The sequence below is a fragment of the Trachurus trachurus genome (genome assembly GCF_905171665.1).
Source record: "Trachurus trachurus genome assembly, chromosome: 19".
NCBI classification, from domain to species: domain Eukaryota; kingdom Metazoa; phylum Chordata; class Actinopteri; order Carangiformes; family Carangidae; genus Trachurus; species Trachurus trachurus.
The window spans coordinates 17,046,691-17,190,869 of record NC_139913.1 but is presented as its reverse complement, the minus strand read 5'-3'; the positions used below and the strand labels follow the sequence as shown (position 1 = coordinate 17,190,869).

Below are 144,179 nucleotides of genomic sequence, written 5' to 3'. Positions count from 1 at the left end.
TTAAGGGATGTTAATTACCATAACTGAAATTATTTCCATAATCATATGAGCTAATTAGAAACATGAAAGCAGGGCAGCTATGTGGTTGTGATGTAAATTATTGTACCCTGCATTAGTAATCCTGTTTTACTCCTAGTACGTCATTATCACAAGATATAAGCTCAACAACATGTCCCCTATATATATACACTGTTGTTTATTCATGTGGGTCCAATCCCCCACAAAGGAGACAAAAAGAAGAGGAGTACATGGAGCTTCTTGCCATTTTTTTTAGTGTTTGTTATTTTGTAGAGCTGCTAGTTTTGCAGTTTGTTGATTGAAATCACTGTTTTAATAAGTTGGTGTCCTGTCGACCCCTCTGGTTGCTAATGGTATTGCAAAGGATCTGTGTAAGATGTTTGAAATACTATGTTTTATCATGCATTTGATTACACCAACAATATAGCCATAAAAATCTTAAGATAATAAATGTAGTCAAAGTGTGTCCAGCTTTTACTTTTCAACCACACACATGTCTGACATTAAGCTTCAACCTTTTCTACTGGACTCACAGCAGAAGCAGAACATCAGCGGCAATTGTCTGTCAGTGGACAGATTTAATCACCGTCCTGACATTTTGAGAAGTCACAGCACAAAACATTATGATTAAATGTTAATTTGCTAGTCGTAAGAAAATGGGTTTTAAGCCTTACCTCTGAGGTCAGGCAGTCTATACACATGTAGTGGTGGTTGTAGACCAGTGTAGTGAAGAACATTAAGTTCTAGTCTGTAAAATGTGTCTATGGTGTCTAGCTATTCCAATAATTCCTTCAAAGCATACCCGTGATTTCTATGACTCAGGCTGGCATCCTAAACCTCAGCAAACAGATTCCGCAGATTCCATTTTCAGATGGACCCAAAATATTCCTGTCACTAAGTTGCATGTCTATTTGAGAAATAATTGGCTCCTGGGATTTTAAACATACAGTATTATATCCTTCAAAAGATTCTCACAGATAAACTGCTTCAATCCAAACTACAGTTATCAGTTCTGATTTTCAATTATCTGTGAGTCTAGAATCAGAGATCCATCATTCTCTGCTTTAATATGCTGTTATTTTCGGAATCTACCTTTCTCGTTAGGTTTAAGTAATTATTGCAAGAAAAATATAATGTCATGCATGTTGAATTCAGAAATGTTGCATCCACTGTTTTTATGTATGTGCACAGAGCCACATCAGACTTGTACCACCTTATATTATTGCATCAGTGGAATATTTGTTCATTTCCACATTATTACTCATACTATGGCTGAGGCTACAACGATCTTCAAACCCATGCAGCCCTCACTTTGATCTCAACTAGTCAAACATGTGGCTCTACTGTATCCGTAATCAATAGGCTACAGAGACTCAGGCTCCACTCCACCACTGTGTGGGTTCATGTCTCAAGGAGTTTGCCCAAAACCACACAGAGACTCAGGAAGTGAATACCAACCCAGCTTCCACAGCTGGTGAATGTTATCTGACAGTAAAGACAGGCTTGTTCATCACACCTGGAAGGACTGTGTCTTAGTTGCCTAGTGACATCGCTGGTCACTGGACATTTCAAAAGTTCCCTTGAAAGTGAAACACACTTTATCTCAGCTTGTGTTTTAATGTGTATTGTGCATGTGTGTATGTATGGGAATCCTGCAGGGGCAGCAAGTGTGTTTCATAACAGGGACTCATGAGACCTGATAATAATTGGAGGAGTGAAGGGAAGGAGATATGGAGAAGGAGATCAGATGAACTGCAGCCAGTGACCATTAAATGAATTGTTTGTCTTTCTCCCTCTCCCCCTCTCTGTGGATTCATCCATCTCCTCTGTCACCCCTCTTTATCTCCAACCTCCCCTTCCCTTCTCTCTCCTCTGCACTTCTCTCCTTGCCCCCTCTTTTGCTGTTCCTCTTCTGCATTCCCTCCTCCACTCTGCGCTCTCTTTTCCATCTCCAGGCGTGGTTGACAGAGATCCATGAGTACGCTCAGCAGGACGTGGTCGTCATGCTGCTGGGTAACAAGGTGAGACCTTGTTGCCAACACTGGGTGATGCAGGGACAGATGGATTCATAGAGGGAGGGGAGGAGGGTTCATGGGGGGAGGTACGGTGGGAGCCGGAGTGGAAGGACAGATGGATGGAAGTGCCCGGAAGCAGAGAGGGGTACTTTATTATGAATCACAGAGAGGATGCCCAAAATGTCACACTTTAGTGGTTATTGATCATTTCAGTGCTCATACATCATGTTGGCAAAGAGATAATAGTTATTGGTGAAGCTATTTGATGATTCATGTAACTTTGGTGTAAACACAATTAGGTCTATTTTTTTAAGTAAAAACCCTGCAAGAATATTCCACCTTCTCAAAATCATATTGTTAAAGGGATAGTTCAACATTTTGGCAAACTGGCCCATTGCCATAATCCCTATCGTTTTAGGAGTAGGTTTGTTGCCTTTAATTGTCGGTGTAAGATGTTTTTTTAGAACGGTGGAGCAGAGCCGCGAGCTGCTCAAAGCTACTCTACGGAGGCTAATGGGATTTCTTGGTTTCCCTCATCAAACTCATCAAATACACAATCCAACAACTCCAAAACGCTCTCGTGGACAAGTTGTGACCTGCACATTCACCACGCTATGAGATAATAACGGAATGTTACGAGATGGAGTTGTTTTCGAGGTAAAGTCATGCAAAACCACTGATGCGTGTTCCCGTCGGGGGCAGTTTTTCGACTGCTTGCATTTGCGTCAAAAACAACTCTGTCTCGTAACATTCCGTTATTATCTCATAGTGATATATAGGTGAATGTGCAGGTCACAACTTGTCCACGAGAGCGTTTTGGAGTTGTTGGATGTTTGTTTGATGAGTTTGATGAGGAAAACCAAGAAACCCCATGAGCCTCCGTAGCGTAGCTCTGAGCAGCTCACGACTCTGCTCCGCCGTTCTAAAAATAGCTTGCACTGACAATTAAAGGTAACAAACCTACTCCTAAAACTATAGGGATTATGGCAATGGGCCAATTTGCCAATATGTTGAACTTTCCCTTTAAAACAGCTGGTAGATGATCAACCTGACAGATATTTAAATGTATGCAGTGATAGAGGGAGGTGTGACAGCATGGATATGTCATATATCATTGATAAAGACACATGTTAGCATTAACAGTCTCTCCAGACACAGTGTGACAGACCCTGGCTTTGTGCTGTGTCCCTCAGGCTGACTCCACACATGACAGGGCGGTGAAGCGAGAGGAGGGAGAGAAACTGGCAAAGGTGAGCCTCGTGTCACACAGACACACACACAGTCACACACACGCAATTGGACACATGTAACAAGGGGTAAAACACATGCTGTGCATAATCTGCCCACACAACCACATGGATCCTACAAACACACCCCTCCATCTAGCTGCTGTGTCTTTATTAGTGTGTGTAATTATGTATTCACGGTCGCACATAATGTTGTTATTGTTAGGGAAAGAGGATGGGGCGGGGGGCGGGGGGTGCTCACTTCGTTTTCCAGGCCGTTTCGCTCAGATAAGCTCTGAGAGGCATGTCACAGTAAATATGAACACAAGTGGGGTAGTGGAGGAGTGTGGCTGAAGAACTGCAGCTGTCAAGGTAACACACACAGCAGGGATATTGACATGCACACAACACGCACTTATACAGAGAATGAGATTATACCTGCAGGCTTCTTGCATCGACTTTATACTGCACCGTGTCTGTTTTATGAATTAAAACAAAGTGGAGAGAAAATTACTTTTGAAAGCCAGAAATCTCAGCACCAATCAGAATTATTGTTGAATTATTGGTATTGATCAGCAGCTCTCTCATGTCTCTCGAGGTACTTGAATCTATAACTCAAAGAGTAATTCACTCATAAAACTTGTCTTTAGTCATGAGGAAAGGCATACAAGAGTGACAAGTACACACACACACACACACACACACACACACACACACACACACACACACACACACACACACACACACACACACACACATACCCACAACTAATGACACGTGTTGTGTGTGTCTCTGTGCAGGAGTTTGGAGTACCCTTCATGGAGACGAGCGCTAAATCTGGACTGAATGTGGAGCTGGCCTTCACCGCTGCGGCCAAGTGAGTCACATGGAAGCACAGCACAGTGTCCTCTGACTGAACTATGATGGATCCACTTAACAATAACACTTTATTAAGGTTTTATGAATGGTTATAACTGTTATTAATTAGCTTGTTTACACAAAGACTCATTAATAAGATGTGTAACACATAGGTTTAAAAAAAAAGTGCAACAATGACCTGTTGCTTAGTCACATATTTGTTAAGCTACTAGTAGTAAACATTAGTAAACATTAACTTCATTTTGCCAAAATAGTGAACCTGCATTACTGTATGAAAACTGTTATAACTTGTTTATTGTATATTTTTTGAGTCATACTGTGTTAACAACTGATAATAACCTTATTATTAAGCATTTATATAAGGGAAGTCTTATTATAAAATGGTACCAGACTGGGACATTGAAGTCACTCATTCATCCCTGTTAATCTGTGGGTTAGTAGCTCTATTTTAAAGCAGAAGTAAGCGATATTTTTGTGTTAATATAAGTCTTAAATAGTTATATCTTCCGACAGCAATCACTTAGAGTGTTTGGACCGAAACACGGGTCTCTCAGTCACTCTGCTCTGCTCTGAGCCGAGGAGAAAACTTTTCTCGTATCCTACAAGTTTTATCCAATGAGGAGAGAGAACGGCATGAAGGGCTGTGTGTGCAGCCAGAGCCAGTCTGGTGCAGCCAAGGGATGCGCCTGAATGTGGTGACGTAGGGACGAGGGCGGGGGCTGCTAACTCCGTCGGCTGACAAGACGTTATGGTGCGTTCAAGGCAACTCGTAACTCGTGTTTTTCCGACCTGTGAAGTCGTACCAGTTCGATCTGGTACGACTTCACGGGTCGGAAGTTACGAGTGGCCGTTATAGTGCACTTTCACAGGTAAAACAGGTCGGAAAAACACGAGTGGGTTGCCTGGAATGCTACAAAGTTTAAGTCGTGACTTGAAGCTGTAATTTACGGTTTCAAAAGCCTGCCTGGAACGCAGCATTAGCTAAAACGACCGGATCGCTTACTTCTGCTTTAATATGAGACAAAGTAACTTTTGAGATAGTTAAAAAAATATATTCATTTCACGAATACAAAGTTGAGTTTGTAAGTGCTGCTGTGTCAAATGGTCATTTGTTAAATGTTTGTTGTATTGTCACAGGGGTAGACTATGGAAAAAAGTAAACCCACACTAGAAAAGCTCACCAAGAGACCTGTTTGTTGTTTCTTGCTGTGGTCCCATTGCACATGGGAAAAGCCTTGCCTTGAAGGCTTTCTGCAAGAGAGGGAACATAACAGAGTTTTGTTGGCTGAACGTAACCCACCGCTCACTAACAACTGAAAATAAGATGATGTAGTCACATATTTCACGTGTGTCATAATATTTGAGTCTGTTTCCATTTGACCTTTATCACATCTTGTTTTTATCCACACACCGACTTTATATTATTTCAAAATTTCTTTTATATATACTATATACCTTTTTTTGCCCACCTGCAGTCCTCCTTTTAGGAGCCGAGATAAAAAGTAAAGTGAAAATTTTAAATAGCTTTAAATGATGCATGGTAACTTTTTACTTTCCCTCCTGCTTAAGAACTTTTGCAGCTCATGGTTAAAAGATCAGTGGTTCTAAAGGAGCAGAGGAATGGCCGGCTACAAACAAAGTGTTGAAAAGGACATTTTAATCCACAGCGGCAATAAAGTTAGGACCATGTACTCTTGTGTTGAGTCTAGACACCAAACACCTTTTCAAACAGTTTATTGACTATGCAGTAATGTGCTCGGTGGTGGTCATTGATTGTGTTGCACAGATCTGATCGGCAGCACCAAACAACTTGTAAATGTTTTGCTCTTTTCTGAAGTGCTTAAGAGGCATTGCATGCTGCATCACGCTATGCGAGTCCTCTCATTTCCATTTTGAAGAAATCTGCATTGCTAATAAAGGACATATGAAGGAGGACTGCTGCAATACAACATACAAACACATTCAAAGTACAAGCTAGCTGCTCTGTCTAAAAAAAACCCAACAACAACAGCAAGATGTACACTTAATTGTATTTTCTTTCCTGAGGCCATTACATTGGATGGTAATTGAAAATACCAAACTAACAGTGGGGCCCAAAAGTCTGAGAATGTTAAGAATTTCTTCTCCTGACCAAAAGTACAGAATAGTCTTATATTTGTCACAAACTAAAAGTAACAATAATGAGAACACTATTTAAAGTATGTGGTTCACTCAGATGTGTAGCGTCGGACAGTTTGTGTGGGAGCTGTTTCTCATTTTATATCCTTGTTATGGTAACAGGCTGGCATGGCTGGGTGTTGCCAAGAATAGCATCACAGTCTGGCACATAACAACCAGCAGACACAGAATATGAAACCAGATCTTTTCCTGTTCCTTCTCAGCCTCTGCATCTTTTGCCTCATTATGGCAGAGAGATAACTGCGATAAACTCACAAATCACACCGCAGTTTGAGTGTTACCATCTCCCTTTGTTAGCAGAGTTCTCACAGCATCATATCAATGTCTCTGTCTCAGGGAACTGAAGCACAGGACCATGAAGGAGCCTGACGACCCAAAGTTCCAGCTGCAGGAATACGTCGACAAAGAAATGCGGACTGTTGGCTGCTGCCGCTCCTAGACCACATCCTCTCTGTGTGTACAGTATATGCTTTTGTTTGTGGATGTGTGTGTGTGTGTGAGAGAGAGAGAGAGAAAAAAAGAGGGAGAGAACGGGTATATTCTGACAGACTATGTAATAAAGCCGATATGGTGTGTCTGGGAATAATCATGTAATTCTCAGTGTTTGTAATATTTCTATTAGTGGTGATATGACCAATACGCTCTCTCTCCTAGCCCACCTTTCCTCTGCAACTGTGAATGTAATATAAATTCCTACTACCTACATGCTCACACACACAGGCACACACACACACACACACACACACACACACACACACACACACACACACACACACACACACACACAGTTATGTTTGTGAATCTGCTTCATAGCCTGTTCAATGCATTCCGTGCAGTTTTTCATGAGTGTGATGTACATATTTTAAATGTAAGTTTAAATTTGTGTTCTGAAATCTTTGTAGTTTGTAAATGCCTGTCTTGTTGAAACTATACTATATGGAGGACACGACTATGTTGAGTATTAAATCAGTCATAGAAATAGATATTATTAACACATTTGTATGGATACACTCCTGCACCTAATGTAAGCTGTCGAATGGCACCGTGTGCCGTTTATGTACAGGATAAAATATAACTGTTTTTAATACTGGTATTATAGTGATCAGACTATCATCATACTGTCATTTGTGACATATGATTTGAGGTTTTGCCATTTTGAACACTGATTGTTCTGTTTGAGTTGAGAGCTGCGATATGAGACATTTAGCATTTACATATTTCTTTCAGTAATTATAAGATCATATTAATGCAATGTAATTAACAAAAACATCAGCAGAACCTGTAGGTGTCCATTGACCTCTACTGTATTTGGGAAAAAAAGCAGTACAGTAGTGTTGCGTTATAGGAAATAACAGGAGGAGGTGCTGGATATTGGATTTGAAATGTCTTTTCCTGAACAAGTCGCTTGAGAAAAATATATCAGTTTAATTATTTAAAAGAAATTAAACCTTTACCCAAGGTCTACTTACCAGCCTTTTCTGGATCTTTCTATCAAATTTCATGGTCTTTAGCAGCAGATACTGTATGACCCTATAGACTATACAAACCAAATCAACCCCATCAGCTTTTAAGATCTTAGATTTAGGATTTATTTAATATTCAGTGTGTCCATAGCACTGAGCAAATTCCATCTGCTGATGAAGACCATAAGATGTGGTGGAAAACCTCAGATAAAGGCACAAGTGGATACTGAGTTTATATTTTTTGTTATGTCGAATATTGATGTTGTTTAAAAGAGAGATAGTAGATATATAGTGATAGTTTTGTATCACAGTGAAATTTTTCATTATATTGTGTAAATATTTATCTGCTGTAGCAAACACTTTGATTTGCACTTAACCAGCTTTTATTTCAGTGCACGGAAAGTTCAAAGCCAACACGAGGCCAGCAGATAAGAAAATGTTGAAAAGACAACCCCTCAAGAAGATTTGGGAATCTAAAGGGCGTTTAACTTAGATGAAGGTTTGGTTGTCACTTGGTTTTTTCCTCCTGAGATTTTGGAGTTACAGTAGATGCAGCCATTGGTACTGGATCTTTATTGGACCAATGGCTCCAGTCCCCATGAAGACTGTGTAGGGAAAGGTAATTGTATAGTGGGTGGAGATGCAGTGGGTGTTGTCCACAGTCGCAATGCAATTAATTCAAGAGTTAAAGTGTTTTTCAGCAGCTGCTTTGAATTGTATTTTTTGCCCAGTGGTAGAAACACTTAATTTTGTCAGATGTTTTATTGAAAATCAAATATATGCTGTAATGTCAAAATTTCTATTTAGAAATATTGTAAATAGCTACAGTTTCAGAATGCTTACATTCAATTCAAATCAGATGTCATTGTTAACTTGTAATCTATAACTGTACAATAACTGAAACTATTTGTATTGTATCAATCTAAAGATTACACATTAAAGAATCACTCTGTAGAAGTCGTTTTTACCTGTGGATGAGCAGTGATGAGCAGATGTGGATACACACCACCATCATGTGGCCATCATGTGTTATTACAACATGAGCAGTGCAATTTAAAACAGAATCATCTGGTAGCCTAAAACAACACCTTTGATATTCCTGTGGAAAATGGAAACTCATCAAAATCATTCATTTGAGGGAGAAAAATATATATAAAATATACTGAACATTTTTTCGTTGCTGTCGAGGTCACATGATATCTGATATATCAAATCCCTTTACTGAGCTGAGCTCACCTGTCCTTGTTTCCAAGCTCTGAATCTCTTATGCCCTCTGGTCTCAAAATGCCTCACCAGTGTTCTTGGAAACATCTGTGCTGAAAGAAAGAGTGGTTAATTTCCAGAGTACAGACAGTTGTATACCCAAAGATGATCTTTTCAATTTGTGCTGAAGACTAATTGTAAATCTTTTCAAACTCTTGGTCAACTAAATCGGCCATGTGGCTGTCTGCTCTGTTCATTTTAGGCTAATCCGCGTAGCCTATGAGTGTAGGCTATAGTGTGGCCTAGTATGCGACTATGATATTTCACATTACGGCCTCTTTCAGTTGAACACATGATGATTGTCAAACTTGAAGTCAGTAATTGCAATCAAAAAAGATCTGCTGTGTAAACTTGAAAACTCAAGACCTCACATTCCCACTCATTTGGTGGTGTTAATTAAACTTTTTGAAATGAAAAGTTTTCATAGCCTTTTTTTATTTTGATGAAGGGGGGGCTGCGGCCTGTAGGCAAAATGAATATGGGTGGAATCAGTCTGTCCCCTGGCAGATGGGGCTTCACAGTAGAGGGGGTTATCCCATTGTGAGATACTGATTAGGACTAGTTGATAAGTAGCCTAGCCTAAATAAAATTTGTTTCTGCATTAATTAAACACTTAAGTAGCCTGCATCTTTACTGTCATTTGAATTTCAGTGCAGGACTTGTAATGGGCTCCAGGGCTGGACTGGGACAAAAATTCAGCCCGGGCATTTTCTGTCCAGACCAGCCCACTACATTATCACACAGCGTAGAAGTCCACAATTCTTGCGGCGTCTTCTCTAACACATAGGCTTCTACAAAGGAGAGTCATATTCCTTGATAGCAGTTAACAAATAAAGCGTGTAGCTATGAACTCAAGGACTAAAATTGATCAATCAATACATCTTTATTCATTATAGTGTCAAATCACAACAGAAATCATGTCATGACTAGAGGTGGGCACTACCTCTACCAATTGGGTGGAGGGGGGGGGATAAGGACAAACAGGGACAATAATAACAAAATATCCTGACAAATAATCTAAATAGAAACATATTACAGACAGTAGCAGCATTAGAGATGGAACTTATTAAAAGGTGACTCAGTCATTATGAAACCATAGAGAATTGAAAAAAAGTCCAAGAATTACAGGTCTGAATTCTCATATGTGTATGTGCACAAGTATGTATTGCCCTACTTCCTCGTCCGCAGCCAGCCAGCTCCACTCTCACCAAACCTGTGACCTGCAAGAAACAGCAAACAGAACTTGTACTCAGTATTTGTGTAGCCTACTGACAAGTATGTAGCCAAGACAAGTAGCCTTTTTGTGACGTGGTGACACCTAGTGAACAAATTTATCCGTCATGAAGGATGACTTAAAAGTCTCAAAAGAGGCCTAAGGCCTACTGCATTCCTGTTAATTGAACTTAAAAGATATGCAGATGTTTGAGTTTAAAATCATCATCTCTAATGCTTCAACAAGGATATACCGGTAATCATAATCAAACCTTTTTTTCTTTCTTTTTTTTTAAATCTGAGACAAAACAAGTTGCATAAACTCACAAAGTCAAGATGAAGGTCTCAGAGGGGTCATTCCTATGTTCCCACAGCCCTATGTTCCCACAGCCCTATGTTCCCACATTTCTAACTTTTGTTGTCACTGAAAATTAGGCCCTATGTTCCCACAGCCCTTTGGTCCCACCATTGGTTGGGTTTAGGCAATGAAGAAAAGAGTTGGTTAAGTTTAGTAAAAAGACCCGGTAGAGGCTAGACAGGCCAGATAGATAGAGTCCAGATAGGTAGAGAGAGTCCAGTGGGAACATAGGGCCTAATTTTGAGGAAAACCTTAGAACTGTGGGAACATAGGCACGCTCCCGTCTCAGATATGATGGATGACTCACAGCCCTTCAACTAATGGGCTAATATGTTGTCACATGTTAGAAAAAGAACTGCTTCAATCCCTGTGGAGCTACGTTAGCATTAGCGGCAGCTGTGCAATTTTGCTTGTTTAGCTAGCGTGCATAAATAAACAAACGAAGAAGAAGGCGGATTCGGCGGAAGGAAAGAGGAAACAACAGACTGGTTTAGAACTTCACCTCATCGCTCCATGCTCCTGAAATACTCCCAGTCGTGGTAAATAATTTTTTTTTTTTTTTTGTCCTCAGAGGCCAGTATCACTTTGCCGACGAGTGCAAGCGAGCGAGTGAGAGCTGCAAACTAGAGTCTGAACGCTTTCACCCCCATATTACACACTGGACCTTTGGGCTCGTTATGACACTGATGGAATCCTGTATCAAAACTGAGCAACAGGGAATAGCCTACCTGCTGATTTCAGCCTGAAAACCCATCAGCTGGCCCTCAGGAATTCAGCTTAGAGAAAGTGCACTTTTTTCCAGAATTTTTTTGACCTGCACCTGCTGGATTGTTCTAATTCTAGGCAAGTTACTATCAGAGCTGCAGACATGACACTTCATACATAAACATTTTTGCAAACTTGTCTGCTTAGGCTACTGTCCCTGTCAGTTATAGTGTTTGTACACTTTCTGTATGTAAACAAACTGGGTGTGTAGAGAGTGAGTAAAACCAACAACCTAGCTCCTTGTTGATAAACATAAAATGTTGAACCGATCTTGTTTTGTATCCATCAGAAGGACTGTGCACTTTCAACTGAGAGTCGTCCAGCACACTCACTTAGACTTCAGGTGAACGGGTAAGTAGTCTTCTTTACCATCTTCATCTGTGTCGGCCGTGACGCACATGTGATTTATGATGGAGCTGGTTTGGTGGATTTCTAATTTGTCCCCTTGATTGTGTCCGCAGGTGCCAGAATTTTGCTGGATTTTCAACTACAGCTACAGGTAAAACAAACTATTAGTATGGGATACATTATTCTACTATAGGTGTAATCACCCACATCCCAATACCTGCCTCTACAGCCGTGAGGTTATTATTTTGGCCTCTCTCGCTTCTTAAAATGCATGTAACTCTGTTTGCGTAAAAACCCTATGTCACCCAGTCAATAACTTTTCCTAAAAGTGTGTTCTACATCATCTTACGTGTTTTGACATTCTAATATAAAAGAGAAAGAGAGAAAAAACAGTGATTTTACCTAGAACCGCCAAAAGGTCATTTTGACCTCCATTCATTCTAATGCAAAAATGGTAAATGGACTTCATTTATATAGCCAGCCAGACACACAGCTTAAAACACTTAATAGTAATGCCTCACATTCATACACAAACACACACACACACGCACTTTACAAAAAATAACAATATGTTGCTGGGCAACCAAGATAGAAAGCTCTTCGTTGGTCTATTTTCCGAATAGTGTGTATAATTACAAAATTAATTTTCCAATCATTGCAATGGCAATTCTGGGCTAAAGAATGTCACTCAGTTAGTTAGTTAGTTAGTTAGTTAGTTCATTTTGACCTCGCCCCACTACGGTCCTTATAATTACAAATTAGAAGACTGTTACTGGAATATTTGTAGATAATTTTGCATTTCATTTACAGTAATGGACAATAAAGTAGTCTGAGTCTTAACAGATTTTAGATGCAGCAGCACAGCCATCATTAGGTGTGCCGAGATTGTTCAATATTGTTTTTCCATGTTTTTTACAGAAAGGTGAGACTAAGAACATCATGGTGTTACAGATAATTGTTTTGGAATAATAAATTAAGGATACATTGTTTTTCTGCATTGCTTATTATCTAAAATGCCAAAAAAAGAAAAGAAAAAGCAGTTCAATCTGCATATCCAACTTAATAAATATTCATTTTGAACTAAGTCTTTTTGAGGCAGAAAACCCTCCTCTGTGCACCATCAGGATCTGGAATCAATTTTTGGCAGGTGTAATAATGCATTTCAATGGCCCTTTACTCATTTTTAAACCAATATGGCATTGTTTTGATTTTGGCTGTTGCATTCTGGGATTGCATGAAGCCAGCTGTTTTTCCACCGCATATAAGCAATAATGAAAAACTACCACTATTACTAGGCCTAATTACCTGCAGTGCTTATTCAGTCTCAGCTTTTTAATTATTGTTTAATTTTGTAAAGCAGCAAGTACGATAATTTCTGTTACCAAAGCTGTTTGTGATACTTGAGACTTTTCTGCAAGCACGTGGGAGGGCAGGCTGAGACTGTGAGGAGTGATTTCCAGGTTGGATTAACCTGGCTGCGTGATGTGTAACAGTGTGGGCAGGGGACACTGAAAAAGCAGAACACCCTGCAAGTGCAGGGACATTTTAACCTGGGGCCCTCTCATTATCGGTCAGTACAGAGCTTTGCTTTGAGTTGTTTGACAGTGTCTGACGCATGACATTCTGTAACAGGGTGGAACAAAGTGAGAGCGAATGGAGGAAAGAGTGGGAGGATGAGAGGAGACAAAGTGACCAGTTGAAAGGAACAGATCAACTTCAACACAGAACAAACAACCAGGTAAGCAAGTTATAAAACATCCTGACCCACACTATAGGACTACTCATACACAGAGTATACACAATCTGAGACCACTTTCAGCTACTCAGTGGGAACAATCATAATAAATCATAATCATAAAGGTTAAAAAAAACAAAAAAACAATCACAATTATACTCATTAGCTTTGGAAACAGTGTATTCACACCCTTTACACCCTTAGTTTTACACCTGAATCTATTTGAACAATGTCAGTCTAGTCACAGAATAAAGGTCAATCAGAGGGCAGGAGCTGTTGTAATTTTCACTAAAATGATTTGTTAATTATTCAAACCCCAGTTGTCGAAACTACTTCCAAGATAAATTAAGAGATTAAATATGGTTAAAGATTAATGATGTTGGATTCATTTCTTCGGGATTTGAGTTTTAACTAATGTGGCTCTTGCCGGTGATCATGATGATGATGATGATGAAGATGATGATGAATGAATAAATATGTGTGTCCCTGTCCACTTGTGTTCAATCAAGTGTTCCCTCAGTATTTTGTCCTTTGTTGCGAGTGGAAAATGCATTTCCATGCATACGTGATCAACGCTGTGTGTGCAGACGGACTGTGACTCAGACTCTGACTAATAGATATTCCAATTTCCTTAAAACATCCCAGTCTGGAACAGTATGACAGTGACATCCATAAGATAGCTTTCCACCCCCTCTTGTTTACTAGATCCAGTGGCTCCGATCAGCAGATTGGTGATTTCAGGCACATATTGACCGGATAATGTGACCTGGAAGAGTTTCGTTACCAATAAAACTGAATTCATTAAATATAAATAACAGCAATGTTTGCCTGAGTTTCTGACACTGCACTGCGGCATTTTATTTTTTATTTAATTAAATTTTTTACCAAACTTGAGCTCACTTTGTTTCATTTGGTCTGATGTGAATCAGTAATCATCATTTACTTTGATCTTTACTAAGATGTTTTAAACTTCTAACAGACCTTCTTAATTATTCAGGAGATTAATTTCAGTCACTCAGTTTTAATGTTTACATTCAAACAATTAAATCAAACACGAGTTCCTAGAATACAAAATGGTATTTAATATTTATTTTAGTGTTTATGCTCTGGTTGCCTCATGATTACACCGACAGATGCTGTTATCAAGCCGGTGCAGCTGTAAGGTCTCATGTGCTCAGCAGGGGTCACCCTCGTACCACAGATTTTCAAAGTGGCCACAAGCAGACATGCACTCTAACGCTAACAACCTGAACCTGAGGAACATTTTACATAATGCAATACAGTCCCTTCGAGATCCTATGCATCAGGACTAGTGTTAAAGGCATGTTACCTTTGAGAAACCATACTTAACGTGTCCATTTCCATTCTCTTTGTATCATGCATTGGCAATGGTTTTTGGTGTAAAGCCAAGACCAGATTTTTGTAACTAAACTGTATACAAAATCTGTGATCATTGGATGTCTTTTTTTTTTTTGGGGGGGGGGGGGTTTCCACATCCAAATTTTTTAAAAGTTATTTCAATCATGGTAATTGTGCATGTCACTTTGTCACCCGTCAAATAGCCTACATAATATCCCTTATTTGTATGATTCGGCATAATGGTTGCCTGCCAAGAGACTTTTACCCAGTTTTAAACCACATAGACCTTCTACACCTTGTTAGAAGTTTGCCCCATGGTTTCCCGAGAACCCCAGATTTCAAATAAAATTCTAGCAGTGGAAAATCATTTTAGTAACAAGATACCTCACAATTTTTATCAACATGGAAAAATAGAGAAGCCCAATACAAAGGCTGGGTCCAGGTGTGATCATGTTGCCCATATGTGTGTAAATGTGTTCAGTGGTGTGAATAAGTAAATAGTACACAGTCATTGTCATGGCACTTGCTAACGGAGGCCCTCATATGACTTAGCGAGGACCATCTGTTGCACTGGTTGCTCTCCGTGTCATTAGCCTTACCTGAGGGCAGCATAACCTCAATGGCTCTCCTGAAGTCTATGTGTGTGTGTATGTGTGTGTGTCCATCGCTCAGTAGTTGCCAAGCAGTCCACTCTATTGAGTTAAAGTGACCAAGAACCCCAAACAAAGCCATGTGGTCTGTGTGTGTGTGTCTTGTTGAGAGAGAGGGCATCATCACTTACGTTTCTGGAAACAGAAGGTCTTCATGCTAACTGTGTGTGTTCACTGCACTCACGGAGCAGCCCACCTGTGCTATTTTAAAATAAGATCCACATTCACAGTTAGCGCAATGGCCTGGAGCAGTAACACGAACACCACAAGTTATTATCAGCACTGGTTTATTTTGGAAGCGAGACAGCGATCAGAGAATCAGAGAGTACAAAGTGAGGAGGAGGGGTGGCCTGTTCGTCGCTTTTTGTCTGTTTCTGTCAGTCTGTCATCTTTTGAGTCAGTAGGCCTTGTTGTGACAACACTCAGTGAACTCAGCTGCATAATAACCATCTTAAAGATGTTACAATAATAAAGGGCATTGCATCAGTTGAGCATTGAAAGCACTATAAAACACACTACAGGGTCATCTTAATTGTTGTCCACTGTTTAAGTTTTAATGTGTATACTGTGTGAAGCAGTAGGTATGCAGTTATGTCATATCACACACACTATGTCAAGGGGTATCTGTAGACCTTCAATTGAATTTAAAGGGATAGTTCAACATTTTGGCAAACTGACCCATTGCCATAATCCTTATAGTCATATAGCAGTAGGTTTGTTACCTTTAATTGTCGGTGCAAGCTATTTTTAGAACGGTGGAGCGGAGCCTCAAGCTGCTCAGAGCTACATGTATGCTGCAGAGGCTAATGGGATTTCTTGGTGTGGACTATACAATACGTGATTGGATTGGATTAGAACTGGACAGGAGTGGACTGGACTGGACTACACAGGGTTTGAGTGCATTGAATTGAAGTAGCCTGGCCTGGATGATATTGGACTGAATTACATTGGACTGGTGTGGAGTAGATTAAGATGTGCTGGGTCTTAATGTATTGAACAGGCCGGAGTAGAGTGGAGTGACCTGGCTTGGCATGGACTGGACTGAATTAAACTGGGTTGCTGAAGTTTGATTAAATTAACTGGATCCTGTCTGGATTGTATCAAAATGTTATGTCACATGGAGTGTGTGACGTAAATACCCAGTATGTCCAATTCACAAACTGTCCAATAGCAAGACAGGGCACAAGGCTATGTGACTTGATAACAATGGTAACTCATCTTAATGATAGTACTTTACAGCCTCTGTCACTTTTCTCTGTGATTCAGGGATTATAGGAATATTTTTGGCCTTTTCCTTATCACACTGGAAGGCCCCTGACAACGGTCGGGGCTCCCAAATCGTCCCTGTGATTATTTTTTGCGGGGACATGGTGTTACAGGTGTGTGACAGCTGACAGTGATGTAAGTTTCCATGTTTGTGTTTGTGCGCATGCATGTGTGTTCATCTGGGTTCTGCTGTGGCGAATACCGGCCTTCCAGCTATTCAGTCCCATTAAGATAAGCCTGCTCTCCACTCAGCCGAACAACATCAACAAACAAAGAGGAAAACCACCTACTGTGACACACACACACATGCAATCATGCACACACATGTGCGCACACACATTGTGTTGGCTTTGTTTACTTTCTCTGTAGAGTAGTCAGGGCAGGCCACGTGTATCCACTTTGTTGTATGTTTTCATCCCTGGTTCCACCCTCATTGACATTTACTGATAAGATGAGGCAACAAATAGAAGAGGAGGAAGACTCATTGAACAATAAATACTGAGTGAAATGATGTGGAGGAGGTTCAGTGTGTCACATGGTTGTTTCTTTTACATTAATTTATGATAGGCATTATTATTTTCTAATGAATTCACATGGCAAGGCTGAGAGCAGGCACAGCAAGAAGAAAACATGTTACACAGTTTTCCTCCTCCCAGTGTCGCCATCAGTGTAACACATAAATGCCATTGAACCACATAATTATGTAAAATACATACAGTAGGCTGAAAGGTACTGGCATTGAGCGAATTGTATGAAAAACTCAATACTTTTGCACATCACCAGACTGTAATTATCCTGTTCAGGGCTGTGAGCTTGTTGAGTAGCCTAATGCCCCTCTTTTCCTTTGTGAAAAGTTGTTTACTAACTGGAACCTAAAGAGAAAAAAAAATATTCCTTCACCTAAAGTTCTGATTGTGCAGACATCAGTGTCCTTCTCTACAGGCTGGAAAAGAGAAGGTTTGACCTAGTTCTTCACATCCTCTCATACTTCGTCCATACTTGATTCTTTTAATGACGTATTCACACCAGGCTTGTATAGTTCACTTGAAACTGGATTTTTTCTTTGGTGCAGACCTTTTGGGTAGGTGTGTGAATACAAATCTGTGGTGCGGACCAAACGAGTGGACTGAGACCACTTCTTCAGCTGGGACTTGGTTCACTTGTTTGGTTGGCACCAGAGTCCTAAATGAACCCTGGTACGATTTATTTGTGGTGTGAATGCAATCCGAACCAAATGCAAAATCCAAGCTCCTTTTTTCGATTCAACAAACTTCCGTTGTTGTCAGGAAATCATCGCTCATTAGCAACGTGCCAGCCAAAATGAGCCGTGGGTCGACATGGAGCACAGAAGAGACATGCTGCCTCCTACGGGCATGAAGGCTCTCCTCTGTAGCTGTCTTGCATGTCTTTGTCCTTGATGATGTACAATCAGGAGGTTGTGCAAATGACGTAAACGCACCTGTCACTATGTTCGAAGAACACGACCGGAAATACCAAATTAAAAGGGCACAGAGAAACGCATGCATGGACCTCCATTGTGTCCTTTTTTTGCAAGATCCCGTCAATAATTCTTATCCAATGATTGAGCGACAGTTGGCCACGTGCTTTTATTTACAAAGTTGGTTCACATGTAAAAAAAAAAAAAAAAAAAAAGGAATGTGAATACGAATAGCACCATAATGACAGAACCAAACCCTGGCCTGCAGGCAAAAAATGAGATCAGTTCTCTTGCTGCTATTGTTTACTTCCATGGCAAATGTGCAATGCAGGGATGAATACAGAATTTGGTACTTATTGGTACCGACCAAATTCCCACAGTAATCCTGAGTATCGATTCACCTAAAATCAAACGGTATACCACATTTCAGTTATGTGAATGCACCCTTGTGTCTGTGACATAATGTGTGAGAGTGTCTGGCTAACATGAACACAAAATGTGTAAAATCGTATTTCCTTGCATTGCCCCTCCTTGCCCCGCTCTCTGTCTCTGACAAACATATTGACAACAGAGCTGTCTCACTTGCCGGTTCAGGCCGAAAAAATATACAAATGACTTTGGCTTCCTCTTTTTTTGGCCCGGTACATGCCGAGAATTATCGCTAGTGAGTCAGATCCAGGCTTCAACACCCGCGGGTCTGGTTTTTATTTTCAGGCCCGTTGAGAACTCTCCTGTCTGTGAACAGCCCCTCCTCTCCCTGCATACTCTTAAGTTTTGACACTCATGATGTCGTCCCGACAGAGTAACATTCATTGTCCTCTGAGGTCAAAATGACCCCAGGACAACATGAGGGTTAAACAGAGATCCCGCTATTGCCGTTAAAGAAGACCCCTCATTATGCAGACTTTACTTGTTTACACCAAGCCATAATGATGAATATTCAAAATTCATACGTTTTGAGTAATTTTTTTTTTAAATAAACAAAATTACTTCAATTTTACCACAAACAAAAAAGTACAGAAAACAGGTACCACTTCCTGTTACCGTATATCGGTTTAAATGTCTATCCCATCCCAACTTCCAATCGTTCATTGGGGCTGTTTGGGATGAACTTCAAATTTCATTTTTAATGGATGTTGTTGATGGACAGCTACATACTGCAAATAAAGATGGATAGTTTTCTTCTTGACAGTGCCTAACTCCATGAAATCTGAAAATTGTTGACATTTCCTTCAAACTGAAAACAAAGTCTGTAAGTCTTTGTATCATGACCTCATACTTTGGACACAAAAATGCCAGGACAGTAACTTCTATTTTAAGGTTGAAATGGTGCATGATGCATGTAGCTGTAATCACGTTGCAAATCAGCGTCTTAAACGAGCATCCCCTCAGCTCCGATCGTTATGACACTGCAATTGTTTGCATGGAAAGAGGAATTCAGCAGGCCTGCTGTGCCCAGTCAATGCTTGAACCATTTTTGTGATGAGGCCCTCCTGCTCCTTGTAAAGCTCTACTGCTTTAAAATGAGGCCATCGGTCTGATTGTGCCACTCGGGGGCCTCGATACAGCAGCCTAGAGTGCATTCTCTCAATGCCAGTCTATGATTTCAAGTTTACTATTTTTAGCCATCTTTTTGATAGAGACTTTGTATAGACTAGTATATGCATTTTCAGATGAATGGGTTCCCTTGATGACCGCAGAGTCGTAATGCATCTTTGTCCATGATGCTGATGAGGGAGCTGGTGGATGAATGATTCTTGCAGGGCTGGGCTAAAAATAAGACTGAATCAGTTCACTATTGTTTCAGCTTGCCTATACGAATAAGCATGAATTCATCTGACATTTATGATAAAAATTCACATAAAATGTCTAATATAAACTAAATGATGTGATTGGCATGCCATTCTCTATTTAACATGCGGCGACTTCACTTTGTCATAAAAACACTATTCAACACAATAACTCAGGGAAGGAATTAAAGATTGTGACTGTATTTCATATTCGGAGATATACGTGATGACACTAGTTTTGGTTGTTCACCTTGAAACTTAACTAACTTCTTTGTAGCTGCATCCATATGTCAAGTCAAATAAATATTGTGTGTATACATACAACACTGTTCTCCTCAAAGATGAGAGCAGGTTCACACTGAGCACATGTGACAGACATACTGTACAAGAGTGTGGAGACTAAGGAGAACATTACAGCGGAGAAAATAAGTATTGAACACGTCACATTTTCACATTTTTCTAATATATAATATATATTTCTAATAGAGCTATTGACATGAAACTTTCACCAGATGTCGGCAACAACTCAAGTAATTCACACACCCAAAGAAATCCAAACATTTATGTCCATAAATTAAGTATGTAATAAAGTGAAGTGAAACAGGGAATAACTATTGAACACAAGAAAGGAAGGTGCTAAAAGGTGTGGAAAGCCAAGAAAGCAGCTGGAGTCTATCAGTATTTAGAAAGTAATCCTGTCCCCTATCAGTGCAAAGTGACATCAGCTGGTTTAGTCAAAACTGACGCCTATAAAAAGGTTTCTCATCACCAAGGTGTCACACAAGAGGCGTCTCATGATGGGGAAAAGCAAAGAGCTTCTCAAGACCTTCAGAAACTTATGTTGCAGAACATACTGATGGCATCGGTTACACATGTTTCTGAATGCACCTTTTCATCTGTTAGTGCCGTTATCCTGAACTAAAAAAAAACATAATTTTACCATAAACTGGCCACAACCAGGTGCTCCTCACAAGAATACTAAGAAGAGTTATCCAAGAGCCAATGAGCCCTGACAGAGAGCTTCAGAGAGACCTGCAACTCTATGCATGCTCATCATGCAAGTCTATTGCGTTCAATACTTATTATCCCCGCTGTATACTGCCTGGAGCATCATCCAGCATGACTGGTTTGGTAGGTGATGCTCTGGGGAGGCGTGTGCCTGGGGGGTCACAAGACCTCGACATCCCAGCAGATAACTTAACTGGGCTTCTCCTGATGCAGGACAGCGCCCGGCCTCATGTGGCCAGAGTGTGTAGATAGTTGCTGGATGACAGAGGAATGGATGCCATTGAAAGGCGGTCACGTTCCCTGTGTCTGGGACGTCATGAATGATGCATCTGGTGATGCCGAGCGCCGCCCCAGACTGTCCAGAAGCTCATTGATCCCCTGATCCAGGTCCTGATCAGGAGGAGATCCCCCCAGGACTCCATCTGCCAACTCCAATAGCATGCACTGGTCTTAGTGCAAACTGGCACACAAGGGCCATACACACTACTGAGTCATTTTCTGAGTTTCTGTGATGAAACCGGATCAATCATGCCCTTTATGGGTTGATGAGTTTGGTTTGGATTTACTGTATAGTTACAACAACGTTGTCTCAACATTTGTACATGTACATTGGTAAAGATTTGAATAATTCATTCAAGATCCAATGCGTGGTTCAAGTGTTTCTCTTTTTTGAGCAGTAAGTCTTCATTGTATAGATTGTTTCTGCAGACAAACTACAACTTGACTGGTTGTTGGAGGCGTAGAATGAAGTGTTTCTTCTCCCTGTGAGTCATAAGGCTTTGTCCCATTTAAAGATTAGATGCAGATATTCTATATTCATGTAACACTGACTGCATAGGCATTTTCCCCATTTCATTTCATTTCCTTTTTTTTTTTTTTTACAACTTTTTCCATTGTGACCCAGATCTGTGATCTAGATTTTATGTCAGTGATGTTTGGTGACATCAGCTATGGGGATGCTCATTGGGAACTGCCTTTGTCCATTATTATTCTCACTAGGTGACATTGTATCCACAGTTGTTTGCATTGCCAAGTTTCAGCTATAGCAAATACATGAGTGGAACAGCAATTATTTATGAAGGCTATGGTAGTTGAGTCTTATTGAGTTGAGTTCTATTTTAGCCTCAGATCTCAGAACAGGATGATGACAAAAACATTTTTTTTCTCCATTTCACGACTTAGAAACATATCTAAAGTACAGCAATCTATAACACAACCCTGGAGAAAGTAGATATCTAAATATTTAGAAAAGAAAGCTAGAAATTCAGGGTGATAGAATTTTGGCCTCAGGTCCAGATTAGAGTTGGAATATAAAGTAAGGTAATGTGGATATTTACTTAAATGGTGAGTAGACATGTATTTTTTTTTACCTAATAAGAAAGAAAAACCCCAAACCTATTTTTTTTTTTGCTTCAAACTATCACATTGTGATGTATTTTCTGGAATGAGGTGAACATTGTATGTAACAGTCTGAGGGCGGATTCATTTTGCAACAGCAGGAAGTGAAACTTTGAAGCCCTCTTTACCTGCTTCTAAAAACACAAGTCAGGATTGATAAAAAATCCCCAGCAGCCTCACGACTCAGCAGCTAAAGTTAGACCAGAAGAAACACTCGAGAGATCCAGTATGACTTCGATCCAGGTACGCTTAAATGCACAGGCAAGTTAGCGGCACTCATCAGTCATACAGTAGTGCTACTTAAGTTAGATTTAAATATAGCCACAGCCTTGGGACTGTGTTGGGATATGAGTCACAGACAGGAATAATTTAATGGGTGTCAACATGCACTGCAGACAGACAGCAATCAGTCTGTATGCCGACTCATTGAAGTCCCCCCCAGGGCCTTTTCCTTCAGTAACAAGCTGTGGATCAATTCCCACAGTAGCGTGAGGGAAGATGTCCCACAGTATTATAAAACACAAGTTCAAAATTTTGAGCATTTGGTAAGTTTTAGTTGTTAGAGATAAATGTTGTAAGTTTGAATTCTTGACCAGAATATCTATGTACGTAGGGGACAGTGAGATATTATTCTTACGACTTTATAATATTGATTAATCATTCAACAAATTACCACGGAAGAAACATTAGGATTTTCTTAAAAGGATTCTCACTCTTAAGACTAGTTAATATTACTCTGTGTGCACTTTTCTCCATTGTATGGGGGAGTAGTCAATCTCATTCACAATGCTGTTTGCAAACAGAGATTTCTACAGCTGAGAAAGAGAAGCAAACACAGACGGACAAAAAAAAAGTAGTTCATGGCTCAAAAAATTGAAAAGGTATGTTTTCATGACCCATAAATTTGTTTTGTTGTTTGGCACATCGTGACCATAGTTATCATGACAGGAGCAAAGTGCAGGGACGCAAGTATGAAGAGTGCTTATGAGGCTGTAAAGATCCATTCAGAGGGTTGAAAGGACTTGGATTGGATTTAGTGTTACAGTACGACCGAAATATAAGAGAAACATGACAAACTAAGCAAAATATTGAATGTATTTTATGAAGCATTGCCTTTTTCTTATGAGCGTTGATGAGTATTGCACTGATCTTTTATTTAACTGTTAATTATTTAATTTATCCTGGATGCTTTGTTTTTACACTGTTGCTAAACAGTTTTTTGTTGTTTTTATAACAATTACAATTAAAGACTAACTAACTAACTTAATCTACATGAGAAAGTAAGCAAAAACGGGATAGGAATACATTGATTCATTTAAGTATAAGCCACACTAAAACACATTCTACAGTGTCAAAAAAAGAATCATTTTCAGTCTTTCAGTCATACATATTGTTGTCTGTACTGTATGAGTATGAACCAGGGCTCAGCTGGATTGCCCGCTGCATGGCTCTCTGTGAATAACCAGCAGTCAGAGGGGAGAGTCTGCCATCGAGCCCTCGGGCAGGGCAGCAGGTCACAGCCTGTGGAAAATGATATGAGGTGAGAGAAGGTCTGGCGTTGGCTGTGATTCACCTTGGACATAGTGCGGCTTCAGACGTCTGGTACTGATGCATAGTTAGCTGTCTCCAGACCGCCTGCTTCGATTCAGCTGCAGATGTAAATATAGACAGTTGTCATAGCAACACCTGTACAAAGGCTGCCGATGTCCATGTCTGTTCACCTCTGTGGTGATTATACTGTAGAGGCTGAAGGTTGTGTGTGTGTTTGTGTGGGTGTCTCACTATCATGGAATTTTTTCGTGTGAATCCGCAACCTCTAATTTTCATCCTTCAGTTGTTCTTTCTTCTCTCTGTCTTCCTCTGGTGTTTTGCCTTGTAAGCAGTCACGAATTGTAGGTAACTGACAAGTGGTTGAATTCAACTGAAGAAATCTGTAGAGTAGGCAAATTCAAGTGAGATTGATAGTGAGCTTTATGCTCTCACCTTTGTGTTTCTTCTGGTCACACTGATCTCTGCTGCTCTGCTCTCAGCTATATAAGTCATAGGGCTCTAGTTTCGTAGACCAGGCGCAGTCTAGGCGCCAACGGGGTGTGTCCAGGTTAGGGCTGGGCGATATGAGAAAAAATCCTATCACGATAATTTTTTTCATATCAGTCGATATCGATATATATCACGATAGGACTCAAGTCACTGTTTTTGTCAAGCCTAAATGTTCCATCATACTCACAAGTGAGATTTGAAGATATCAGAAGGTTATTTCTGATTTAAATATTTATTTTTCGTCAAAAATTGAACATTTCAGATGTAATGATTAACATATACAAGCAATGAGTAGCCTAATAACAGTTTCAGATTAATAAAACTGGTATTATATACAGTTAGTTTCAACCAAATAATTTGATTGGACAAGAGACATACATGAGTGCTGATACAGTACAACAGCACTGGGTCTTTTTACAGACATTATCACTCCGCTGTTCAGGCGTTCTTTAAAGCAGATATCAGCTTCACGGCCGTTTCGGCTAATGCTGCGTTCAAGGCAGGCTTTTGAAACCGTAAGTTACAGCTTCAAGTCACAACTACGACTTGGTAGCGTTCCAGGTAACCCGTAGCTCGTGTTTTTACCATCCTGTTGTCTGTGAAAGTTCCCTATAACGGCCACTCGTAACTTCCGACCCGTGAACTCGTACCAGATCGAACTGGTATGACTTCACAGGAAGGAAAAACACAAAGTACGAGTTTCTTTGAACGCACCATGAGTTAGCAGCCCCCGCCCTTGTCAGGCATCAATTGGTCCTCGTGCTACGTCACCACATTCACGCGCATCCCTTGGCTGCACACACAGCCCTTCATGCCGTTCTCTCTCCTCATTGGATAACACTTGTATCCCACAAGGAAAATTTTCTCCTCGGGTTACAGCAGAGCAGAGTGACGGAGAGACTCGTGTTTAGGCTGAAATACTTCATGTAAGTGATTGCTGACGGAAAATAGGACTATTTAGGACTTATATTAACAAAAACATTCCACTGATATCTGCTTTAACATTACATCAGACAAGAGTTGGGTCAGACTAGAGCCACACTCCCCATACAGGAGCTGCCCCATCTCTCTGCTGCTGCTACAGTTATAAACGGACGTGAAAATTAAAACCCGGACCTGACGTGGCCCGTCTAATTAGCGATCATTCTCAGCCTAAACCCGACTGAAAAAGAAAAAGGAAGAGAAATCGCCGCGGTTAGTGCTTGCTTCGCAAGTGGCCAGTGTCAGAGAGGTTGGCACAGCTGAACAGTGTCGCTCTGGTGTGAGGAGCAGCAGCGGCGGCGGCGGCGGCGGCAGCGGCAGCAGCAGCAGCAGCAGCAGCAGCGGCGGCGGCAGCGGCGGCGGCGGCAGCAGCAGCAGCAGCAGCAGCAGCGGCGGCGGCAGCGGCGGCGGCGGCAGCAGCAGCAGCAGCAGCAGCAGCGGCGGCGGCAGCGGCGGCGGCGGCAGCAGCAGAGCGGCCACGCCGTGACTGCTCTCCCTTTGATGTGTGACGGCGGCCGGAGCTCGACCCGATCCGACTGCCTGCTGTCTCCGTGGTTAAAGTTTAGGGTTGTTTACACCTACTGTATTAGAGTTCAATAAATCGGGGTTAATGTAAACATGACGTACCACGTCTTTTCGCGGTCACTCGTCCTAGTTCTCCTCCATTTTTTCTTTCGAGGCAACACTCATTCTCTCTCTCTTTTTACTGGCGATGCCCCGCTGCTGACACCAGGCTGCAGCAGCCCAAACATTACCACGTGTTGTTGTGCTGTGTACAGTCTTCCTGTGCCGTGTCAATCTAACCTGGTTGTCTCAGCCAGTGGTTCAGTGCGGCGCAACTCTCGTTTTCATTGGCTGTTTCAAAACATGAATGAATGAAACCTATCGACTTTCTATCGACCACATTTCATATTGCTATTGAGTAAAGTTATATCGCGATATATATCGTTATCGTTTTATCGCCCAGCCCTAGTCCAGGTGCACATTGCAAGTTTCGTGCTTGGCTCACCCCGGCACAGGTACTCCTCCCATCCCTCCTACCGACACAAGTGGGAAAGAGGGAGGGGAGAAGGCGTGAGTGGGTTTAACACTCAGATTTTCACTAATAAAATGAGCTCCTCTCCTCACCTTTAAATGCGCTGCGGGTGAGGCGCACTGCAATTTTGTTATTTTATATTTCGACACAGACGAGGGAGGGCCTTGTGCCGAGAGTAGACCAGACTGGAGCTGGCGAGCTTTCAGCGTATCTTCAGCGCAGCTTTTTGGCGCAAAATCTTCACTGCACCAAGCCAAACATGTGACTCCTCCCCCTGCTGCACCGCCACACCCATCTCGGCGCACCTTGGTCTACCAAACTGCCAAACTGACTGTTGCGCTGCATGAAACTTGCACTGCCACACCCTGTGCCACCTTGCGCCGCGCCATAATGTCAAAATGCTGGCATCTAATATAAGATAACAGGTATTATTAAGTATTACCATGTTCACCATTTTTGCTGCAGACATTTTCACTGTTGTACCAGTTCACACTTAAAATGATTCAGATTCAAGGTTTAGTTTATACAGATAGAAATGATCTAGTTAACGTTCATATTATATACATTTTTTTAATGATCTAAATTCACATTTCCAAAATTGAACTAGTTCACATTAATTTGTCATATTGTTTTGCCCCTTTCAGTAGAAACCATCCATCACCAGCTCCAAGTCACTGCCACTCCCAAACTAAATTGAAGCCACTGAGTTGTATTAAATTGTACCACAAAGGTGTACAGAAGAATCACAGACATGAATTATATTTAAAACGTATTAAAAAAAAAAGAAGTAGAAAACAACAACATTAATTTACCAGTGAAACAAAGTGTCATATTCTGATGACAGTGAAAACAGAAGGTGCAGTTAAGATGTAGTGTATGGATACTCAGCAGGCACCATCTACATTAAAACTGGCTTGTGCAGACTGTGGTAGATGGAGACATCATGTAGTGTGCTATAAAAGTGTTGTCAAAAGCTTTCACAAATAATATGAATGCGATCAATTAATGGCATTCCAATTAATCCAGTGTTTCCTGCTCAGGTGCTTATGATTCATTCGTGCATGCTTTCTTTGGGAGCGATATTATGGATGTCTTAATTACGTCAAATCTGCAAATAGCAGAAGGATGTCATTCCTTCCTGCACATGTAGTGTACACATGATTTAAGTACGTATTTGGAATTATTTATAGTTGTGACGACTGTAGCGCCTGACATTGAGCAGGACATCCGCTGGTCAGAAGGTGGAAATTTCAAAATGTCCTTGGACAAAATAGTCAACCCCAAATTGCCCTTGATGTATCATCATCACGTGAATGTGTTCATAGTAGAAAAAGCACACTGCGTGTAGGGAAAAGTGCTGCACGAATGTGTGTGTGATTGGGTCGAAGTTGCTTCCACTGCAAAGTGTATTGATTGGTCAGTAAGAATACAGTATTAAAAAGTGTAGAGCTGCTCGATTCCAGCATCACGATTATTTGAATCATTATAGACCAGGACTTTTGTTAATTTGAGATTGAAAATAAATTCAACAACTGAGTTGCTTTTTTTGGTAACACTGTATTTGATGCCTATCTCTATAACACATTATAACCATACTTATAATGAGTTATAATGCAGTTATAGCACTGTGTAACTATAGTTATAAACACTCATAAATGATCATAATGCTTTAGAACAATAATCATAACACACTATAAAAAAAATGTATCATGACTTACAAGGCTTATAAGGTTATGCTTATTGTTATAAAGCCTTATGATAATTTATGAGTGTTTATAATGATAGTTATACATGTTTATAGGCCAATTATAACACATAACTATATTTATAATGCATTATCGATGTGGGCATTGTCAGCGAGTTACTAACAATTATAGCATATTATAATACCTGACCTTATAAGTCATGATAACATGCTTTTTAGTGTTCTATGATTATTGTTATGAAGCATTATGATCATTTATGAGTGTTTATAACTATAGATATACAGTGCTATAACTGCATTATAATGCGTTTTAGAGATAGGTGTCAAATAAAGTGTTACCCTTTATTTTTTATTGTGAATAAGTATTATTGTGAGTAAATGTGAATTAAATTTAAGAACAGTCCCAGAACACTCATATCATAACCTTTCATCATTGGTATAATGTAATTTCACTCTGTGTATAGGCTGCAGAAAACAAAACACACCCGGTGCAGCAAGACAGATGGACTACAAGCTGCAGAGTCTCAGGGTCTGCGTGTATGTGCATGTGTGTGTTAACTGCAATCTGCCCCTGGGTGTGTAGGAGTGGAGTGCTGCCCCGCCCCTCACACACAGGGTCAAAGTGAGGTACAGGGGAACTTTGGTGTAAATACACCTACCGGCATTTTTTTTATTTTTTATTTCTTCAGTGCCGAGGGCTGAACTGAAAATATTGGGTGGTTCAGGTAGTGGAGATAAAATTTGATGAAGATTTCAATTCTATTTTTTTTTTTATTATTATCTTGTTTTCATAATTGCTGTAAGTCAAAACCATAAATGAAAATAACATTTGATAAATCACCCAGCCCTGTGAAAGTGTGGTGTGTGTGTCATACAGTACTGTATATGACAGTATATGTACTGTGTGAGTTTGTCATAATCAGAAATCCAATTATACCTTCAGAAGATGACAATAAAATCATGTATGAGCGCTTAAGGACATTTTACCAGAGATCATTATAACAGAAGATTGCCCTTTTGTATGGTTTAGAGCACGGACAAACATGCATTCACACACACACATACACACACACACACACACACACACACACACACACACAGGGAGAATGTGGATGTCACTGTGCTCCACAGTAACATGAGTCAGTGAGGGGAACACGGTAAACCTGTTCACCTAGAAGTGCATGTATTCATCACTCCACTGAATATGAGGCACATGTTTGTTGTAGTAGACTTCGCCATTGCATCATGGCAGTCTCATTTCAAAAGATCAGTGAGTACAGAACACTCAAACAAGTAACACATCATCATCTTTCTCCATCCGTTTCTGCCTGCTACAGGTCTGCATCTGCTGCACCTTTGAATATGAACCTGGATAGCTCAGTGTACCTGATCAGGCCACTGGGGACACACTGAAACAAGCTGAATTTGTTTAAACCTCAGATTTAACATTCATATGATCGCATAGAGTGGGAGGGGCAGTAAAAAACCCTGATGTTGCAGTTGTGTGTCCATGTTCAGCCCTTTGATGTCCCAGTGTTGTGCCTACTCAGCTGTGCCTGAAGTTGCATTGCTTTAAAATCAGTTTTAGTACTTAAACATTCTTGATGCATTGTGGACCTACCTTGAAATACCAATATTTGACATTTTAAATGTCAAGTTTCCTAAAAGTTGAACCTAAGACCTGGACAGTATTTTTATGTTCATGATAAATCGTCGTTCATGGGAATTATTCACATATAATCAACAAGTCGTCCAACCTAGACAACCAGGGTTATGATCACTGCTGTGGCAAGCTTGATAAGGTTTAGGCCCAAAACCTATTTGGTTGGGTTTGGGAAAAGGTCAAGGTTTTGGTTAAAAATCAGAACTTCTTCAACATTTCATCGTCTTTAATTGTCATGGTTACTATACTTAACTTGCCTTCTGGATAAAACAAACTACTGAACTGCTAGTTTCATATGGGAATCAAACCACACACTCTGCTGTGTCAAAGCTTATTGAATCATCCGTTCACCCCCTCCACCTATTCTACATACTCCATCACTGCACTTTTCCCATTGCTTTCATTATAGTTACTATGGGTCATAATCACCTGCATAAACACCATTTGTTTTTTTCACCATTCTCCATATTATTGTGACAGATTTGTTGGCGCAACCTCATCCCACATAATATCTACTTCCCAGAAATTGGTTTCTCTGATCCAGATGTTTATGTTAAGAACAAAGCCAAGCATTACAAGAAATACAGGATTTGTTACTTTTAGTGATGACGAACCAAACTGGTTGTGGTTTTATGAAGTATTTTGGTTCACCTCTACAGCTTCCATCACCACTGTGACACAATCTGCTCTCCTCTCCCCCTCAGCCGCTGCCAAACCATGAACCTGTCTTCATCTCCCCAGGCCTGACATTTTTTCAACTGCACACACGATGTTCCAGAAATATTTCTCAGTCTTCTTCTGAACCTGCCCACCTGTTTGTTATTCACTAACCTGAGTGCCCCTGCCCACTCATAAACCTGATCCCTGTTTTCTCATTACTTTAGTCTTTATAAATGCCCGTCTGCATCTGACCTGACTGACCTCGCCTGCCTTGAACCACCGTCTGCAGGGGTGAAGTATAAAAAGGCTGCAGTCAGTCAACTCAGCACACAGTGTACTTAGAGTAATTGCAGTGCACGTGTGTGTCATGGCAACAGGTTGTTTACACTGTTCTGTGTTTTGCCTTTGAAAATTTCACTCTGGCTTCCAGAGAAATATAATATTGATTTCAGAATTGTATTGACTGCATCCAAGACTCACTTGCTCACACAGTAGAGTTATTATGGCCTCATTATTGCAGTTTGCATCAGCAATTATTTGTAATATTATCAGTTTGTTTGTTTGTTTGTTTGTTTGTTTGTAAACTGGAGTATGAATTATGCATTTTCTAGTCTTCAGTAACTTTTAAAACTATTTAACAATATTGTTTGTTTTTTTTGTTTTTCAGAGGAAATAATTTTATTTTTTGTCTGTTTTATTTTTTATACACAGGATCCCCACAGAGATAGACCTTTATTTCTCTTCCATTGACAAAAGCAGTAATTGTACCTTGTGGAATGTAGGAGATGATGATTTACAGCTGTTGGAAGTCACATAAACAAAGAAACCGGTCGCAGCAGTGGCTGAAGCTTCTGTTTTTGTCAAAAAGCCTGAATGGCTTTTAAAAGGAAACCATGCAAGTCCAGTCACTTTTCTGCTGTTTTGCTAAACCTCCCCCTGGCCATGTGCATTTGTTTACAATGAAGCCGGCGAGAAAGCAATCCATTGAGCAGTGGATAATGTTATGTATCATTTACAATGTTACAATGTGTATATTTGCGTAGTCTTATCTATCATAAATAAGAGATTACAGGTTATGGGGAATGTTTGTGTTGCGGTGCCGCAGAGGCGAGAGCTGGGACACCGGGGCAGAGGTGCTGATCTTGCAAAGTTGGTTTTTAGCCAAGAGATGCTATGGTGGAAGGCAGAGAGCCTCCATTACAGTATGCCTGTAAAACATAACATGTCATTTATTAGACCATCACAATTACTCTGAAGCTGTTTAATTAAGGCAAAAATGTAGCATAGTTAAGCTAAAAATCCTGCATAGTTCCTCTTTAAGTACTTATAAATTTCACCTAGAGTGATGTTGAGCAGTAGGCCTATACAAAACATATTTACAGCTAATGACAGGTGAATCCATTTGTAAATGACTGTCTCTATAATATTACACTGAAGTTGTGCTCAGAAATAACAGATTTCTTAATTTTATAAATACGTTGTCATATTTAAATTTAGTACATTCTGCCACGTTCTGAATCACTGGATCACAGGTTACAGGTTCTTCCTTCTGAAAGAACTAAACCTAACCCCCCCAGGAGCAGTCTCTGACCAAACAACATGACTTATTCCTTAAAACCAGGCATCACTGTCCTCAGTAGAGTCATTGCTATGGCCACTGCTTCCATGGCAACGGGGTACATATCGCTAAAGCAGCTTGGTCCGACCTCATTAAAGATGAAGACTAAATGTGAGCATGAGCTGCTTACAATTCATGTGATGACTAAATGTGTGCATCTGCACTGACCTCTTTCTCTTTTCACCTCACTCTTTCCATTGCACTCTGTAACTCTCTAATAGCTTGCGGAAGTGTGGTAACAAACGGGGAGTAGCCTACATGGGGGGCAGTTTATCTTTTGTCCTAAAATCGTTCTGTGCCTGTCTGTTTTCCCTCTACACAATCCTTGCTCCGTCAGTTCAGAGCATGGTGACTTTTTGCTTGCGCACGTAAAGTTTGATCTCGTGCTCCCCAGAATATCTCCCTTCCAGTCACGTTACTGCAAGTTAATGAGACCAATCTAGTTTAATCATGTGCTAATGCAACTGCAGTTTCAAAAAAGTTAAGCCCATCTTTCCGTCCTTCAGCTGTAGACCTGAACATTAGTAGCTGGAATTTAATGCCACACCGAATGGATGTGCATATACTGAGAGGTTCAACCATTGCTTAAAGTCCAATATTCAATTCAAATTCAAATTCAAATTCAAAAGTACTTTATTATTCTGTTAGGAACTTCCTTGTGGAGGGACATCAAAAGTCCAGGAGCAGCAATACAACGATCCACACATCCCTACACACCACAGACATACCCAACACAATAATAACACACATTCCTACAACCACACATAAGTACAAGTACTCACAGCAAAGGTTAAAAAAGACACATACAAAGATAAAAAATTAGTTAAAACAGGTTAATTGAAAAAGAAAAAGTTAAAGTTATGGTGGTAGGTGTTTAGAAGTCGGATTAAGGTGGGAATGAAACTGGATGATGCCCTCTTTGTCCGGAGTGGGAGTGACCTGCGTGCTGATGGTAGTAGGCTGTAGTTGCTGTGTGTGTGTGTGTGTGTGTGTGTGTGTGTGTGTGTGTGTGTGTGTGTGTGGCAATCTGTGTGCCTTTTTTCTCTCAATATAATTCTGGACAGACGTTAAAGTTATTAATAATAGCAAGATGCCTTTAATGCCTATAATGAGGGTGTGGTTATTAGTCCAGATAAAGTGTGCCATGCAATCGGGAAGTTGGCAGTGAACAAAGTCTGTGGTCCTCAGTTCAGTTCAGTTCAGTTCAGTTCAGTTCAGTTCAGACAACTTTATTAGTCCCCTGGGAAGAAATGCAGTTCAAGCAGTAACTGCTGAACACCTGAAGCACACACGCTCAGTGTTACTTGCTATGTGCTTTTCTGGATTGTAAGCACATGGCATATTGCGCGTGTATGTGTTTTTCTTTTTTATATCTTGACCTTGAGTCTGTAAGTAAAGTCAAAAGTACAGTACTTGTCACCAATAAACCTATGTTTCCACATACATCAGCTGTCCATAAGTGGCAGCCTCAGTACCACTGTGTGCTGTTCTCTCTGTGTGTGTTGGTGAGACAAGAGAACATCATGTTTCTCTTGTGTGCGAGCCAAGATGTTGAGGCATAATGTTTCTCTGCTTTGACGTCTCCACATTCCCACTGTGTGTGTGTGTGTGTGTGCCAGTGTTTCTCCTGCACTCTGTATTGTAGTATGCTCCAACCTTTAAAACCTTTCTGAGTTGAGTTCAGAGAAAAACTCTGCTCATTATGACAAGTGAGTGTGCAGACATACTGTTGTCTCTGACAAGCGAGATGCAGAAGCAGGGACATTGTTGAAACTGTGCCAGGTTTTGGCACTTGTTACATCATGCTGGTCTGAAATATAGTACATGTACATATAGTGTAAGAACAGCAGAGAAGCAAAATAACATTAGTTTAATGGAGCAGGTCATTTTAACTAGTCAAAGAAAAAATTGTTGTGGAAAAAAGTTGTTTTTTACATTAAAAGTCTGTGTTTCTGCGACATGGCTGAGTAGTCTGATAACTTTGAGGGGTTGAGAGCTGAGCTGCCACTTACTTATTTGCTCACATTGTTTCTTTGATGACTATGACCAAAATCATATTAGGTTAAAAATGACCAAGATTTGTAGAGTTAATCATAACAATGCTGATGCATGTGCAAAGTGGATGTTACACTATTGGCAGGAACACAGCAATCCCTGGTAAAATATTTCATAATTTTAAATCTCAACATAACATCAAATTTAAGTCATTTTAAGATGGTAAGTTTATTTTATGCCTTCAACATTATTCAAAGTAAGCCACTGCTCACCAGAACAAGTTAGGCTTAAGGCAAGGCAAGTCAAGCTAGCTTTATAGTGCATTTCATACCAGGGGCGACTCAATGTGCTTTACATAAAGACAAAACATTTCACAGTAAGAACTGGAAACTGGAAAAAAAAAAAAACAGCATAAAACATACAATTTAAAAAAAAATTTAAATAAAACCCAGAATAGTAAAAATGTAAACATTAAACATACAAAAGCAAGAAAAAAGAATAAATAAGGTATACAAAAGAATATAATATATTATATAAAATAAAAAGTAGACTAAAGTAGAGCATAAAATATGAGTTTGCAGCATGAAAGATTGATTTATATTAAAACAATTAAGAGGACTTACAGTGCAAATCCATGATTACAATTTAAAGTTCTTTAAAAGAGCTCAGCAATAAGCACATAAAGATAAATGTTTTTAACCTGGAATTCAGTTGGGGCTGATTTCTTTAGCAACAAAAGGGAGACTTTGTAATTAAAATTCATTTGTTAGACTATAGCACACAGTTTTGTCTTTACAAAGTCTCACTCACAGTGGAGGCGGCAGATCAGAAAACTTCACTTTGTTCTTTCCATTTGAAAACTTGTTAATTATATGAAGCAGTTGCAATGTTATTGAAAAAGATCTTTTTTCCTCTCTTTTATTTCAATGTTAATCCACTTTTAAGCCCACACTGTTTTTGCACAACTCCTCCCCTGAGTGGCGGAGGGCTATTATACAAAAAAAAGTCACCACCATCACACAATACAAGAGCTCTTGGGCAAAAAGTAGGTGACAAAAGAGTATCTTGCTAAAACACAGAATTTCCTTTCCTTGTTGTTGAAGGCTACAACAAAAGTTTGAGAGTCTTCAGTGTACTGGCGCTGCAGAAACTTTTATGAGTTACAACTTTCAACTTTGTTGTAAATGTCCCTGCTCTTACATGTACATTATACTGATGTTCCAACCATGGCGCCTTTCAAAGCCTGCAGGTGAACAAATGACCCTGGAGACTTCCTGAATGGACAACGTGACAGGCCAGTGAAGGAACAGACAGGCTGAGTTTGTCTAATATGATTTTATGACATTTTGCAGGATTATATAGGACCAGCAAAAGTACCGGCATTGTAAGCGAAAGAAAAGGACGAGTAGCTCAGAAAAAGGATGTATTGATCCTGGATCTTCAAATGTCAAAATGAAGACGTCAAACTAAGAGAGCATGTGCTGGAAGCAAAGCTACCATGCTCTCAGTGTTGCCGAGAGATAGAAATACACGTGCACACAGGCATTATCACTGCATACCAACCACCCACATACACGAGATACCTATCCAGATACACAAATACACACAAAAAATACGCCCACACAGTGGGTGAGTTTGTTATTTTTTTCCTTATTAGCGAAGTTAATGAAGTCAAACTTCAAAATAGAAAGTACTGTATATGGGCTGTAATTACACTGAGGGTTCCCACAGTGGTGCCAGCTAGCAGGGATAAGTGGAGATAGTAATTAAATGATTTTATATGGGATTTATCTGAACTTCTCTTCACAACACATTAATCATTTAACCTTTTTAGCTGAAACTGTGTGAACAGCTTGGTGTGTGGGTGTCCCCTGCTCAGCATTGTCATAGTAATTCTAGTCTCTTGGTTCAGTTTTTATTACTGTTTGTAATCATTTTATTCTGTGTTAAAGGTAGAGTCTGTGGGATTTTCTTAAATAACAAAATATAGACTTACACAAAAGAAATCCTGCTTAATCATCTCCTATGGGCTTCTATGTGTGGTGATGACACTGTCTCTACCCCTCTATCTTTATTTTGCTGTTTTGTATAGTCAGGATGTTTCTGGGCATGGAGTCAGTGTGTTTTCCCCAGCCAATGACAGAGCGCTGTGGACTTGTATAAAAACTACCACGAAGATAGACACTGGATGCCATCAAGCCAGGAGAAATGATGAATACACACTTACCAAATTCAGAATAGGATATACAGTCTGAGTGAAGTGCTAACCCACCTCTTTTCTTTGGCTTTTCGCGCTACGTAGGTTGTTGATTTTTTATGTGCACAGATATTTTATCTGGGGTGGACAGTCTATTTATTTAATATGTTTTATTGTGTTTTTTACATTGGGTATGTTTGCCTTTTTAGTATATTTTATGGTTTTCACAGCACTTTGGAAACATTTGTGTTCATTTAAATTGTGGTTTATAAATAAAATTGATTGTATTGATTAGATCGGGCACATACATACCTGGCCGTTGCCGGCAACAGGAGCATTGGGGGCTAGTGGTGAGCACGGAAGCCTGGGTGTTGGCCCTCCTACTCATCGTGGCATAGCCATCCATTCAATATATTGGTGATAGCAGCAAATATTCAAAGGAGAACATTGGAGGTCGGAGTGGAGAAGGGTTCCTTGTGAACAGCAGTTGAACATGGGTCAGTCCTGGTAACTGCTGTCAGAAGCAGGGGGTGTGCACAGTTGAACCCAAAAGAAGGGGCCTAGTTTGAATGTTGTGTTTACAAACTGCAACGAACAAACCTACAGACTCTACCATTAAGAATTGTATCAAATGTGTATTCATCATTTTTAGTCAGTGGCAGGTGGTTGTGTTATTACTTCGTGTAAGATGCATTGTTTTATATTTTCACTTTTAATCGACTGTAACTGTATTGACCTGGTTGACCTGGAACATTGATCTTTAATTGGTGGGAATTAACCGTAAATTAATATGGACAGAGATTTGAAGCTGTTAGTTTGTTGTTAGTTGTCAGGTTTATGTTTCTCAAATATCATAAAGAAAACAAGTCAGCACTCCAGCATTTGTGGTATATACCCATAAAATAATATACACAGGGATACTGTCATTTGGATAGTGCAGTTACATAGCCTGTATCCACCCATGCACAGGGAGAGTTTGCTGTATACCTAAAAATAACTACAGAAGTATCTTGGTGCCTCTTGCAAATATTTTGTTTCCATAGTTTTTGGGGATCTATTTCTATAGATAGGCTATATTTTATATTGAAAAAAATACATTTGAATCCTCACCTTGTGATGCAAAGGAAGTCATCGGACATCACATCATTACCAAACCCATTTATTGTCACAAACACTTACATCTGAACCACTTAAAGATTTGAAAATGGCTTGAATATGGAACTGAGACCACTATAACAACACTGGCATGAGTAACCTGAATATGACTGGCAATTTATTAGTGAGCTAGTAACCTAGCAACTGATGGGTGAGCCAGTGGTTGTGATTGATGACTGAAGCAGCTGATGCCAATCAACTAATGGAAGTGCTCTCAGTGCTCTGCCTGACCTTTCTTGCTCTATTGGTGAAAAAGAAGTAATAAATAATAATAATAATTCATTAATTTTGTATAGCGCTTTTTCAGTGACCCAAAGACGCTTTACAGATGCAGTAAAATACAACACAAAGAATATAAATAAAAAATAAATAAAAAAACTTATGGGTAGGGGAGGTTAAATGCTTGGGTGAAAAGGAAAGTCTTCAGTCGGGATTTGAAGAGGGGAAGTGATGGAGAGTCTCTGATGGGCTGGGGAAGGGAGTTCCAAAGGCGAGGTGCAGTCCGGGAGAAGGCACGATCGCCGTATGTTTTTAGCTTGGATTGTGGTACAGTGAGGGAAGAGGTAGTGGAGGAACGGAGGGTTCGGGTGGGGCGGTGGCAGGTGAGGAGGTCAGCTAGATATGGGGGGGCCAGGGAGTTGAGGGCTTTGTAGGTGAGGAGGAGGATTTTAAAGGTGATGCGATCTTTGACAGGGAGCCAGTGGAGGGAGTGAAGGACAGGAGTAATGTGATCACGGGACCGAGTGTGTGTGAGTAGGCGGGCAGCAGAGTTCTGGACCATCTGGAGTCTATGGAGGGAGTGAGCGGTGATGCCAGTGAGGAGAGAGTTGCAATAGTCAAGACGGGAGGAGATGAAGGCATGAATGAGGGATTCAGCAGCTGGAGGGGAAAGACAGTTTTTGATTTTGGCGATGTTGCGGAGGTGCAGGTATGAGGTTTTAATGACTGAGTTGACGTGAGGATCGAATGACAGGGTGGGGTCCAGGATGAAACCAAGGTTACGTGCGAGAGGGGAGGGGGTGATGGTTGCATTATCAATGGTGAGTGAGATGGGACCAGATGTACGGAGGGTGGATTTGGTGCCAATGAGGAGGAGTTCAGTCTTGTCAGCATTGAGTTTGAGAAAGTTGTGGGTTAACCATGATTTTATTGCAGAGATGCAGGTTTCAATGTGGGCGAGAGGTGGGTTCTGGGTAGGATTTGTGGTATTGGTGCAGAGGTAGATTTGAATGTCGTCGGCATAGAAATGGAAGTCCAGTTTGAAGTTGCGGATGATGTGGCCAAGAGGGAGCAGATAACAGATGAAGAGGAGGGGGCCAAGGACAGAGCCTTGGGGGACGCCCTGTGTGACAGGGGAGAGGGGTGAGGTGTGTCCGGAGAGGGAGATGAAATGTTGTCTGTCAGTGAGATATGAGGTGAGCCAGTCCAGTGCGGTGCCCTCAACACCCAGCTGGCGCAGCCTTTGGATCAGAATGGAGTGGTTGACCGTGTCAAAGGCCGCGCTGAGGTCCAGGAGCAGCAGGATGTTGAGGGCACCGGAGTCTGCGGAGATGAGTAGGTCGTTGATGACTTTAACCAGGGCAGTTTCAGTGCTGTGGAGGGGACGGAAACCAGATTGGAAGGGATCATAGAGATTGTTGAACTGAAGATGAGAGTGGAGTTGAGCGGAGACAACACGCTCAAGGGTTTTGGATAGAAATGGAAGGTTGGAGATGGGGCGGTAGTTGGATAGGATTGCTGGGTCAAGGGAAGGCTTTTTGAGAATGGGAGTGACAGATGCAAGTTTAAAGATGGAGGGAACATAGCCAAGGGACAGGGACTGATTGTAGAGGGTGGTGAGGTGGGGGAGGAGGGGAGGAAGGCAGGCCTTAGTTAGGGGGGTGGGGAGAGGGTCCAGGGAACAGGTGGTGGTCTTGGAGGCAGAAATGATGTCAGAGATAAGGGAGGAGGTGACTGGGGTGAAGGCAGTGATCAGGTGGTCAGGGAGGGGGAGGGTGATTGGAGGGGGTGCTGGGGCAGAGGGGTCCGAGATGGAGGCGGCCAGTGAGGTGTTGATTTGGGAGATCCTGTTGCTGAAGGAGTGGAGGAAGGAGTTGCAGAGGTTAGTGGAGGAGGGTGGGTTGTTGTTTGAAGGATGAAGAAGCTTCTTGACTGTGGAGAAAAGGATGCGAGGGTTGTGATTAGAGCTGTTGATAACGGTGGAGAAGTGGGAAGTCTTGGCGGCTTGGAGAGCATCACGGTAGGAGGAGATGTGACTCTTGTAGGCCTGAGCATGGACGGTGAGGTGGGTTTTCCTGTACAATCTTTCCAATTGACGGCCGGTTTGTTTCATATTGCGCAGTTCGGGGGTGTACCAGGGGGCGGAGGTGACAAAGGAGACTGTGGTTGTTTTCCAGGGGGCCAGGGAGTCGAGACAGTTGGAGAGAGTGTGATTCAGCATGGTGGCATAGTCTTCGGGGGTGGAAGGGGCTAGGTCAGTGGGGGGGAGAGCGGAGGATATGGACTGGGAGAGTGTAAGTGGGTCAACAGATTTAATGTTACGGAAGGAGATGGAACGTTTCTGGAGATTGTGAGATGAGGGCAGAGGGACGGAAAAGAGGATACAGTGGTGGTCAGAGAGAGGAAAGGTGAGGGGGTGGGGGCTAGATATAGGTAGGGAGGAGGAGCAGACGAGGTCGAGGGTGTGGCCTTTTACATGGGTAGGGAAGTGGATGTGTTGAGTGTATTGAAAGCAGTCGAGGAGGGAGAGTAGGTCGGACGTGAGGGGGGCGCTGGGGAGGTCGACATGGATGTTAAAGTCACCTGTTAGCAAGAGTCGGGTGGAGAGGGAAGAGGCGATGGTGAGGAGCTCAGACAGTTCAGTCAGAAAGGATGGGTGGGGCTTCGGGGGGCGGTAGAGTAGGAGTGTAGTTATGGAATTGGGGAGAGAGAGGGCAAGATATTCAAATGATGAGGTGGGTGGGAGGTTAAGGTTAAGTTCAGTGACAGAGAGGGTTCGTTTATGGATGACTGCGATGCCCCCGCCATGCCCAGAAAGGCGTGGCTTAGCGATGTAACTGTAGGTGGGGGGAGTGGCTTGGTTGAGGGAAAAGAAATCAGAAGGTTGTTGCCAGGTTTCAGTGAGGAGAAGGAGGTCAATGTTGTTGTCCAGTAATAGTTCAGATATGAGAGGAGCTTTGTTGGAGAGGGATCGAGTGTTCAAAAGTGCAAAAGAGATGGATGGGGCAACAGGGGGGGTGAGGTGATGGTTGTGGAGGCTGGAGGTGGGTATTGAGCAGAGGGTTCGAGGCGCTCGGTGAGGGCGTGGTCTTTTTGCCCTGGGCCTGATGATGATGTTTATGGTCTGAATCGGGGAACAGGTGATGGGACAGGGGGGGGGTGCAGGGGATTGGGGAGAGGGAGGATTTGTAGAGGGGATGGGAGGGGAGGGGGGGGACACAGGCAGGCAGGGGCATGAGGTGTGTGGGAGGGTAGGGGGGGAGGATTCAGAGGGGGAGGCGCGTGAGGTAAACAGTCAGTCCTGTGCATTTACTGAGTGGTGGAAGTTGGAGGCCAGCATGCGGGAACCCAGGGTGCTCAGGTGAAGACCATCGCGTGCGTAATAAGCAGGGCGCTCCCAGAACAGATCGAAGTTGTGAATGAAGGAGAAGTTATTAGAAGCAGAGACAGTTTGGAGCCAGGAGTGGAGATGGAAAATCCTGCTGAAACGACCTGCACGGCGGCCGAATGTGGGGAGTGGACCAGAGAAAAATACAGATTTACCCCAGCTATTGAGGAGCTTGAAGAGGTGGTTGAAATGTGGTTTTATTTGTTCGAGCTGGGTGTTGGCGGTGTCATTTGAGCCACAGTGAATAATTACTTTTGTTATTGTTGGGGGGGCTGACTCCAGGAGACGCGGAAGTTTGTCCAGGATGGTAGGGGCCGTGGCTCCGGGGAAGCAGTGCGTGACCGCGTTCGCAAAGCGTATGCGCCGGACGATGGAGTCGCCGACGATCATGGCAGTAACGGGAAAGAGTGGAGTAGGTGTTGGATTTACAGGAGTGGGGGGTGGTGTAGCAGCAACGGGAGGTCGGTGGTCAGTCGTGGCGGCTTCCGTAGTGTCTGTCACGGGGCTGCTGTCCGGTTCTGGAGGCTGCTCCACAGGTGGCTTGGGGTGGGTGAGACCAGAGCGTCGGATAACAGCGTCTTTAAGTAGTTGAAGGCGGGAGGAGGAGGAATTCCCCGGCTGATTGTGTCGCCAGGAAGAAGCTGGGGGAGACGCAATCGGCGGGGAGGACAGGTGGGATGGGATCCAGGTAACCGGGGGATGTGCTGAGTGGGTCGTCGCGGTGAGCGGAGAGCCCCCTGTGGAGAGACTGAGGACATGTTCCCCAGGTCGGACTCCAGCGCTGGAGCAGGTAGCGGCGGCCGCTGGCGGAGGACCAGACGCGGCGGCGGCAGGCAGTGGGGGAGCCGCGGCCGCTGTCATTGCTGGGCTCGGCTCGGTGGACGGAGAGGGACCAGACGTGATGGCGGCAGGCAGCGAGGGAGCCGCCGGCGCTGGAGAGGTAGGGGTAGCGGCACCCGCTGGTGGAAGACCAGACGCAGCGGCGGTAGGCAGCGAGGGAGCCGCAGCCGCTGTCACTGCTGGGCCCGGCTCAGTGGGCAGAGGACCTGACGCGGTGGCGGTAGGCAGCGAGGGAGCCGCCGCCGCTGAGCAGGTAGCGGCAGCCGCTGGTGGAGGATCAGACGCGGTGGCGGTAGGCAGCGAGGGAGCCGCCGCCGCTGTCACTGCTAGGCTCGGCTCTGTAGGCGGAGAGAGGCAAGTGTCGGGGGCAGGGGGAACATCAGGCAAAGGGAGGTCGGTAGGATGAGCAGTGACATCGGGCAGCAACACGGAGTATTGGTTTGAGAGGCTGAGGGGCGGGGGCGAAGTAGTACGATTCACCCCTTTTCTTCCGCGTGCCACCACCGACCAGGGGGCTTGTCGGGCAGGGGTGGAAGTGGAGGTGGAGGAGGGCCGACGACATGGTGATGGTGGATCCCAGGGAATAGTGTCGGCAGCAGCAGAGTTCATAGTGGAGATTATTATAGACTGTGTGGTCGCGGTGTCGATGAACTCGGAGAGGAGGGAATCTTTTTTCCTGAGTTCTTCAGAGAGTCGTTGGATGTCTTGTCTGAGGTGGGTGATGCTTCTTTTTTTTTCCTTGCAGTGGACACAGGGCACGGTAGATGATGAGGGGTAGGATGCCATGGTTGGAGCAGGCAGCTGAGGAGACAGAGAGAAAAACTCCGACAGCAAGGTGTATGTTGACAGGAATAGCTAGGAGCAGCCGGCTGATGCTAGCTAGCGTAGCTTCAGTACAGTCGGCTGGTGCTAACTAGCGTAGCTTCAATGTAGGAACAGGAGGCAGCAGAAACTTACACACAAGGACTCCAGTTGGAGTCCAGGGCGTTAGTTGAGGCAGAAATTAGGCAGGATGGTTTGATCGGCAGGTGAGGAAAACGTACCGGCGTGGGCCCAAACACTGGGCCCGGTGAGATGGTTGGGTGTCCGGTAAACGTTGTGTGGTTGACAGTCCAGAGTCCAGAGTTCAGTCGATTCAGCGGCGGCAGCAGCAGAGCGACTGACTGGGAGACTGATAGTTTCGGGTAAACTCATGCGGCAACTTGAACTACAAATCCCAGTATAATAAATAATAACACATTAACCTTACTATCAGTTTTTTTTTTTACTACTGTAGGATGTATCTGTCTCATTAGTTTTTACTTTACCTTCCAACTGTTGCTCTAACAACTAATCAATATGCTTTGATTGATTAGCTAAGAGTCTACAGGCATTGAGTTAAATAGGCTACTAACACTCTCAAGCTAACATGACTTTAGCTACAATGCTATATAAAATATATCTGAGGCTGATGTGACTTTGTCATTTGTTTTGCAGCTGTGTGATCAAAGTCCAGGATAGATGTAAACCTCATTGTTTCACAGCTCTGCACCCACCAGTTGTTCTGTTTACATCTGGTCAGATATTGCATAAAAAATCATAAAATGCTTCAGATCAAGCACCTTTTTTTTCTTTTTGCATAAACCAAGAGCCGACTGTATCCACCCGATATGAGTCACACAGCACTGATAAGCGAAAGCAAAGAAACAGCAGTGTGCCTGTGTGACGTATGAAGTATTCCTTTGACTGACTCCTTTTCATTTTTCTCTTTTTAGTTTTCATTTGATCTGGGTTCATGGTCTGATTAGGAGCAATGCTTCCCGACCAAACAAGCCAGAGTAAAATGTATTAAATTTTCGTGGTAAAGAGGTCAGAGAGACAAAAACACTTTATTTTGAAGTCTACTTTATTGGATGTCAACTCAATCTTTTTTAATATATCAGATTACTGTTTACTGTATCGTCCCTCTATTCTTTTGTGGTGCTACGGTTCTGTCGTTATTGAATTTGAGTGCAGCGGGACCTTGGCATAATCATGACTAAGTCTGCATAGATTTGATATTTGCTCTTTTTCCCCCTGTTGCTAGGAAAAGCTGTGTATTGTCCGTAGCTACTCAGCCTGCATTTACCTTCCTCAAATCATCTTAACCCCTTTTTCTAGATTGGTCAAGCTCCCTCTCTCTTATCCAGAGGACTTTCATGGCACTCTCATTAATCAGAATTAACCCTGTACCCCCTACTTATCACTTAAACATTACACAAGAGCTACTCAGAGGGTCTGAATCCTCACAGAAAACGGTCCTTCAAGGGCTTACACGCAATGTTTATTGTTTTTTCCCCCCTTTCCTGATGGAGAACAGATTGATTCACTTGTTGTTTCTCTCTGTCCTCAGATTGCACAGCGGGATAGATGCTCTGATCAAAAGCATGGCTTTGAGATAGACATAACACGGTGACAAACACACACCACACAGCCCATGGCCCCGGTTGTAGTTTGTAGGAAATTCTTATTGTCTTTGAGCTGTAAGGAAATTTCTGAGCCTGGAGGCTGCCGTGGGAAAATGAGATTGCACTCGCGAAAGGAAATGAGGGATGAGTTCACAGGGTCCGCTTATTGCAAATGTTTGCCCCAGCAATCAAAATAATGAAAATGGAGAAGCTAAATAAATTCAGGGGCTGACACAGCGTGTCTAATATTGCATGCATGAGTACCACTGTATAAATTATAGCAGAGATTTTGATCTTGTGAACAGATACCGCTGTACAAAAACAAAATTGTTTGCTCAAATCTTTTCCATTGTTTGTCTCTAACAGGAAATGACCTGATTCTTTAAATGGTACGGAAATTGGATCAAACTGAAAATGTAGATCTTTAATTGAATTTTTGTTTTGTTTTTTGCCTTTTGTTACAAAATTAGGATTTATCTTTTTAAAATTTGATCAAAAAAACAAACACAGTTGAATTTACATTCATAGTTTCCTCCCTTTTCTTTTACCACCCTAGGTAAATATTAGCATAAATGAAGTAAAATGCATTTTGACATTATGTATGTAATGTATGTACTGTAAGTGGTTTCCCTTGGCAGCAGATAGTCGAGGGCCAGTCCTTTTGAGTGACACCTTTTTATTGTATGTCTTATGTGAATTGCTTGAATTGCCTTCTTATGGAATGGTACTGTACTATAAATAAACTCACCTTTCTTTGTCTCGCCTTTGTCACTGGAGCATTTCACAGAAGTCATAACCTACACATGTTTACACAGAACATGTTTCCTTTTTCAACACCAAAGTGCAGCACTGGTCATTTGTGTATAGCCACTGGTACAGTAGCACTGTAGGAAACATTATCCATTCCCAAAGGGAAATACAGTAGTGTCCATTCTAAAAGCAGAAGCTAGTTTGTCTAGCTTGCTGACATCAGGTCTGATGCTCTTTATATTAAAAGTCCTGCAGAGGGGACATTACAGAGAGACAACTGCAGAGAGAAATCTTTTTGTACATCACGTAAACATATGAAATCAAATCACTTATCAGAGTAAACAAGGCAGCAAGTGTGTGTATGGCTGTTGGAATCAAAGTGATATACAATATTAATTTCTAGTCCACAATGCATGTTTTATTTCCAATTTTTTGAAAATTGTACGATCATTATATTTGTCTAAATAAGTTTAGTGTCTAAACAAACTGTGTACGGTTAACATTCAGATTGATTTTTACATAAGAATGAGGCTTTGACTGCGCTGAGAGCTGTGTTGAGAGTCGTTTGAAAACTTTGCAATTAATGCTCCGGAGTGCCATCATTAAACATCAGACACCAAACCATTCATGCACAGCCAGATGTGGGCGTTCTCAGCAGTGATTCATTTTGGGTTATGTAACAGGAACTCGCACATTGAATAGCAATACTGTATCTCTTCAAGGTCTGGTGTACAGTAATGTTTGTCTTCGCTTTGTGATTCAGTCGTTTTCGAAGCAATCAAAACACCACGGATGATCCCTCATGTTATGTAAAAACACTTTTCACCCCTTGTTTTGTTTGGTTTCCTTAATGGGTCTCTCTTATCTAAGCTTCCAATTTGCTTCCCATTGGTCCAGTCAGCCTTGGCCACCCTGTGAGTTCTCTGCCTCAGCACCACTTAAGTTATGTGTCTAATCAGGGACAACAGAAGGAACAATGACAGTATAAGGACAGGCACCGAAGGTCAAGTGGTTATGTTAGATTGGGTGACTGATGCAGGTAGGAGGCAGTTAAACTAAACTGCAGCTTTGTGAAATTGCAATCAATGATTTCTGGCTTTGCAAGATGAAGACGAAGGGAAATCAGCGACTGATGTAATGTGTCCATTGCCTCAGCAGCCCCATCCTCGCTGAACTACAGTTACCTGGAGACAGACCTAACCTCATCCTCGGTGTATCACTTCTCATTTTCCAACCGAAAAAAAGTACATCTCACTCAGCCCTTCGTCACCAGAGCTCCTTGACGTCTGAACAGAGCCTGTTCTTAACTAATGCCGCCTCATGTCGCCCATTAGGACTTTGCTCTTTTGGATGGATCAGCCTTTTCCTTTTGTCCCCCTTTTTTTGAATGGCTCTTTGTCGGTCGGCTCTTTGCTCTGAGAAGCTGAGTCAACCTCCTGACCCAACCTTTTAATCCAATAGTTATTAAAACTACCACAAAAAGCAAATATATATATTTTATACCCCAGAAAAGCAGCAAAGCAACAAGAGACTACAGTATGGTCACACACATTAAATTGCAGTCGCAGCGTTTTATGCTTTAACTATTGTGTTGAGGGAGCGAGTTATGTTCAATTTACAGTAATAAAGATTTTCATTAAATCAAACCCCTTAACTGTTTATGGTCAAAATTTGTTCTGCCTTGTTGAATCAGTGTATGTTCATTCAGTAACTGGCAGTACCTTTTTGCTAATGCTCAAGGGGTGTTTGCTGGATTATCAAACCACACCTGCTGTTGTCACAAGTATCAGCCCAGCCAACAAGGACTGAAATGTTAATGATTATAACAGTTCCAGGAATACTCCTTAGCAGAGTTTTGAATATAGCACTCCCTCCCTCCCTCCCAAGGTTTAAATTTGGCTCTGAAATATTTGTATCTTTTGATGATGCAGATTTGGGTTCAGATCATTTAAAGGGATAGGTCAGCATTTCGGCAAATTGGTCCATTGCAATAACAGTAGGTCCATTACCTTTATTTGTTGGTGCAAGCTATTTTTAGAACAGCAGAGCCGAGCCGCAAGCTGCTCAGAGCTATGTTACGGAGACTACAAGTTGTGACCTGCACATTCACCACGCTATGAGATATAAACGGAATGTTACGTGACAGAGTTGTTTTCGAGGTAAATTCATGCAAAACCGCTGATGCGCGTTGCCTTCAGAGACAGTTTTTCAGCTCGCATTTACCTCGAAAACAACCCCGTTCTGTTATTATCTCATAGCTTGGTCAATGTGCAGATCACAACTTGTCCACGAGAGCGTTTTGGAGTTGTTGGATTGTGTATTTGATGAGGGAAACCAAGAAATCCCATGAGCCTCCGTAGCATAGCTCTAAGAAGCTTGTGGCTCCGCTCGGCCATTCTAAAAATAGCTTAACGAACCTACTGCTATGACTATAGGGATTATGGCAATGGGCCAATTTGACAAAATGTTGAACTATCCCTTTAACACTAATTCTAAAAAACAGCATATTTTTGCAGCATAATCAATGTCCACTGTCCATCAGTATGCCTCTTTGAGAGAATTTAGGCTCCTTCACTTTTTTTGAAGTTTCTGCAAATTCATTTAGCGGTAAAAACTGAATTATCAAATTGACGTGAAGTATTCAGACCCTTTCGCTATGACGTTTGAAATTCAGCTCAGGTGCCTCCCACTTCTCTTGATCTCCTCCGAGACGTTTCTCCACCTTGACTGGAGTTCACCTTCGGTCAAGTCAACATGATTTGAAAAGACGCATGCACTTTGGACTGGTCTGAAGGTTCATCACCCACCAGGACAATGACCCTCAGCGCATTACCAAGACATAGCAACAGTGGCTTAGGAACAACTCTGACCTGAACCGACTGAAGTAAACAACAACATGCAACATGATGGAGCTAGAGAAAACTGCAGCAGTAGAAGATTCACTGGTGGCTTTCTTTACCAGGTTTTGAAGTTTTGATGATCCAAGAAAAGCCCCCCAGAGATACACATCATTTGTTTATTGTTATATGCTTCTGGGTCAAAAGCAAAGATGGGAAGAGAACAAGAGAGAGGAAGTACAAAGCATGACTCTGCCACAAAAAGAGGGGAACCGGCTAATTGATCGAATGCTGCTGCTCTGCTCTGCTCTGTGTGACTCACTCCTTTTCCTCAGACTGGCAGCCAAAATTAAAGGCCACTTTGTGACCAGCCTCCGTCACTGCCACAGAGGCCTTTCGTTAACAGACTCATAAAATTACTATGATCAAATTAGAAAACAGCGTTAATCTCCTTCCCTGGGCGGGCTGAAGAGAGTCTCCCGCTGGGAGGTGACGCATGTTTCCTGGTGACAGCGTAGGAAAAGATTAGGAAGTGGTGGACTCTTCCCCTCTTCACATTCAGGCTTAATGGGAGGCCGAATTTGATGAGGCGTAACCGTACAAGGTGTCCCGTAATATATTCAGTGGAAGCGAAGCGGCCTCTAAATGCCCCGGTTTCCTTGAGCTGTTGGAGCTTTTTACAATTAATTCATGATAATTGCTTTCAAAAATCACCATGGTTCATGTACAACCAAATGGTGATTTGAGAATCAAGAGTTTTACTTGTTGACAGATCATATTTGATGGAGATAACCGCCTGGGACTGACGTATGCAGAGCTTTTTTATTTTTTTTTCTTGATGTGACAGTAAATGATCCCACATGTGCCTTTCCTACCTCTGTCATTTCCCATCAATCTGCCGCTTCAGTCCTGCTGCGGCCGTCACACGTATCGATCTGGTGACGGGAGACTCTTTGTTTTGTTTACATACAACTGCAGCTCGCCTCATTTACACTGTAAGTGTGTGTGTGTGTGTGTGTGTGGTGAGTTGGGAGTGACGGTTGAGGGAGAGGAAAAGTATTAAAACATGAGCATGAAAATTTACTATCCAAAGTACCTGTAATATGTCACATAGTGTTGTGTATATGCTGTGTTGTGTAGACATTGCAATATAATGATAGATGGATGATATTTCAGTAAGACAACTCAAGATTAAAATGTTTATCACAGCTTCAGTATGCATTAGAGTTTGGCGTCAAGGCTCTGACCTCATCACTCCCTGAGAATGGAGGATTTCATTAAAAGTAGCCTATATGGAAGTGATGAGGGGATATCTTAACTCCCCTTACAAGCCAGTAGTGTCATTGATAAAGAGGACCATGGGAAGTTTCCCCAGCTTAAATAGAGCACCAAATTGGGAGGGTGTGTATGACTGAGTGAGGCCTGTCATATGAACTAGCTCACAGTGGTAACACTGTGGTAGAAAGAATGAAATAAGCTAAAGTACCAAAAATTTTATACATATAGGCAGCACTGACTGTAGACTACATACCAGTAATTACTTCCCACACCTTGTCCCCTTGGAGTTGTATGGTTTTATCTGACATTTTTTTGAAAATTGAGTTATTCACATATTCCAGTTCTGGTACTTCTTAACATAATAGGAGGTGTTTTTTTCAAGTTTTATGAATTTTTGGTCATTTAATCTGGAAAACAAAAAGGTTCTATCTACAAACTCAAACTCTATCTTGGTCTTATAAGGTTCTAAACCTCTACAGTATCCACAAGTTTCCGACGTCATCTATGGGCAAAACCGGAAGTCAGTTTTGCCGGTTTGGTGGAATTGTACGTTTACGTTTCCATGGTTTTCAGGCGTTGTCATAGTTGCGGTAAACGCATGGATCTATTAACGCTGGCTTTTAACACAGATGTCAATTTGTGTGATATCCACTGTTAAAAGCTGGTGTGATGATCCATGCGTTTTACAGATTTTCATTGGGGGGGGAAAAAAAAAAATCCATGCATTTACCGCGACTACCGAAACCATGGAAACGTAAACATAACATTCCACCGGAAGAGCAAAACCGGCAAAACAGGCTACGTTTTTGACGTTCGGAAAAAGGTGGATATCTCAAATCAGGTCAGAATGCAGATAGAACCTTATAATTCCAAGGAGACTCCCACCATGTCTAAAGGCAAAAAGTAGGCCATGTATACGACCAGGGATGTGTCTACTAGCCTGCCGTATGGAGAGGATGGAGGTGTGGAGAACTGTGTGGGAATCAACTCCTTGATGGTCATTGTGTTTCATTCAGTTGAAACATGACAGAAGAAATTGTGTGTCAAAGGAAAAAACAAGGCCAAAAGATGAGTCACAACCCAAACTGCTCTACAGAGTGGGCATGAGGTGTAGAGTGCGATTTACAGTCAGTTGATAGACCTTCTAGCACGTTGAGCTTTATATTCGCCACCATACAGCACATTTTACATTATTTCCTATACAGTGACATATAACTGGAGCTACATCAATGTGCTATATAATTTTCTTCTTCCTGTTTTGTAACTCAATAAGAGCCTATATACTGCTGACCTGAAGTTCCGTTCATGCTTTCATACAGCAGTGACTAAAGTATCAAAGGTTACTGAAAAGAAAAAGACCAGAGCTTTTTCTTAAATTATTATTATTGAGAGTGCACCTAGCGGTTACAGTGGAACCTTGGAGCTTTCAGTTTGCAATAGCCTCTGAACGCTTAATACAAATCCAGCTTTTAGAGCAGTGGAGAAAAAAAAACAAAGCAACATTATGTCATGACTTTTCAAGTTGGTCTGGCAAACTTAAATGTGCTTAAATGTTGCGGAAGGAAACTGGAGAGAGAAAAATACCTGTAATTTAAATGAATAGTGGCCATGCAGGCTCTGTCCTGCCTGTGGGGACTCTGTCCTTGTCCTTGAAGGTCTTTTTATTTTTTATTTTCTTTTAAGCCGGTGCATATTCTCATTTGCCCAGGTCATAGTATTTCAAAGGAGGTTAAATCGAAAACAACTGGACTTAGTTATTTGTCTAGGAAGACGTTTCACCTCTCATCCAAGAGGCTTCATCAGTTCATGTACGCAGCTGACCAGGCTGGGACTGGTCCAACTATCTGGTGTGGAGACTCACTATTTAACCTCTTGTGTGGGCGTTCACAAGGGTGATGATGTCACTGGTTCCCTTTTGTGCTCCAAGTGCCAGCGACAGTCGTTGGAGTGACAGTCGTTGGTGGGAAGTTGGTTTCGACTTCGTTAGTGCCCCATTGTGTTCTAACGACAGTCGTGGAGTCACTTGCCACTTGTGAACAGTGGTTGTTCTTTGAGGCTAAATTGTTGAATCTCCTGGGAAGGGATGAAAGGGCAGCATTGTAAATTGGAGATAGGTGGTGTCTGAGGCCACCTCCCCTGTTGAGGGTTGGTTTCTCTATTTTTACAAAAATGGCTTCTTTAACCCCTCTTTCAAACCACCTGTCCTCTCTGTCTAGGATTTGGACATTGCTGTCCTCAAAGGAGTGGGCTTTCTCCTTGAGATGTAAATGAACAGCAGAGTCCAGTCCTGAGGAGTTTGCTCTCCTGTGTTGGGCCATGCGTTTATGCAGTGGTTGTTTTGTTTCTCCAATGTAGAGGTCTTTGCATTCCTCGTTGCATTGGACTGCATACACCAGGTTGCTTTTGTGGGTGTGTGGTGTTCTGTCCTTGGGATGTACAGTACATCCCAAGGAAAGACCTCTACATTGGAGAAACAAAACAACCACTGCATAAACGCATGGCCCAACACAGGAGAGCAAACTCCTCAGGACTGGACTCTGCTGTTCATTTACATCTCAAGGAGAAAGCCCACTCCTTTGAGGACAGCAATGTCCAAATCCTAGACAGAGAGGACAGATGGTTTGAAAGAGGAGTTAAAGAAGCCATTTTTGTAAAAATAGAGAAACCAACCCTCAACAGGGGAGGTGGTCTCAGACACCACCTATCTCCAATTTACAATGCTGCCCTTTCATCCCTTCCCAGGAGATTCAACAATTTAGCCTCAAAGAACAACCACTGTTCACAAGTGGCAAGTGACTCCAACGACTGTCGTTAGAACACAATAGGGCACTAACGAAGTCGAAACCAACTTCCCACCAACGACTGTCACTCCAACGACTGTCGTTGGCACTTGGAGCACAAAAGGGAACCAGTGACATCATCACCCTTGTGAACGCCCACACAAGAGTCAGGGGCGGACTGGCCATCTGTACGTTCTGGAGAATACCAGAACGGCCGGTGCGGCAGGACGGCCGCCGCCGGCCGCTGCGCAGCCGTCACAGTTTTTTTTTTTCTCTTGCTTATCATCTACTGTTGTTCCATGTCCAGACCAATAGATGGCAACAACGCGCCTGCAGGCAAATAGATGCGCAAGCTCACTCGTCACTCAGCCGTTGACAGTGAGGAGTAAGTGTGAAGTGTAGCTCAACTGGTAAAGCACCTCGTCTTGTGATCAAAAATCTTGCTCCTGTGTGGGATGGAATCCCTCCATAACCGTCTGAGTTTGGATAATGCATTTTCTTTCCCCATCATTATGATCACTCTGTCAAAGTTAAAGCGTTAACGCGAAATGCTTTTAACGCTTTTACGCGCAGTCTTAGTTATAATGTTACAGAAAACCTGCATGTTTTTTCTCCTCATGTTCCTACACTAAAGAACCTGTTCTTCTTGGATGAGAGGTGAAACGTCTTCCTAGACAAATAACTAAGTCCAGTTGTTTTCGATTTAACCTCCTTTGAAATATTTTCTTTTATTTTTTTTGAGGTTGCAATCATATTTTAAATACTCCATTAGTGGCATTTTAGACAAATGATTTTGTTGTCTTTATAGTGCTGTCACTGCTGTTGCTATGCACCCATCTCTGTGATTTCCATCTTTTGTTTTCCACTTTTTTTTTGTTTGGTTTGAACTGATTAATACTCTTCAGAATAAATTAATAAATACATGAATCCTGCACTGCATCACTGTGGGAGCGAATCACAACTTAAATCTGATGATGCTTTCTTTGTTTGTGCAGTTGCCAACAGGAAAGAGGAAGAGTGGGCAGCACGTGCAGCAACAACATCCGTTACTACACATCATAAGCCTGATAAGTTTCACCCGATGATGCCCTTCCTACTGTCTTACAAGAAACGCTTGAACATAGACTATCAGCACATCTTGCTGGAAAACGTCGCCAAATATAACCGTAAGTGTGGTGTGTACGTATGTGTTTAGGAGCAAATCGTTCTCTGCCTAATTGTCTCTCTGTGTAAGTTACAGTCAGTGGAGTAGATGTACACCAGCGATAATGAGTTTCTTAAACAAGAGAATCATCTCCATTGTTTCCTTTGATAAATCTGTTTATCAGTTTCCTGTGCTGCCTTATCTCAATCTTCCCTGCTCATCTAAAGCGCTGCTGGTCTGACTGCCTGGCAGAAAGAAGCTCAACCGGCCACAGCTTGTGATGTCACTGGGAAAAGAGACAAGAAGTGATGGTGTTCAGCTCAGACTGGTTTTTATAATTGGTTACAGATGGAAGAATGGCTAGAAGAACAGATAGACAAATGGATATTTGGTATTTTAAATGAAATGATGAACTTCTGTGATGGAAATATTTCAAATCACTATGTTGTTTAAAATCCACTGTCCCCGAGGCTGTAATATCCAGTCTTGTCTTTTCAGGCCTGCTAGCAACAGTTTGCATAACAAGACTAGGTCAAAACCTTGCACTGTATGTGGCTTGACTGCCTATGGTCAAATCTTGATTTCATAACTGTGACGTCATCTGACAGAATAACCAAACAAACAAAGACTGGGCTGTGATTTCGGCTTTGTTTACTTACAAAGACCTTGAGAGACAAATGAAAGAGAGAGACTTTCTGTATTTTGTATCGGTCATTTTATTTGTTCTATTTTGTTTTGTCATGAAAGAGACCGGGTGTTGGAGAGAGAGAAAGAAAGAAGGTGATCTGCAGACTAATACCTGGACACACACACTCAGTGCTCAGTACTTCTTTTTCTTTTTTGTCTCTCAGCCTATGTCTGGGATCTGCAATATAATCTACTTTAGGTCCAGGAGTGCCTTTTTATTTAAAGAGACTGTTATTAGAGTCTAACCCCTTCAGTTTCCCACATGTAGAGTTGGCCATTAGTCGTTATAATGAAGCCTTGTCACCACTGACCTCTCTCTCTCTTTCTCTCTGCTCACTGTTTCTACTGTTCAGTTACTTCTCTGCCCTCTTCAGTCGTTGAACAACCAGGAAACTGTGCTCTGCTGACCTAAGAGGACCATTGCTCATTGAATCCGGCAAAAACTTAATAACATTTCACATAATGTAATTTGGTCACCTTCACATTCTCTTCAAAAACATTGCAAATGCGTTGCATATAAATGTAAATGCTAGGAGACAGAATTGACCAGCTTGTGTAATTGAATTTGTTTAACAAGAAACGGTGAGAATAAAAAGCTGGAGGCTTTACAAACACAAACCAGTGAGCTCAGGGATGCTGAAATGCTCTTCATAGCTGAGGTGAACTCGAGGTTATAATTCTCGTCTTTAAATTATGTTCCAGCTCCATTCTCTCATTTTAGATTCCAGGGACCAGCAGAAGAAGAACATAATGAAACCTAGAGTTTATGGAACAGCTGGGCAGCTAAAATATGTTGGAGGATCACTTACGGTCCTTACGCTTACGCTTCATCTTTTGTTCAGCCCTGTCTTTCCCTGCCGCTGCTACTGGCAACAGGGCAGCTTTGTTCATTGTCTTAAGTTTCATGAACCTGTTGACTGTCTGCCGCATCGCAGTCTGCCTGAAATTCATACTTGAAAAAGACAGCAGGTAAACTCAGAGTACATTGGAGGGCTTTGTGCTTTGGCTCCTTCACCCACATAAATGACTGAGAGAACTTACTGAACTTACTGGCTCCTCCGTCATGAATGTTTGAACTGGAACTGGAACATCACTCTCTGTTTCTTTTTCAAACGCAGCCCTTGTTCATTTTCCTGTCCACATTTTGAATTGGCCCAATTAACTGAAATTGTTAGCACTAAAGTAGTTTAATATCTGAACTGAATGTCTTGTCTCATCTCATTATCATACTATGTGTACACAAAACCAACCGTTCTTGTGTCCCGATTGGCCTTTGTAGCTTGTGGCTAAAGTGAAGCACTGATTACTCGCCCACTGATTATAGGTGTTTATATGAAAGTGTTTATGTCTTTTTGTATGTTTCTGTATAGGGAGGTAGGAAGGTCGGTCAGTTAGTTTGTTGGTAGGTTGTTGGTTGGTTGGTTGGTTGGTTGGTTGGTTGGTTGGTAGGTAGGCTGTTGGCTCATTGGTTGTTAGGTGGGTAGGTTGGTTTGTAAGTTGGTAAGTAGGAAGGCTGCTGGTTGGTTGGTTGGTGAGCTGGCTTGTTGGGTGGTAGGTAGGGAGATAGGTAGTTAGGTTGGTTAGTTGGTAGGTTGCTGGCTCCCTGGTTGGTTAGTGGGTTGATTGGTTGGTTGGAAGGTAGGTTGGTAGGCTGCTGGGTGCTAGGTAGGTAGGTAGGTTGTTTGGTTCATAAGTTAGCAGGCTGGCTGGCTGGCTGGCTCTAGGACCGTGCATGTTATCCCTGAGCCCATGGTTCTCTAATAGTTCTCCAGCTTCCTCCCACAGTACCAAGACAGGGACCTGAGGTTAATTGGTGGCTTCAGTCCCACAGATGTGTGTGTTTGTGTGAGGTTGTTTGTCTCTATGTGTCTTTCCTGTGATAGACGGATAATGTGTCCAGGGTGTACCCTGTTGAGGTCCAATGTCAGCAGGGATCGGTTCCAGCCAGCCTGTGACCCTTTGAGCGGTGTAACTAATGGATGAATGGATGGTAGTTGAGATGGTTTGTAATGTTCTCTTCTGAAATGAAAAAAAAAGAAGAAATTATATTGTTGGCTGTGAAGTGCTCGGCATGTGTGAAAGTGTGCCTGCACGTGCACCGCATGAGTGGACGTGATTATTTGTCTCATCCATTTGTCTCTGTGAGAATAATGTCCATATGTGTTATGGAATAACATCAGGCTTGTTTGTCATCCATCTTTGATGAGTCAGTGCTTTCACTGGGAACAGAGGGATTGTGGGAGGACAAACGTAGAGCTTTCCGATGCTTGTTATTCCCTTTGCGTCTGCCTGCTCTTGTCTTCTTTGAAAGCTTCTGATTGTGAGCAGAGGAGGAAGCTGGAGGAAATGATGTTGGAGAGCAGCTGTTTAGACAGACAATGTTTACCTGTATTGAACACTGTGCATGCACACGTGTGTGTGTGTACGTGTCTGTGTGTGAGTCTACGCTGGTGTGACTGTGTTTATGTGTAATTTGTATTTTACTACACTACTGTTTTACTACACCCACAAGGACCATCTGGTCTCTAAAGAACTGTAGTTGGTCAGACTCTCTGATGTAACAATAGCATTGTTATTCCTAGTTGTTGTTTTTCCGGGGGAACAGTTTAAGTGTTGCACAGACCACCAGGAAGCAGTATGGCTGCCGGCTTGAGTTCAATGTATGTGCAGAATAGTTATGTTAATAAAATACAAGTAAGCAAGTCAATACTTTAACCGTCCATTCTGTAGAGCAGAATGACACATCTGACATATCATAATAGCCATGGTCATTGGTCACAGTAGTAAGTCACAAATTCATGTGGCTTTAAGTTCAAATCTTGTTGTCAGCTCATTAAAACCAAATCATCCAATTTTGGACAAGATGGAGCTATAATATTAGCCTCTATTGTACCACATTGTCACTAGAATAGGTTGACCTGCATTTAAGAAGCCAAACACGTCATCACAAAAAGTGGTCATGATTGAATAACACACAGGTGAAAATGTTCAGGAGTAAATACAAATCATCCTGTTACACAGCAAAATTGCAACAAATACATTTCGTAATAATAGATATTAGATATAATAGATAACATTTAATCTACAAGCATATAATAATGTTGATTTATGTTGATTTATGTTTCTTCAATTCACAAATGTATCGACACTGAGCCTGGCAGTCGGCATATTTTATTTGTTTTCCATCGCATATCAGATCATGCCATACAATAGCCAGTTCAAATCTACAGAATTCCATTTAAGACATCAAAAAGAGCGTACAAACACCTGAAAAAATGTCTGCTGTCGTATTTCCTGAGTTGTAATCTCACTCACAAAGTCTAATATGGCTGTACGTGGTCCTCAAAAAATCATAATCATTTATTAAACCTTTGTTTACGGATTTTTGTCAAGTGTGACGTAGGCTTTAGGTGATGGTGTCTCCAAATTGGTTTTGGTGGGACAATTCAAGTCAGAAGATGAAAGCCTGAGATCAATTGAAAGCATGACAACAACAAAATTTGTGCGCATGAGACCTCTACAGTCTTGCTCTGGTTCTCTGTCTTTCATTTCCCTCTGTTGTTTGGTCTGGCTTTTTCTCCCTCAGTAATAATAAATACGTGCAGTTTTGTTGTATCATGGTGTGTGTGCGCGCGTGCGTCTGTGTGTGTGTGCGTGCACGTTTGATCGTGTGAATGAAAACACAACACATGCTCTTCCTGTCTAATCCACGGAAAAGCAAACAGTGAGCCATGTGAATGTTTAACTGTGTGTGGAAACAGTTTGTGTGTCCTGCACACTGAACAGATACTGTGTGGAACCGACAGGCCCTGCTGCAAAACATCTGATTATGTGACTGTGTGTGTCTTTGTGCAGGCAAATATTAAACGCAATGTGTATCTCTGTCATTTAAGGTCCTGCATGAAGAAATATCGACATAAAAGAGTGAGTCAAACCTGTGATGAAAACAGATCCTGCACTCATCTTCAGTCACAGCAGCATCTGAATCTACTGCAGGTAATGCACTGACTATACCTCACACAAGACCAAAAGTGTAGGTCTGTCTGAACCACAGACTGAACTTTGGATGTACAGTAATCCCTATTCTCTCTGCTTTGAAGGTCCACCATAAAAAAACAGCCCCAAACAGACTGGCCACAAAAATGTGGAGACAGACCATCTTAATCCTACCCATGTGACACAAAGCAGAATCATGCAGTAGGCTAATCAACTACGATGATTTTCAGAAACCCTCCTGCAGTAACATCTGCCCGTCCTGGGTGAGGGATCCCTCCTCTGTTGCTCACCTTGAGATTTCTCAATTTTTTCCCCTGTTAAAGGTGTACAGAAAAGAAATTGAATTTAAGCCCACTCTGGGTCATAAAATTAGTGTAATAACTCATCTATCAGACGATGTAGGCCAAACTTTGTGCAAAATTCTATTTTTGAGTAAATCCGGGATGAAAGTGTGTTTTTTTTTTTTTCGTATTGGATAATGCAGGTGCACGGATTATACGTCAGCCTGTACACGATTCACCAGCCACTGATATTGGATCCGTCATCCGTCATTCAAACGTCTGAGACACGCACACACACACGGAGCTCGGTCTCGCCCCAAGCTTTGAATAGACCGAGTCGGCAAGCAAGGAAACGTCACTTCCGGTCAGGGCCGTGGGGGATAACAAACCGTTTTCCCCATACACACTCATGCAAAAAGGCGGTATTTTAAACCTTTGTCAAACGCTTGTCCGCTGTCATTTCTTGGTTTGAATCACTTGCATATGCTGTCAAAGGGCTATATATTAAAAAACTTATCATGATCGGGTCGATTGTTGTCCGTATATTTATATTACGACAACAATCGACCCGATCATGATAAGTTTTTTAATATATAGCCCTTTGACAGCATATACAAGTGATTCAAACCAAGAAATGACAGCGGACAAGCGTTTGACAAAGGTTTAAAATACCGCCTTTTTGCATGAGTGTGTATGGGGAAAACGGTTTGTTTTCCCCCACGGCCCTGACCGGAAGTGACGTTTCCTTGCTTGCCGACTCGGTCTATATCCCGCCCGCTCGATAACGACCAATCAAATTCGTTTTCCTTACTCGGGTAAACTCGTGTTGCAGCTCGTGACAACTCGGCGCGACAAACAGGACAAACGGCCATTTCTATACACCTTTAAGGATTTTTTGCGAGTTTTTCTAGAGTCGATGTGAGGGTCTAAGGCAGTGATTCCCAACCTTTTTTCTGGCGACCCCGTGATCACGTGACTGGGCCAATCAAGATATTTTATATGCTGCATTTAATTTAAACTCGATTTATATTCGAGAAAGTGAAAGTATAGAATACAGTTTTTTAAGATTGTGTGTGGTGTTTTTAATCATAATTTAAAAAAGAATAATAATTAGTTGCAAAATATTTTTATCAGTAATATGTTTAAAAAGAATAATAATTAGTTGCAAAATATTTTTATCAGTAATATGTTTAATAGACATTTCAGGCGACCCCATTTGAATTCCAGGCGACCCCACATGGGGTTCCGACCCCAAGGTTGAAAAACACTGGTCTAAGGGCAGATGATGTTGTAATGATGCCATGTAAAGCCATTTGAGACAAACTGTTCGTAAAAATGAGCTATAAAATTGCCTTGCCTTGCCTATAAAAAGTTCCTACTGAACCGAGCCCAGGCAGTGATTATGTTAGTGTAAGATCCAGGGCATGTGGGTCTCCTTGGCAGCTGTTCTGGAGATTGAATAAAGGATTTCAAGGGCTGGAACATTTGGATTCATTAACACAGACTGTCTGCTGGTCAGACACCCACACAGAAAACAAGTTTTGCTCACTGCAAATGATTCCTCTAGTTCATACTCGCTGTAAACACTACTTTCCTAAAGTAGTTTTCTTAAGGTCTAGAAAGTCATCCTAATAAGCCATTCCCACTCTTGGTGGATGAACTTCAGAATGAGGCAGCCTGACCATAGAAGAACATTCTCTCTGGAAGAAGCAGCATCTACATTTCGATTTGCTGATTTGTAGGGTCAGAGTGATGTAAGCTGCTGCTGCTGCCTAACCAAGGACGACTTCCTTTGTGAGAAACTGAATCTCAAGAGCAAAACAGTCAATTGTTTTATCAATTGATACAACTCACTTCACTGACTATTCAAATAGATGCGTTGATAGACAGAATAGGAGAGTGGCATTTCTCAGTCCCTTCAGGTTAGTCTTAATGTCTTAGATGCTGAATTCACATTATTAGTATGATTTAACCAGTCACCTGAAAAGAAAAGAAAAGAAAAGAAAAGAAAAGAAAAGAAAAGATACCTGAATCAACAATAATTGACTATTTTGACCAACGCAGGTTAGCAGAAATAAGATAAACAAGCTCACTTCTTCCAGCTGACAGGAGCAACATTAGCATTTATATTTGAAATAAATACCTGGCTCTTTAGTTGCTAAAGATGCTTGGTGCTGGACAGGTACAGCAGGTATATCAGAGCTATAACTGTCTGCTGTGGCACAAAATAACACTTGATAGTGTTTTGGCTCATGTGATTTGTTACTATAAGCAGCTCCCCTTGAGAATCCCGTTCAGAATTCAGTACAAGGTGATGCTGCTCACGGCCAAACCCCCAGTTACATCTGCGACCTTATTCACCACCACACCCCCAGCCTGTCCCTAAGATCATCAGACCAGGGCCTCCTGTTACTCCTTCTGACCCGGCTAAAAACAAAAGGCGACCGGTCTTTTGTTGTGTACTTGTACTACTGTATGAAGGGTGCTATATAAATAAAAATGTACTTATTTATCTGTACAATAGCCATTTTCTCCATCACATATATCAATCCTCTCATGTTCTAGGCCGCTATGCCTTCAGGGACATATGCAAGCATATGTATGAAAAGAGTTGAAAGAGCCTTGGAGAGCTAGCTCTGCTCAACAATAACTGAAAAATCCTGTTTGTTTTTCTGCTCTTATGGACAGTTCCAACCTGTTGTGGACATGTGCTGAAGCAGCAATGTGAGGAAAAAGAAAAAGAAATACAGCCAAAGCATTACAGAAAGGCAAGACAGAGGAGAGAGTCTCAATTACAGCCATAATCTTCACCTGCTGGCTGGGTGTCATGCTCGCTTTATTTTACATGATGAAGCTCTCGGCTCCGACATCGTGCAGCCTGATGAACGGACAGTATGCTCGCTCAGGGAGTGTGAGGCTTTAAACGCTCTCTCCATTTCTCCCTCCACATGGGGCGTCTTCTACTTAACTGATCGACTCCAAACAAACTGCGGGGGGTAGGAGAAGAGGAGTAAAAGGGAGGAAAAGGATGGAGTGAAAAGGAGGAAAACAACAGAGGAGAAAGTACATAAGAGATGAGAGAGGAAGGAAATGACAAAGGAGGGTAGAGACAGTGGAGGAGTACACAGAGTGGAGCAGACTGAGATGACGAGAGAAACAGAAACAAGGGACGGAATAGGAGAGGTTAAGGAAAACCAGTGAGTAATAATGAGTTAGCAGGAAATAAAGAGAAGTGCAGTCAAGATAATTTGAATTACGGCAGGAACAACAAGCATGAGTAGAAGAAGAGAAAGAGCAGAGGAAGAGAATGAAGGAAAGAAGAGATGATGACAAAGGGAATGAGATCAGAGAAAGGGAAGGTGCTTTGACAGAAAAGGGAAGAGGAAGGAAGGAAAGAGGAAAGAGGAGAAAGAAGTATAAAGAAAAGGAGGGAGGAGAAGAAAGAAATGGGGGTAAAAAAAACTTCGAAAATGACAAGAGGGTCATTAATTCCCTAATGACCCTCTTGTCATTTTCGAAGATTTTTTAAAGCAGAGGAGAAAAAAATGTAGGAGAACTAAGTGAACAAAAGAGGAAGAGAATTAGGGAAATGAAATCAGAATCAGAAATACTCCTAAGGTATTATTCCTTTGCTGGAAATTTGCTGGAAATTGTTGCACAATGCACTTTTCACTATGTAAGGTTGTATGCTCCAACGTAATTCCATTGTTATTTATGGCAATGACAAATATGATTGATTGAAAGAAAGAAAAGAGAAAAAAAGAAAGTAGTGAGGGGAAGAGGCAAAATGAAGGGGTGAGGGAATTAGATGGAAGGTGGGGTTGGGGGGCATAGATTTTCAGTTATGTATTTTTGTTTAATCTCAATTAGCCATGTTCACCTAAGTGATGAGATGACAGTGTTTCTTATCTGGTCATAAATGGAAATCCAAGCTTACATGCTGAGAATGATTAATGATAACAAACATTGCTGATGTAAAAAGACACAATCAATCAGTAATCAATAATTCACATTAACGTCCAGTGTTTAATCTTCATGTAGTATGAGTTCTGACTCAGGCTTTATTTACACTCAGTCAGATATCGAGCTGTTGTTTGATTTTATGGCAATAAATGCACTGAAGACGTGTTTTATTAACGCCTTACAGCACACGTCCGTGTTCAGCCAGTAGGTGGCAGTCATGAGCGACACATTGATTTAGTATGAAAACCAATGTGAGGAGAAACTAAATCCTACGTGAAGCTGCAGACAGAAAGTTAAGATTTGAGATCCTTGTTTGTTTTTTTAGAAGGACTTTCCGTGTGAGATAACCTATTAAAATAGGCTACATATTGGCCCACATGAAGTAAGTAGGCCATGCACTACATTTCCCAGAATGCAATGGGCAGGGTTAGAGGTTATTTGGACGTGTAGCCTAGTAGGTTACTCATGCTCCCTTCTTTCATTAAGAAATAAGAACTTTGCACCCAAAGTTGAGCAATAGTCGTTATCTCCCACAGACCCGGGTGCTGGTGGTCCGGCATCGTTCACTCGGGGGGCGTATGAGCCACAGCGACGACGCCGCTGAGAGGAGCGATTATCCTGCTACAAACAGTCAGCCTGTGCCGCTGGACTGCTGCGGAGGACTTAACAACCTCGACTACTCCAAGGTAAAACTACCTAATGTTAAACACGAAGCTGTTGTAGTAGCCTACATCTCCGGTTCTCACACGCGTGACTACTGCAGCTGAGAGAGAGGCAGCAGTCTCCCTTTGAAGAGTAAACAATCCTGCTACGCTGCTGCGCTCGTGACAGCCGGAACTCAGCCGGGGCAGACTTTATTTTCCAAAATAAAAGCATAATGTTCTGCTAAATCAAAGCAACCTTGACTAAAGACAATAAAGAAATAACTGTTGTAATTTCTTCTTTTAAGAAATTGTCTTCGTTTAAGAAGAAATTACACGATAAAACGTATTTTAATCCTTATGAAAAATGCACACAAATAATGAATGTGTGCCATATGCGCCAGCTATTTTAAATCCATTTTGTGCATATTCTAACAATCATCTTCTCTATTGTTATTTTCTCCTTGTGGGAATAATTGTCACCCTTATGCTTTTTCTGATCTTTGATCCTCACATTCAGGAAGCCAAAATCATAATTTCAATTGCCTTAATATTCTTCTGTCTATTAATGAATTGAACGCATGATAATGGAAGCATAAAACAGGTGAGGTGGTGATATCATTGACAATGAAAATAAAACCACCAAACAAGGCCAACAACCAGTCACAATAATTTTGAGGTGTTTCCATATTGGTTTCATTTGGCTATTTCTCATTTTCTCTCAGTCATCATAATGTCAGATGCTGAAATCTTACAGTAAATCTATTTTATTTTCCCACCTCCACTGGCCTGCAGCTGTTAACACAATGTCCTTATTTTACTCGCTTGTTTGCTACTTACTCAAGGTCAGCACACTCATTTAACATTACAGGGTAAACTGTGTCAGCCGCCTCTATGGCTAAAAATGGCTTGAGACCAGAGCCCCACCCAGCATCCCAAAGGCAGTTGACAGTGGCCTGTAATTCATACATTCATACAATATATTTACAGTAATCTGCCCTTTGCTTATATCACTGTTGCAGATGTCATGTGATATAAGCATTCCCCCCTATGGCCGATAATCTTGTTCATGAAAGGACACTGAAAGTTGAGAAATCTCACTGTGTGTTGATCATCAGATAACGTAACAGTAAAAAAACTCAGTTTACTCACTTTTTTTGGGATAGATATATAGGCCTATAGATCTTTACTAATGCTGGTACAGTAGAGACAGACAATGAAATCTGGAGTTAAATATGTTTAATCTCAGATGGTTTTCAGTGTCCGTTGCTGTGTCGGTTCAGCACACCACTAAAGATGGCCTGTTTTTAAATTGCATTTTCAATCAAATCTTCAATCAAAAAAGCAATCAAAAATAAAATGAATACATAAAAATTACAATTTCCCTGGAGATGAGCTATTGCAATCATTAAGATTAACATTATTATAGCCCAGTCCCCATTGCATGTTGCTTTTCTATGAAAAAAAGAAAAAAAATGCACATGTTTATTAAAGAAGACATCAGTAACGGTCATATCAGTAGAACTCACCATTGTAATTTCTGGTAGCTTTATTTTTCAACTGCATGCAGTCCTTGTCAGAGCTCGTCATAACTGATTGCAGTGGACCCTTATCAAAAAAGTTTGTTTATCTTATGTAATTCTGTTAAAAATTGACTATTGGCTAAAAGACTCAGTCAGGCCCACTCAGACCTTTCCTCCAACACCATCAGGATAAAATATCAACTGTCCACACATCTACTGTAGTCTGAAAAGTTGCCTTGAAATTTGCAGGGCTTATCTACAGTGGTAAGCAGAAGTATGTGAACGCTGACACATTCTATTCAGGACTTTATGAGTTTCTACCAACTGGTAAAAATAAGAGAAATATATAACCATGCTGTTCCTTTGACCCAAAACCGCTTTTTTTTTTGTTGTTGGATGGAATGAATAGTGCAACTACTACAAGGACCAAAGTAGATTTTAACCACGCACCATATTACGTTTCTACTTCGCTCTCTTTTGAGTTAAATATAAAACCCAACATGAAAATTGAGGGAGGGTATTTTCAAACTGTAAGATGACTTCACTCGTCTTGTTGGTGCTGCATTGCCCCGCTGGCTCCAACACTTTGATATGAAACACCCAAAGCAAACTGAGGGCTCTGGTCTAAAAGACACTTTGTTACTCTTTATCTCTGGTGTCAGTATAAACTGTAAAACCACACAGTGCCCCAGTGTGTGGCAAATTCAATCTGTGTTACTTCACCTTCAGTCTCATAATTAATTTTCACACCATGTGCCGTGCTTAGCTCTTAAAAAGCCACATGTTGCATGTCATCAGTTTTTCCCATCTTCCCACAATGAAAAAATTGTCTGAAAGCTCATTACTGTCGTTTGATGCAGCAGCAGTAAAAATGCGGGATTATTTAACCATAATTTGTTACAGCTGACATTAGGCAAAAATAAAACCAAATGTTGTATAAGTCTGAAAAACCAGCCTCTTTTAATAGAAAACTGACAGAAAAAAACAAACTAAAAAACAAGAAAATACAGGTGCAGCTGTAGTATGTGAGAATGATATAACATAGGAAAGTTACAAATAGAGGCCTGACTTTGAAGCATACACACACAAAAAAAAGCTTGAGAAAAGATCCATCCAACTTTATTCTCACATTGTAAAGCAAAAGCTGACATTGTGGAGAGTGACTTAGTGAATGAATTGTGACTGGAACATTCACAGAATGTTCCTCTCCACCATTTCTATACACTGCATGTTTTTTTCATTCACTTATTTATTTCATATCCTCTTCACAACCTTATCTTTTTCAGATGGACCTGACACTGATAGACGAACTCGGAAAACGCATCAACATCTATGACTCCAGCTTCTGCATCGCTGTGATCGCCATCATTTTCAACCCTCTCTTCTGGAATGTGGTAAGAACCACAGTACTGTAGATCACCCTGGACATAGCCCCACCATAATCTTGTTTCGTCTATCCTGTGCTTAACTGAGCTTTGTTTGGTTATTTAGGCCTTCAGAATATCAGGGTAAAAATCTAAGGTGGCAAGGTGGATTTCAGAAACAGTACTTCTGAGTGGATTCTGATGTGGGAACAATCTAGCCTATAGTATGTTTCTCTAATTGTTAAGACCTCTGTGAGATCACAGTTTGGGCCTGGGTGGGAAGCCAGTGAGGGATAATATTTGTTGCAAAGTCCTAACACCAGCTTGTTGGTACACCCTCATGTGAACAGGGTTCATAGGGACAGTGTGAACTTCCAGAGAGTCTTTATTAGTCTTCCTGTAGCTCCAGTCTGTTGTGTGGCATAGAAATGCAACAATGATTAGGCAGCACTTGCTCTTGGGCCAATCATTTGGTTAAAGCAGTTGAATGAGCCACTGGGAACTTTTGCTGCAACTACAGCTTTGAAAACTGTTTATCTGTCCACAGATAGCCTGTCATTGCCAAACAAGGCAAATCGAGACAACAGCGTCCCTCAGTGTGATAAAACTGCCTCTCTGTCTATCACAGAGTTACATGGACAAGATGGCTGCAAGAATTCCACGATTTAATGCAGATATTTCGACTTCACATCACATAACCTTGCACCTCTTAACAGACCATAAATCATGTTATTTTTGCCTGTGCTGATTGCAGTGCTCTCTAAAGAGCCTGTTCTGATGTACTGGATCCTTGTTGGAAAGACATGGAAAGAAAATGTTCTTATGCTAAATGCTACTAGATACTAAGTGCTGTGCAGACTTTAATCACACACTTGCAGTCACATTGTTCATCGTTGATGTGGTTTACTGAGTGAATCATGCCAACACTTATGTATAATTATTATACCTGGAGCTTTACATAACACTGTAGTTAAGGTAAAGTGGCCATGCTAAGAGAGAATCCTCTCCATCTTGTATTCCTCCACACACCTCCACAGGCACTTGTGCTGCTACACATGGTCAATTAATTGTCTTGTAGTTGTGAAGAATAATGTACAGGTTCAAAACTTTGCGTTTGGTTTGCAGATACGCTGCAGTCTGATCATTATTATGTGTTCTGTCTAGGCCCATGTTCTATTAATCGTTTTAAAATTGTAATCACAATTATTCTCACATCGGACGTCGCACTGACGACTCTTCCGGTGACAGTGCTCTGGCCACTCAGTGGAAGGCAGTCAGTTGACGTCACGTTTTAGTGTATGTATATAGATGTTAAACCAACACTAACTAACTTTTCAACCTTCATATAATATTTTCAGAACTTTTGTGATGGTACATGGACTCACAACAGGTTGAATGACACCTCTGTCATGGCCTGAGGGGGTCTGTGTCACCTTCCCTGGCATTAAACAGCTTCTAGGTGGATGGTAGGAACCCCTCCACATGAAAAAAACTACATATGTGCTGACTGCTTTATGGCATACGTCACTTCCCCCTTTCCCCATTTGTGTGGGTTACCGCTAGCATGGCAGAAGCAGCAAGAATACTAAAGAAAAATTTAACGTTTTGTCTGACGAGAAAGATGGAGAGTTATGAAATTAATTAATTAATGCGTAATAATCGTGATAAACGTAATACCATGATTATTTCTCTGACAATAATCGTACCAAGAAAATCAATGTACTCGGTGCTTTTGAAATAACTATTACTGCTTCAGGAGGAACATGTGTTCAATTTCCAAACTGTCAGTTAACTAATCTTTAATAGTGAGTCACTCTGAGTTCACCTACACACCTGCTCAGCCCAGTAATAGGACACATGTTGATTACACAGAGGCTCTTTCCTTCCAGAAGAAAAGCTTATTATTTGTGTTGAAGTAAATGTGTCTGAGATGCTTTTGGCCCCGCGTGTGGTCCCAAATCATCCTTTTTGTGCTAGAAGATAAACTAAGTGGAAAATGGAATTCGGACCGATGAGAGTCACTAAGAGAGGCAGGTATTAAAAGATCTTTTCATCTCGTCTGTTACCGGGGACCATGCTGTATCCGTGCAAGGTGGGAGGATCGGGGGGTGGCCTTGTAGCCCGTTGATTTGTGAGCACATGTCCGTCACATGTGATGGCGACTCACTGATGGGGTTTTGAAATTGTGTTTTTCATTAGGGCACTAACTTGCCCCTTTGTTCCCGTAGCCTACACGCCGCGGCCCCAGGAACATTTTTATTCACGCTGATGACACTTTCATAAAAGGTAGTGGGGAAGCATGTTTTCCTCTGATGTCACACCGTTGCCTTCTTTCATGGACATCTACGTATGTGCTGCATGTGTTGTGCCGGGACCTCGTCTCCAGATAGTGGTGAAGGTTTAGGGTGGAGGAGGATATTTCAACTCAGAATGAACTTGCTACAGGCTTTTTTTTTTGCCATTTCTGTAAAACAGTCAAACACATCTTACAGCTGGAAGGGTGATAAATCTGCCTGGCTTCATATGAGCAACTCTTTGCTTTCACACAGTCATTGTTAATATAAAAACGAGAACCAGTGCTGCTTCAGAAACAATCTGTAAACACAACACTTTATATAGTGAACTCCATTGTCAAAAAGATAATTTAATTTAAACATAAAAGGGAGCATTATTGTAGATTTTAGGTTTACCAGTTGGTCGTCAGAGGCCCAAACACACTGCATTTTTGTTAAACATTCTCAATTTAAAAATACAAATTAGAGCAGCTATTACATTTCATAACGGGAAGTTATGACATGTAAAAGTCAAAGATTGATAGTTTTAGCCTCAGTGCCTCCAGCAGTTCAACAAGCAACACACTTAAAGCAATGACAGCCTGCCCTATATTAAAGAAGAGAAAAAGTAAGTGTAAGGACTGTTAAATAGCTTCGGAATTTATGTTCCTGAGTCTGACTAGTGTCCCAAGGACAGGGCAATGAGGGCATTCATGTGAAAGTTGTGATTTACACATTCAGACTTGCTCAAAGCTAAATGGTCATATAACTCTGTGACTGAGCTGTTGTCTTGCATTTCTGTCGGTCCGTTCAGCAACTTGAACTGCTTTATGTTCTCAGGCACGTTTTCCTCCTACACTCTCCTCCCCTCCCCCGATCACATCCAAGGCTGTAGTCAAAAAGTCATTTGCTATAACATTGGCTAGAGCATACAGTAATGCAGTACATCTTTATGAATACCCCTTTACTATTCCCTTGAACTCAGGATGTTTTCCATTGAGGTAAAGGGAAAATTGTTTTTAGATTCTTTGCCTTCTCAATGCAAGTGGAGATGTGAGGTGAGTGAGGATGAAGATTCTTTTTTTTCCTTTAACTCTTTAAAACAGATGCACCCTGTCCTACTGCCCCAAAATGAACCCCATTTATCTATACCAGGGTTGTCAAACAGGTGGTCCGCGGGCCAAAACCAGCCCAGCAGAGGGTCCAAGCCGGCCCTCAGGATGAATTTTCCAAATGTGAAAAAGTTGCACATATTTTTTTATCAAGAAAGCAGGTTATTCATTTTGTAAAAGGATAGTTCATTAACTATAAACATCTTAATAATGTACTAAAACAAAGGGACAGACTATTATTATTTTACTTGAGATCAAATTGCCCTGTTTGTGGCCCCTGAACTAAAATGAGTTTGACACCCATGTTCTATACTATTTGCAGGTTTGAGATAAATTGAGTTTTTACAGGAACATACTGCCTGAAAGAAATAACCCCAAGTCTAACAGTCACAAAAGCTTTTCTCCCGACTATGCTAACTGCCGGACATGAATGAAAGTATCACAACCATTAACAGTGTTGTAGAACTGCACAAATGACTCATCTCTTCACATTCACTCTGAACTTGAACCTGTTAGCTGAAGAATGCCATAGAGACCGAAAGACTGAAAGCTGATGGGTCATGCACCTCTGTAACAGGAGATGGTTGATATGACCGAGTCAGCTTCGGACACAGTGACCGCTGGAGTCTGAGCTGAAAATGCAGACTGACACCACCACAGTAATTAACTTGTGGTACAACATGTACAAACCAACATTTTTAGATGTCCTTTAGTGGAAAAGAGCCTGTGTGTCATCTCACTGCATCCGCACTGTTATTTTTTATTTTCTAGCAGCTGTATATGAGCAGAGGAAGAAGTACTGTGACATGACATACAGTAGTCTGCATGAGGAGGAGGTTGAGATGGAACACCTTGACATCAGCAACTTAAATGTTAAAGACATTTCTATGCTGTTGGTTACTATGACCAACACAGATGTTTGAGATTAACTAGGAAAGAAAACTTTATGAAACCTTCGTTTAACGTCACCCTCTTTGTGGAGATAGTTGTGTTTGTGCTTGGTCTGAAGTCTCAAAGGTCAGTGGAGGGTGTTGATCTCATCTTATCTTACTGCCAAGGTTATCCTCCTGGACTGGGACTTCAAGAAAAGGGACTGTGAGTTTTAAGGTCAGTGTGTGGACTTGAGGGTCATGTAAACTCCGCTGGTATCCTTAAAGCGGCAGCTCTGTATTGCACACAACAACACCCTTTCATAAATGAACGATAGTTCGTCCGTCTACCCACGTGTCAGTTAATTCACAAAAGAAAAGCAATGAGTCATTTCGTTACTGACCAAAATAATCGATGATGATCAGACCGATGGCTCATGTCTTGGATGTGAAGGAATTTGTCCTGGTACAGTTTCACGCATACAACCGCATACAGTAAACATGCTTGCAGCATAAGCGCAAGCAACCCAACCAGCTGATTGTAATGACATACCACTTGATATGTATGTGCTGCACTGTGATTTATCATTTAGCGTGTCATTTGTAATAATAATAATAATAATAATAATTGAAAAAAAATGATAAAAATAAACTTAAATATTTGGTATGGATGACAATTAATGACATTTCCCCTGAAGAATTAGTAATTGTCCGTCCCTATATTAAAGGAGATATCAGTGAAATGTTTTTGTTAATATAAGTCCTAATTAGTCATATTTTCCATCAGCAATCACTTACATAGAGTGTTTCGACCGGAACACGAGTCTCTCCGTCACTCTGCTCTGCTGTAACCCGAGGAGAAAACATTTCTTCTGGGATACAAGTGTTATCCAATGAGGAGAGAGAACGGCATGAAGGGCTGTGTGTGCAGCCAAGGGATGCGCGTGAATGTGGTGACGTAGCACGAGGACCAATTGATGCCTGACAAGGGCGGGGGCTGCTAACTCATGGTGCGTTCAAGGAAACTCGTACTTTGTGTTTTTCCTTCCTGTGAAGTCATACCAGTTCGATCTGGTACGAGTTCACGGGTCGGAAGTTACGAGTGGCCGTTATAGGGAACTTTCACAGACAACAGGACGGTAAAAACACGAGCTACGGGTTACCTGGAACGCTACCAAGTCGTAGTTGTGACTTGAAGCTGTAACTTACGGTTTCAAAAGCCTGCCTTGAACGCAGCATTAGCCAAAACGGCCGTGAAGCTGATATCTGCTTTAATAGATTACTTAAAATATTTTGTGTATAATAAGTGACATAATTATGTTTTGACTACATATGATTTTACACATAGTGTTGTGAAATTAATTAATGCACAATAATCGTGATAATTTCTCTGTACAATAATTGTACCAAGAAAATCTATAATCATCACATCCCTAGTCTCAACCACACAGTTTTACCTGTCCGACAACAGCTACAACTCCAATGAGACATATTTTCACTGATGATTATGATTCCATGTTATCCTTTGTGGTGTGATAGGACTAAAAGGTACAGCACCATGGACAGTAGCAGGAGGACACAGCGCCTGTGGTTCAAAGTTGTATGTTGTTATTTTGTTACCTCAGAATCAAGTAAATAATGTAGATGTTTCCTCTTCCAGTGGGAGCTACTGGAACACAGGGGCTCAGGTACCAGTTACCAGGTCAATCGCCCACTTCTAGGTGAACCGCTGCGTGTGTGACCATGCTTGGGCTCACTACATTCTATCAAATAACAGAGGAAAGACTAACTAGTTGTTTCATAACGGAGGTATCCTTTTCATTTGCAGTGAACACAGTGTCCCTACTGAAATAGAGACACAGCAAGGTCTGTTCCTTGAAAATGTTGTGTGTACGTGTGCACGCGTGCGTGAGTTTGTGTGTGTGTGTGTGTGTGAGTCCAGATCAGGACGTACTGACCCCCAGATGACTGTACCTCACCTTTTCTCTTCTCAAAACGGTGACATGAGCTCTGTCCACGAATGACACACTGATCACTCACACAGACGTACAAATATCTAATGCTCTGACTTGCCAAGAAAAACAAGAAGACATTAAAATTCTTTAGATAGAAAAGAACAACCACCACACACTGATATAAGTCTATTCTGATACAATTTATTCTGTGAACAACGCGTTTCGCTTGTAGCGTCGTCAGGTTCAGCTCTGGCATTGCTGGGTGTGTTCATGTACGTTCTAGTCACATGACCCAAAACATCCACAAATAGCAAAAAAGTTTAATAAATATCGCAACACTCAAATTAAATAGAAGCAATAGGATACAATAGAATACAATACAATAGAATAGCCTACTTTGAAATTCTTTATTGTCCTTTTAAGGCATGGCTTTGACATACTGACACTGCTTCAGGCAGACACTTCCAGGATTTCCTGTTGTTATCCCACAGCAACGCCAATTTAAGGCTTGGTGGACTCATTTCTCTGCAGGTGCCAACTGACCTCAGCAACACCTGCACAGTGCGCTACAGCTCTTATGTGTCTTGGCCCACATCATGACTCATCTACAGACTAAGTTCTCTAAAAGCATCTGGGAAGAGCAGAGGCACTTTGTTTGACACACATCCAGCCTGCAGACTGCGGTGACTGCTTTTGCTAATTACACCTGTGCACTGATTGCTGGTGGCATCCGTGCTAATGATGTAGTTTCCTCCCACTAAGAATAGAGATCATGCAGCATCGTGATGTCTTGCCTTCTACTTATCTGTGTAGATGTGTGTAGTTGGTTCTGTGAGCAGTGAAATGCCACACTCAATATTTCCACAGCATAAACTTATAAAAGATGCTAACGATGCTAACTACTCTCACCCTTCTGATATGTCTGCTGGTTGCCCAGATTCCTCCTCTGAGCCGGAGTCTTTCCAGTGCTTCCCTCTCTTATCTAACTATCTATAGATGCACTCCTCCTATCATCTAAAGTAAGGGTAAATGCTTCCAACACCAGCTTTCCTTTTTTTTTTGCAGGAGAACCATGTTAAAGAGGAACTATACAGGATTTGTAGCTTAACTATGCTACGTTACGGCCACACAAACGTGCCCCGTAACCCGTAATCTCTTGTTTATGACAGATTAAACTACACAAATATACACGTATTAACAGCGTATATGATATTGTTATCTGCCGCTCTATTGATTGATTTCTCGCCTGCTTCGTTGTAAACCAATGCACATGACCAGGACGAGGGTTAGCAAAACAGCGGAAAAGTGACCGGACTGGCATAGTTCCCCTTTAAAGGAACTATTTCAGCAGATTATATTGGCTGAAGCTTGTAGGTCAGAGCAGGTAGTTATGGTTAATGTTAGAACATATCTCTAGGAAACCACTGTCGGCCTCAACAACCATTTCCATTTTCTACAGTATATGGTTTTGTGAATACTGTAAATACGTTGGTGACTGAAGACAGAGGTGTAAATGTGATCTTCTTAGAACTATATCTGCCATTCAGCCAACACACAGTGGCTTCCAAAACAGCCCACAGACGCTGTAATCCTCCTGCTGCCTTCTTAGTCTCACACAAACAACACTTCCTGTGTGCCAAAACGATTTCCTTCCATTCGTCATAAAGGCTTCACTTGGACAGAATAAGTCACATGCAGCATCCTGTGCATAACATTCAGGTTGAAAATGAGTTCATTTCTGCTCTTACAAATATTCTCAACAGCTTTCTGTAGTCATCTCCCCTGTGCATCATCTCTGCCCTGGCTCCTCATTATCTCCAAGGTCATGTATTCACCTGTCATAACACAACAGCTACTGAACCAATTTGGGACATGAGTCAAGAAGATCTCATACCATGTTGGTGCAGATCTGGGGCTTTTTGAGCACATGGCCTGGGTGGAGGTATGCACTCCATTGAGTTCCACTGTAGTTTCTCTATTTTTCAAAATTGCCTTCTCCATCTTTTTTGTCACCTCTGTTTTCTCCTTTCAGTCTGTCCTGCTGCTTTCACCATCAATGCCACAGTAAGGCCATTGAATCACACTGTCATTTTCTACTTTTTTCCCCTGTATGACTAGAACATTACCCCTCCTATTATCTCTCTAATGATTCTCAGGTCTTTTCTTTCCTACATGTCTGTCATAGTTTCTTTTCACCTCCTTTCACCTTGTGACCGCCTCACATAATTTTAAACCAGATTTGCTTTTGCCTTTCTTTTTACCAGTGTCAGATTTGTTATATTGAGTCAATCAAAACATAATGGAAAGTCACAACTTGTTCCCAATTAACATTTTCTGTTCCACAGGAAGGACTATGTAATGTTAATATAAATAGAACAGAAACCAGGGGCGCCGTTTAGCTCAGTGGGTAGAGCAGGTGCCTCATATGTAGAGGCTATAGTCCTCGCTGCAGCTGGCCCTGTATCGAATCCAGACTCGGGCAACCCTTTGTTGTATGTCATTCCCCCTTTCTCTGCCTCCCCATTTCCTGTCCTCTCGACTATATGCTATCAATTAAAGGCAAAAAAACCCCAAATATACTAAATATAATATATATACCGGTATATAAAATATAAAATAAAATATACTATATAAAACATAATAATAATAATATATAGAGCTATACCAATTACCCTTATAGTGTCACAGGGCCGACATAAAGCAACAGACAACCAATCGCACTCACATTCACGCCTCATATAGGCTACTGTGCAACCAATAGACTCTGCACACCCACATACGGACTTTTTACTTGCCTGACTAAAGGTCAGCCGAGATACGAACTGGGCAAATATCCATTTTTTCTTCTTTACGGTTAACTTCAGCCTACAGTCTCATATCTTACGTCTAGGTCCGGTGTTCCTCCTTCATCAATCCCACTCTCCACTTACTTCTCCAACGTCATCTCTCTCTCACTGACTCGTTTAAGGAGAAAAAGAAACTGGTCCCTCCATCCCTTCACTTCAACCTCCGCCTAAGTCAAGAGATTGTTGCTCTACTTAATTACATCACCTCTTGGCCTTCCATCACGGCCACTCACCTAGCAATAAAACATCATGAGTCACAGTCATGTACAGATCATGTAATAGACTTGTCTCCAACAGGACAATCTCTGTGTCTTTAATCTCAATTTAAGGCACATTATTAAGTGTCTGATATTGGGAATAGTCATTTCGACCAAACCACAGTAACTCTTTAAGCTAACTGTACGTTGACAAACACATTAGCCTGGCTTTAATTATTCCACACACTTTATTCAAGGCTTTTTTTTTACGTGGATGTTCCAGCTCTTTATTTACCCCAAGGTCAACACTGTCCACTGAAGTTTTACAGCAAACACACAAAAACAAATCTCCAAAATTGGGATCTACATTGGTTCTTGGCTGGATTGTATTACCAAGGAAATTCACTGATGTCCCCAGAATACAGTATTCAACTGAAACAAATGAATTTGTGACTTTGATCTTACGGTATGTGTTCTTAATTTTACAGTGGGCCCTTCCATTTCTTATGCATTTTAGAAGTCTGCCATATTTTGTAAAGAAAAATGTGGACAAAACATAATTATATTCTTCAAAGTGAGGCACAAAAAAAGCATCACTTTAGAAATAAAATTCAGGTTTTATGTCATCACTAGTATGAAAAAGTTACAAGTGATACCTCTACACCATAATCACCAAAGGTGTCTCCAAAATGAAGATTAGCAAAAAGGAACTAGAAGTAGTGCTCCTTTTCTTTTCTGTGCTTGTCCTTCTTTCACTTTACTTTTTCTCACTTCATAGCTTCAAAGTGTGAAAACAAATCGAATTTCTAACAATTGGAAAAACGATTTAATTATCATTTCGAGTTACATCACTCAAAGGTTTTAACCTTGGTTTGCAACTAATTTTAAAGTGATTGCAGTCCCAAAGTCTGGGTCTATTCTGCATGACAACCTTGTGAGAACTTCTTCAGGGATCTTTCTTTTTTTTGCTTTTGCAACAAATGTTTTTAGTCATCTCTATCAATAGGAATTATCATTTGGTTACATAAGCCTGTGTCTGTTTGCAGAGGTTTGCATTGAAAAAACAATACTTGCCCTCTTTCTGATCTGCTTTGGCAGTCATAAAAACTGTTTTGGTAAATTACAGCTGTGCGTCACTTTTATTTATTTATTCTTTTTAGAGAAACACTGGACCAGTGTGTTAAGCAAGACAGCTGATTGCACATTATTCTGCTCAGTTCTGCTCATGGCTATAATCACCAATGTCGGACTAAAGACCATGTGTGCTGTTATTCTGCCAAATGTATGTATGTATGTGAAGGCTGAAGCCACTGTGATGCTAATACTGTGTATCAAAAAGATATAAATGGCTGACCACCACAGTTCATGTCAGACAGTTAAGAACAAGCTGTAATGGCAATAAAGTTTATTTTTATTAACAATCATAAACTCTGTTATCGTCCATAAAAATTTTTTAAAAGGTCTAATGGATAATTACAGATTTATCACTGTGCGGATGATCGCTTGAACCCATCGGCAGAGTTTAAACTCATAAACTGTGTTCCACATCAGTGAAAGTGAATCATCTTATCAGCTAAAATCAGCTATTTTTTTTCTTCTCAGGCGTTTGGGCTTTTCCAGGCGCATCAATGAATTTCACCCTATCCACTTTGACGTAGTGCTGCAACGGATCATGGTTGATCTGTGATCCATTTGGATCGCATGTGGTCCACGGATTGATCGATTGATGAAAAAAAAAAGTTGTGCGTTTAGTGTGGGAACACAACATGCGCAGCCCCAGCCAGATAAACTGGCATTTAAAAAAAAACTCTGCTGGTATATTTGAAGCTGCAGCTCAGTCTGGTCCGATCCGTCAGGTTTCTCATCCATTGCACCCCTACTTTAAAAGTACTCAGGAGCAGCAGATAATGCAAAAAGGTATAAACAACATAAACTCCACAGAGGCTACAGCCGACAAAGACATGAGCCCACTCATAGTAAACATTAGAAGTGACAGTTAAAGGAACCATTACCATTATCTATTAATCATTAACCATTGCCAGCATCTAGTTCTTATCCTGTCCCAGCATGCACCTGTTCATCACAAAACATGGCAGGTGTTTTTGATGAAGGGCTTTTACTGTCTAATCCTAATTTACTAATTTTGCTTATTATTAGTATACGTATATGTATTAAATTTGAATCAGTAGAGATATATAAAAAAAACCTTGAGTTTAAAAAAGTACAATGCCAGTGACCAAAAATAAATTTTGTGGCAGCAACAGGAGTAAATGAAACTCAATACACCCTGGGTCTTGACCACCTTTGTTGCAGGAACTCACACACACAGAATCCTATTCACAAACAGATGATTCTATATTTCTGTAACTGAGGAGTTACTCAAATATGGCATCATCTACGTGCAGAAATATACCAAAAAAGCAATTGGATTGGATGTTTTGCGAGAAAAGAAATGCTCTGAACGCGTACATCTTAACCTCAGGGATATGCACAGTGTGAGAAACCATGAATGTTAATATGTCAGTGTTTCTGTCATGCAATATTACAACACTTGTCCAATAGCCTGTAAACCTATCTTACCTTTTAATTGCAAACTCGCAAGTTGTGAAGCCGTGATTATGTATATGTAGAAAAAGAGAGAAAAACTAAATTGAATCTCCCTTTTGCAGACTTACCTCCCTCTGCTGACGTCTTCCTCCATCTGACAGTAAACAACAAGCGCTCAGGCAGAAAGGAAAGGTTAATGCCACATATATTTTAAAAGTTGTTTTATTCCATGTCATTTGCATCTTTCATCACTGAGACCTTTTTGACTCCGTTACCCAGGCAACCAGCAGGTGCAGATTCTGTGCGCTAGCAGGTAATAGTAACAGATGTGGTGCAAATGATGAAAGCGTTGCCTTATGCACGTGTGAATGTGACGCCTCATTCAGATTTAATCTTCTCTCCCTGCTCTGAATAGCAACAGGTTGCAGCAGCATTTGCAACTTTAACAACTGCCTCCAAGTCAGATCTGGTCCTAAATGAGCTTAGATCTCATCCATCTGTCAAATGTAGCCTCGGGCAGCATAAGATAGATGTCATGATGACACTGAGGCTTGAAGCGACATGGTCAGTCTGTTCTTTCTTTGTCTTATTTCTCTGCCTAAGGCTAAGATCTCAGCTGGAATGAAGTGAACATGACGTCGGGGTTTAGATAAGAGAGTGTGGGAACGAAGTGTGTGACTGCAGCTGTAAGAAATATTCTGCTGATCACTTAAAATAATGTGGCACCCAGCAATAGTGGCTTGGAGAAGCTGTTGGAAACGTACACCGCAGGCAAAATCTGCTTCAAGTCAAATTGTTTTCAGAGATAAGATGCAAAAGAGCGCTTGACATAATGACCTTTGCTTCATTGCATCTGTGATTCTAGCTTAGGAATGTACTGTTAGAGAGGGATGTAGTATTACACTCATTATGACATTGGACAGTGAAAAAGAAAAAGAGTCCAAATTGATATTCTCACTTATACAACTCTGGTGCCATAGTGCCCACAATGCAGCATGCTGACAGTATGGTTGAATATCCAGAGCCTAATGGTGTAATCTTGAATTGCAAGCCTTAAGCAGATGCAAGGTCATATATGATATATAAATCCATGTATTATAATCCCATCTATGCATCCTTCTGATGTACTGTATGATTACATACATGTATCATGTATTATATATAATATGATATGATGATTTTTTTTTTTTTTAGTGTAAGATGTTGCAACCATGTAGCGCAGTGGTTCCCAACCTTTTTTGGCTCATGATCCCCTTTTGACAACACAAATTTCTGGCGACCCCATGTGATTGCGGCCGTCAATCAAGATTGCTCAATTCATATTTGAGAAAGTGAAAGTATAGAATGTTGTTTAAGATTGTGTGTGGTGTTTTTAATTGTTTTAAAACAGAATAATAATTAGTAAACAATATTTTTTATCAGTCTTTTTAAAAAAAAAATCAATTACTAGACATTTTAAGAGACCCCATTTGAATTTCAGGTGACCCCACATGTAGCCTAATGATGTTTATTTAGTCTTTATGCAAGTTCATTAAAACCACTACATACATGAAAAAAAAGATGAACATTGATCACATTTGCGTTTGGTTATGAAAAAAAGAGAGATACAAAAAATATAAAGGGATATAAAAAATTACAATGTAATAAATTACCTGCAATTTCAAATCTATTCCAATGATTAAAGTGAGGGTATATGGCTGTATGAGTTAAAGGGCCACTGCTTTGGAAAGAGTAGAGAGAGCTTCTTGGATTACCTGTATCACACAACCAGATCTGTTACATCTACTGTATTTAGGTTTGTAGGGTCATTCTGACACAGTCCACAGCTGAGACTAAAGCCAAACACCTGTAATCACACGGATAAAATCACATGTGACACCGATACAAAAAGTGTGCATGCACGTCAGTGATCCCCCCCGCCCACACACTTCTTGTTGTGCTCCTTCTCTCAGTGCCTGAGGGGTCCTGTTTCGACATCAGGTGGAACAATCCCATCTGCAGTGACTCATCAGGGCCAGACAGAGGGGCGTGTCGGAGTGAGGGAGGGAGAGAGAAAAGAGAAAGGGATAGGTGTTTGATTTCACCAGTAGGGCTGGGAGAGACGAGAGAGGTGAGGTAGAGGGGGGTTGGAAAGGAAGAGGGGAAAAAAGCTGAAGGAAATCAGACGATGTAATGTCAGAGTGACCTCCAGCGTGTCACTGCTTATTTGGAAATGTTGGAAAACAGAGACCAATGATGATGAGGAACAGAAAGCTCATTCGGGTTCTTGCAGTGTCAACGTTGTGTAGAAATAAACCAATTTGAAAGAAAAACACATTAAAAACTAGGGACAGACACATGAGTGGAGAAAAAAGAGAAAAACACTCAATAAAGGGGAAAAACAAAACATACAAGAAAAAGATGAGAGGGAGTGAAACATGGGGTGATGAATGGTGAGCATAACATGAGACGTTCAGGGTCACTTTGGGACGTAGATTTCTGACATGGTTTACATGCAAAATACCATTCACCTTAAATGCTCTCATGACAGCCTCTAGCAGAAATTATTTTTTACTGTGTGACGCACAAGTTGCACACATGGGAACATAAAGTCTGGGAGCGCCAACTTCATGGTAATCATACTTAGGATTATTATTATCAAGAGCGCATCACCTGAGGATTGGACATTAATGTCAGAATTTGCATACTGTTTCTGTATGTGGGTATGTAAATGTGTCCAAGTTGGAGTTCTGTGGTGACAGTATTTAGGCCAGCTGTGGGCTCTGTTTTGGTTCTGGTTCTGGGTTCAGGAGTGGGTGTTCCTCAAACAGGAAGGACGCACCACAAAGGAGCAACCCTAAATGAGTAAGGCAGTTTTGTGTTAATGATTTTATCTTAATCTTATTCCAATTTACAGCCCTGCCATTACATTTGTCTTGTAGGATTGACTGTAAATGAACCCCTGCTCCCCTTACTTACTCTATATGGCTATCAAACTTTCCGGTTCAGCTCTGCATGTTGACAGTCGACAGGGAGAACAGTGGCAGTTTTCCCCTTCGACGTTCATGATCATTGTTTTTGAAACAGCCTACTGTAGGTCACTGATTTTCAAAAGACGCAAACAAAAAAAGACGGCTCCGGTGTCCAGTATTGAGTTTGTTGTTTAAGATGACAACTGTCTGTGGTGAATTCTATCAACTGTAGCAAACTAATTAGCACATAGTCTGCAATAACTCATCATCTGATTCCTTTTTATGGGACAATTCTCAGTCATCAGGTCGTCTGAAATCTGAGTATTTTCAACTGACTTGTGTTCAAACATTAATACATCATCATTATGCACATGATGGGTACAAACGGGATGACATCCAGCATTGTGCATTATGTGGTCATATTTTGCGTGAATGTCCAACTAAATTAATCAGTTTACAAATGACTGGATGTCAATCTCGCCAATGTGAACGCAGATCATGTTTTCCAGCATTTTTTCCAGCCCGCCCCATGACATTGTCATAGATACAGGCCAGCAACAATAGTTTATTGCCAGACACATCTACTACTGAAGATAATTAGATTGAGCGTAATGAACAAACAAGTCAAGACAGATGAGAAAAACAAAACAAAACATTTTTATGCAAATTGCCTATCGGGTATTTCCATATACAATCTTGACTGCATCTTGATTTTTTTCACTGCATGTGGCACATTGTGTGGTAAAATTATATTCTCAGTCTCTGTGTTAAATGTGAGTCATGTCTGTGGGAATACTTCAGTGGTAGGCTACAATTAATTAAAGCAGAAGTGAGTGATATATTTGTGTTAATATAAGTCTTAAATAGTTATATCTTCTGACAGCAATCACTTACATAGAGTGTTTGGTCTGAAACACGGGTCTCTCAGTCCCTCTGCTCTGCTCTGAGCCGAAGAGAAAACATTTATCGTATCCTACAGTTTTTATCCAATGAGGAGAGAGAACGGCATGCAGGGCTGTGTGTGCAGCCAAGGAACACCGTGAATGTGGTGACGTAGCGACGAGGACTGTTATGGTGCGTTCAAGGAAACTCGTATTTTTCCGACCGTGAAGTGGTACCAGTTCGATCTGGTACGAGTTCACCGGTCGGAAGTTACGAGTGGCCGTTATAGTGACTTTCACCGGTAAAACAGGTCGGAAAAACACGAGTGGGTTGCCTGGAACGCTACAAAGTCGTAAGTTGTGACTTGAAGCTGTAATTTACGATTTCAAAAGCCTGCCTGGAACGCAGCATTAGCGAAAACGACCGGATCACTCACTTCTGCTTTAAGTTTGGGAGTGGCAGGGATGGTTGGTAGAAAAAGGTTCATTTTTGGCTCTGTGAACTTGGTTTTAATTGAAAAAAATATATGAATGTGAGCTGGTCTTTGTCTTTAAGAACTGAACTTTGAACTATTACTTTTAAGTGTGAAAAAATCCTGTTATTATCCATTTAGAAGACAGTGTGGGAGCAACATGCGTTCTGCTAAAAGCTAGCTTCTTTTTTTAGCATTTCATGCGGTATGCGGTAAAGACTTGGTCAGGAGTCGAACTGGCGATCACCGCTGCGGACTACTTACTGTATAATGTTATTAATTCATTAACTTATTAATTTAGACAGCAATATCATCCATATATTTGCAAGCAAGGCCTGGCGACTGGAGGTTCTAAGCTAGCCAGGCATGCTAATGCTTTCAGCTTAAGTGCAGGAAAGTATACTATCGGTCCACTACATGTAGGAGTCTCTTGTGCCCTGGTGTATTTGTTTATTTTCTCCGGCTTGGTTTCAGGTTATTTGGCTCATAGCTGCCCAGTGCATCTGCAATCAAATGATCCAGATTGCTGTTTTTCTCTCCTCCCACGCTCCCCAGTCCCCTCACAAGCAGAGGTCAAGCCTCAGTTGAACAAATAGATGCCACCCGGTCCATGCATTATCAACCTGCCCGCATGTGGCGATGAAGCCGATAGAGCAAACAACATATTAAACATCATCTGATCTTCTCCCTGCATATGGAGTGAATCTCAGTCATCAGGTCTGTGCTGCCCAGTGACCTACATCCAGGAGAACAAACTCATCAGCTCATGCTGTCCATGCTGTCTGCTGCAGCGGCTGGCTGACTCATGAAGCTGCAGCTGTCTTTTAGAAAGCATGTACCAGGCCAGGTCATAAGAAAAAAAAAGGGAGACCGGCTTGATTCTATAGGAAACTCTATATTTGTCGCTGTTCCTTTCTTTTCTTATTGGAGGTGTTGCTCAGGGTGGGGCTGGGAGGGCTATACAGCATTGACCAGAATCATAGCCTACTACAACATTGATTATATTTCCGGTGATATGGTAACTAATGAGCATTTATTTGACTGAACCTTTAGGTTTTGCTACATTCACATCTTATGTTTAGAATTGTTGTGGCCCTAAAACAGAGACTGAAAATGCTGCTGTTTGTGTTTTACTGGGATGCCATTTTCATCTGGATGATCAGAAACATGGAGTTTTAGAAATGATGATTCGGATCATTGTTAAAATCTCTATTTAAATTCTGCACCTGCTTTTGCTGTTCTTCATTTGTTTATTATCTACAATTAACCAACTGCACAATCTGTCATCTCCTTCTGGCTTACAGTCCCATGGAGCTCATTTTTTGTTTGTGTTTTGGTTTCATTCTTGGACCTGAATGCAGGGCAGAAGGGAAGCAGAGAAACAAAAGGACAGAAAGAAACAGTTGTGACAGAGGTGTAACAGGGTAAACCCCATTGTATTTTTTTTTTTTTTGTGGCTCCATGTGTTCATTTTGGCATTATATTGACCACAGTACACGACAGCTTGTTAAAACTGACTCCAATGATGCAACATGCCCAAGTGGTCATACAGTTTGTAAACAAGCCAATGGTCCAGCCAGATTGGCTGCCACATTATTCGAGGGTCAAACTGTGGTAGTGTGCCCATAACCTTGATAATGAATCAGCCTTAAGCCGGGCATACACTGTGCGATTGTCGGCTCATTTTGACCCGATTTGCCACTTGTGCGACTATTTTTTGGATCAGGTGTCGTGCTTTGTGCAGTATATGTGGGGTAACAAGGAGAATAACACATCACGGCGAGCTCCCGATCACAAATCCTGTGCTCTCAAGAAAATCAAACTTGTTTGAAATCCTAACCCAAACTTTGAAACTCAGTGATCCAGTCATGCAGTTTGAGATGGAGCTGAATCAAACGATTTAAAATATCACACAGTGTATGCCCAGCTTTACAGTGCAATCAAATTTGGTACATTTATGTTGAACCAGGGTTTCAATGGGTGTAAAAAAAAACAGCAAGTCTCAAAAATAAGTTTGGCTAAGTTGTTTACAGTCTATATCATGGTCATTCCACTTGTGTTTGTTGCCTTGGAGACTCTATGGGGTCTTAACATAGACTTAAAGGCATATTATAATGTATTGCCAGATCTATAAATGTTTTTAAAACATCAATATGTTGTTTTGCTCTAAGATGAACAAACCGTTTGTTGTTTCTGATGTTCTGCATTATCATGTCCTCCCAAAAAGATTGCTGAGATAGAACTCGTACAGCTGACACAACTGAGAGGTTTTCTCAGGAGCTTGAAAGCCAAACCAGAACTAAAATACCATGTGCTGATTTTAAAACCATTAGCCTATTGTACATTGGGCTTAGTGCTGTTTGTTTTTGGAGTCTTTGTGCCTTGCGGTATAGGATTGCTTAATAGAATTGACCTTAAGTGACTGCGATACTGAAGATAACAGAATCAGTAGATGCGACTTAATAATCAAATAAATTCTGTATTGTACATATTTATTTTGTTCAGCCAGGTAAGAGATTTTCAGATAGATATTCATCAAGGACTGAAGATCCATGTCATTGTTTTCGTGTTTCTATTCATTGGACTCATTACGCTGATTACAAGGGTGACCTCAGGTGCACCCATACTCTGCATGCTGTAGCGTGTGAATGTGTGTGTTGGTGAACACAGGCTTTGATGTTGTCCTCAGAATGCTTTCACAAAGAAACCCTCTGTTTTTTTCACTTAAGTATTTCAGAACTTGGAGCTTGAGGTTGACCAATGATGCTGATCAATCAAGGATGCATCGTAAATCGTTTGATTTAGTGCAGGATCAGCCTCCACAAGTCGTGCTGAGATGTGCTGTGCACTGAGGAAGTCGAAACAACCCTACATGTCTTTGCACATGTGATTCACTCCTGATGTTATTTTAAACAGCTGTGAAAGACTCGTACGTACTTTAGGCGGAGGGCAGCAGCACTTTGACACTACACTGCCAGGAATGTGCATCAGATTTTAAATGCGATTTTTCAGTGTCGACAATACCAGAGATATTTTTTCAGAGAGAAAATAAACAACGACGACACTGTGCTATCATGATAGGGAGAGAAAATTTAGCTTGAGCTCTCCAGGGGTAAGTGTTTGAACATCTGGTTTTACAGAAAGGCTCAAGTGGAATTCATCTGACCCATTTTCAGTTTATCTTTCATCTCCGAAATATACTACAAGTGATGACAGTGAAGTCATCAGCTATTGGCGTTTCTCTTTTCTAAATTACTGTCATTATTGATCTTCCAGTCCACTACTTGAAGCTGCTACGCTGTGTGGGCTCAGGCTGAAGGACAATGCTGGTGGCAGCGTATTGTACTTTCTGTCCTTTATTTGCCTTGGATACAGGAAAAGCATTCAATAGATCTGAAAGGAAGGCTTCCAACAGCAACCACCTTGTTCCACCTTATTCTCTAGAGTCTAACTGTGCGTTCACAGCAAAAGCGTCCAAAGCTTCAGAAACGCCAGAAGTCATTCATTTTCAATGAGAGCCCGGCGACCCGAGCGACTAAGCATCAACTGCTGCCAGCTGCGCTTCCAAAGCGTCGGCTTTGTCAGACGAAAAGTTGAGTCTCGTTTAGCTTTATGGTAATTAGCTATGATGCAGTTCGGCGGCGGTCAGCATAGAGGTGTCATCGGGCTCCTTTAAATGACCAGCATGATCAAACTGTGACGTTAGTCACATGAAGAGCGACCAAAGTGGCTAAAATTATTTTGCCTCTTTAGAAGCTTTTGGTGTGAAGTAGGGGTGTAACGGTACAGTATATGTATTCATCCCGTGCCGTCACGGTACGGGGGTCATGGTTCGGTGCACATAGTCACACGACGAATACGTCTGAATGAATATTAAAAAAAAGTGGCGGTAATGAGCCTCGAAGCTGCCTGCAACCGTCATAACAGACAAAGAAGAGAAGTGATGAGAGTGTGAAGTTAGAGGAGCTGCCTGCTTTATTTATGTCACCGTGGCTTCTCAATGAAACACGACGGCGACGGCGGCGACAGCTCGCGACTACAGAAAGCAGCTCGCGACTGGTCGACCGGACAAAGTCCGTTGGCGCTGTTTCACGGATGCGCATTGCGTCGCTAGAAACGCATCAAACACGTAGGCATGTTCACCCCCGCCCTCCACATGTCAATCACTGGTGCGAGGAAAAAGACAACTTGTGTGTAACAGCTTATCCTGCTGCTTTTAAGCCTGTAGACATGAACAGACACCAGAAACATCACCAAAGCAACTGGCATCTGGCCCAAATTAACTGTGTAAACCAACATTGATGTTAGTTTCTTGTTTTGTTTTGTTTGTAATAGTTGTCAGTTGTCAAGTGCAAGTTTTTTTCCCCTCTAGAATTAATGAATGGCATGATAACACTCCTAATGCACTTGTTTAATTTTATATTCTATTTTTTTTTTTTTTTTTTACTTTTATAACAAAAGACAGATTTTGGTTACATTTTGGTTTACATTCAATAGTGTCTGTTGTACCGAAACCGTATACCGTACCGTACCGTGACCCCTGAACCGAGGTACGTACCGAACCGTGACTTTTGTGTACCGTTACACCCCTAGTGTGAACGTATAGTTAGGGTGCACTCACACTAGGGCCAGTTGTACAGTTCCATACTCAAGCACGGCACGCTTGCACTCACACTAAAGCCAAATAATTCGGATTATAGGGGCAAACGTGCTTGGGCACGGTACAATTGCCTGTGTGAACGCATAATAATATGACAATCAAATTCTTGCTCACTGATTTGCAGTACTGCCCATAATGACCTAAATATGCCCAGAGACATCCAATGGACAGCAAAACCTTTCACCTTGTACATCATATTACATATATAAAATACCATGATATTGCCTAGTCTCATGGCCATGCAGGGTTTTAGAAAAACAGAGGTCCAAGTAATGAGCTTGTTGGAAGGTTTGAGATTATGTTCCCTGAAACCAAAAGGATTTCTCTTATCATTTGGGAACTGGACTTGTATGGAGGGCAAAAATCATAGCTTCAAAACTATGTAAGTGGAAATTGTAGAAAAGTGTGTTTTATATAGAATCATAGAGTGTTGCATTCATTGTCCTAGGTTTGTGTTGCTAATGAGAGGAGAAGCATGTAGCTCTTGATGACCAGTCAAATGTTGGTCTGTCCCTACAGGTGCTATACTAAATCATAGAAAAAGGCTTTTCCTCCAGGCATGTCCTCACCTCCATTGTATCCCTGTATGTTCTGACCTTTTCATAGAGACAGATGACGAGAGTCAAGACGCCAAGGTCAACAATGTGACTGAAATGTTTCTGTACCTGGAGGGCAGCTATTCTAATCACTGCGTTCATGACATAAACAAGCCACAACCTCTAGGAGTAGTGCAGTAATGCACTGTTTTCCGTTCATGATTTTTCATTTTGATCCGATTCATTTTGATGTCTCTTGTGAAAGTGGTACAAGGACAACACTTAGGTCTGTATTTTTTTTTACCTTTATGGGTATTCGTTTTGCCTATTTAGCAGTCCACTTATTTCAGCTGAATCACTGTGGATGATATAATCATGGTGATATAATAGATTCAACCTCTGTTGTTTGCCTGGGGGGTCGGTGGATGCTCATATCAGAAGTCATAATGTTATCAGGCTTTTGGAAAAGGAACATTTCAGGGCAAAATAAACTAGTGATTATTAAAAAATGTACTCAATTATTTTCCAGTAAGTCAAGTTAAATGTAACTTTGAGATTCATTGTTTCACCTGTTGATTCAAAGGTGGTAAAGTTGACTCGATATTGTATCATTGGGCAATGTATTGTGTGCTGTCAGTCAGACAGTGGTGATTGGACGAACTTTGTCCAAAGGAACTCCTGATTCTGATTCCAGTTCTTACATCCTAACTTCATTAAGGGGTGAGAACTGGAAGAGATGTATCGTCACAAGAATATGAACTCATTGGTGAGATTAGTTAGAAAATTCCATTTCCTACAATAAACCAAATGCTACATTTTTAGTAACATGATGTAAATGTAAAATCATTCATTCTCGCACCATTTCTTTAAAAAAAACTTGCTGTTAGTCTACACAGAACAAAAAAAATAACAAAAGTAGTTGATTAGTCAAATAAAGTAATACATAAACGGAATGACACAAATTAAATAAATAAAAAAATGAATTAGGATGTATCTTAGCCACCCATCACTCTCTCCATTACATTTTTATATAAAACTACCCTCTCTAACCCATCAAGTTGCAGTTGGTGGTTTTGCATCTTTCCCATTCACCGTGATTATTTTCTTGACAATCAATTATGATATATTTTCCGTGTGTACATCTGATTTGCATATCAGTTCAGCTTCCAACAACAAAAAAAAACACTGAATCAGTGGGGAAATTCATGTGTAAACTGCTGTCAAGTTTAGTCACCAAGCTTCCTAGGATGTTTCCATGGACTGGAGGTGATGCTTTCAGCTCACATTAACACTGAACAGACAGAGAACATCACTGACACACAAGAAATCATCCTCTAAATTGCCACACTCAGTTTTAATTCTATCTGACCTAACAGTTGTGAATATGTTTTCATTCTGTTCGTTAGTAGTCATGTCACATGTCTCTGCAAAATTTCATTAGCTGCAGTCTATTCTGTGGCTGTGGAGACATTTCTCTAACAACCAAAAATGCCAGGGCAAATGGTGAACCTGCTGGTGGCAATAGAGTCAGAGTGTCACCGAGTCACAGGATCATCACTATGTCTGTACAAAATGTCTCAGCAACTTTCTGTCCGGACCAAAAATATTTGTCCAGTCAGTCATTGGCACGGCGACGTTGCCATTCCTAGAATCACACTGATTTTCATCCATCTTTCTAAATGTATTTTTGTATTGTTGAAAGAACATGCGCTCCCATGCTTATTATACTTTCAGCACTGTAGGTGCCAAAACTCCATAAACTCCACACTTTTACACTTACCTGTGTATTAACCTCACCAGCGGCTTTTCAGGCTGATTCCAGGATGGAGACTGTATCCCAGGAGAAACTGGAAATAACCACAACTTAAGGTACTCTGAAGTAACCTTTTCACACCTCAGTATTACATAAGTTGTACACGTAGTCTTCTTGTCAAAATGTGCGTATTTTTAGTGTGTAGATGAGGGCAGGATGAGTTGAGGGGTAATTTTAGCCATATTTGCCGGGGTTTTTTTTCCCTCTTGAAGGACATCAAACATCAAAAGTCCCTCCCCCTCAGATGTCTCCCTAATGTCCTGACTTCAAACCCATTTGAGTGCCTGCATCGAAGATTTAAGTGGGCTGATGGGGATGCAGGAGGAGCCTGTTACCTAAGCCTTGATTGAATTTGTCTTGGGGAGCTGCTAGTTCTGCCAGGCTGGCGCCACTCTTTGTACTTTACCTCGTCCATGCCCTCGCTGATTTCTTTTGGCAGGATTGATGATTTGATAACGGCATCGGTAGTCTGTGTGCAGAACACCTGCGTATTTTTAGTGTATTCCAGCACCCCATGGAGGGTTTGTAAATTGTGTTGAGTGATTGAAGGGGAGCTTGCAGAACCATCGCCGCCTCAGAATAGAGTGTACTGGCATAAGAGGAGTGCTAATGTGGACGTGGAGGGTACTTGGCATGTTTCCCACATGGATGAAAAATGTGTCCCCAGGTTTCAGATTAGCTGTGTTATTATCTGTCTGTATTTGTCATAAAAAACCTCTTAGAGATGATTAGATGCAGCGAGAAGAAAGGTGCAAAGTGTGTTCTTTTTTTTTATTGCAGCTTGTGCTTCATCCAACATTTTGGGTTGAGAGAGAAACAGCCATTATTAATAAGGTATTAAGAAGGTACAGCTGCATTCTCAGAATGAATCACATGAACATCCCTGAATGTTTGATGTACTCACATGCATGCAGTATGTTGTGGATGTGTGTGTATTTGTATCTATCATCTCTTCTGCTCAGTTTCTAGGCTCTTTATTGTTTTCATTGCACATGTTGCCCCACGGGTCTCTGCAAACATAATGTGTCTTTTCATTGTGATGCTATGCTGATGATGTTCAGATAGCTCCCCTTAAAACTGAATTGTAAAGACATGTGCAAACTTTGGTTGTGTGAATTACTGGCATCAAGACTTGGATGAGTCTAAGTTTCCTAAACCTAAATGACAGTAAGAGGAAGGTCACAACGTTATAGTGATTATGTTACTTCATTTCATTTCATTTCATAACCTTTAAACTCGGAGATATATTGAGGAGTAACCTCATTTATAATATAGCCGAGATGAAACACAAAACATATAAGGACAGAAGACAAGACATTTGAAATATACAAAAGCATAACAGAATACCAGAAGTTAAAGGTGACAAGGATAAATTGAGACATAAGTGTAGTTAAAAGCAGTAGCAGTTACTTTAGTTATGGTTTTAAATTGTCCTATTGATAAAAGTGAGGTAAGTTTCAAATGATTTTGCAGAGTGTTCCAGGTTGTAGGTGCACAGTAGGAGAAACTGGTCTTTCCAAGTTCGGTGTTAAAAGATGGAACCTGCAGTGTGAGCCAGTCTTTTGAGCGTGTACGATAGAGACCTGCATTAAAAGATACTGAGTTAATATAAGATGGTGAGAGACCAGTGAGAGCTTTAAAAATAAATCAGAAAATGATAGTTTTCTTGAAGGTTGTCAATGTCTTGTCTATCTCCTCTTCTCCTCGCCATTACTCCGTGTATTCTGATCTGTTACTATGACTAAACTACCGTAAAGGTAGAACACAGTCAATATTCTGTATAATGTATGACATTTGATGTATGAAATTTGATTTAGTTTAATCCAGCCATTAAATACTCTTGACTGTGGCCAGATGTTGTTTTGAAGCCTGCAGACAAACACTCACATGACTCTAATGTCAAGGATCACAGCCCTGGAGAGAAGCATGATCCTTGTCCAGTCACACTGACATAATGTCATTGAAATATGTCAGCAGGTCAACTCCTGCAAGATTTATGTCCCGCACAACAGTAGCAATTGGCTCACTGTAGGATTCACTTCTGTTGATTGTCTCATAGAAAGCCATGTGAGGAGAAAATGTGCCGACTAAACATAAATTCAGCATTAGCCGACATCCCAGAAGAATGAGGCATTCAGGAGCAGCAGCAGCACCAGCAGAATCTGAGACAAAGGTTTTCCCTCTGTGACTTTGCAATGATATTTGTCTGTGTAGCGCAACATTTATTTTGTGTTTTCAAGTACAGTGTTGTCATTGCTATTTATTTTATTAGTTAGAGTTACTCGTTACTATTCCCAAAAGGTTAGGGTTACTAACTGAGTTACTGCATTATGAAAGTATTAATTACCAATTTACCTACCAGTTTCTAGGTAGGTAAAGTACCTATATATAGTAACAGCACATTTTATTATCATTTATGATGCTGTTATTCCCATTACAGATTGACATGGATTAAGTGAGCTCGTAATCAGATCCTCGGAAGTTGTCGACTATTAAGTAACGAGTAATGAGACCTTCTAAATTTCGGTAATTGTATAAGTAAAGTAACTGTTACGTTACTGTACTACAGTAGTTACTGCAAAAAGTAGTGGCGTTACAAATTAACACCTGTCTTCCTTGTGCCTGTGTGGGTTCTCTGGTTTACTCCCATGGTCAAATGAGTGCTATAGGCATGAATGCGAGTCTGTGCGTTGTTCTTATTAAGAGAGGATGTGAAGAAATCAAGGAATACCAGCAACAACACAGCCACCATCCATATGTACCATTATGTCATGTCCCACATTTCAAATGAATGCATACCAACATCAAGCTGTGTCATCTTCTCATGTCTGCTGCATTCACAAACTTGTCAAGTGTAAAAGCATTTCCCTACACTGCTGTTGTTGTTGTTAATTGTTCAGTGTTCAGTCTCTCTCCTGCTCCTTGTGTCACACAGTTTTCATTGGATTTTACCATTCATCTGAGTCACAGAAGAGCTTAAATGTTTGGGCTTTTACTGCACTGTGGTCTTCTTCTCCTGGTACAGAGAGAGAGAGGAGGGAGGGATAAGAGGATGGAAGAAGAGGTTGATGAAGACAGAGGAGGAGCTGCAGACCGCAGATACAGATACTCTAAAGATCCAAAGGTCCAAAGAGATTGGAGCTTAAACTCCCATCACTGCCACAGGCTGCTTATAGTCCGACTGTGCAGTGAACACAACTTTAAAAAGACTGTGTTTTCTCAGATTTACCCACAGAGTAAAAAACACTACAAATGGTGTTTTCATTAAGTCCATTTCTGCAGCCACTAAAACACTTATGTGAAGTTTTCTTCTTGTATACATTTTCCTTCTTTTTCTGCCTTTCCTCTCCTGAGCGGAGAAAAGCTATTGCCATGGCAACATTTGTGTCCTTTATGGTTCCGCATGCTTCACAGTCACTTACGCACTTCCTCAGCCCACGGTCAGTCAGCAATTCATAAGCAAGTCTTTCCACAACTCTCTCACTCAGTAATGCCACAGACAGCGAGGTCTGAATGCTCGCCAGCGTTGTGTAACTGACAGGAGGGTGAACAGTTTCTATTTTAAATGTGAAGTGCTTTTGGGGAAATGCAGCTGTGTCCACTTGGTGAGGATCTTTTGTTGTCAGCTCCAGAGGGAAATGCACTTTAAAGGAGACATATTATGTCCCCTTTCCACAAATTAAAATAGTTCCCAGGTGTCTTAAAGACATGTCTGTGACATGCTTTGGTCAAAATACCCCAAGAATCAAACATCACAGCTCTTTTCATACTCTCAAAACAGCCCTGTTCAGAACGGCTGGTTTCAGTGCCTGTCCCTTTAAATGCAAATGAACCGCTGCTTGCCCCGCCCCTTCCCTTCTACCGCTCCCAGGTAGGGGAGGTATTATGCAAATCTGAGTCCTAGTTACATCACTGGAAGACAACTGACCATGTGGATTTCAACCTAGGGAGCCTGCACATTACAGATTTTTTTTTTTGTCAATTCTCACATTTTGGGGGCCGGAAGGCAAGACAAACACCCAAATATATGATAAAGAGCCTGCAAAAAGTGATATTTCCATAATATGTCCCATTTAAAGTCACTGCTAGGGATGAAGAACAGTATAAACAGGTGACACCACATGAGCAGAACAGCAGCTGAATGTTTAATCTCTTTTTCTTTTTCTGTTATTTTCTTATTTTCACAATTGACACAATTTCTCTTAATATCACACATGGGAGTTCAGTTTTACTGTGCTAAGATCTCCTGTGTCCATAACAGAGAAGCTCCCATGGATATGTAGAGAAAGACACTCATCATAACTTAATTTCTTGGGAATAATGTCTTAGGATTTAGACTTTTTACCTCAGCATTAAAGGTAATCGAGGTCAGAGCCCTGCACAAGGCTGTGCAATATGCCACTACTTTAAATACTTCCTCTCCACTAAGAGCTGAAGTGAGGGATGATGGAGGTGATTTCAGGCTTCTGTCACAGGAAGAAACAGATAGATAGATAGATAGATAGATAGATAGATAGATAGATAGATAGATAGATAGATAGATTAATAAACCTGAAGGAAAGAGCTCTTTCATAACATTAAAGCTACTGCAGCGATTTCATAAAATGACATTTTCTAAGTATAAGGAGACGGAAATTAATCTTTAAATGACACTTCTCTGCTTCTGTGAGGGGGAAAAACGGAAGCTTGAAAAATCCTCTGCCATCTAGAGAGGCCAAGGTTTTTTTTATAGTAATAGGTAGAATAAAAACAGCCTCCAGTCAGGGGTAAGTCAAAGTAGGCAATAACATCAGCAGTTGTAAGTGCATGTAGACTGCAAAAACATTTCAATATTGTTGTTATGAAAAACAAATTGTTTTCAGCCTCTTCTACGTCATATTCTGGTTTTACTGTCTAAAACATTACTGTTTTGTTGTATCTCTGGGCTCTGGGGCCAGCAGCAGTGGAAGGCAGGCTCTCATAACACTTAGATTTGTCAATTAGCTGGTGAACATAGTGGAGCCACTGGTTAGAGCCGGATGTTTCCCTCACAAATTGATGGAGACTATTCAGTCTCTTGTGTTCCATTGTTTTCCTCTCATTGGCATCTTACAGAGACTGACTTCCTGCATTCAGTTGGGATTTGGAGATCACCATCATCTCATCTCCTCTGCTCTCTGTCTCTTATTTGTCAGGTGGCGAGATGGGAACATCGCACAAGGACAATCTCCAGGTTCTTCGGCAGCCCTTACCTGGCCTGTTACTGCCTGGGCTTCATCATCATTCTGCTCAACGTCTACCGCAGCCACAGGTGAAACACGCATCCTTCGCCTTCTCACTAATTTAATTATTAAGGCCCATTTATGCTCAACGCATACGGATATGGACGGAGCCTTTCGTCCGTACTCTGCGTTTATTTCGTCCGTTTTTCGTCCGTTTCCACAAAGCTTACGGATACGGACCAAACGGAGCAGTAACACCGGAAACTCAAGCCAGTCTTTGCCTGCGCCATGTGTTTTATGTGTGGTTTGTTTACTAATAGATCCATGGTTTACTATGTCACTTCCGCCCCTCCCACACCCCGCGCTGATTCGCTACGGCACCACCCGTCATAATCGTCATAGCTGGCACACAGCCAATCAGAGTACCCGACGAGTTTACTCTCCCGACGGCCGAGGAGCCCCGACTGAGCATGTTGAATCGGCCCCGACGAGACCCGACGAGACCTGACGGCTTCCGACGCTCCCCGACGGAGGTGAACACACCAAACAGACGAGAAACAGACGACGTCCGACGAAGCCCGACGCCCGACGGTCGGGGCGGTGTGTCCCTGGCTTTACAACGAGTCTGTTTTCTTCTTTTATTTATGATGTACATTATCAAGATCTCCTCCATAGTCACCATGTTTGTTGTCATAAACCTTTGACTCTGAGCTGCCCCCTGGTGGATGTATAGGTTAACATCCATCCAACGTAAAGGACGCATGAAAGTATGTGGGCAGTGACGGAAAAAACGTTTAAAACGGACGCCTAATTTCGTCCCCACATGGAGCATAAATGAGCCTGTAATAGAGATATGTTAGCTTGACCGAACCAGAATACTGTGTCTCCCTGAAGAGGATTAATATCTGTGTTTGTGTTTTCACTTTGTGTGTTCTGGAATAACAGTGGCCTCTTGCTCTTTGGTGCTGATGCAAATCAGCAAATTTCCTGCCCACACCAACCTGTTCAGGTTCAGTCAGTGTAAAAAGTGGAGGCCCAGCTGCTGTCCACACACTGGCTGACCCTCCGTCTTATCTAACTTTTCTTTCAACTGCCCGGGTTTGTTTCCAGTGTCCTGTTGATGCTAAACCTCCACACCAGCTGAGAGTCTTGGTCAAACTTCATTACAGGACTCTGCTCACATCCTTTTCATGTCTTCCTCCTTTTCTTTCTTCCACCCCTGTGTCCTCTTTTCTTCTGTGTCACTGCTGCTTTTTTCTCTTCCTCCCCTCCTTATCTGCGCCTACGGTTCTCTGTGTGCCAGTGTCGCCCCACGCCTGCCATCACACAGCAGCCAGTGGATGTACACGCCCCCACACCTCCCACTATGGATCAAAATGGTGACAGAGCACCCCTAAACAAAAACCACATAAAGTATGTCAGTGTGAGACAATTTCTCTCTCTCTCTCTCTCTCTCTCTCTCAAAGGATGTCTGTTGCCCGGCAACAACACTTTTGGAAGAAGCTGCTTTGAGGCGATAAAATTGCCGTGCCAGTTGTATTCTGTTTCTGAGGAGAATGTTTATCAACACTCATTTTAACCAGAGAAACTAAAAATAGCGGTAGTACATAACAATTCATTCAGGAAGAGGAAGAAAAGATGTGAATGAGGTGAAAAATGCTTCGGTTGTTCCACCTTGACTCATTCATATAAAACTCATGCTTTGAAATACAGTAACCTTGAAATGCTTTCTGTTGCACTGAACCCTGCAATGATGAAGTGGTTTCAATAATTTCTTGGAATTTTTTTTGTTTGTTTGTTTTGCTGAGGAGGGCATGCGTGCATATATTTATTCCTCTCTGTCAACATAAAAATGTTAATATTTTGTACTTTCCAGATGTTTCAAATTAAAGCTTTGAATCAAGGATATATTTATGGATTTATGTCCTAAATCACAGTGTTGGTGTCTCTCCCTTGTCCTGGTCTGACTGTTTAGATAAAGATAAGATAAGGCTTAGGATACAGAAACTAAAGATGTTGGAATGAGGTTCCAGGTTGGCTGAGGGCAGAGACTGTGTAGTTGTGACATCACAAAGTTACAGAAGCCCTGACGCTGTGTTTTTATGGCTCAGTTTTTCTTGATATGGGTCATGGGCATCCATCAACTTAGCTCTTTGATACTTTCATATACATAATAATACATATGTATTTGAAAAAAAGCAAAGAATGGAAATATCATAGGTGACCTTTAATGTAAGAGTTCCTGTGGTTGGACACACAAAAGTCAGTGTTGTAGTCATGGGGTGTAGTTCAGCCACAGTCTACATGTTGTATAATGTTCTGTGGGAACTTGCATGCATAGAAGTGATGCTGCACATTTTTTATTTTCTTTTTTAGCTGTGTCATTCTACAGTGCAAGGATAGCAAGATGAGAGACTGTGAAGCTTAGTCTTGAAATGACCTTAATGGAAAACCAACTGCAGTAGAACCAAAAGGCAGCACACCACAGAGTAGTACTACTACTAAGTTTCTGTTCTCTGGTGCTCACTGACGGTTACTGACGAAGCTACAACCTCTAGTGCCTTTAGTGCAATCTCTTCTTCATCTGACAGAGCTAGCATAACTGAATTATGTCAAGGACGCACACCATAGATCTTTGATTGTGTGGAAATGATGAGGCGTTGATGTGGAGTGATAATGGGTGAGTCCCTGCGTATGCTGTGTTCCATTTAAAAGACAAATTAAACTTCTAACGTCACATTTTTTATAATCTGTTTAAGAACGGACACTGTAGTTAATATAGCCAGTGCTGGTGTCTAGACAGGGCTCATTCAACTCCACTGTCCTCACTATTTCCTAATTGTGTTACTTTATAATAATAAAAAAACAACATTAGTGCAAAGAAAATCTACTTGTTTTTTGTGATAGTTTGACTGGAAATCATTGTCCTTGCATAAACTGACATAAAGACAGAGTTTATTCTGACGTTTATTGGGAAAAAATGCATGTGGTTTCCCAGCTTTATGTTGGTGTTGTAGAGCACAAGTACACTTAGTATTCAAACATAATTACTCACAGTTTAAAAATAAGCCACTGATTTTTATGAGGAGACATACTCCTGTTTAAAAATGTATGGAAGCCATTTCATTTTAGTGCTCCGTAAGTAGCATCTCCAGACCGAGTCATTGTTGCAGACAGTCTTTTTTTAATGACACTGATAGCTCAATCACATTCATATTTATCATACAATTCCATATGATGTGTGAAATGAATAATCAGAAGTGGACGTTTTAATGTTTCATACTGTGTCATGACCTGAAAGACCTGCATGATTTCAGTTGGTGAACAGAAAACTGACTGGTCCCACCGTCAGAAATGTGAATGACATATTTATTTATTTATTTATTTTATGTTTCATGCTTTGCCGCTGAAATAGAGTGAATACCAGCCATTTGATTTACTGCTAATAAAACTAACATGTGTTAGCAGCAGTGGGCACATGTGTGCCCCCCACAGGGTTAATATGGCTGCAAAGAAATAACATTGATAGTTTTCAAAACTCACTCTCTGGTCCATACTGTATGTTGCTCGGAACAAAAAGTTCCACAGGCGTTTAAAAATTTAAGGTGGAGGTTTATTTATATAGCACATACTGTAAAACAACCTCTGTTGCCCCAGGTGATGCACAAGCTAAAAAACAGGTTCATAATATGACGCAAGTAACAACTACAGACGTCATCTTTACTCAAAGGAATCTTATCACACAAAGACACATTCACAAATCCTTAATATTTCACAGCGTATACTGTATGGAATTTCATGAAATATACAAAAATATACATACTGTTTTGTTTTGTTTCACAAATCAGCTGTGTTGAACTTTGTGGAGGTGTAGGAGTGGGAATGGACCCATAGGGGCCAACCAATCAGAATAGGTTTGGTCTTATGAGTGTGTTGACCAGAGGCACCCGAAGGAATTGAGTCAAAGAATATAGAAAGAACACAAAATACAAAACAGTAGCTCTTTATTGAGGTCGCTATTACATATTTGACCCTTTGACCCTGAACGCCCCTGGTTCCAAAACCAGAAGTCAGTTCAGTCAGTTCAGTTTTAACATAACAACACGACAACACTACATGACTCAGTTAGTGAGTAGGTGTTAATGGGGCTGAAACTCTTTCTGTTTAAATGTTAGTACAAGAGTTTAATAGAAAATATGTCACCTCATGACAAAAAGTTAAAGGCACAAGCCTGTGAACATAACAGATTGTACAGTGAACACTATTGTTGCTAAGGCTCACAGGTTATTAAGTTTATCCATCTGACTTAACAGAGCAATGCTGGAATAATGCCGCACTGCTTTTAGGCAAAAACTGCAAATGAACCTTCCACTTTGCAGCAAACAATGTCAGTGCAAAAGCCTCCTATAGTTCTCTTGAAAAAATAAAAGCTTTACCACATTACCAGCAAATTGAGCCAGTCCAAAAACACAAGCTGGCATCCAAAAACCCTGAGAGATCAGCACATGGGTTTTGAAGGAGGCTACCGATCAGGTTCTAAGCAGGAGGGTGGGTCAGTATAATGATCCCTTTCTGTGGAAACAGCCCTGATCCACTCACCTGAAGAACAGGCTGACCACCTGACCTGCAGACTGACCCCCCAGCTTGTCTGTCGAGCCGCCTCATCGACTCACACACACACACACACAGTGATTCACCGATCGGCTGACTGACAGACAATGTCTTTTTATAGTTCCAGCACAGATTTAGACTGATTGACTGACATGCAGCGGATGCAGAGTTATTATTACCAGCACACAGCGGTGATGCAGTGATGCTCTCCACTGATTGCGTTTAATAATAAACCTCCAGGGAAAGCTCCAGAGGGGCTTTAACAAGTCTAATTTTTAATTAGCCGAGTGTGTTTAATTGGCGCCCCAGCTATTAACAGGAAGCTGAATGTGTTGTGAGGATTGGGATTTACATTTTTTTTTTTTTTTTTAGTATTAAATATAAAAATGTTAAGCTTTTGCTTCCACTCTCCTTGTTTATGCTCGGGAATATTTAAAGCTGAATAAAAAATAATATGACCAATGTTTGGAAACAGGTTAATGAATATTAATGATTTTCTCTCTTGTGTATTTAACATAACGTAACTCTAACATACAGTCTCTGTGAGGCTGTATTTAGCATCCTGAAGTGTTTTAAGTGATAAAATGCTGAAGTTTAGAGAACAAAGTTCAGTGTTTTAGTGATAAATGAAAAGTTTGACTTTCTGGTAGAACTTAGGTCAGGGGTTCACTATCCTCTGTATGATTCATCCTCTGCGCAACATCTGTCAAATATTCAATGGCAGTGCATCGTTAAGCTGATGAGATATGACAGTCTTTGACATCACTGGAGCCACATCACTTACACACTTTTTTGGAAAGACTCACACACACAAGGTGATGTGTTACTCATACAGGCTTTCATTGTCACGTAAAGCCATGTTAAATATTTACTCTCTTCTTACCAGGTTGTTGTCTTTTCTCGGGAAGAGGCTCTCTGACTAAAAGTGACTTCACACGTTTAAATAAATATCATTATATTCATGTGCAGCTCAGCAGAGATGAGTCAACCGGCAGAGGAACGTATGTGTTTATTAACAGGACCGATACCTAAAATAGAACAAGTGTATATGAGCTGCATAATTGTTAGACTAAACTGTTGTTTATGTTGGCGTAGAGATACACGTGTTCTGCTTTTTATATCAGATTGACTTGTGACTTCGTTTACAGTAAATGTGTGGAAATGATTCATGGTGAGTCAGGTGACATAGTGCAGTGGGTCCTTGTAGGTTAAAGAGGAACTGTGCAAGATATTTGCCATTTTAACAGATAGTTCTCATGTGCTGAATAGTGAATATACTCTCCTGAACTCTGGAAGGAGATATAGGCTTCCCTTGTGCAGGCACAATCGATACAAACATTCCTTTGTGCCTGTATCAACCAAACTTCTCAACAGCAGGAAATGATTGCAATGTTTCTGTATATGTATACGAACATAGGCTATGTGTATATGGAAATGAATGTATTATGAGTCAAACTATGGACATACTGTATGTGAGTGAACGGATTAATGTATGCTTGAGGTTATGTGATGCTGATATGAATGTATATTTATGATTACAGTTAGAGTAGCGGTGTGGATGCATGTGAATGGCGTTCACGTCGGCTTGCTGCATGTGCAGGATTGTCCAGTGGTCTGTTTACTCCACCAGTCTTTTAACTTGATGTTCTTTTTGTACTGTATGTGTTTTTATGTATGCAACATGTTCCCTGTCTCCACGACAAATTTCTCCCTGGTGGAGACCAATAAACTAACCTAACCTAACCTAACCTAATATTTAGGTGCTATGCTACATTTTTACCTTAATTAAACAGCTTCAGAGTAATTGTGTTGGTTAAATAAATGAGGCTCTGCCTTCTTCCTAGCGTCTCTTGGCTGAAAACCAACCTTGCAAGATCAGCGCCTCCGCCCGGGTGTCCTAGCTCTCGTCTTGGCGGCACCACGACACAAACGCGCCCCGTAACCCGTATTCTTGCTTATTACCCTGATAGAGGAGATTGTCAAGTTACCCAGTGACCAAGAAAGTATTCAGCTCTTTCTTCCAGATGGCCAGTTGGCAATGTCTTCCTATTGCACACATACTGGATTTTTTACAAGTAGTAAGATATTATATTTTTTGTAATGTAATGTATATGTAATACAACAGGGTGGAGGCCAGGGGAGAGAGACTGGATGACTGCCACCAGCTTACAGTATGTAGTGTAGCCAGACCACAGTGAGTGAAATCTCCCTAAAGACTTAGCTCTACCCATCAGGCTCCTGCAGCGAGACGCTCATCACACACTGTAATGTATGAGCAATATCTGAGCCTCCATCCACTCGCTGTCACTTCTCTGCTTCACCTTTTGAAGTGCAGATTGGATTTCTTTTTTACTCAACCAACAAGGTAGACCTGTTACATTAGGACTTTTTCTGCAACACTGTGTGAAGCTGTGATTTCTCTGCAGCAGATTCTGAGATTAGCCTGAGTGATTAAAAAATGTTCTATTACTGTTTTTTGAGGAAAAAAAAGACATTGTACATTGTTTGCAAAAATATATATAGCTGCTAAAATTAATATGTGAATTTGATGGGGGTTTTTTTATAGATTCTTCTCTGAACATTATGAGCTTTTAATATATGTATTTGAACAACAGTTGTATTTTTTTTTATTATTATTATTTGGCCTTTTGAAATAACTAAGCATTTTTTCACGAAAAGTGTTTGTTATTATTTGTAACTAATGTTTTTAACTTAACATTATCCACTGTTTTTGTGGTTGCAACTGTGAGAATTCATGCTTTGTACAGCAAGTTGTCCTTCCACCTGGAGTGAAACATGCTGTATAAATAAAAGATGGCGTGTTTGGCTGCCAGGAAGACCATTTATCACGTCTACTTAAAAGTAAGACTCTTTCGTAGGCTACCTACCTGTATGTGATTGCTGCTATAACAGCTGCGTCAGAGCTGGATGTAGGTCAAGATCAATGCAGGATTTAACTACTGTATTAGCCTATTATATTTATTTGAATTGTCACAAGCAATAGCACATTCATGTACAATGTGTGTGTGTGGGTTTTCAACCATGACCGGGCCAGCACACCTTCACGCTTTGTGAGTGGAAGGCTTTCAGAAGAATTTGCAAAATGTCTTAATGCTACAAGTGGAAATGGATCAATAAATGACACACTTTCCATTTACATAGAAAGAAAAGAGATCACAGTACAGATACACTTCCACTTCAGATGTAGAAGTTGTACAGTTCATTATTTTCCCTTAATGCAAGAGACATCAATTTCCTGCTCCATGGTAAGCGAGAATAAGAAAATGATGAGAGGATGGAGCGTGCAGCAGTCGGCACAGTCATCATTTGCTCTGTCTGTGGCGTTAATATCCGGGCAAGTTTCACCATGGGAAATTCAGAAGAATTAATTGACTGAAGTCTGAAGAAGGCCTGGCTCCTGTTGCTGAAGCCACGTAGTTGTTGCCTTTTGGACCCACAGGAGAGCTTGAATTTACACCGTTAGCTATGTAGGTCAGCTTTTATGCAGTAGATATTGAGGGAGTTTGTGATGTGAAGTGATGCAGCAATGAGTCCCAGGAGCCAGTAAGTGTGTTATTGTGCCAGTGAAATGGAGACAATTTCAAGGTTTCTGTCTGAAAGTGGAGATGCAATTCAATCATTTATGGGTGAGGCATAGTCATGTAAAATCAACATTCTCCTTGAGCTCATTGTAAAGGCAACATTGTCTGATTCCTTAAGTCAAGTCCTCCACCTTATAAGCTGCCTTTGTCTCCAATTGGACTTTTCATTACACATCCTGAGAGGGAAAAATAGAGTAATTGTATGGCTTTATCTGATGTGGGTCCTCTGACTTTAGTATGCATTTATCATCATCTCTGTTGGGTTGAAAACCACTGAGGCCACAATAGGCTTTATGCACAGCTCCACTTCCTGAACGTAAACAAGCTCCTTTATTTCCTCTCTTACATTATTGGACAAACTGATTAATCCATGACCTCAGTAGTCACAACAACGGTCAGACACTTGGATTAATCAGTTTGTCCAATAATGTAAGACAGAGAAAGCAGCTTGTTTAAGTTCAGGAAGTAGTGGAGTTGTGCATAAAGCCAATCGCAAGTGATGTATTACAGTTTATATACTGGGAAGCTTCTGTGGCACAATGACAATTAACAGGGTTCTGAAAGTTTTCCCGTATCTCTGACGCTCATCAGCAGTGATTCATCTGCTGTTACAGTACATCCAGCGGTCAGTAGCTCACACCCACTGACCACCTGCCCACCCCTCTGTTCCCCAGACCCCTTTTTCCCATCTGTTTTCCAATCCAAATCCCAGCAGTGTGTCTTGCCAGACCACCTTACCTAACAGACGGCCCAGCGGTGGCTCTTTGTGTTTGACGTGACAAGGCGACACGCTGCATCACATTACACTTCCTGCTCCATTTTGACAAAGGGCGAATGCTCGAAGATTCACTGTAACAGACCTCGTAACCCAGTTTTCTGTAAACACCAAACCTATTTTTGGTTTAGGAGCCATTTTTTTTGTCTGCAGGAAGCACATTGCAACCAGATGGTACCCACGGGTGTGTTAATGCTGGTATACAAAAAGCTCTGTCCACTTCGGCACCTGTGTGTGTGTGTTCCATTTCACTTCACTAAGAATCCTTTCAACATTACAGACTTAACTTTTGAACTGTAGTGACGCTTTGAAGCAATGGGGGGTAACTGAACAAATCCTTGCCCCAAAACCATCTAGACTGTAAAAGAGGCCAAACAAAAAACGGCAAGGAACAGTATCACTAGTCTGGTATATTTTATATGGCAGAAGTAACAGTTTGAAAGTAAGAAAGCATCAATCATTTGAAGGATTGGCTCACATTTTCCAATTCACAAATGATTATTTAGTAGTTTCCAATTCCAAAAATTCATTTGGCCAATCTAGTACTTTGAGTTTAAAGTTCTAAAGGTCTTTGTTAGTGGGAATGAGATTGCAATTTTTGCACCTGCAATATGAAAACCAAGCAGATCAAACTGGTGTTATATGAAGTTTGATGTTCTCAATATAGCTTTGCATACTCATATTAAAATGGTTGTAATAACTGGGGATGCACCAGTCCGGCTTTTTCAGTCCCAATCCTGATACTGATACCTGGGCTTAGCGTATTGGTCGATACCTGATACCGATCCGATTGCCATGTGGAAGATAGCTGCGTGTGACACGTGATGTATTACACGTCACAAACACAGAATTGAAGTGATTAGATTGGCATCATGGATCAGCCCCATTATCCAATACCCCATCTAGCTAGTTAATATCATGGCCTATATCATATCTTAATATCGAATAGGAGCATCCCTCGTAATAGCTTAATTTATGTAGCGCATTAATTTAGTTTTGCACATAAAAGCAAGCAGTGATGACAAGAACAAATATCATGTAACAGCATGGATGAAAACACATTTAATCATGTAACATTTAAAAACTAAAAAAGAAAATGCATTGCAAGTTTCTGATAGGACGGCTGAAAGTCCTCCAGTAAAGCCATTTTTTTTAGTTATCTGTGTTTAAAGCTCCAAGGGCTTTAAACACTGGTGTTTAAGAGGGTGTTAAGACGACTGCATAGGCTTCTAACAAGCTGTAGGAGATATAGGAGTTACTTAATGCTCTGAACTGCAAACTAATCCCAACTCGAGCAGTAAATGCTGTAGAGTTTAAATCAATTATTACATCTTTGCATGAATGACTCCTTTGTGTCAGCACACGGGAGGCTTCATCTTTTCATACTGACTAGATAAAAAATAAAAAACTCTTCCTACAGTAAACCAGACATTTGACCTTTCTGAAACACTTTATCCACAGACCTCAGGACAACACAGTGGAAACACAAAGAAAATGCTTTTACTGTGCAGTCACATTTACACAGTTCACGGCCCTCGCATCATCTGTCAGCACGGGCTTCAGCCTAGAATGACGTCAGCCAAAGCTGAAAGCAATGTCACCAACAGTTGCTTTCTTTATTCTCACACGCACGTGCAGTTGATGCATTAGAGACGATTGTAGAGACTTGGCAAGAGAAGTGACAGTTGATTTTCAGAAAAACAATATTTTTATATTGCAGATTGGTCACATGCCTTACTCGTATATTGAGGCAGATACATCGTACTGATGAACCCACTGAAAATCATAAAGAAGAATCTCTAGAACAATAATCTCAGTTGTTTCGGCAACTATCAAGTGACAACAACACTACTGTAATTATGAGGGCAGCCAAGGAGTAAATCAGATATTCAAGAGAAACAAACAGATTTAAACTCAAGTTTCAGAAAGTTTCTAACATGGTGACTATGTTGACCTTTCTCAAGCTGTCATTTTGACCCTTACACTTCTATTTTATGTTTTTGTGCCCAAATAGCCAAATCTCAACCATACAATGGTCACATAACAAATCAACAGTGATTTGTGAATATATAGCACACCCTCAGCACTTTTTGTGATGTCAGAGTCTGATGTAAGCCAATAGCACTTTTTTTTTCTTTTGGCATGTAATGCTGTAGTACAGTATTACTTCCTCTCACCTACTTGCTCTGCCCTGTATTTCTGCCTTTGTCCTGTGCACCTGTTCTGCATGCTTCCCCTTTTCCCCCCATAGTGTGAATTATACAATGAGAATCAGGGGCGCCAACTGTGTCACCAGGACAAACCAGGACAAAGTACAGGGTGGACACATGCTGGAGTGAACTGAAGTGTTTGACGTAATGTCTGCTGTCTGTATATGGTGATATTTTTTCTCATCTTGTTTGTTGATAAATGGTGAGATGTTGTTGTTGGGCAAAATGGACATACTTCAAAATCATACTTAGGTACAGTAGTCAGCACAGATGGATTTTTACTATTGTTCAATTATATCAAAACCATAGCCACAAAAAAGGCCATCGAAATTCCATATAATGTATACTCTACTCTACACATACTCTATACTAATGTCATAAGGAATCCCTACAACAATAAGATAATATTGGTATGATATTGCAACCCAATGTTAGAAATGAGCACAAAGTTAGCAAACATTATTTAGCTAATCTGTAAAAAAAAAAAAAAAAAAGAAAGAAAGAAAAAACATAGCTCACCTTAGCTACAGTAACGTTAACATTTACCAGAGGTCTTTTTTCTGTCTTTTCTTTATACAGTGTGACAGTTGCAATGAAGGCCCAGGCCAGGTGGGAGGTGATGGACAGTATGGTGGTCTTCTACGTCGGTGTGGCCCTCATGGCGCTGGGCACTGTGCTGGTGGTCAGCAGCTTCCTCGCTTTGGGATTCACTGGAACCTTCTTAGGTGGGTCTTTGCAAATGTGTGAACTTAATGGTAAACAATACTTCATCTTTGAGCCACAAGCACATTGAACTCACAAACCATGCAATTTGTCAAAGCACTGCAGTTTGAATAGAGTGGGCTCAAAGAAAATGTCTGTAATCCTTTTTTACACTGCTTTTACACGTTTACACTGCTTTTTTACACTGCATAAATATAGACATTAAACATTTTTAACATCTAGTATATTCATGGGAGGGGTAAGTGTGAGCGAGTGAGTTAGCCTGCAAAATAGAATCTGAATGCTACTGTAGATATCACATTACACACTGGACCTTTAAATTCCTCCATAAATAGCACTTTATATGTTGAGTGTATTTAGCCTATAAATTTATGTGATGGTGTTATCCAGAGCAGCCTGTAGTCAGTGTGATATTAGGCTGACCTTTAGCTCTAATCAACAGTAGAGAGAAGTAATTAAATTAAAAGTGCGCAATACAGCCTCATACCCCGAGGGCAGTCATATTTCTTTCTGAAATAGGTTTTGTTGAAACATTCAGTACACTGTGGGCACTTTCATTAAATTGCATCCTTACACTTTGATGATTGAACCTAAACTGTTATATGATATTAGTACAGTACAAACTCTAATTCCCATTCTGAATTGTGACCAAATGGAAGATTTTTTATTTATTTTTTTTGCCTTTTCTTAGCATCCTTTAATTCTTTACAGGATCACAGAAACACACACACAAACACTTGAGACATTTTTTTTATTTTTTTAATCCAAAGTTTACAAAATAGGAACTTTTGGCTTCTTATTTGACTTGAGGAAAAACAGGCACACACGTGCTGTTTCCTAACATGGTCACGCAACTGCTCTCACATGAGGAAGGACACGTGAACACATTTGCGCCAATTTTCACAGCCGCGCTCATTTCCATGCACGCACAGGAACAATCGTCCATGTCCTCGCATACGGCGCAAGCAAATATCCTCCCATCTGCTTCTGAGACAAACATGTTTCTTTTCCACTGTTGTGCTGTCGAAAAACATCCAGGCATCCGTCCAAATGACCACAAGTATGATATGGCCATTATGATGATTTGGCAAGTGCTGGTATCTAGTTTATCGGTCAGCCACATCAGTGAGTCATCTACAAGACTCACACTTGTGTCTCATCTTCTGCACTATCTGGGTTCATGATGAAATACCCTCAGACCAGCACTCTGGCTCCTCTGATCCCCAAGCGTGACAACAGGAGGGGGGAGGCAGTTGGAGTGGCAGAAGGTGGACAGAAGTTGACCAGGGTGTCATGTGCATGTGTGGGTGAGCAGGACTCTACTTTATATGCAGATTGAGGGAAGAAACAACAAAAGTGTTGGCTTAATATCTCGTCCTCCAAAGTCTTTAAAGAACAAAAAACATGGATAAAGTTTTTATTCAAGGATGCCAGGGTGACTCATGAGAAACACCAAAGCTGGCCAGTATCAGTCAGTAGGCAGCTTCCCCAGTGGTATGGACAGACTGCCTGAACAGCGCAGGTATGATGAATCATCCCTGTTTCTCAGTGGAGATAATTCTCTGCATTTGGTTATTTATGAGAAGGTGGTTTGTTTATATGATCAGCTCTCTATAATATAGCTCCTTCAAATAGCTGTTCAAACTGTATTAGGATTCTCAGAACAAAATAACACTATACCCTATAAATAAAGGCAAAAGGAAATGAGACAACAGAGGTAAATTAGCAGTCGGCTCTGTTCTGCAGTTGCTGCTGCTATTTAAGAAAGAAACTGTGTAAGGTAAGTTAAAGTTAGTTAAAGGTGTACAGAAATGGCCGTTTGTCGCGCCGAGTTGTCACGAGCTGCAACACGAGTTTACCCGAGTGAGGAAAACTAATTTGATTGGTCGTTATCGAGCGGGCGGGATATTCAAAGCTTGGGGTGAGACCGAGCTCCGTGTGTGTGTGTCTCAGACGTTGAATGACGGATTACGGATCCAATATCAGTGGCTGGTGAATCGTGTACAGGCTGACGTATAATCCGTGCGCCTGCATTATCCAATGCGAAAAAAAAAATACACACTTTCATCCCGGATTTACTCAAAAATAGAATTTTGCACAAAGTTTGGCCTACATCGTCTGAAAGATGAGTTATCACATTAATTTTATCACCCAAAGTGGGCTCAAATTCAATTTTCTTTTCTGTACACCTTTAAGTGCCAGAAATAGCTTTGTCATGCATGAATTTGGAGGTAAGATAGGAATTAATTCCTAAAATATAACATTTCTATTCCCTTATTAAGAAGATTTATTATAATATTTCTATTAATAGGCTATATTTTATTAACAATGTTATTTTATCTAAAAAAAGACAAGTAGAACCACAAAGCGAGATACAAACATCAAGGTCAACTAGCAGTTAAGAGAACTTTGATGTGTCACATGTTAAAGTATGAAATAAGTGTTAACCTTCATTATTAAAGGCAGTGTGGGTTTTCGGAAAACATAAATGGACATAGTCAGACTCCTCAGAGGATATACTATGGACAAGGCAAAGATAAAATGGTGATTTTCAGAAACACAACCTCTCCTTCAGCATCAATCATAGTACAATTATATTTATTCCCATTTTAAAGTCCACTTGCTACCTTTGTTCATATTATTCAACCAATTTCATCTGCTCATTGCAATTCATTACAGTATGGCTTAAAGGGGGATTACTGTATGTGAGTCTGGTCGCTTTTCCGCTGTTTTGCTAACCCTCCTCCAGCTCATGTGCGTTTGTTTTTAACAAAGTCTGTGAGAAAGCAATCAATGGAGCAGTGGATAATGTTATACAAAGTGTATATTTGTGTCGTAAACAAGAGATTGCAGGTTACATGTCACGGTACCACAGAGATGAGAGCTGGGACACCGGAGCGGAGTCACTGATCTTGCAAGGTTGTTTTTTGGCCAAGGGACGCTACATGAAGGCAGAGAGCCTCCATTCTCCTTGTAACAAGTAACAAGTCATTTATTTAACCACAACAATAACTCTGAAGCAGTTTAATGATGGTAAAAATGTAGCATAGTTAAGCTAAAAATCTTCTTTAACTTTCCATTCAACGTTTGATTACCGATGGGGATGCTCTGGCTAAATTATCATTAAATGTCCAGCCACTAATTACACTCCAATTTCATGTTCTCTGCTATTGAGCTATGTTGGATTGCCTACAGCATTGACCCATTACACTGCTCTCAGGGGAGCGGTATGTAAAAGCAGTTATATAATGATACCAGCTCGACATAAAGGGCACTCATTAAATGGAAATGGTGTTTACCATTCCCATTCAATGAGTGACCTCAGCTGTGGAACGAGATAATTCCTCTGACATACGCTGCAGCTCCTTATTTGCTTTTCACAACAATTATCTCGAATATTGGGCTGGCATTGGGCTTGCAAAAAAATTCCAATATATGTTATGCATTATTATTATTCTTTTATTTTATTGGGCAATGATCCCTCAATATGGTTCAAACACTTGTGGCAAATCACAACATTTTACTGTTTAACAATAACAAAACTTGTATTATTCAAAATGGCCTCAGTGCAGGAAAATGTAAATAAAAATAACTAGATAACCAAAAACATGAATGAATGAACATAACAATGAATATGTTTTTCTTCTTTATTGGACAACCAGTCCAGTGCAGGGACATATTTTCTAATTCAAACCCAGACATTTTGAAGTTCGCCTACAAAGTATGAAGTCTTAAAAATAAAGTTTTTATGTTGCTCGGCCAACGCAATACTGATTTGTCTGAGACATCCTCAACCAGCTGATTATCCCTTCAACTTAATAGTTGTTTTCCTACTGAACTCATTAGTGCTGCTTGCTCTAGATTGGAGTGCAGTGGGTGTCTACAGTATGTGTGTGTGGGGGGGTGTGTGTATGTCTTATTTGTTTCTATATTTATTCCCTCGAGTCGCTGTGACCTGATGATTCAAATTGATGACACAGGGACAGAAACAAAGATCCAAACACAATCAAATTACCCGCAGTCATAATGTGACGACCAGCTGCACCAGGGTCCTTACTCCTCTGAACGGCCCCGCTAATCACAGACCCACTTCTCTAAGTCCTACTACTCCACGACAAATCAACGTTGGCTGTTTTCATAACCTCAATGAAAAATCAGCAACACAGGAAAGAGAAATGTTATTGCTCGGCTTTTAAATCTGAATGGGTTACAGTACCTGTAGTCAGTTTGGAGGTCAAAAATGAGGTTAGGGTATTGTTCTGAAGGCCAGCTGGTTCTCTATTCACAACCAAACACATTTGTTTATATAATCTCTCTTTCTTTTATTCCGGCCTACCTGTGGTGCTTAAATGAGCATATATAATGAAAATTGTTATGTAACTTGGGCATTAACTGCCTCTCTTTGACAGAAAACAGGGCCAGCAGCACCGCATGTGTAACTCAACATGTCCATTTTACCTACTGGGGGCTTGCAGCTGTGTGTGTGTGTGTGTGGGGGTGGACAACAGAGGCGTAAGGGAAGTATTTGAATGTTCATGTCCTCTCATAAGTAAAATGGGTCAGATTATGAGTGTGTTTGTCTCTGTGTGTGTACGTGTATGTGCACAATATCTAGGGAACTTATTACATAGCAAGTCGTATTAAGTGCTCAGGTTACAGTAAGTAACACCAATAAGCCGTGTCCTAGTTCAGCTGCACCTGACATTGTTAAAGGCCAAAGTCGACTGTCGACACACACACACACACGTCTGGCATCCAAAGCTTCTTTATCTTGTGTCATCAGTGAAACTGAACAAATTAGGGAACAAATCAGTCGGTGATTGTTCTGACTTTTGTATTTATTTGGACACAATTGGTCAAAAATGATCTAAAATATCTTTGGCCAAACAAATACTTTGGGCACCTCATACTGTTAGCACATACAGTATGCCCCAGTACTATGGTTTCCCTATACGTTTTACAGGTGATGTTGCAGCCAGACTCCTCACTGGAAAATGCAAGGGAGATCACATAGTCTTGGCCTCACTCCACTGGCTCCTGGTTTCTAGATTTTATGATTTTACTCTTTGTTTTTTAATGAGCTTGACCCCCCAGTACCTGACTGGGCCCCTACTATCCATGCCCTGACAGAGCACCGTGTGACCAAGCCTTTGCTGTGGCTGCTAAATCCTCCTTAAAAACAAACTTGTTCTCCCTGGTATTCAGTTGAGTTGCCCCTTTGGTCTTTTACTTGTATTTCAAATGTTTATTTAGCTCATTTGTATTCCATTGCACCTTATTTATGAATTTTATGGTATTTTAATATTCATATGTTTTTTTTTTTTTGGGGGGGGGGGGGGTTTGAAAGTATATTTTTGGGGCTTTTTTGCCTTTAATGGACAAGAGAGTCGAGAGAGAGACAGGAAATGGGAGACAGAGAGGGGGGAATGACACGCAGGATAGGGCCGCTCGGTGTGGGATTCGAACCGGGGCCGCCTGCAGTGAGGACTATAGCCTCAACACACGGGTGCTCTTCCAACTGAGTTAAAAACTGCCCCTATTCATATGTTTTTATTGATCTCTATAAATAAAGTTGATTTGAGTAATTACCTGATCTTAATGTGCTCTCCTCTTCTACAATGTTTTAATCACCTGAGCTGAAAAGCAGCACCAGCAGCTGCTCATGTCAACAGGCCACTCCTAATATTCAGTCAACATTAATTTCCTCTCTTCCTGTGCTGAGTTTCTTGAAGTTTGGCACAGATGTGTGCTCCATCTGAAGTGAAACACATCTATTACCGTACAACAACACCAAAACTTGGCAGTAAGGGTCTGTGTATCCTGACCCCCTAATACATTCCTGTTATGATGATCTCTCTCCACATCATAACACACCACAGAAGATGACAGCAGGTCTCTTGGCAACACACCCCACGCAAAACACTCTCTAAATGTTTGTCAGCCCTGACCGTGGGAAATACACATCCAGAGGCTTGAACCGCGCGCAGTGTCAACAACTGTGTCGACAAACTGAGGAATACACATCACACCTTCATAATGTATCATCCCTTAAAAAAATATGTAAAGAACTGATCGTCTTGTTGATTTTTTGCTACAATAATCAAACTAGAGCTCCAGAGTTTTCACATGAGGTCATACCCATGCGGTCATGCTGTTGACATCAGTAGCAGCCTGGTGCTGGTGGGGCAGCCAGACAGTGCAGCGGTAACAGGGCCGTGTGGTGCCAGGGTCGTGTTCCCTCACAGTGCACCACCAGCCGGACTTCAGTGTCTTCCGCTGTTTTGTCGGAAACGTGTCAAAAATGAGCGTAGAACGTCAAAACGGACTGAAGATCTGTCTGGCCCGAGTTTAAAACATGGCATCATCGCGGATGAGTCGACAAGCTGGAAACCAAGGCAACGGGGTGAAACAGTCCACCGGTCCACTTGAACTGCTTGATATACCCTGGAGATGAATAAAGAACCATTATACCTCGAGAGATGTTCCCTGCCTCTCGCCAAGCGCATGCTGGGATAGGCTCCAGCATCATGAGCAGGGAAATAGAAAATTAATTTACAGAGATTGTTTTTTCGGTTATGAAACCAGTGCTGGTATCAAACTGGGCCAAGATCCTCTCATCATCTCCAGAATGAATCTGAAGTGTGTGTGTCTGTTTTTCAGGTGATTACTTTGGCATCCTGATGGACGAGAAGGTGACAGGCTTTCCTTTCAACTTCACAGAGAACCCAATGTACTGGGGCAGCACTGCCAACTACCTTGGCCTGGCACTCATGTAAGTCTGTGTCTTTGTGCGCTTTGTGCGCTTTGTGAGCAGAGAAGAGGTCACGTTAATGATTTTCGGTGAGCAAGAGTGTAATTTAATTTGAAGGTCTACTCTGTAGCAGAGACTGGCTCCTAATAAATCACAACAAGGAGTTATTTTTCTCCGACTGTGTCAGCAGGAGCCGTTAACACACACACACACACACACACAGTGAAGACATGTAGCAGCAGCACAGATAACAAGCTGTGACCTGCAAATGGAAATTTTGGTTTCCAAGTTCAGAAATCATTTTCCTCTGGCAAAAAAAAAACTTTTTATGTGTGCCTCATCTCTATGACAACTGTGATTGCATCGCTTGGAGCTCAGCGTGCGTGGTTGCTAGGCGAGAGCTCCAGGGTCTGAGGAGCCCATCCTTCGGTAAAAGCTGTTAGTCCACCGTTCTTCCTCACACAGAGCTAGATGCCTAATTATAGGCATCTTTAAAGTCCCTTTTTTTGTGATAATCAATTTTGCTCCATTTTCTCCAGGCTTTGAATTGAATTCGCTCTCGGCCCAGTGTCTTCTGCCACCCAGCCCTGCTCTCTCTGCATCTCTGTCTCTCTCTCTCTCATCTGTTTCCCACCAGTTACCTTCAAACCCTCTGTTCGAGTCTTTTGTGTTACAGTCGGAGCGTCTGCCTCAACCCGTTCTTCTGTCTTCATTCCTTTGTCTCTTTGTGTCGCTCTCAGACGAGTCTCCAATAAAGTGGATAAAATCTCTGAAAATAGGTAGAACTATTATGGTTGAACTACCTGTGAACTGAGGCTATGCATGTGTGAGTGTTAGATGTATGAAGGACAGGGCAGATTTCTACAGTGCTTCATGATGGAAAAAACAACCAAGCCAGATGGCATTTCTGGTTTTACATTAATGTGCATCCTTGATATAACTTTGATATATATTTTAATGCTTTTCTAGTTAGTGATATATATATCCTTTTAAACAGTCCAAAGAGTGACCAAAGTGCTTTCTAATAAAATAATAAATGAGTTAAAAATGATAACAAGACTTATTTCCAGCAGAAATACTAATGGAAATGTCTTTCAGACTTCTGTGTGTGCCAGGATGTGGCAGACATATGATCACTCACCTATTCCTTAAAGTGACACACCCTTATGCAAAATTTTAAGTCTTAATACAGTTTAAATACATGAGTTATATACTGATTTCACCAACCTACAGTGATCATGAAGGAGGAAATCAGCCATAGAGCCAAAAAGTGATTTTAAGTTGGGGATTTTAACATGGCAGTCTATGAGGATCGATTCTTTCAAATGGCCATTTAAAGAAGTGGAGTTTTTATTTATTTATTCATTTTTCATCACCTCCGTGTTGGCTTTCATTTTCAACCCTGGAGGTCGCAGCTTGGATTTGACACGAGAGGGAACAAGTGAACTTCCAAGTCACAACTTCCTTACTTGCTTTATTTGCTCCTCTGAACAGTTCCCACTGTAAACTTGAGGCATACTGTAGCAACACATTTAGCAGTCCCAGGGTTTCGATTTAGTCAACAAAGCAGTGCTCTTAATAGACAGTGAGTTTCAGTCTGCAACAGCTTGAAATGGAAATAAACCAAATCAGGCAATGATGCAGGAATAAACTGAGGCCACTTTTCAGCAGCTTCATGTTTTTAATGTTTGTTACATACACACAGGAATGTATGTGGTGGCACTGTATTAAATATAAAAATGGAAATTCCCATTATTTATATCAGTTTGTCTTTGAAGCATCAGTTATAAGTAAAATCTTTTTTTTTCTCCTTGCTCTTTTCCACCTTGAATAACTGGCGAGTTGATCAAATGAACTCACAGTGGATGCTGATGCTCTCTTAAAGTCTGTTCAAGTGAAGACTGACCCTAAATTAATTATTGCATTATCAGGTTATCCTTGATCATTTTTTCTCAACCTTGATGAAAATAACAAGTTGGCTGCTACCATCAGTTACCTGCAGAAATTCTATCTGTGCAACATTACACTGCCAGAAAACAAGATGCATCACATATTTGTTCATAAACCTTCTTTTGTACATAGACAACATGTATGAATACATACTGTTTTCTTATATAATAGCATTCTTTTCATTGTATTGTTGTTTTACTTGTGGCTCAGACAGCTGACAGATTCTTCTCATTTTCTTTCATCTGTTGTGACTCAGGTATGTTAACTGTGCTGTGGTAAACCCTTGAACACATTCTTCACGGTGCTGAGAGCACTTCAGTCCTTCTGAAGGACCTCGTGTCCACACACACATGCACAAAGAGGGCACCACTAGCATTTAGAAGTAAAGATCAGGAGGCGGGGAGAAAAACCTCCACACTGACACCTGCATACAAACATACACACACACACACACACACACACACCCTCCCCTTCCAGTTTGCTTCATGTGCCGGGCCAGTTTACGTCCCACACATTAGGCCACTTACTGACACCTCCCTGTGACCAGGAGAGGAGATTAGCCAACACACATTAGCAGATGCACTTAGACTAATACATGAGCGCGAGCTGCTCTTGTGCTGCTAGATACAGAAGACCGGAGCTAAAATTGCTGCATGATGCCGTCCTTCACCGTGGTCACGCATCATGTATTTTTGTGAGCAGCACCTCTATCAAAAAACAACTGTGGCACTGAACAGGAGGAGTGGTCCAAAACTAGTCCCCTGTCCTCGCACATTTAGTGGCAGCTTATCATTTATAGGTAAACATGACTCACTGCAAAATAGAGCGTTGATCCTTAGCAGTACATTTTATTCAATATAGGTTTAGAAAAGCAAGTTATAAGAGAAAATGGAGGTCAAGTAAAAGTACTGCTGCTGAACTACTTCTTTTTGGATGGAAACATGCAGACATGTTACACATCTGGAAACTCAAGTCTGAAAAAGGGAACATGTGCTTTCTGAGGCACATGTATGGTTCTTAACACAGAGAAAATGTACGTGAATCAAAAATAGGAAAATTAAAGGTCCCTATATAATTTTTGACCAGATTCTGGATTCCATCATTATGTTAAAGTCCTTTTATCTGCATGGATAGCAATGTTAGTGTATTTAGAATATAGACTGCAGATTGTTGCAAATACTCCCTGCAGCTTCTCTGTTAGAAATGCAACAGTAGAAAATCAACGTCACGTCACACTCAGAGAAGGCAGGATTCATGGTGTCATGTTGTTTTAATCCAGAGGGATATAGAAGACAGTCAGAGTTATTGTGCGAGTAATACTGAACGCATGGTTGTATTTTGCACGTGCCTCAGCTTCTGTCATCTTTTTTTTTTCTGTTGATCACTGATGTGATGGCATGCAGTGTAAATACCTCACATCAATAGTTGGCTCAGTCACTGACAACGAAGCTGCATTCAGCTCCTGAAACTATTGCCCCTCTTTGTTTGCTCTCTCACACTTTGAAAGAGAAAAAAAACCCTCCAGTCAAGTCCACAGTGGGACAGTTCATCTGTCTTATCACCATAACATTGCCAGAGTGATGAACAGTGTGGTGAATGTTGCCCTTGAGTTGTATCATGGAGAATTATCATGTGTTGAGCTTGCGGGATGGAGTCATATCTCCGCGCGCGGGAGAGAACAACAACACTCTGACTTCTCATAGGTCACTCTCTGCTCCGGGCAAAAGCACGCTGCTCCATTCCTGACTCTGCACAACGCCGCTGCTATTCAGCTCCGGCCCGCACTACTAGCACATAACACAGTATGTGCAGGACGCAACGGCAGAGGGACCAAAACAGCAAAACACGGACAAAGCACAAAGCGAATATTCATGGCCGCAAACACGATCACACATCAACAAGATCGCTCCTGTGTGTCCAAATATAATCGCATTTGTGCTCTTGTTTTTGCATCAGAATCGTATAATTATATAACACCAGCATATCTCTGCTTCCACTTAAGGAAAGTTTCTTAGAATTAAATTTAAAAATTTTCCTTCAGCCTACAAACCTCCACAGAGCAGAGCTGCACACATCTCTGTCAGATGTGATTATCAGACTCTTCAGGTCATGTGCTTCGGGCCTCCTGGTTGTTTTAACATTTGGTAGTTGTTGAAACTGCCTTTAGTCTTGTGGCCCCAGCTGCTGGAACACTGCGTCAGATGCGCTCCTGCACCGACGCTGCTGACACCTTATTTTTACTCCTACACTATCTCATTTGTTTTTTGTTGTTTTCTTTTTCAACACAGATTTTTATGTTACATCACACTGGCCTCAGAGAGCATTAAGACCGATTTGATTTGTGCACACCTTATCGTTTTTAAAGGTATATTGCATCAGACACATCATAATATATAATGATCACCAACCTTTTTTTTATCCTCACCTATTTAAGAATTCAGCCATGTTGTTGTTTGTGTATCGTCATAACATGTCCAGATCTGTATCGTGCAGCCACACCCTTGTCTCTGGTCCTACTTCGAAGAGGCCTTCCTCTGATGGTGGTCTGTGCAGGGGACAGGTGGTATTATGTGGTCGGCAGTCTGCTCAGGTTCACCGCAGTCACATGCTTCACTGTCCACTAGGCCCCACCTCTTCATAGAGTAGTCGGTTCAAGAGGGTCCATTGCCTGCTGGGTAGATCATCTCCTTTAATGCCATCTCTAGGGTCCTGGATATACTGGTGTGAGCGTGTGTGTCCTGCCGACTTCCCCTCCCGCTTCCAGGCTGCTGCCAGCCATGCTTTTGTAGACAGGTCCTCTGGGATACAACTAAGCATCGCTTGTGCTGTCCTGTTGTAAGGATGGTGGGACTTGAGCCTGCATAGGGATGCTGTCCTAGTTGTGATGTTGTGCAGGAAGTGCCAGTCGTGTTCCTGAGCAAGGGTGGCAGCCTCTCGCCGTAAACCGGCTGGGGCTATTCCTGCTAGGACTGGCAGGTATCGAGGTGGGTTTCAGGCAGCCAGTTATAATACAAAGGGGCGTTGTTAGTGGCTGCATCAATCTTCTTGGAATGTGGGCTTCTGCTCTAGGCTGGGTACAGTACTTGGCTACAGAGAAGACAAGGGCTTATGTGGAGATGCGCAGTACCTTGGCAGAGGCACTCCAGGTCATGCCAGCGAGGCGACAAATAAGCGAGACCCTTGATGTTGCTTTAGCCCTCACTTCCTTGATATGTTGTCTGAAGGACAGTGTCCTGTCCAGACATACGCCAAGGTACTTTGGGGCCTGCTGGAACTCCGTTTGTTTGTTGTCTATGAATACCTCAAGCCCCCTGTTGGCTTCCCTGTTATTGAGGTGTCCTGGTTCAGATCCTCTTCCACCGCCCTCCACGTTGGTTGTTGTGTCATGATAGGTTGTCTGCGTACCCATACCTTCTTGATGTTGTCTCCGGTAAGTTGTATATGTGTATAGCAAAAAGCTTCGGTGAAAGGACAGACCCTTGCGGGACCCTGTTCTCAGCCTTCTAGTGTAAGTCTGCTACCCTGGCCTTTGCTGGTCTGCAGGATGAAGCTGCGGTTTGACAGCATGTCCATGATGAAGTTCACCATTTGCCGGTCTTGGATGGTCCTCAGCAGCTTGAGGTTGAGTCCACGGTGCCAGATGGTGTCATAGGCGGCTGCAGGTCCAGTTAAGACTATCCCAGCTTTTCCTTTGGCCTGGAAGCTGTCCTCAAGGTCTTGTGTGAGGATGATTACCTGGTCCACTGTTGACCTACCCCGCCGGAAGCTAGCCTGCTCCCTGGGGAGCTGTGGTTCCACAACTGGTTCAATGTGACTATGGATCATCCTCTCCAAAATCTTAAAAGGGACACAGAGCAGCAAGATTGGTCTATAGGCCTTGGGATCTTCTTCAGGTTTATTAGGTTTCAGCAGGGCTATGACAGCAGCCTGTCGCCATATCTTAGGGAGCTTGGATCGACCTTGGAGGCACACAGAGAAGAAAGTGCACAGCCAGGCAGGATGTTGCTTCACTTTGGTGGATCACAAACTCTGGGTGGGTGTTATCTAGGCCTGGAGCCTTGTTGTTGTGGTGACTTTATTGGGTCAGGTTCCTGCTGTTTCGAACTTGATTCCACATACAGTACAGTATAAATCAAACTGACAGTGGCCTTAATAACGAAATAAAAAGCAGTTTAGAGCCTCCTCGTCCCTCTGAGTTAGCCAGGCTAGCGCCGCCTACTGGTTCCGGCAAATTTCATTTGCCTCAACCATGTAGTCAGGAAACTAGCAATGCGTTTCGGTTTGCTCCGTCCGCCAGAGCGGACGGACCAATCAGCGAACAGACGGGTAAGTGAAGGCGATGACGTTGAACTCAAGCGCTCAAGATTAACCTATGAGCTTAACCGGTGTACAGCACACGTGACCACCAAGCAGCAGCGATTAGTTGAAGCAAATGTAAGCAACCGCCTCCCGGAAGCAAACGAATCCCTATGGCTCGTGTTCAGACGCTACATGAAATGTAATGAAATAAGCGGCTGATGCATCAGGCTACCTCTGAGTTGGTTCTCCCACCAAATTCACTAACAGAGCATGAACACCCTTGGTCAAGGATTAAAAAGATCAGAAGTCCTCTCAGGACAACACAAAGAGGCAGTTCACAGATGCTTTCTGTCCAGTCACATAGAATTAATGAGGACATGCCTGGAAGAATATGATAAACTGGCCCAAGTAAAACTGATTAATTCCTCTCTTTCCCTGAAGTAAGTTCTTATAATCCTAATGCAAGTGCCAGTTGAAATAAAGAAACTGAAACTGAAAGAATAATATTGGTAAATTGGAATCAGCACCATCCATGCTGCATGCAGGTCACAGGAGGTTTGGAGCCAATCTAAGCCGACAGTGGGTGAGGATGGGGTTCACCCTGGGTAGATAGTTTGTACTGAGATATTTCATAGGGTGTAGAAACCAAATCTGGTCTGCACTATTGGTAAAAACCACCAAATCCACCTTACACTCACACATCCAAGGTGAAGACCAGGATGGAGGAGTTTTAATTTTGCAAAAAAACAACAAACTCTTACAACATCTCAGGTTCCCCACTGTCTTAGCCTCCTCCTCCTCCTCCCTCTAAAACCTCCATTTAAGTGCACGGCTTCACCTTACATTTATTCTCTGTTATCAGGAGGATAATTGCAGGACTTGAAGTGCTTTTCAATCAAATGGAAAGTTTAGTGTGGATTTCTCTGTCATTAAGACTGACTCAGTTGATCACTCTGCTGTACCTGTCCGTGTCTGTTTGCTCACGTATGTCAACCCGCGGTATATGTAAGTGTTTTCATAAGAAATCATCTCCCAGCTATACGTCAGACCTCAGAGAGTAATACCTGCTCCATATGGGCATCGTTTGTTCAAATGTCATTCCTATTAGTCTTTTGATAAATTATACAAAACCCCTTGAAAAACATGACATCTGCTCTTTGTGTTCCCTTGTGCTCTCTAATCACACAGGGAAGTGCATTAGTAGATGTTGAGGTCTTTTTTCCCAGCAGTGATGCAGTGGCTCTGTCTCGTCCACTCCACCCCGACTCCACTCCTCCAACGTTCACCCTCAACTCCACGAGTTGTATACAGTCACAATTCAGAAGATTTACCATCCTGCTTGTTAAGAGTGCTTGAGGTCTGAGCGAGTGGTGCTACTGGTGCTGGTGTGAGGTCTGATTTGGTTTATCCTCCGGTCTCTCCTCACATATGCAGGCATAGCAGGTGAGCTGAATGGATGTAAAATGTGAAAGAACATATTATTAGGAATAAATAAGTTAATATAAGTTATGAGTTAAAACTCCTATTGATAAAAACAGTTCATATTTCAAAAATGAGTTAAAAACTGCAAAGACTGTTCTGTCTCCCCATTTCCTGTCTTCTTTAATGTCCTATCCATTAAAAAAGCCAAAAATATATACTTTAAAAAAACTGCAAGAGCTGCATTTCATTTAGAGTTTTTTAAAAACTGACTTCAATACAGTACCTAGGATGCTCTAGGAGTAAAAGGTGAATGTGACGTGATGATGTCAATCAGTTATGTTATTGGCAATTGTTGGCAGCCACACTGTACCTGTTTTTTGTTTTTTATTCACTAAAAGACGTCTGATTTAAATCCAGACACTCACTTCATCATTTTTTAGTTGTAAGATGAATCTGCAACATTCACTGCACACAACCTGAACAGGAAGCGGATGAAGTTACTGTAGCAACCAGCTGCTGAATACAGCAAGGCAATTAGCAGCTAAAGAATCAGAAGACAGTTCCTGCAAACATAAGGAGAGGATGAGTGCATTTTGGACTTATAATCAAATCAACATTGGCCATAAATCTGACTGAAATCAAAAATCATTGTTTTCACGACTTGTTATAATTTTTGGTTAATTCAGTGTAGTCCAAGATGCTTGTAGGTTTTGTATGAAATATGTGTAATCTCATGGCTAAAGATGTCAAGCAAATGCACAAATACACAAATGAAATACACTATTTGAGTAGATGAACTGGTTGACCAAAGGAGCTACTTCTCCACAGCCAGTGTTAATATTAACAGCTGTTAAGTTACCTGTCAAAGAGAAACGTTGTGAGTTCAGCCTCCTAAGTGCTGTCTGCTGTGATGGAGACACAACCATTGTTATTTCTTGTTTCTGACACACGTCTTTTTATTCTATTCAATTTAGCCTGTTACTTTCTGATGGAGACTCACTGCAGACATACTGTACTGAGTCTATTATAGCTTGTATAATGAAACTCCAACACCTGCTCCTGGCAAGAAAACATGTTATAAGTGAGAACTTACAAATCAGCCCTTTGTATCTCACAAATACCTGCAAGGGGTAACAACTACATGATATATAGTTGGTAGCTTTCCATCATGGCACTTAATCCATCAGCACTATTATTACTAATCAGCCCCTGTTGATGCATTTTCTCTCCACATAATAAAGACATGTTTTCTGTTTTTCAGTCAGATGCTATTTTTCATGAAGGGCAGATGGAACAGGAGTGATGCCATTTGCAGAATGAGATGAAATGATGAAATGAGAAAAGACTAATCTGTCCTGTGTGTGTGTTTTGTGTGTCAACATGTTTTTGTTTGACCTCAGAGTTCTGGTTTTGATTCACAATTTAATTTTCTCCAAAAATTCTCATTGAGATTGGGGTTTGGATTTTGCAAGAGAGAGTTGAGAACTAATTACTGCAGCCACGAGATCACAAGGCAGTTCTTTCACTGCAAAACAACCATCATACAAATCACACAGCCACAGTAATTAAAATTTTGATTCATGTGATTAAAAGTATAAGCTAGTAAAACTCAAAATAAATGACTGTCTCCAATTATAAACTGTGCTAGAGCTCATTCCAGTGGTGAAGAGCATAACACCTATTAAACCCAGTCTCTGCTGTGATCTGGTGTCACTATTATAAGTTTAATGAAAATATTATTAAAAGATTCATCAAAGTGTCAGTCTGACTAAAAATCGATTAATTAATTACTGGCGATGTTATAATTTTAGTATTTCACACATGTGAGTATAGGGATGTGTCATTCCCTCTTTTCATTGGCGCTCTAGTGACTTGAGTTTTCCCAGAGAGCAGGTCGGGAGTCACACAGACAGCAGTGAATCACTCAGCGCACTCACCACTCAGTCCAAAACCCAGCAATGTGAAGCTTATAGAAGACGATAATGAAGGGAAATGTGTTGTGCTGGTAATGTAGTACTGTATACAAAGACCAGGCACACATCAGCTTAGAAAGTAAAGGCAGAGTGATGGGTCTTGTGAGTAAAATATGTTGTTTAGATTTGGTTACATGATGCAAAATTGGGTCAGTGGTGTCTGTTTCTGTTTAAGGCACCGAAACAGAAATAATGTTGAGAGACTTTCCTTAAAAACGGCAATGTAATGGTTAATACAGTAATTCCGTATTATCGTTAATGATGAACTGGAACAGCAATCAAAACCAAAAGACAAGAGAGGATGGATGGATGGATGGATGGATGGATGGATGGATGGATGGATGGATGGATGGATGGAACAAATTTATTAAATTCTGAAATTAGGTGAACTACCAGTGTAACTCTGTCAATGTCTGCAGAGGCTGCCATAATGTCATTAACATTTTTTGTGAATGTGAATAATGAGTATGTATGTCAGTGTGTCAACTCATGTGGTGACATCAGGTGGACATGACACACATGTAATTATGCTCAGTTTTCAGCAGTCCTATGTCAGACACATCCTGTTGATTTCACCTCTTGTTTGTCAGTTTGATTGTATGCAATTTTTTTGTTGTGAGATTTTACATTTTTAACTGCATCCTTCAGGCCACTTAGTGATAGAGGGCGAAAATACATACTGACTGACAGAGCTAATTTTCTCCATCTGCTCGATCCGTTTATTCAAATACAATACCAGCACCTGCAGCCTGATGACACGCACGGAAACACACCAACACACATATTAATGTGCATTGACACAGATTTCATCACAGCTTGCAGACTGAGCATTGTGTGAGTTCGACAGATACACAGGATGGAAATTAATACAAGTCTGTTTATTCAGACGCTACCACCATACTGACAGATGTTCACTTTGTTATTGTGTCTTACTAAAAAAAAATACATTTTACAGTGAAAAATACTGAAATGTCCCTGATCCACAAAGTGAGGAGATGACACACTAAAAGATGTGTCTTGAGTCACTGTGGAAAGGACAGAGGAGGGGAGTGCTGTCCTAATGCACTGTGTTAGACCAGGATAATGTCCCAATTTGGCACAAGCAAGTCAGCCGACAGACATGTTATCCATAATTATGATAGTTTGTAATGTGGGTCAGTGGCAAATATAGATACCACACAAAGTCAGCTCTTACTCATCATCCTGGCAGATTTGTGTCACAATCAGTGAGTCTCACTGAGGCCAGAGTTGCGGGACAATGAAAGCTGCATCACAGCTGTTACCGAACTGACACAGAAGTCAAGTCACGAGAGAGCCGCAATTTCACCTCCATCTTCCTGCCATCAACATACAACACACATATAAAAATAGATGGGGTGAATGTGCGTACTCTGTGTCAAATGATCAAGAGAAAAAGAGGGGAACGCCCAGCACAGTAACCTCTGTAAAATAAGTTACCCTTACTGACCTATAACTATGAAATACCTAAGAATGTTTCGGAGATGACAAGTTTTCCTCCATGAAATTCGTGAAACCTAAGAAAAAGTACTGACCTCGAATTCTAAATCTGGGCACAGAGCCCCCCAATGCATTGTGAGCTGGTGCTGCCATCCCATTTTTGTGCTGCTCTTGTGATCTCCACAAAGGTCAAAGGCAGTTAAAAGAATTGAAAGAAGTGATTTGTGGACACCTTTCATCACACTTTAAGTGAGCTGCTGGGGGCAAAATCAAAAATAGTCACTGCGTTTCAGCTGCAAACATTAAATCAATGGGATTCAATATTAGGATATTTCTATTTTATATTGTGGTAGGCTAACAAAGACGGCAATGTTGACTTAAATCCCAATAAATTGATCCAATAAATGGTCCATTCACCCAAATTACAAAAAATATATATTCTCCACCTCTCCAAAGTTTTCACAGAGGTTGAATCCAAAAGCCCTTGGTAACCCCCTTAATCCTTTATCTAGTCACCACGAGGCTCCTTGTAATCATTTAAATACACTTGTTAAATGGATTACTGAAGCATTTGGTACAGACACTCATTTTCATCAGAGTATTAGTTCCATAACCCTGGTGGTATCTCAATCTTACATCTCTGATCTGGTCGCATTTTGTACTGTGCTACTTACTGTAGCAAAGGTTGATTTCAGATGGTGAATGTGGTTATTATCCCCTTTTAAACATCGGTATGTAAGACATGAACTTCTATTTAGAAAGCTGTGGACTAAAGAGAGAATTGTTCAGCGGGCAAGAACCCAAACAAATTACCTTATGAAATGAACAAAAGCAAACCTGTGGCGGAAAAAGACTGAAAAACCAATTTCAACACGGTGTCCCAGATCTCGTCTCATGAGTAACATGGATGACTTTATGGCACTACAACACAAACACATCCTGTAATCCCCAATCTCTCGTTAACGCCACGCAGTTTGGTAGACATTGCTCTACGGATTGCCTTCTCGCCGGCTTCGTTGAAAACAAATGCAGATGGCCGGGGGGAGGGTAGGTGGTGAGTTTTTAGGACTGTGAAAAATGTACCCGTTGCATAGTGTACCTGTTCTTTAATGTGACCGAGACTAAGAGACTACATCTTAGTAATTACAAGCTCAAACCAAAAACATTTCTCTCTTGAATTTATCTTTTGGGACAGAACAAGGCTGTATCAGACAAAATGCCAAGGCACCAACTCAACCCTCAACTTTTCCATGAGTTAGATAACTCTTCTAGTGACTTCCTCTACCATTTCTCAAGCATTTTTTCGGTAATAAAAGTATAGTATGAGTTGTTCTTCAACTATTCTACTGTTATTGAACAATACAGTGAAATCATACTTAAAATAACTTGGTAAATATCCTTTGTGGTGGTCTTGCCTGTATTTACTGCCTTATTATTTCTTCTAATTTACCTTCAAATAACAGACCAGAACACAGTGTGATTCCCTTTTTTCCTATATGCACTGGTGCCTCCATTACTGTGTGCTTAAGTAGGTCAGGGTGGACAGTTTTATAAGCCTCATCAGCAAGTCTAGTTTAGACGCCCCACAATGTGCTGCTGCTCTCACCGATTTGGTTATGCGTCTTTCTTTCTTTCTTAATGACAAATGTTGCAAAGATAAGTTTCAAAAGGCAAGAAATCAAACGGTCACCCACAGAGTATACTGAACATGTTACATGTAACCACAGTGATATCAGATGAAAGCTGCCGCAACTGCATGAGAGGGCTTTTAGTCCGGCAATCACAGTTTTTTTTTTTTTTTTTACTTACATGTAATAATGTCCATTGAATTACCTCCATCATGCAGGTCTGTGTGTGTGCCTGTGTGAATATGTCTTTCCGTGTGTGCCTGTGTGTCTTTTTTTCCTTGATGAAAAAAATCTGTGTCAGTGTGTCACTTTCTGATCAGATATATGTAGGTCAGTATGTTGTGTGCGTGTGTTTATTTTTCTTCACAAGGATGACATACTGAGTAAAACAATTTTGAATTACATTTCTAAAAGTATTTTGTTTTGTTACAATTTTTTAAAATTATTTATCACTAACTATAATACAATTTCAATCCTCTTTCTCTGGGATTCAAGAAGTTAATAATTGGGCTCAATCCATATGGAATTACATTTACATTTTATTTTCTGTAATATTTTTAGACATGGAAAGAAAGAAAGAAAGAAAGAAAGAAAGAAAGAAAGAAAGAAAGAAAGAAAGAAAGAAAGAAAGAAAGAAAGAAAGAAAGAAAGAAAGAAAGAAAGAAAGAAAAAGATTTCTACCATGTTCTGTTGCCTCCTTCTCCACCTCTCCTGCTCACCACCATTACACACTCAACAGACAGTAACTGGCCTGTAGTGGCTTCTCCACCATGAAGTGGTCTAAATATTCATTATGTGCTGTGCTCTCAATATATTTCCAACCTAACCCATCTGCTTCCATCTGTTCTTTTTGTTTTGTCCCTCTGTCTATAGCGGAGCCAGTCCTGTTGGACTTGTCCTGACAGCCATAGTAGCGGTGGCTTACAAAGTGGCATTACGATTTGAGGGGTAAGTCTTTTTTTTCTTTTTTTTTTATATATTTTTTGGGGCTTTTTCGCCTTTTAATTGATAGGATAGTAGAGAGAGAGACAGGAAATGGGAGAACAAAGTTGTCTCTGGTCATCTGTTAGTGTAGAAAATCATCAGGGGACCTTAAACCCTTCCCTGTGGAACTCCCTGTGGAACTCCCAGTTTTGATCTACTCTCTCTTCTAACTCTACAAGTCTTCATACACTCCCTTGTGTTCATCCATTATGTTGATACAGATCTCGGGTCAACATACCATTACTCTATATAATTATTTTAGAGGAGTTTTGGAAAAGCGAAGCGTTTTCACACTACATTTATGAGCCTCCGCGCACACCGTACATTTCTTTGACCGGGCGCAAGACAGACTCATGTTTTCATTCATCAATAATGAAAGTCAGAGGTTCAAAGAGGTTCACATACCACCGTAGTTCCGACCATAAACGGCGATTCGGCGGCGTTATTCTCATGACTCGCCACGAAGGAAACTCTGGTCGGCTCGACCAGCATTTCCGCCACCACTAATAATAACAAAATAAAGATAGAGACAGATCGATATATTTATCGAAAATGGGCCCATTAACAAGTGTGGGTAGCGGAGATTCATCCACATTAACGTGAGACTTTTTTATAACCGAATAGAAACTCCTCGTTGTCCCTTTAAATACTTACATGTGCAATCTGTGTCGTTATTCAGTTGATTATAAATTGGATTGCACTCTATCTTTGTTTTCCTGAGTTACATGTAAATCAGCGTATGCCCTGATCTAGCTCAGGGGGCTATGAGATGTGAGCGATAATGCATATAATGAACTGGCACTATTTATACAAGATTTAATTAAGTTGAATTAAATGCTTTGCTATTTTTTCCTCCAAGTCTGAAAGTGTGAATGTGTCTTGCTGACTGACTGAGTGATGAAATTACACCAATGGTCAGTCAAATGCCTTGTGACTGAGAAATGAAGATAGATATGGTCAGCAAGCTAAGTGTTGGAGTTCTGAATTAAAGTGATATGAATTCCTCAGTGGTGTTAACAGGCGGTGTTACCAACTTAGCTCCTTGGTCTCGAGAATTACTGAATTTACAGATTCTTAAGCGTCTTTTTGTACTTAGTCTAATGACATATTTGAGCAAAGCTTAGTAAAAACACAATTTACAGAATGTGTAATTTGTATCACACCAAATCATAATATACATTATCCAAGGGCACTTTGCATAGTATAGTTCAATAGTGTTTCAGTCACTATTTAATACTTTTACCATTGTCTGACAACAGAAACAGGAAAACATTAATAAGAACAGTTTTATTTTTAATTCAGTTATATCAGAATACTGTGTATGCGAGCACAGAAGGGGATAACACATAGTACATAATACATAACTGGACCATCTTACACTACACAGAAGGCTAATATGACACGCTGATGTTATGAATATGATGATTAGAGTATTGCGTCACCCAGTGACATAGTGACTTTTGGAGCAGGCTTTTCCATTGAAAGCATTCAAAGCAGTTCCACAGAAGTTCTCAGCTACATCCTAACTTGCACACATTGCTAATACATGACCCAGCCATGCAATGCATGATTGATGTGACTGATTCAGTAAATACCAGTTCTATTTTAACAATTTCATTGTAGAACACAAGCTTATTCGTTCATACTTCTGTTGGGCTCTAGAGGTTGGGTTCAGGTTACCCATGTACATTGGTAAATGTGGACCTGCCATTCAAACACAAGTTAATAAGGTCACCTGGGTAGAATAATAAGCTACCATTCTACTCCCACCCCGACATCCTCCACCTCTTCCTCTCTTGTGTTTTCTTCTCAAACGTCACCTCCATTCATTAGTTCTGCGAAAAGCTGAATTGAAGGAAAAAAAGAAGTTAAATACATGGTGCGATTTCTCTCTTTCTTTCTTTCTTTCTTTTTTCTTCCTTCTTTCTTTTTTTCTTTCTTTCACATGTTAAAAAGCCTTGTTGGCTTTTTTTTCCCTCTGTCTGATCCTCCTCCTCCTGCGAATCGATGATAAGACTTTTAAAAAACAAAAAAGGGAAAATTGACTGACCTACTTCTGGACATCTCCGTAGACACACGCATATGGAACAAACACTCCCACGGAAACACACAAACATGCTGTTGCTGCATAAGCCAGTCACAAATGAGGCAGAGCTCAGGCGTGGAAGCCATTGATATGTCCACTTACTCAGAGCCCCATTGTGTGTCTCATCTCCAGCAGGTGAGGTCATGTTTGCATGAGTAGGTGTTAGCAGCTGTCCTTGGCGTTAGATGTGTGAAGGATCTATAGCAGCATAACAAACAAATGAATACTCCACTTTGTTCAAACTTATACAGCAAAATCATATTTCGATCTCCATAATAGGAACACAACAAAGTGCTCACCTTGATAGTTGTAAGTAGTGGAAATTGATAAATTGATTTGGTCATAAGACAACTGACCTACATTTATAATATAAATCAAAGCACAGACACTGGATAATTAGTGTTTGCCGGTCTGGATACAAGTCAGCAAATGACATCTGACGAGCCCATGTTAGCCACCCACGCCTGGCTTCTCGAATTTATTCTGGTTTTCTATTCACATCTCCTCACCTTTATTTCTTGCAGGGAAAGGTTCAGCCATCTTTGTTTAGCTAGGTGGGAGTGGGCTCATTTGCCCAATGAGCGAAAAGGTGGGGGTGGGGGGGTGGGGGGGGATCACATTAGACTTGAATAGGAAAAGAGAGTTCAGCCTCAACAGTGTCAGAAGCATGCTTTTCTGAAAATGTCTCGTATTAACACATACTGTGAATGAGAGCGCAGGTGCACATGTCACTCCAGTGGTTTCCAGCGGCGCCGAACACCAATTGTGTCATTTAGCCCCAACCTGTGAATTGAAGGGAAGGCAGCTGCCAGATTTTACCACATGCTGGGAAGAGATTTCATATTCTATATTTATCTTTTGCCTCTGGCGAAGGTTCTGAATGATCTCATTTAGTTAAACTACGTGAAAGTAGCAATGCGTCCGGTTGGATATTACCTCATACAGTGACTTGGATGGGTAAAAAGCGATAGTGGAATAGATACCGGAGCCATACAGAGAATTATATATATTTTTTAAATTAGTTCATAATAACCATATGAAACAACGTGAGATGGAGTGGTAAACGCTGACACCATATAATGATCCTAATACGCTTCCACCATCAAATCCATAGATTACACTAACAGGAAGCTGCTTCTAGCTATTTTGGTCTCTTGGGGCTTGACGTCCTCAAGTGCCTTCATGAGGACTGATCTATTTATAGCTATTAATAATAATTCTATGTTATTTACTTCAACTTACTCCACCCTCTAGTTGGTGCCTTTCCATCAACAAGAGATTGTCTGTAAGTGAGTATGGTTTACATACACACCACCAGAGTTCTGCTTAAATAACATTTGGGATGTGAAATAGAACAGAAGAAACTTTCTGACATGATCCAGATTACTGATATACAAGAGACTCCTGGAGAAAGTCCATGTCACCTCATAGTAAAGACATAGAAAATATCGGTAGGCCTATCTCACTTTAAGATCAGACCAAGATCAGTTCTACATTTTAATCTTGAACAGAGCATAAATCCAGAAAATGTAACACAAATCAATGTTTTTTTCTGATGCCTTTGTATAATCCTTTGTCCACAATAGTGTCATATCATGTTTTGTAAACCAGAGACAGAGCTTTAAACTATGCAGAATTGTTTGCACAGGATTTACACAAACTCCACTCAACACTGTGCTCAGTGCTTTATCCAGGCATTTGCACAAGCTGTCATAAGTAAACATCAAGCAGTTAGCCTGCTGCTGATTGACATAGCAAGTGTGTTAGCTTGGAGAATTGTATGCATTGCATGAGACAGTGCATTATAAATGTCCAGGGCAGTCATAAAGAAGCTAAGCTATGGTGAAGTAGCGCACCCTGACTGGCTACTGCATTTGAGACTAGCTGACCAATTAGAGTAGCTCATCAGCTACTGTACTTTCAGGTTTTCAAAACATGTCTTCCTCTTCTTTGGCTCCTCCAGCTGAGGGCACCCTACACACATGCTCAGCTCACCTGTGCATACAAACGACCCTGATTGCAAAAGCACCATTAATTGTGCATCAGAGAACTTCCTTACAAAAATAAATGAGGGTGAACACATTCAAACTCCCACACCTGGGGGTGACCTCACATTTTATGCAAGCACACACGTATATAATTATACACACAATACTTTATTTTTACCAGGATGGGGACATAGAATTACATGCATGATGGCATAAATGCAGCATTTCTGCCGCTAAGTACTGTATCTTACCAATGAAGGAGTAAGCCTTCTCTAGCTTTTCAAAAGATTGACTGCATCTTTACCATGGTAGCTAACTGTTAGCATCCTGACCGTTCTGTTCAGTCAGATGGAGCCAACAGTGTCATAGCCTGTGACTCAAACCTTGGGGTGAGGTTTAAAATCTGTACACCCCAAATGACTCAACACAAAGAGCCCATTAGGGCTGGTAGGTCTTTTGTGAAGTCAGTCTATGGCACAGGGGACTGGGAGGAGCAGCCAAAGAGTGTGTGTCCTTGCTTTTCACTCTGGGGGTGGACATTACTTTTTTTTTTTTACACTTTTACATTATATGCTACCGCTTTTTTGTTGGAATAATCAATTGGACAGGTAAGCTTACATAATGCCCCTTTAAATCATGCAAAAGTTTGGACACCCCTGGTCAAAATTTCTATTAATTTGGAGAGTTCAGCACGTTGAAGATGAAAAGATCTCCAAAAGGAATAAAGTTGCAGATGACACATTCCCCATATTATTATTATTTTTATTATTTTCATCTTTTACATTTTCAAAATGACAGAAAAGTAAAAGTTTGGCCACCCTGCATAGTTAATATCTACTAGCCCCCCCTTAGGAAACTATCACAGTGTGTAAATAGTAAATATCTTGTCTGATACCTTGGTCAAAGTCATCTGAGCAACACTCTAAAACTCTCACTCTAAAATTGTGGAAAACAAAAATAGTACACTGACTGATATTGCTTCAAATATTGCAAAGGAGTGTTTCATGTTTAACTTTATGCCTTTTGGAGATCATTTCATCTTCCACTTGCTCAACTCTTCATATCAACAGAAATTTTGTTTAGGGGTGCCCAAACTTTTGCCACTGTATGTGTATGTGTTGTTTCAGAATCAAATGTTTTCTCTCTTGGCTCCACCTTAGTTGTACAGTAGCTGTTTCCTGGTACAGCTGTTAGTTTGATGTAGTGGCCACCTTTGCAAAACTGCATGTGCATCCAAGTGCAGCAGAGTTGAGGGACATGCAGAGACATGAGGCTTCCTCCTATCATACACACACATACAGTATGGTACATACACAGACCGCCTCACGGTTCAACACACACGCGCACACATTCGCTCCTGGCACAGAGTGGTACGGCGATCCAGCCTCTGATTTATTGTCCCATTATATGTTTGTTCTGCTGTATTTACAGACCATTCACTGAACAGATCTATGAGGAGAGGAGTCAGCGCCGCAAATAATCGCTTCCCAGACATTTCCTGCCGCTGGTGTGGACGAGGATTCCCGTCCTTGTCATGTGGACAGACAGATGGACTTATCAACAGACAGACCTCTCAGCGGCTAATCCACCTCCAGCGTGGACACAAAGGAAAACTTCACACTGCTGCTCCAAATGTTCCTCTTCTCCTTGACTTTAAACTCTACTGAATGTGAAAGCTCTTTTATGTGTTCCTTGTGATGTGTGACATACTTTATTAGATGTCAAGTTAGTGTGATATTTTACACATGACAGTATTGATACCACTTTTATATAGGAGAACTCCCTCTATTTGAGGAGTCTGGCTTCGGAGCTGAAAAATATTGTATACAGCCTCCTGTGTCACAACAAAGAGCTGTGTGACATTTAAAACTGTGAACCTCCTCTACGGTGTATTTATATGTGAGTATAAACACTTTTTGACCTATACAGGCTTTGTTCTTTTTTATAGGGGCTCCATTTCAAGCTGTCAACAAGATGTACAGGGAAGTAACTGAGAGATTGCCTTTCATTATGGCCATAAGTTCTCCATTGATTACAAATGTGAGATTTCATATACAAATATTCATTTTAAATGCAATTATTCACCCCCACCATGATTTCATTTCATGTCAACACACATCCACACATACAAAAGTTATACCAGCGCTGACTTCACACACCTATGCAAATCATTCCATACTGAATAACACAGTGTTTGGTGATGTTCTGTCGATTGATGTGGTGTTTTTTTTAATGTAATAAAAGAAGGAGAAGAAGGAGCCCCGATGTAAAGAACTTGTTCTTTGTGTCTGGAGAAATCAAGACAAACTAATGGAAGCACTTAAGGTGACACTTTGCATATCTGCCTCTTAGATGCCAATGTGTGTGGGAAGGCACCAGCGCATGATTATTCTTCTCTTCGGTGACTCAGGGAAATTAGGACTGATCTACTTCTTTGATTGCAGCCAGCAGTAATGGACTGTAACAACCACGCTCTAATGCAGCTCCCCTTATAAAGCATTTGATTGGTTTGTGATTAAGTAGCTACAGTGCGCTTAATAATGATATCTAGTGTGAGTGATGCACAGGATTCTGTTTTACTTTTATCAAGTTTAGGCCCATATCTTCTTGACATACTTTTAAGTTAGGTAAGATACAATAAGACTTTAAAAGACTTAAATCATCAGATCCAGATTTTAAGATGTTTTCAGGACTTTTTTTTCTGCAGGTAGCCCAGAGAAAGTTTAGATCCCAAATGCAGACCTCCAGCTTTGCCCAACCCCCCCTCCACCCTGATGTCCCAGTTGGTCTCAATCCCAGTGGGCCCCCCTCCTTCTATCCAGGTCTCAATTCACACCAGCAATGGGCTGCAACCAAAGAGTGAATATTTTGCCCAGACAGGAGCCAGGCACAGGAAGCTACTGCTGCACCATACCTGGGTGTTAAAAAGCATGAAACATCCAGACCTGAGGGTGAAAACAAGCCTCAGACATTTCCCCGGTAACAACACCCCCACCTGAGCCGGTGGAACCTGCTACTTCCTGTCGTCGCGGCCTCCTCCTCACCTAAGGTTAGCACGGTTGGGATGATTCACCACCACCTCAACAGGGACGTGATGTGATCACAGTTTCAGTCTCTGTCACTTCACAGTGTAGGTCCAGACAAAAGTATGTCAGCAACAGTGAGGTTGATTATCCTGGCATTTTGTGATAATGATTGCGGTCTCCAGACAATGTGTCCCACTGACTGTGATGATCATCCAGAGTTTCCTCTGGCACCACTCTGAGGTTAACATTTTTGTTCTTTAGTGCTTGTTGGCTAAAAAGGGAAAAGGATGAGAAGGACGTGTTTCCTGTGGAAGCCTTTTCTCCAGTAGCTCCAGTCCAGAAGATCAAAAATAAAATAAAAAACATACCAACAACTCTTTATGATTTAAGTTTTTTTTTTTTTCTTTCTTTTTTTAATTGGACAGTACGTATTAATAAACAATTAAAAATGTAAATGTGTGAGATTGTAGCTACATGGCTAATTTCCACGTCTTGTTCCATTGCAGGTAACTACTGGATAAAAAACACAGACAGATTCAGAGTAAGCCAGACAAAATTACAACAGACCATTAAAAGTAGAACAATATGGACTAGGAGTTGGTGATTAATCAACAAGAAGAATATAAAGTGCTGAATTGCTAGATTGCATTTGCAAAATGTCCATGGTAAAGTACTAAATGGTATTTCAAGATACCCACAATTTGTAAGTCCCACAGACAGACATACAGTTTAAACAGGGTTGTGATCACAGAACTGGTTTTCCAGTAGTCATGTTTTAAGCTGTTTGGAGAATTATGTCATAGACGGTAATTCACGTAATGTACTCGGTATTAAAGGGATATTCCAACATTTTGGCAAATTCGCCTATTGCCATAATGCCTGTAGTCTTAGGAAATTACCTTTCATTGTCGGTGCAAGCTGCTTTTAGATTGGCGGGGCAGAGATGTGAGCTGCTCAGCTAACCACGTTTCCCTCATCAAACTAAATACACAATCCAACAACTCGCCTCTGCCCCACCGATTTAAAAACAGCTTTAAAGAAAAAGAACCTACTCCTAAAACTATAGGAATTAGGCAAATTTGCCAAAATGTTGGAATACCTCTTTAAGTTCCAGGTTTGAGATAGTCAATACGGTACTATACAGTCACTCCGAGAGCCCGCTTTGGTTGATCTGTTAAGAGTTTTTGTTGTTGTTGTTTTGTTTTGTTTGTTTTTTTGACAAAATCTTGTAGTGGAGGTTGAGCTTGACAAATTTTATTTTATTTATTTTATTGACAAGTAAGAGACAAGTCAGTGCATTTTTCATTGTTTTCCCTGTTAATTCGCTCATTTTGTATTTGACAAAAAACATATTCCATACTGTATGGTGTAAATGTAAAAACCTCGTTGTCAGACATGTTTGACATTTCAGCACTGCTGCTGCTTCACATTTTATTTGCCCAATATTTATACTTATACAATAAAATGTGGGCCAACAAAAAGAATATCACACTGTTTACAAATCATTCACAAAGCATGTTCCATTCATTCATTTTTCACGGTCATGAGTAGGCTAAACCTTCATCAAGGAATAGCCCGTGTTTGGCAGTGGAGAAGCCATTGTTGTAGCACCGAACCATCATCCTGTCTTGTCCATTGTCAAACGAGCAGAGAACGAACCGCAGTGTGACTCCGTTGGTCTGTGCCAGCCTCCTCACTATCTCTTTTATTAGTCACACACCGGAACTGTGACACCAGATCTGCTTTTTTCTGGGTTGAGTGCAGGGGGCAATTTTATAAAACAGAATTAAATAAAATGGGAGAAAACTACAATGGACCTTACGCAAGAGTTTCTGTTGTCACCGTTTGTCTGCAGCTTTTTAAGAGGTCAAACAGTGTCAGCGCTGGAATTATGAAGGTGTCACCTGAACACAACATAGACAACACATCCCCAAAGAAAGGAAGTATGGAAATAATCAAATATTATATACAAATATACAGTGCTGCTTTAAAGTTTGTGAACCCTCCAAAGATGGTGCCTGTGTGATTGTCGCCAAATAATTCAATTTTGGCTCGACTGTCCAGAGAATTGACTTCCAGAAGGCTTCCGGTTTGTCCAAGTGCTCAGTGGCAAACGGACGACTTTGTTCTTTCTTGAGAGCAGAGGATTCCTTCTGGCAACTCTCCCAGGAATAACATGCCTATTCATTTTTTACTAATTTTTGCAACTCTCTGGACATGATCTGTGTGTTGTCCTTTACTGATTTTCTTCTAGTGCTTTTTGGTGAAAGTTAGATGCTGAGTGCCCTCCATTTGTAAATGATTTGTTAACTAAACCTCTCCTAAGGATGTTTCAGTTGTTTGGTCTGCTTAATTAATTACTAGTCTATTACCTATTTGACTTAACCAATGCAGCTGGGGTTCACTTATTTTTGCACATACTCTGATTCCATGTTTCATGTAGACAGACTTTATTATTGTCATTAGGACAGCGACATTGGTCACAAATAAACAGCAAATACAACAGCAATAAAATAATAGATAAAAAAAATATATATATGCACATGTACCCTGTAATCTATACTCATACTCATGTACTCTCCTGACCACTCACACAGTTCCCTCAAAACAAACATGGGATTGATGAACCTGACATTTCATATTTGAACATCATATTTGCTACGGTATATTAAAGCGCTGAAAATGTGGAAATGTGTTCATTATAATTGCTATTAGTATTTTGTATTATTGCTATTTTTTTTACAATTTGTCACTTTTTGTTTCTCACTTTCTGTTTTTTCACCAATATAATGAAAGAAAGAAAGAAAAAGGGACACATTTCCTTTGCATGACTACAGACTAAATTCTCTACATTCTAAAGACAGTGAATATAACATGAAACGTGCTTTTGTCTCTTCTTTCTCTTTGCCCTTCATCATCCTCCAAGAGTCCGTTTTGACTTTCTTCTCCCTACTAATCTAAGATGACGCCCAAGTGGACACAAAGAGCAGCAATTCCAGTGAGTGTTCTCAAAAAGACTCCTTTCTCACAAGCGCTCATTTGCATCAGAAACGGGACCAAGGCCTGAAACACTTCTCATACCCGATTGGTTTCAGAGACAAACAGCTAGATAGTGCTGACCACTTGGCAGCATTTACACGAGCAGCCGAAGCTATATCATGCATTTTCATGTCTCTATACTCTCTCCACTTCATGCCTGCAGGTACTTGACCTAAAATTATAGAGTGCATGCACATGGATGTAGCATTCGATGATATGATGAGAGATAAACAAGAGAACACGAGTGGATTCAAGTTGGGGTAAAGGGAGAAGAAGACAACAACATATGAATCCAATGGATAACAGTGCTCCAGTTTTACAAAGTAACTCTTCCATGTTTCCCTGCTGTAAACTGCTCATCTGTCTGTCAGACCGCAGTCTTATCGCTTTCTTCCTGTTTATTTAACACAGACAAAGGTTGGATGTTTGCTCACAGATGCTTCAAAACTGGTCATATAAGAAATTATTTACAATTAGCACTGTGAGATTTTACATCAGAACTTTTTTTAACGTTTGTTTGAAAAGTAGGTCAGAGTCATCAAGCAACATCCACCTTGATCGCTTCTTTTTTTTTCATTCCTTTCACTGATCCGTCAGCCTAATTCTTTACAATTAAACCACTCTCAGCTGTGATGGCGGGCCGCTTGGTTCATTATGCGCCACCATACAAAGAAATAAAAGACAGAAGAAGCGAGTAAAGCAGCGCGGAACAAAAACAGCAGCTGCGGCAAAGACAGGCAGAAGTTCTCACTTTAAATCAGGCTACAATTATCTTTATAAGACAATGAGGTTGTTCTTTGTTTACAGCTGTTGCTCCGGTAATGACTGCAGGGCCAAATTTTGAAGCATGTCTCATCACTTACAGTATATCTCCCAGGGTAAACCTTGTTGCCGGTTTAGAGGCTGTGGGATAATTGTAATTGAGGTAACCTTTGAGTATTTGCAGAGGAAGCGTAATCGCAGCACGGCTCTCTCAAGCAATCAGCCAAAAGTGTGTGGGAAAAAAAAGAAATGGATGCTCTCAGAAACATGCACTGATGCTCCAAAGCTAAGCAGTTTAAAATCAATTTGAATCCACTTTGCACAACAGAATGTCTTCAGATAAACCTTCTTCAGCAGGATGACTGTGTATTTTTATCAGTGTGGTTTTTGTGTCTTTAATTATATTGATTATACAGGAAATAGCAGGACATGCTGTAGTTCTTACAGTGCCACATCCCAGTTGATGTGTTGCCATGTTAGGAGTGCGGCTCTAGGAATGGGAATCTCATCGACTGCTGTGACGGTTGGTCCACTTTGGTCCAGATTGATGGGCTGTCATGAAATGTGGTACACGCTGTCCACACTGGATGAATTTTAAAAGCTTTAGGTGAATCTGCAATTCCATTATCAGCAGGATCATTAAATCAGACGTTGTCCTGTGAAGGTGCTCAGTCATCAAGGTCGTTGGTCTTTGGGGAAAGTTGAATCTAGGTCAACTGGGCTTGGTTTTAGAATTCAAGATTCAAAACCGAGTCGACCTAGATTCAACTCTCAGGGAAGTCACATGGCGTTTGAGTCCATTTGTCTGAGGCTGCAGTCTGCTGGGATGTGACTCACACTAGAAAACCCACATTAGCATCTGCCTCAGTAGGGCCATGGTGGGTTTTAGCACAAATTAGCAAATGTTAACAGTTATTCTAATAGTCCTCTATGGTAAACATGACATATTGTCATTGTGAGTGTGTTTGCGTAAGTTTAACACATTACTGTCCAGCTCCCATCTCTCCTCAAGATACATGCACAGTTGCACAAAAACACACACCTACAGTACATACTGTTTCTATGGACATGCACACTATATGCAAGCATTATACAAAAACATGAGACTTTCACAACAACACAACAACATACACTTGAATAAAGCAATGCATTGGTTTCACAGTGTGTGAGACAGCAGGATTTCGGCCCAACACAGACTGAAGATTTTAATTAGATATATATATTTTTATATATATTTAAATGTCAAAAGTTCAGTTAAATGACTGACAATCTAAAGCCTAAAATCAAAAGTGTGTGCCCTTGCACAAACAGATGCCAAATAAAGATTTTGATATCTGTGGTAAATGTAAAGCTGAAGCACCCAATTAATTTGGATGGATGCACAGATGTGCAAAAAAAACAAAAAAACATAAATTATTATTTTATTGGGGATTATCTGGCAAAAATCGTTCTTATCTAGGACCTACTGCCAACAAATAGCCTCTTGTAAAAAGTGGCCAAGTGCTCATTTTGAGCTTTGGGTTGGTTACCTTTAAACAGTGCCAGTCTCTAGTCTCTATAGTAAGCTAAAATGCCCTAATTGGCAAAAAAGTACAGTTTCTAAATTAATTTAAAAATCTAAAAATACCCCCTTCCATCTGCTGGAACAGTCTGCCCATTGACTGTAATTCTGGGAATATAAAGGTTATAAAAAAGTTATTGCTGCCTTGCCTACATCTGTATATTTCTACTAGATTTATATGTAATTTGTCATACTGTTTATGACCACCTGTTGAAATGGGCAGCTGTGAACTTTAATGTGTGTGAATGAACAGTGCAGGTGCATTTGCATGTGGATTAAAAGCAGCCACCACAGCGCAGGTTGGTTAAAAAGCCAACATGAAGGCATCATCTGTATTTCTGAATCGTTTCATGCCACGTTTTTTTGCTGAATTCACGAACTCGACTTCCACAGCTGATCAGTCCGTATGTGTGACTTCTTTTTATGAGCCACCTGGTTAAAAAAAATTCCTATTTGCTCACTTTCTGCAACATTTGTTTTTCCACTCTCCTCCTGCGCTTCCTCTTCCTCTGCTGTATACTACACCACACCAGTCCCTCCATGCTGTGTCATTATCTATCAGTCAGCCAAAACCATGACTACTGTCTTCACATGGGGGTGGGAGGAGGGACCACAAGACAGGGATGAATTTTCTGTACCGTCCCCCCCAAAGTTGACGTCTCATTGTTGCATCTTTTTGTTTCAGATCTGCGAAAAGCATGTTGCTTGTTTTTTGTCGAATCATGTTTTTATGCATGATTCTTGCCTTCTCTGTCTGTCTGTGGGTACATTAGGTAACACATTGGTGTAATCAGATATCCACACACACACTCTCTCTTTCCCCATCCACTGCCCCAAGTTAAGAGAGGCTTTGAGCAGGCTGAGCAGCGGCATTCACCGACTCTGTGACGCACATTCTGTAGTTTGTTAACCCGACCCAGCTCTAACACAGACAATACGCTCACTGATTATCCCAGATCTGAAAGCCCCAGGGTGCAGTCACACTTAACATGGGAGTTTTCTCTGATAAGAAAAAGGAATGAGGAGTATTTATGTATGTTTGCTGCTCTGTCTATTTCTGATCACAGAGACCAGTTTAGTTAAAGTGCCTTCATACAGTTCAATGCTCATTTCTTGACCTTTGAGGGAATAATTCATCCTTGTGTTGAAGGCTCTGTGGTGCTTAAAGTGGCACAAAGACAGAGAAAGTCTTATAAGTTCAAACAACGGCACAAACAGAGACATCACACAAAAAAACCCATAGAAATCCTGAATTCATAATTTTGTACACATAAAATAATATTATCAGCCAAATGTAGTCATCAATAACTTCTTTATAGAGCTGCTTTTTATGTGATGTATCATCTACAGATCCGTGTATGTGTGTGTTTCCACATGGCTGTTTCTTCTAATTATTCTTATATTGAAGCATTGTTGTCCTTTTTCAACTAATCATTGCTTTTGATGTGTTTGTCAAAGCACGTTGTAACTGTCTTCTTATTATGAGCAATATAAATAAAGTTTAAGTGACCACTATGCAAAACTGGGTCATTTTATATCCCCCCCTTATGTAGATTGGCTGGGGGACATGTACATGTCTGTGCTCAGGGGCCTAATTGTTCTATAACCCTCAAAACTGGGGTTTCGAGGGTTATAAAACAACGCTGGTCAGCTGCTTCATCTGTGCTTCCACATCACTGGTCATTTCACTATGATCCTCTTGCACCAAGGAAAAGAAACTCTTGCATGACAAAATCCATCTCTAAAATATTCAACTCACTGTGTGAGACAGAGTGTAAAAGTGAGACACAGTGTTTGAATAACAGCAAAAGCATCTGCATCTTATGCACAAGAAACTCAAATGATGATCACTGTCAAATATCCATCAGACTGTTAGAGTGTTTGACTGTTAGACGACTTAAACCAGAACATTTCATCACAATAAGAGAAATTTATTCTACAGGTTTATGAACAAGCATCATTAAAGCAGAAGTAAGCGATCCGGTCGTTTTGGCTAATGCTGCGTTCCAGGCAGGATTTTGAAACCGTAAGTTACGGCTTCAAGTCACGACTTACGACTTTGTAGCGTTCCAGGCAACCCACTCCTGTTTTTCCGACCTGTTGCCTGTGAAATTGCACTATAACGGCCACTCGTAACTTCCGACCCGTGAACTCGCACCAGATCGAACTGGTACGACTTCACAGGTCGGAAAAACATGAGTTACAGGTTGCCCTGAACGCACCATAACTTCTTGTCAGCCGACGGAGTTAGCAGCCCCCGCCCTCGTCATGTACAGTATCTATTGGTCCTCGTCCCTACGTCACCACATTCAGGCGCATCCCTTGGCTGCACACACAGCCCTGCATGCCGTTCTCTCTCCTCATTGGATAAAACTTGTAGGATACAAGAAAAGTTTTCTCCTCGGCTCAGAGCAGAGCAGAGTGACTGAGAGACCCGTGTTTCGGTCCAAACACTCTATATAAGTGATTGCTGTCGGAAGATAGAACTATTTAAGAGTTATATTAACACAAAAATATTGCTTACTTCTGCTTCAAGTCTCTTTATTTGACTTGTGCACCTGCAGAAAAAAGTACTAATTTCATAGTGAATTGATTGTTCAGGTTTTGTACTGATCTTTGAAATAAGTGCAGCATTGGTTACCATGGCAATCAACCACTTTGCCCCCAATATAGCTGGCTAACATACCACTCTCACTTACTCTCATTAACACACATCATACCATATTTAAGAAGTCCATAAATCCTGAGCTGCTGCAGGTCGCACTGCTACTGTTAGTCGAGCTGTTTCATTCATTAACTCACTGCCTCCATGTTGAAGTGTAACCTAACTACACCTGACTGAATGAACCACATGAAAGCAACACACGCTCACAGCAAGTTTGAATCAACTGCTTCCTGTCTCCACTGCAGTTTGCACATCTCCATTCAGTTTTATGAGGGCAAAGTGAAAAGAAATAACACCCACCCACACACACACACACACACACACACACACACACACACACACACACACACACACACACACACACACACACACACACACACACACACACACACACTGTTCACTATAGATGAATAACCATTTCAACTGACAGTTTCATGACTTTTTGCATTTGCCAATTGTTAATTTGAAAATAAATAAATAAATAGCTACACTCCTTTCTTGAAGCCTGTCAACTAAGCAGATACACTCTGCTCAAATGCACACAATACACACACAGAGAGACACGCTGAGAGTTGAAGTCATGTCATTCATGTGGGTAAGATTGTAGCCTGAGTGCCCCCTTTTGGTCACTATGGTAAATGCAGCATCTCGATCCTCGGCGCCTCAGGTGGAAGCTGGTACAGACTCCTTCTGCCTGGCGATATGAATAAATCAGTGGAGCAGTTACTGAGGATGTGAATGACTAAATTAACGAATGACACTGTGCATATAAGAACGAAGGGGTGGACGTGTGTGTGTGTGTTTTTTTTCTTCTCTTTTTCATATTCTCCTTTTGCAAACGTAAAAATACACCAAACTGTAGGCTACACATCTAAAATCTTAAGAATATAAAAAATAAAGGCAGATTCATGATTGAGGACAAGTGAAAAACAGAATGAAGGAGTGGAGGAGCGGGATGGATTGATGATGAATCAAACCCTATGGCCTTCTTCTTTGCGGTCACTAGATCACACACCTGTGGGAGATTTTGGAGCAGTGTGTTAGACAGGCTCTCTACCAACATGAGGCAATGTCTTTTCGAGGAATTGTCTTCATCTTGTAGAATCAACACCGCCACACTGCAGCTGGTCTAGTGGCACGTGGGAGGCTCAAAATATTAAGAAATGTTATGTTTTATTTTGTATTATTATTTATTTAATCATTTAAACGTGCCCATTATGTTAATGTCTGGAATGTGCACAGTAGCCTACAAGAGAAAACACTGGAAATGGTTCACAAAGTACCAAAACCAGGTTAAATACAGGAAGCGGCGTCAGTTATTAACTCTGTGGAAGTCATTATTGTTGATGTTACGCACAGCGTCCGCTGCACTGGCCCGGTACGGTGGCCTGTTTTAGGGGGGGTCAGTCTGTAGAGCTCCTGTCTAGCCTTCAGTAGAAATTACAGCGTGACGCACCAGTGGGAGTTCAGTTTTGCTTGTCCCGGCTCTCACTGTAGCGCCCAGTACCAGCTCACTATAGGGCGTGACGTGTAGAGGAGGAGGAGTCCACCGCGCGCTTAAATACAAGACTGGACTCCGCTATCCAGACAGAAACGCACAGCAGAGCAACTCAGAGTGACTTTACTGACCAAAGCCTTCACAACCCGGCTTTTACGCACGAATATATCTTCGGGAAAACAGACCACACTCACGGGTTTAACCATGATTAAGAAAATGACGCCGTCCGAGAGCGATTTTGACATCCCAGCAAAGAACTGCTACAGGATGGTGATTTTGGGATCCACCAAAGTTGGGAAAACGGCAATCGTGTCCCGGTTCCTGAACGGGAGGTTCGACGAGCAGTACACGCCGACCATCGAGGACTTTCACAGGAAACTGTACAGCATCAAGGGAGACGTATACCAGCTAGACATACTGGATACATCAGGGAACCATCCTTTCCCCGCCATGAGGAGACTATCCATACTGACAGGTACGTGTCTGCACCTGTATCCAAACAGAATAGTTCATAGAAACAGTGGTGATCGAGAGCTGTAATGCTGTAAATGCTGCAGACGCGCGGTGCGCCTTGAGCGCACGGCTGCAGGATGCATGTATATAGTTATTATATATTTCTGTAAAGCTAGAAACCACCGAGTCTATACAAAATAATAACAAATTAAAAACAAAGCAAATGAACTAAATCATCCTTCTTTTATTCCAGGTGACGTGTTCATCCTCGTCTTCAGTCTGGACAATCGTGACTCCTTCCAGGAGGTGCAGCGGCTCAAGCGGCAAATCTACGAGACCAAGTCGTGCCTGAAGAACAAGATCAAAGAGAACATCGACGTGCCTCTGGTCATCTGCGGCAACAAGGGCGACAGAGAGTTTTACCGGGAGGTGCAGCAGGAGGAGATCGAGCAGCTGGTGGCCGGAGACGACCAGTGCGCCTACTTCGAAATCTCCGCGAAGCGCAACGAGAACGTGGATAAAATGTTTCAGACTCTGTTCACCTTGGCCAAACTACCTCACGAGATGAGCCCCGACCTTCACCGGAAAGTGTCCGTGCAGTACTGCGACATGCTGCACAGAAAGTCTCTGAAAAACAAGAAGATGAAGGACATTGGGGAGGCGTACGGCGTGGTCACTCCATGCGCCCGGAGACCCAGCGTGCACAGCGACCTCATGTACATTAAAGAGAAGGCGATAGGAGGCGGCCAGGGCAAAGACAAAGAGAGGTGTGTGATCAGCTAAGCAGACTGTGGGGCGCAGAACGCAACACTGATCTTTGAATGAAGAAGGAGTCTGATGCGTCAGCTTGAGAAGCCTCCTATGC

The 144,179-nt window shown here is 41.2% G+C and overlaps 3 protein-coding genes across 3 annotated transcripts in view; all 3 read left to right on the top strand.

The window, feature by feature from the left end:
* rab26 (RAB26, member RAS oncogene family) overlaps positions 1-6,755 on the top strand; it is a gene marked incomplete at both ends in the record, with an annotated part of 111,038 nt that extends 104,283 nt beyond the window's left edge. Inside the window, 4 exons of the mRNA XM_083994037.1 lie at positions 1,974-2,039; positions 3,227-3,283; positions 4,060-4,136; positions 6,653-6,755. Of these exons, the coding sequence (XP_083850163.1) occupies positions 1,974-2,039; positions 3,227-3,283; positions 4,060-4,136; positions 6,653-6,755 (303 nt within the window). The remainder of the gene's footprint in view (positions 1-1,973; positions 2,040-3,226; positions 3,284-4,059; positions 4,137-6,652) is intronic.
* Positions 6,756-62,534: 55,779 nt separating this feature from the next.
* On the top strand, positions 62,535-132,568 carry pemt (phosphatidylethanolamine N-methyltransferase). Its single transcript, XM_083993818.1, has 7 exons — positions 62,535-62,694; positions 65,459-65,566; positions 93,824-93,939; positions 105,628-105,773; positions 112,432-112,543; positions 126,126-126,200; positions 131,742-132,568. Exons 1-7 carry the CDS (start codon positions 62,587-62,589, stop codon positions 131,788-131,790), a joined length of 714 nt encoding a protein of 237 aa, XP_083849944.1. The 5' UTR covers positions 62,535-62,586; the 3' UTR covers positions 131,791-132,568.
* A 10,395-nt stretch (positions 132,569-142,963) lies between these two features.
* rasd1 (RAS, dexamethasone-induced 1) overlaps positions 142,964-144,179 on the top strand; it is a 1,719-nt gene continuing 503 nt past the window's right edge. Inside the window, exons 1-2 of the mRNA XM_083993594.1 lie at positions 142,964-143,336; positions 143,568-144,179. The exon at positions 143,568-144,179 is cut by the window's right edge and continues 503 nt beyond it. Coding sequence (XP_083849720.1) covers positions 143,066-143,336; positions 143,568-144,097 — 801 coding nt within the window. The 5' untranslated portion in view covers positions 142,964-143,065 and the 3' untranslated portion in view covers positions 144,098-144,179. The remainder of the gene's footprint in view (positions 143,337-143,567) is intronic.

Excerpts from the sequence above, each read along its gene's own strand:
- pemt (XM_083993818.1), top strand. The coding sequence starts at position 62,587 with ATGAGCCACAGCGACGACGCCGCTGAGAGGAGCGATTATCCTGCTACA. Across the intron at positions 65,567-93,823 it reads ACCCTCTCTTCTGGAATGTG|GTGGCGAGATGGGAACATCG; the intron begins GTAAGAACCACA and ends CTTATTTGTCAG. Across the intron at positions 105,774-112,431 it reads ATTCACTGGAACCTTCTTAG|GTGATTACTTTGGCATCCTG; the intron begins GTGGGTCTTTGC and ends TCTGTTTTTCAG.